Source organism: Myotis myotis, unplaced genomic scaffold (assembly GCF_014108235.1).
Source record: "Myotis myotis isolate mMyoMyo1 unplaced genomic scaffold, mMyoMyo1.p scaffold_m19_p_6, whole genome shotgun sequence".
Classification (NCBI taxonomy): Eukaryota; Metazoa; Chordata; class Mammalia; order Chiroptera; family Vespertilionidae; genus Myotis; species Myotis myotis.
Genome location: NW_023416368.1, coordinates 20107255 through 20211808, shown reverse-complemented (window position 1 = coordinate 20211808; position 104554 = coordinate 20107255). Strand labels below are relative to the sequence as shown.

Below are 104554 nucleotides of genomic sequence, written 5' to 3'. Positions count from 1 at the left end.
AACCCCCCCTGCATATCAGAGGATCACACAAACCGGGGTGATGGTTAGTTGTATGCATCAGTGTGGCGAGGCTGTAGCGTTCAATAATCCCAGTCGTTCATTCAAACACTAACCTAGGTGTTTCTGTGAAGATATTTTGTAGATGTGGCTAAAATCTACAATCAGTCACCTTTAAAGAAAAGATATTATCCTCAAAATGTGGGTGGGCCTCCTTTAATCAGTTGAAGGACCTTTACGGCAAAACAGATTTCACTAAGGTAAAAGAAATTTGCTTCAAGACTACAGCATCAGTTTTTGCTCAAGAGTTTTCAACTTGCTAACCTACCCTATGAACTTTTGACTTAGCAGCCTCAACAATCACATAAGTCAATTCCTTGAAAATCTCTCTCTCTCTCTCTCTCTCTCTCTCTCTCTCTCTCTGTGTGTGTGTGTGTGTGTGTATATATATATATATATAATCTTACTGGCTTTGTTTCTCTGAAGAACCCTGACTGATATGAGAGGTAACACCTAATTTTCTTAAAATTGGGGGACTGGCCCTGGCTGGTTTGGCTCAGTGGATCGAGCGTCGGCCTGCGGACTGGAGGGTCCCAGGTTCAGTTCCGGTCAAGGGCATGTGCCTTGGTTGTGGGCACATTCCCAGTGGGAGTGTGTGGGAGGCAGCTGATTGATGTTTCTCTCTCATCGATGTTTCTGACTCTCTGTCCCTCTCCCTTCCTCTCTGTAAAAAATCAATAAAATATATTTTAAAAAAATTGGGGGACTGATTTCAAGACAGTGGAAGAGATGACTTCCCTTGTCTTTTTGTCACATATAAGAAGAAAAACAAGACCATCTCATGGACCCTTAGAGGATCTGAAAACTGATCTTTGTTGGCTACTGAGTTAGATTTGTTCAAAAAGCAGAGCCCTGTTAAGTGTAACACTTTCCCAAGAGAGGAAGGTAGAGCATGTGTTATGACCATTTTCACTTATCAGTATCATTACTGGAACTGGAGGGTCAAAGAGATTCAGTGACTGTTCGAGGTCACTGCCTAGTAAGTGGCAGAACTGGTGCACATGCAAGTCCTGTGATTACAGAGCCCTAGCGCTTCCCAGGGTCCTGGCTTCCTCCCCCTCTTGCAGCCTTAGCAGGGAGGTCTCCTTAGGGATTGTTGTGAGGATTAGATGTTATAAAGTGCCTAGCTGAATTGAAGAAAACCAAGACTAGAGCAATTTTACTTAGGCGCGCGCGCGTGCGTGCGTGCGTGTGTGTGTGTGTGTGTGTGTGTGTTTGTCATGTTTTGCTCACTTCCTTTGGATAGAGCATTCAACCTTAGATTGTTTACCTCTTTACATTTTTATTTCTGCTCACATTCTGGTTGTGATCCCTCCCTCTGGGTAACCAGGGCCATCCTGGTAAGCCCACTGCACTGCTGGAGGCATAAACTAGAGTGACAGTGGACTGAATTTGGACCATAGCTACACAGGGGCTCTTTGCTAGGTGGGCTGGCTTCCTTAGAGTTAGCCTATTACACACGTGTACAAATAAACTGTTTTTACTTTTTTTTTTTAAACCCTTACCGGGGGGGCGGGGGGGGGGGGCGCGAGAGAGAGGAGAGAGAGAGAGAGAGAGAAGGGAGAGAAATTGTTTGCCTCCCGCCCAGGATTAGATTGAACCTGCAACTGAATCCATGAGCCTTTGGTCCATGGGCTGATGCTCTAATCCAGGGGTGGGCAAACTTTTTGACTCGAGGGCCACAATGGGTTCTTAAACTGGACTGGAGGGCCGGAACAAAAGCATGGATGGAGTGTTTGTGTGAACTAATATAAATTCAAAGTAAACATCATTACATAAAAGGGTACGGTATTTTTTTTCAATAGTTTTATTCATTTCAAACAGGCCGGATCTGGCCCGCGGGCCGTAGTTTGCCCACGGCTGCTAATCACTGAGGAACCGGCTAGGGCTATAACAGGCTAGTTTTTAAGTTGATAATTTTTTATAGCCCATGAATGGTGTTATAAATATCCAGAGGGCCATTGACAGAAAAAAGGTCCCCCACCCCTTCTGTAGTGCATTATCCAAACCAGGAAACGGACACTGGCGAAATCCATAGAGCTCATTCAGGTTCTTCCAGTTATATATGCACTCATTTGTGTGTGTGCATGTATGTGTGTGTAGCTCTAAGCAATTTATCACGTGTAGCTTCCTCCCCTACAATCAAGATGATTAACTCTCATCCCCACAAGACTCCTCATTCTACACTTTTATAGACACACTCACCTTCTGCACTCTCCCACATCCCTAACTTCCAGAACCACTAATCTATTCTTCATCTCTTATGTTATTTCACAAATGTTATATAAATTGAATTATGCTGTATGTTTCCTTTACATTGGCTTCTTTCAGTAGATACAGTTTCCTTGAGGATTATCCAAGTTATTGCCTGTATCAATTATTTGTTCCTTTTTATTGCTGAGTTGTATCCCATGACATGGAGGTACCACCATTTGCTTAACCAGTCACAATCGAAAGAGATTTACATAGTTTTTAGGTCTGGCAATTGCAAATAAAGCTGCTCTGAATACTTATGTGTCTGGAATTGGTTGGTTACCAAATTCAGCGTAGTTTCGGTAGGGAGTGTGGTCGCATGGCCTGCAAGGAGTTGACATCACTATATTCATTTTGAGTTTTGTGCCAGTCTAAGCACTTTCCTTCGGTGCAACCTATAGATTTGTTGAGGAATCTTGAGAAGATTCTAAAGCTCGTCTTTCTCCAGCCTGGTCCGTGAGAAAGTTCCTGTTCTTCCTTTGGTGAGATAGCCTGTGCCTCTCCTCAAGATGGAGCTGGGCAGAGGACGTCTGAGGACTTCCAAAGCCTGTCCGTGGGCACTGCAATGTGGGTTATTGCTGAGCACCTGGGCCCAGTGTCCTCAGAGGTGGCATTTCACCAGTTCCTCATGTGGTGAAGGAAGTCAGGAAGACGGGCCGGGCCCACTGTTCTATATTGAATTAGTTGTGGGCCCACAGCAAGTCATTCTGTATCTGAAAATTGTATAAACTATGTCTTTCTCCCTACCCGCCTCTACCTTTTATAATCTCCATAATCTTCACCCAAAAGAGAGTGGTTTTCTTCCCAAGGCCTTGTCTCTGCCCTTCTTATGCTCCAGATACTGATTTTTTTGAGGTTCTAGCCATGGCTTCAGTCTCCCCACCGCGACCTCACATGTCTCCCTCCAGCACTGCTCCGGTTTCTGGAAGATACATTTGCCTTCTGTACAAGGCTTTGAGAAACCCTGTGTGATGGCACAGTTGTGCTGTCCCACCCTCACTCCACCGTCACTTGGAGGAGCCGTCTTACGTCCCTTTGCTGTCTGTCCTGGTGAATTCCAGCTGCCCTTCCTCACAGGACTTGGTTGTAAGTCCTGCCCCGACCCCTACACCTTCCTGGCGACCCTCTTAAGGTCCAGCCTCAGAACTGAACCAAGATTATAGGAGTGGCCTGGGGTTGAGCCCCAGGTTTGAGCAGACTCCACCTTCCCAAATCCAGACACTGGGTAATACCACCTAGAATTATAGTGACATTCTTGGACCACTGCACTAAGCCCTCTCAGTCCTTGCTTCTATTCCTCAATCCTTCAATGCCCTGTACTTATCATTTGTTTTATGAACCCAAATGTAAGGCATGGGTCTGGAGTCAGGCAGCCCTGAATTGAATCCTGGCTTAGTCACTCATCAACTGGGTGGCCTCACTTTCAGTTACCAATGTAAGCTATAAGCTATTGAATTTCTGTGTGCGCTGCACCTCCGTCTGTAAAATGGAGATGACAGTACTTACCTCATGGGGGTTTTTGTGAGGATTAGATAAGACAAGACGTGCCAAGTGCTTGCACGGTGCCTGACATATAGCCAGTGTCAGTCAGAGGTGGTCGTGAGGATGAATATGGTGAACTACAAAATCACCCAGCCTGGAAGTCAGGAGACCCAGGTCGCTGTTTTTCTCTGCCACTGTTAAGCGCTGTCATTCTCAGGTTTAGAGCCCCAGTGGCCTGACTGGGAGGGTTTCCCTGAAAATCTCTGGGTCTTCCACCGCCTGTTGGGCTAGGTCTTGATCTCAGAGAGCCCCCTGGTGGCTGATTCATGAAGGTGCAGGCTCCGGCGTCTAGGGACCTGGTTTCTGGAGAGGTGAGCTGGGTGAACAGAGGCTGAGGGAGTGGTTTTGTAGGGAGGTCCCAAGGTTGGGTGTTGGACCTGAATGTGGGTCTCAACCCTGTGAAGTTCTAGCTGTGAGACCTCGGACAAGCCCCTCCTCCTCTGTGGCCTTGGGGAGAGGAATATTGGGAATGGAAATGGACGAGATCAGTGTTTCCCAACGATGATTTAGGGGCTCCTTGGACAATCATTTTTTAAAAATCTGAATCGTTGTGTATTTTCATGTGTGCTAGTAGAAATAGTAACTTTCAAATCCTTTAGCTTATGGGTATTATCGTTTTAAAGTGAGTAAAAAATTTAAAAATCTAAAATAAAAATATTAAGTAAATAATAGTACAGGTGGTATTCTGTCAGGGTAAAAATCATAAAAGTGGTAAGCACAACAACAGTTTAGGCAACACTGGACTAGGTTATTTGTGATTTCCTGCACAGTTCTGAGAAGTTACTTCTACCTGTATATTACTTGGTATTATATCTTAGCATAATAATCACCATTTATGGTTTATGCAGCTATAAACTTTTTACTTTTATTTCTCAGGATAGTATTATGATGTAACTATTATTTATTATCTTAGTTTTACTGAAAAACGAGAGGCAAGTCATACCTGCCCGTTAGGATGTGGCAGAACAGGTTTGGAACTGAGCCTGTCTGACCCCAGAGTCACCGTCTGCAGAGGGAGCCTGAGGACAGGGACTGGGCTTTCCAGTCTCAGTGTTACCTACAATGCTTGGGTGGACCACGGTCGCCTGGTGACATTCACATCCAGCGGGCCTCAGGGGCCACAGGCTGACTCAGGCTGGGGGAAAGGAGGGACAGGCCGTGCCTGGCTTCCCAAGACCCAGGACAGTAAGCCCCTCTCCCCAACCAGTGCGTGTGGTGCAGAGGGTGCTGGCTGGGTTGGCAGTCCTGAGCCTGGTCCCGGCCTTTCACTAACCAGCTGGTTAGTGAACTTGTCTACTGTGGACCACTGATTCAGCATTAGAGCCATTTCCCCCCAAGTATTGTCCTGGGTCCCATCCCCAGAGGTTCTAATTGTGCAAGTCTGAGTTAGGGCTCAGGGTTCTTTATTTTGGCCATTTTGCTAGATTTGGGGATCACGGTGTTTAATGACTTCTAGGGTCCCTTCCAGCTCCCAAATTCTGTGAAGCTCAACTTGGAAAGGCCTGTAGACCCTTATGACACAGGAAATAACAGTAAAAAAGACACTTTATTGTTAAAAAAAAAAAAAAAAAGGCCATTCATACCATCATTCACACTCACAGTCACACACACAGTCACGAACCACTCACACAAACACGCTCTCACCCACACAGCCTCCGTCTCGCTGTAAGCAGCAACTCTGGGGGTGAGAGTCTCTGTTGCTCTTCCTTTTGACTTTTGTCTCCAGAAACAACACATGAAAACGTAGTGGACCCGAGAAAGGGACGGGGGGTGGGCGGAATAGCAAGACCACCAGAATTCTCTGGTCGCTGCCACTCCTGGCTACATACACTCTACACATGTGTACAAACGTACTATACATGAGTGCCCACATGTGCAGACATGTGCCCACATTGACCCTCCATGCATAGGGTTGAGTCACTGCAGGTAACACTTAGATTGGCAGGCTTCTCAGATGGCGGGGCAAGGGCAGGGTGTCCTGCTTTCTGGCTCCCTGCCTCCACCCTCCCCTGAATGGACATTCTGAGTTCCTTGTGTCTATGGAAGAAAAATCCCTCATCCAGACAGCAAGGTTGAAAAGTGCCTAAAATTTTTAAAAAATGATGAATGATAGCCTTCCTGCCTTTGGCCCAAAGTGCTTGAGAAACTTGGGATGAAGAACCCAGAGTTCCATGAGGTCTGAATTCTTTAACAAAGAAAGTCCAGGGCTGCAGGAATCCTGACTGGCCCTGGCTGGTAGAAAGTCACGTGACTTAAAGAGGCGGGGCAAGTTGCCTAGTTGGAATCTGGATTAGAGGAGTGGGACCTCCAGGAGACTGAGGTCATAGTGATGCTCCTCAGGTACCCTTGTTGCCCTCATTCACCATCTTATCCCCAATGCCTCGCACAGCACCTGACACGGAGCAGATGCTGCAATGGACATATGCATGAGGCAGGGTGCATAGGTGACTTTTGGTAACTGCTCGCCTTCTGCTCACCTGTCAGCCCCTAGGAGGACACCCTGTGGCCCTCCAGAGTCAGAGACCCTGGGACCTCATCTCTCTAGTGGATGTAGTGGTAGCCTGTGGGGCATGAGCCTGCCTCTGCCTCCAGAATGGAGCTGTGGGCAGGTGTAAGGATGTGCCCCAACAGGGCTGACCCAGTAGTTCGGGCCCTGCTTCCCTGGGCACTGGGAGACTGCCTGCCTCTTGCCCATCTCAGGAGTTGGCTTCTCCTGGTTTTCCGGCGTAGCTGCCCTGTGCATCCCCTTTCTGCTGGGGCCCTGGTGCTGTTTATCGAGTCCTACCCTCAGCTTCCCTCCATCCTCAGGGACTAGCTGGGGGTCTGGAAGAGCACATTTCAATGTATGGCAGCCTGGAATGGGTATGGGGGCTTCCCTCCCACTTTCCCAGCCACGCTGTACTCACTCTCTATGACAGGAAGAAGGTGCCAAGTCCTTGGCCTCCCACCTTCCTTCCTCTGAGGACAGCTAGAACATGACCTCCTCACAGCTCCCATAATCACTCTCTACCATGTCAGAGCCCTCATAGTTGGGGGGTGCCTCGGGCTGGCCCCGGCCTGCGGGAAGCCCACCCACCACCTCACAGTCGGCATAAGAGGGCCCGGCGCGGCTGAGGCGCATCCTTACCCCCTTATAGCCCCCCTCTGCCAGGCAGGGCCCTCCCCCTCCCTGCCGGAGCTGCGAATGGTAGTAACTGATGGCTGTGTACTCATTGAGACAGGGGGCCAGCAGGCGCTCCCGGGGACTTGGGGGCCGCGGGGGCATCAGATCTTCCAGGTTCTGGTTGCTATAGCGGGGTGGGAGGGGTGCCCGCTTGTTTTCCACCTCCAGTGGGAAGGGGAAACCCCCATAGAGGCCATTGGGCTCCTGCATCACAGCTGGGTTCTGGTGGTGCTGAGGTGACGGTGGCAGAGGGCTCGGGGTCACTTCAGAGTTGGGGTATTCCCAGTGTTCCTTCCTGGAGTAAGTAGGGGGCCAGACCGTGGCTCCGGCTGGATACACTGCAAGAGAACAGTAAGATAGAGTGAATTTCCCCGGTGAAGGTGCCAGCTGGCCTGACACCTGCTACTGATAACTTAGCATGTGGGGGATGTGTGGCCCATCCACATGTTGTCTCTTGCAGCTTAGGTTGATATCTAGAATCCAATGGGGCCAAGGTTAAGGCCAGAGGTTTAGCCCAAAGCCAGCCCGTTTTGCAAATCTGTGCCACTGATCAAAGGGTCAATGGAAAAGGGAAGAACATGGATGGCTCCATGCAGCCCACCCCCAGTGGTAGAGGCAGGAGCTCCCTGCCAAGTCTTACTGGTAGGTTTCGTCTCCTCATTTGAAGGAAACAGACACATAGTTCGGAGTACATGTGAGGCATACATCACAGAGGGTGATTAAGTGAGATGTGCCTTGGAAGATTGGAGACCAGGCGTCTTTGGTCCCAGCTGTGTCCCTGCTACTGAATAGTTGTGTGAATTAGAACTGCACCTTTATGGGTCCTAGCTACTCAATTGGCAAAAAGTTAGTGAAAATACCTGTTTTAACTGTTGGTGAATAAGCCAGGAAAGATAAAGTGCTTACATATTCACCTCCTTTTGAGTAAAAGATAAGAAAGGGGTAAAGATGGCTCCCCACAGACAGCTAGGTCTGGCTTAAGATTGGGCAGTCAGAAGGTTGGGCGACTGCTTCTCTTTCGCTTCCCAGAAGAGCACAGATGTGCAGAAGCCTCCTTTCACCCAGGGATCCTACCCACTCCTTTCCGGAGTCTATAGGTTTCTGCCATGGACATCGAGCCTATGGAGTGTCTTGTAATTTAGAGGAGTGGATCATGGTGCAGCAGAATGAGCCATGGGCTCTGAGTCCAGAGACCTGGCTTCTGTTCCTGTTCATTCGTTCACTGTGACCTTGAACACACCCCTTCACACCCCATTCCTAGAGCATGAACTGAATGGTGGCCAAAACCCCTGTGCCTGAGGTAGTGAAGTGCTTAGGTCTGCTACTCCATTCCACCAGTCCCCAAGGCTAAGGGCTCTGGCTATACTGACCCATCTCCTCGCCTGACCAGGTCCTCTTAATGATGGACTCGTTGTCAGAGCGGGGAGGGACTGCAGCTGGTGGGAGCCTGGGAGGCACGCTGCAGACTATTGGCTGCTGCTTAGAGCTGGGTCCAAAAGTGACGAATTCATTTGGACCTGAGGTCTTGCTGGGCTCTAGTTGGTTCACGTTGTTGCAGGAGTTGGTGCTCAGGGGGTTGAGCTCGATGGCAGGCATGGCTTGGGTGTCAACACCAACACTCCTAGCCAAAAGGTCTGGGTCTTCCATGGCCACGGGCTTGTGAGACTTGCGACGGTAGCGGTAGAAGAAAAGCCCAATGACGGTAGCAATAATGATCAATAGGGCCCCTGTGATGATCAGAAGCTCCTGCTGACCCCAGCCCCCCGTTTTGATCATAGGGGTGATTAGGCATTCTCCTTCTGAGCAGGCCCTTTCCTCCTGTTCACACCTGTAGAGACAGAAAAGTAGGAAGGGGCTGAGACACTGCCCTTTCCCTCTCCCCTCTTACAAAGATCAGTGGATGGAAACCTTGCACTCAAGCCTATCCTCTCCAATTTTCCACCAAAAAAACACACCCCTTCACACCCCATTCCTAGAGCATGAACTGAATGGTGGCCAAAACCCCTGTGCCTGAGGTAGTGAAGTGCTTAGGTCTGCTACTCCATTCCACCAGTCCCCAAGGCTAAGGGCTCTGGCTATGTGGTTGAGTGTGGCTCAGTGGTTGAGTGTCGACCCATGCACCAAGAGGTCGCTGGTTCAATTCCCGGTCAGGGCACATACACGGTTGCAAGGCTCAATTCCTGTTGGGTCTATGCAGAAGGCCGCCAATCGATGTTTCTCTGTCAGCAATGTTCCTGTCTCTCTCTCTCTCTCTTCTCCCTTTCACTCTATCTAAAAATCAATTTTAAAATATTTTTTTTAAAAAGATAATTATCAAACATACCAACAAATCAACTTCAGAACTTTCCATCTGCTACCAGTAACACATAGGACTCAGCTACACCCTCATTTATGACCGGTTGGATCTGGACTCTGAGCACATCCATTATTTTCACCCACGAGATCTCGACACTGGATATACTCTTCACCAATATGGTCCAATTTCCAACCATATATGGCGATAGAGGCAGCCAACATACCTAGCTGTCCTCCAGCAATAATATCAGGGTCCCAAATCAAGTCAGCAGTTAACCAGCAATGCCAGCCAGGCATCACCAGCAGGTCACAGGGACCCAGCGTGGCTCTGCACAGACCTTACACTGGGCAGCTTCTCAGAGAGAGCACCTGGAACTATACGACCCCTCAGGTCACCTTCAGCTTAGTGTTCCATGGTGGAAGGCTCTTAGGAGACGTCTATGGCTGGCTTTGTCCACTTTTGAAGGGATATTGGGAGAGGCTCCCTCCATTCCACCTGATCCCGAACATCCCCCAGTACCTGAAACTACCCTTTGGGGTTTAATGTTGTCCTCCCCAAGTTCCTCTGTTAAAATGCAAACACCACTGTCAGCCAGGGAGTGCTCTCCCAACACAACTGCCTGCTGGAGAGCATTGTGTACTGCAAAGCAGCAAGTGAAGTGGGGCTGGAATTGTCAGTTGCCAAGAAAGAGGACTTGGGTTATAAACACACAGGAGGATCTTGGGTAAGCCCTTTCCTTCTCTGGGCCTCAGTTTCCCCATCTGTAAAATTAGTGGCTCCCTTATGCACAGGCTGACAGCAGGGGCTCCCGTGGGAGTTTGTATATTAAAAAAAAAAAAAGTAGAATCCCAGGTTTCATTCCTTGGTGATTCCGATTTAATTGGTCTAGGAATGTACATTTTTCATCAGTCGTGCTCAGGATTTTTCTTAAAGGCTCAAAAGTTGGGAAGCCATAAAACCACATTGCCAAAGCCTCTGACCTCTAGGATTCTTAGCTGATTCGCGGTCTCTTGCAACCCCTCTACCTTCTCCCCCAAGCCAGCATAATACGAGGTATAGGTGGGGTTTGGCAGTGGGGTTTGAGATCACAGCAGTACCTCTACCAAGTGGTCATTGTCTCCAGGTCGCTTCTGGGAAGTCACAGTCCAGAGCAAAAGACTAAGAGCTTGAGCTATTTTCAGACTTTATCAAAGATCAGAGCCGCCTGAGGAGCTGGTTAGGAGTGCAGGTTCCTGGGCCCCAGCCTGGGGAGTCTGATTCAGCAGGTTCAGATAGGGCCTGGGAAATATTAACAAGCACCTCCCTCTCCCAGAGGCTCTGCTGCAGGTGGTCGGAGGGAGAAGCCAGGTCCCGGAGCACTCAGCCTCTTGCCTCCCATCGGCCTCCCTAGAGTTCAGAGAGCAGAGCTCACTCCCTAATGGCGCCAAATCCAGGGTGAGGAGCCAATGGCAGGAGGCCTCTCCCGTGCTTACCTGTCTCCTTCAGGGGAGGAGCTGCAGTTTCCGTTCTCCGGGCAAGGTGTCAAAGTGCAGTTCTTTCTCTGTTCACAGTCTTTCCCAGAGAACTGTGGGGGACACTCGCAGAAATAGCCTGGGAGGAAGGGAAGGGAGGTGAGAGAGTGCACCTGGCCTGGCAGTCAGGCCTCCAGGTGGAGAGGCCCTCTGGGACGAGAGGAGGCCTCAGCATGTCTGCAGGCACCCGTGTGCACATTTATTTTATGAGGGCCAAACACCATCTTGACCACTGATGCCCTGCTAGTCAAGGAGACTTGATCCCGGCCCTCAAACAGCTTATAGTCCTGCAGAGAGTGGGCATCTCAGGAATACTGCCTATCCTTCTCATTTACCCAGACAACACTGATTCTAAGTAAGACTCTTCGTGGACGAGCTTATTTGACCCTCACGACATCTCCAAGATTGGTTTCTGTTATCCTCCTCATCAGGGGAAGGTACAAGCGGATGGCAGGTGAGGAAATGTGAGGCACAGGGAATGTATGGCATTTGCTTAAGGCCACACAGCCAGTAAGTGGCAAAATTGGGATCAATACTAATAGTAATTATCATAAAAATTAGTTTATTGAAGAGAAGTGTTGGGGGAGGTTTCCTGGAGCAGACACTATTTCATTTGAGACCTGGAGGATGAGTAAAGATTAGCCAGGCAGAAAGATAGAGGGGCAAAGCGGAAGGTGTTTCAGGCAGAGGAGAAAGTGTATAAAGGCTTAGAGCGGAGGGTGTGGCAAGTCCCAGGAATTAAAATGATGCTAGGGTGGGCAAGCCTGCTGAAAAAGGGGGAGTGGGAGGGGTCAGGGCATGGGAGGTATGAGCCATATGCAGGAATTAGGAATTGGGACTCTATCGAACAGCAGGGGGAAGACATTGCAAGGCTCCAAGCAAAAAAGTGAAGTGCTCAGATCTGCAGCTGTGTCCCTGCTACTGAATAGTTGGGTGAATTAGAACAGGATACTGTGTCTTCATGGGCCTTAGCTACTCAATCAGCAAAAAGTTATTGAAAATACCTCTTTTAACTATTGGTGAATAAGCCAGAAAATACAAAGTGCTTACCTGTCCCGAGGGCCTGTGAGCACTTCCCGCCGTTGAGACACGGGTTCTGGCTGCAGTCTTTGCTGTGGGCGCAGCACTGGGTGAGGTCCTGCCTCTCCAGCAAGCCTGCCGCCTTCTTGCCATTGGCCATCAGCTCCAGTGCCTGTCCATTGATCATGATCTCATCTAGGCAGCCTTCAAAGCCCTGGGAGACGTTTGGGGGAGAGTGAGAGAGGACAAAGCCGCCTAGAAAAAGGTCTCTTTTGGGCCTCAGGCCCTGGCAGTTCTCTGGGAGCACAAGGGAGCCGTTGCCAGAGCTGTCAACCAACAGCCGAGTGGAAGTGTCCGTCTCCTTCACCAGAACTGAGTGCCACTTGCCATCATTCACATGGGGCCAGGAGGAAAGTGTTCCATTGAAACCACGTGGGCAACTGTATTCCAGCTGGAGCACTCCATGGACCAGCTGCAAAGGAAACCCAGATGGCCATCAGCAAAGCCAAGGAGTCCTTATAGAAAGCCCTGCAACAGGCTGCCGGGCAAAGCATGCTGGTTGTATTTTCATGGGTGGGAGGGGTAGTGTTTGGTGATTTTTAAGGCAGTTTTAGTTTTGTGTTTGTAGAGAATAAAAACCTTCAAAATGCTCTTCTGACTCTGGTTTTATTTTTCCCTCACTGCACTCCATGGGATGGCCTGGGCAGGGACAACATCTCTACTTCACAGATAAGGAAACTGAGACCCAGAGATGCCTTGCTGTCTTTTGGATTCTTGTTCACAGGCCTCTCCAGTGTTCTGCATTCCTAAACATTGGCCTTCAAGGATACCAAACCCCCCTCTCACTCCCAGTGCCTTACACAACAGTTCAGCAGTTCTTGAAGTGTCTCCAAGATCTATTCAGGAGCTCTGCAAATGGAAACTACTTTAATAATAATCCTAAGACATTATTTGCCCTTTTTACTCTCACAAATATATAGTGGAGATTTCTGATATGTGCTATCACAGCAGACGAAAGCAGAAGTAAATATGAAAAGCCAGCTGTCTTCTATTAAGCCAGGCATCAGAGAGAATTATAAAACACTGCTCCTTTTTTATTTTTTTGGAAAATGTAATTATTTTTTAAATATATGGTTTTTATGTGAACATGTAATGACTTCCTTGGTTTTAAATGAATTAGCAAATAAAGATTTTAACATTTGTCAGTTTTAATTTCTAATATTGGAAACATCGATGGCTACATATAACCCATATAAACAAAACTTCCTTAGGATCTTCAGTCATTTTAAAGAGAGTGAAAAGTCCCAAAATCAAAAAATCTGAAATCCCACTGGATTAAAACATTTTAGTTCACCTCATCCTATGAAGTTGATTGATTTGTGGTCAAATCTTTTTCTGGTCACTGTAGGGTAGGGAGTGCTTTTTCTGGGTGAAATTTAAAGATACAACCCAGTGTTTTCAGGAGTTATGCATTTATACATCACCTTCCTGATTTTTTCCCTGATTCAACACTGCCTATACCATTATTTCCTTAAAAAGGAAACTTATATACAGTAAATAGAAAAATAGAATGACAAAATAAGTACAACTCAAAACCCTGTCCTTAAATCACTCCTTTGACTTTACTCAGGACCACAAATCCATTGATCCCACCATCTTTTCACTGTCTCTCTTCTCCTCAGCAAAGCCATCATTCCTCTCCTCATCCAGCTGTCCTGTCCCTCTCTCACGTGGTAGAACTCGATTGGCAAACCCACAAATTGGTAAAACTCAACTCTTCCCTTATTCTGTATGATCATCATGGAGCTGAATTTGGTTGGAGAGAAACACATAGGCTTACTTATTGGTCTCCCTTTAATTTCATGACCATGAGTCTCCAATGAGCCCTTCATGCTGCTCAACAGTTGTACTATCTTCCTTAGTCCATTTACTCTCCCATGTGCCTGTTTTTACAACTTCTCTCTCCTCAGATCCCTAATGCCTCCCTCCCCATTCTTATTCTACAAATCCGATGGGGACTTGAAGACACTCAGAGTCACATGGATCCACTTTGTTGAAAGCCAATCTCTCCATTCATGCACTAGATCTCCCCCCTCCCTTACTTCTTCAAGGACAAGATTTCACTGACTCTCCTTTCTCTTTCCTAGGTCTTTGTTCACTCTCTGCTGGATCATCCCACTTGTCATACAAACATTATTGCTCTAATATTATTTTTTTAAAGTTGGCTTGAACCCACTTCTCTTGCCAAATATGATTTTTTTTCTTTGCTTCTCCTTTGCAGCAAAATTCCACCCTCACCCACGTCAACACTGAAACTACTGCTGTCAGGGTATTCAGTGACCTCTGTGTTGCCAAATCCAGTGATTAATATCACTTCCCATCTTAGCTGACCTCTCAGCAGCATATCACCCAGCTGATCACTCCTTCCTTCTTGATACATGGTCTTCATTTGGTTTCCTGGATACAATTCTGTCTTGGTTTTCCTTCCCCGTCATTGGTTGCTCCTTTTCAGTCTCCTTTGTTGGATGCTCCTCTTTCCCCTACGTCTCAGTGTTAGAGTGTCTCTGGTCTACTCTCTTTTTAATCTACACTCCTTAGTGATCTTCATCTCCAGCCCAGACCTTTCTCACAAGCACTAGACTTGTTTATCCAGCTCCACTTGGAGGTCTAATAGGCATTTCAAACTTACATGTCCAAAACTGAACTCTGGATCTTCCCCCCAAACCTGTTTTACCAATATTCTTCCCCGGGTCTGTTGGCGGCAACTCTATCCCTTCTAGTTGCTCAGGCCAAAATCTTACTCCTTGCTTCCTCTCCCAGCCCTTATTCAATTCATCTGGAAATCCTGTTGGCTTTACCTTCAAAATCTATCCAGAGTCTGACCTCTTCTTCCCAGTTCCACTGTCATTGCCCTGATCTAAACCGCCGCCGTCTCTCACCTGAATTATTGCTTCTTTGGCTGGGTCTCTCTGCTTCTGGCCTTGTCCTTCCAAGGTCTATTCTTAGCACAGTAGCCATGAGGATCCTTTCTGCATATGTTAATTCTCTGCTCAAAACCTTCTGAGGCCCTCCATCTTACTCAGAATAAAAGCCAAAATCCTTCAATGGCCTGTGCGACCTTTATAGATCTGCCCCCATTTCATTACATCGCTGACCTTAACTTCTACTACTGTCCCATTTGCTCACTTCCTTCAAGCTGTACAGACTTCGGGCTTGTGCCTTAAGCATGTAAGGAATCTCCTGCCAATTACTATTCCTTCGATTTAGAATGCTGTTCCCCCAGCTGTCTAAGCTAACTCCCTCACCCCCTTCAAATTATTGTTCAATTACCACCTCAATGAAGCCTTTCCTAACCACTTTATTTAAAATTGTAACTTCCCATACTCCCGATTTCCCTTCACCTTTCCCCCCCTTTAACCCAAAGCACTTACCACATTTGGACAAACTCTATAATTTTCTGAGTTATTATGGTTATTGTCAGTCTGCCCTGTAGGATGAAAGTTCTAAGGGTTTTGTGTTTTGTTTTTTGGTTTTTTTGGTCTTATTCGCTGATGAGACCCAAACACCTAGAACAGAGCCTATCACAGAGCAGATGCTCAGTCAATATTTATTGGATGAATTAAATTCTAACTAGCCCAAATCTGTTTCTCTTTGTCAGAGTGGGAGACTGAAATGTGTGCTAGAGGTGTTAAAATCAGGAAGGTAAACTGAGACGTTCTAGATGACATAAGCAGAAGGACTGAAAGACCATTAGAAAGGAAACTCATTTTCTCCCATGTAATGTAATCTGTGTTTGCCATCTTGAGCACCCCAGTGGTAAACACTGTTCTATTACTCAGCAAAGGTGATAAAAGCACCAGGGCTAGGTGGCCACACCCATCTCTCTATCTTCAGACTCTCTGTTAACCCCTAGAACAGCCCGACCTCTGTTGTACTTGGACATATATCTAGGTGGGGTGGCTTTGGCCATCATGACTGGAAAGTCTCGTGTCCTGACACAATAGTCAGGGATTTCTTTGCAGAAATTGGCCTTCTTGGCCATGCTCATGCTGCCCCCACCTCCCAGCCTGGCACATTCCTATGACGTCGGTGCCTTACCTTCAGGGAGACATACACTGTGCCATTGCTGAACAGGAGAATGGCCTGTGACTGGTGTGTTTTCAGACGGAAACGGATGTGCCAGTTCGGAGCCTCTGGGAGACTGTACCGCCCGAAGCTCTGACCGCTGAACCTTGCAGCAGTACCTGTGAAAGCAACCAGAGGTGTCACCTCCATATAAAATGGTCCCCATGGATCCCTGGCACTGATTGCCTCATCCAACCCTTGGGTGGCCAGCAGAGTCATTGCTCATTTAATAGATGGAGAAACGAGGCTGGGGGTTACTTGTCCTGAGTCACACAGCAAGATAAGGGCCATCACCCTGCACACCCTCCTTTGGCCCCAGGAACATTTGCCTTGGGTGCCAGCCTGGGTCAGAAACTGTGAGCTCAAACCATTAACAAAGCAGGAATCAAGGCAGAAATATAATCACTCAAATGTGTGGAAATAAAAATTTCTATTCTATATAGTTTCTGTGTCATTTCTATACCACTTGGGGAAGAAGGAAGTAGAATTGGAGAGGACTTTGCATATCTGTGTGATTTCAGGAACACCATATGGTGTTTTTGGTTTTGTTTCTTTTTTGCCTGAAGAGATCTCCCCCATTAGGAGTGTAACCATTTGGGTAGGCAATTCCCAAATGAAATGCCACTGCGAGGCCAGGAGACACTGTGATAAAGGAAGTGATAGATCACGTGGCTAGAACTTCTGTGAAGTCTTGCATACTCCAAACCCTGCAGAATTGCTGATATACAGTTGCACAGGAGCCTGAACTTTCACCCACACTTGATTTCTCAAGTTCATCTGGCCATGGGACCCTCTTATGTGGACCACCTCTCCATAGCCCTTGGCAGCTACATTCTGTGGAACCCCCTTTGGAAAACGCTGTGCAATCTTAAGCACTGCCCTCCTGAGACTTTTTAAACTCCACCCTCCCCAGAACTGAGTTCAGATATCAAGTCCCTGTGAATAAGCTTATCGTTGTCAGGGGAAGGGGTTAGTGGTACAGACCCTGAGACTTAGGGAAGAGGAATTGTTGGAGAGGGAACAAGGCCAAAAGGAGAAGGAAGAACCCAAAAGCCTGAGGCATGTGGGATTATAAAATCCTAAGAGGCCATAATACTGTAGGTCTAATCCTCTCTGATGCTGGCAGTTCCATTGTGGTAGCTCATTATTGGATGGGATATTGAAGGTAATCTAGGTCAGGAATTCCCAAACCTAGCTGAATATCAGCCTCAACTGGAGTCTTTTAAAACACGGAATGCCAGGCTCCCCCCTCGGAGAGTATGCGCAGTGGTGCTGCTGGCATGTGGGAGTCTGTGTTTTCAACCTCTCCCCAGGATGGCTGTAGCGACTGGAAGAGAGGCCAGGGCAGGTTTCGGTGCTAGTCATGTTCTGACGCTTGATCTAGGTTCTGGTTACACCAGTGTATTTGGCTTGTGAAAACTTGCTGAGCTGTACATTTATGACACAAGGATCTTTCTGTATGCCCTATTTCCATAAGATTTTTTTTTAATCACCTAAAATCTGTCCAAGTGATTCTGGTGATGTGTGAGCCAGCCCATCTAGTATTTCTTTAAGCGCAGCCCTTGGACCACTGGCTTCGGCATCGACTGAGGTGCAGGTTAAAAATGACAATGCCATGAAAAACAGCAACAGTGACCAAAAAAAAACAACAGCAACAAACACACACACACAAAAAAAATGCCAATGCCAGGCCTCACCCAAGACTTTCTAAATAAGAGTCTGGAGGTGACACCAGGAGCAGGTCTCTTTAAAAACACACTTTCTGGGTGAACTTGCACAATCTTTACTTTTAGAACCTCTGCTGTCTGATGCCAGATGGTCCAGAGAGAAGCTTTAGCCTTCACTTTCCCTGCAACCCACTCTGGGGAAAGGGACACAGAAGGGAACCCCCCACCCCGAGAGTAGCTCACTTAGCCTAAATCCAGTGGGACCAGAGAAAGTGCACACATCTGAGAAAGAAATCCCTAGTGCAAACCAGGTGGACCCATGGAGGGTAGGCCATGCCAGGCAGGGGGCGATGTGAGCGGGGGCAAGGTCATTCTCTTGCTGCCAATGCTCACGTGCATTGGTCTTAATGCCAGGGCACTGGGTGAAGCCCATCAGAAAACTGAGTTCCCGAAGAGCTGGGCAAAGAGCTCAGGCTTTAGAGTGGGATGCACAGGTACTTGAATAACCAGTCTATTGGAGGCTACAGTTTCAGGCAAACCAATCTATAGTAATAAAAGCATAATATGCTAATTAGACCGGACATCTTCCCGGACGAAGCCAGAGCTGCGAGGGAAGCCTGGATCCGGGGTGTCAGAAGGAAGCCGGTGCCAGCAGCCAGGGGAAGGAAGGCCTACTCTTGCACGAGTTTCATGCATTGGGCCTCTAGTATAATATAATCCCCATCCTTCAGTTCCAACTATAGATGGAGCTATGACCCCGCTTCGTAGGGTTGTGGTGATACTGAGTTTGGGTAACCTACAAAGAGCCTGGCACATAGCAGAATACTTATAGCAATGGTTCTCAACCTTCTGGCCCTTTAAATACAGTTCCTCATGTTGTGACCCAACCATAAAATTATTTTCGTTGCTACTTCATAACTGTAATGTTGCTACTGTTATGAATCGTCATGTAAATATCTGATATGCAGGATGGTCTTAGGCGACCCCTGTGAAAGGGTCGTTCGACCGCCAAAGGGGTCGCGACCTACAGGTTGAGAACCGCTGACTTATAGCAACAACTGCTACACTGAATGACAGCTGCCATTCATGCGGTGCTCATAATGGGCAGCCAGGGTTTAAGTGCTTTTATATTCATAAGTAATTTATTCCCCAAACCAACTCAAGGAGGCAGATGATATTTTCATTATTTTATGGATGAGAAACTAAAGCCCAGAGGATATTAATAAACCCCCAAGTTTACACAGCTAGTAAGTGATAGAGCTGGGGCTTGAACCTGAGCCATCTAGTCTAAACCTTGAAGTTGTAACCATCAGGCTACAGTAATAACAGTAGTAGTATTAGGAACTGTTGTTTATTGACCACTTTCTGTATCAGGCGCTTTTCTAAGCAAACACTTGCTATTTAATTTCTATAACAGCTCTAAGGCACAGAGAGGTTAAGTAATTTTCCTACGGTCATGTGGCTAGCAAGTGGCAGAGTTGAGATTTGAACCCAAGGAGCTTGATACCCTAGTCTATGCTCTTTTTTTAAAAATATATTTTATTGATTTTTTACAGAGAGGAGAGGAGAGGGATAAAGAGTTAGAACCATCGATGAGAGAGAAACATCGATCAGCTGCCTCCTGCACACCCCCTACTGGGGATGTGCTTGCAACCAAGGTACATGCCCTTGACCAGAATCGAACCTGGGACCCTTCACTCCACAGGCCGACGCTCTATCCACTGAGCCAAACCAGTTAGGGCCCCTAGTCTATGCTCTTAACCATGATGCTAAACTGCCTCTTATATTACCATTATTTTCAAAATTCCAAAAAGTGGCCAGGAATAGGGTGCTATCCTGTGACTAGAGTTTGTGAGGCCATGCCTGCCTTCTGGTGGTCCCTGGTCTTTAGCCCTGTTAAAGCTCCCCTCTCGGTATCCCACAGACCCTCCCTGGGCTCTCCAGCCCTGGCATCAGGCTGGTGGAGCCCGCAGTGCTGGCTGCCCTGGGGAAGGCCCGTTCCTTACCATTGCAGGCGCAGTTCCCCTCCAGGCGGTGCCGTGGGGTTAGGATGCTGAGCCTGGCTGTGCTGTACGTGGGCCCCACCCTGGGGTCCAGGTGCACTGTCTCTTGGCAGATTTGACGCTGGCAGCTTGGCCCCTGGCAGGGCACCACAGGCATGGCTGACCTCATCTGAATTCCCACTGAGTGCTCCATCTCCTTGGCTGAGTGAGCAATGACGGTTGCCAGTTCCTGCAGCTTGTGGAAGGCTCCAGAATGCCCCTCAAAGACCAGAAGCACATCCACCCCGGCCGTGGCCTCTGCAGGCTGAAGGCTGGCCAGGTGGATGTTGGCTTTTTTGATGTCCAGCTTGTTGCTGAGGAACCTCTGCAGGTTCCTCCAGTGGTCGCTCACCAGCTCCTCTGGGGTGACCTGGTAGAAGCCCATCCACATGCTCTGCTGCAGAGCCACCTGCCCCACGTGCCACACGTGGACGTGGACCCCAGCAGTGGTGGTGAAGGTCCCATCACTGACTGTGACATTGAATGCGTAGCGACCCTGAGGCAGTCCCTGGGCAGCGATGATCTTGCCATCGGTCGCACCCACTGAGAAGTGCCTGCCCAGGGTCTCCTCTTCTGCCAGGCTGTACGTCAGCGTGTCCTGCGGGTCTCGGTCCGTGGCATGGATTTTGCCCACCATGCCGCCCTGGAACTCCTCCTCCCCGATGGTGATGAAGATCTCCAATGGGAGGGCGGAGGGTGGGTAGTAGCTCTGCTCCGTGACGTGGACTCTAACAGATGTGGAAGATGAAAGGGGCGGGATGCCACTGTCTGATACCTGTGGGCGAGGGAAGCACGGCATTACCATAGGACTGTGGCTCCAACAGGCTGCCTGCCTCCATAGGGAATCATGTCTCTCTGCTTGAGGCAGCCTCAGCATGCTGTCGCATCTGAGTAAGAAAATACTATCACTGAAGGTTTTGTGGAGGGAGTTACATCCTGCACCACACAGTAAAACTAAACTCGAATTCCTCATTGGACACTGCTCTGAGCCTCTCCCTCAACCCTTCCAGCCACATGATCCACCTCCTGCCTCTTGAACTTCTCTCATTGTCTAAGTGAGTCCTCAAAGGTCTCTTAGCGATTCCAGTGTGCATCCCTCATGGCCCCCATCAGCCTCAGGAGGTTTTCTCGGGGATTCCCTTTTACTCTGTGACTGGGCTCAGGGTTGGGGCGAGCAATTGTTGAGTGCCTTCTGTGGGCCAGGCCCTCTGCTGTGATGAGGAGAAAAGAGCAATAAGTAAGTCGCCAAATAAACAGAGGATGTCACTCTTGGATAAAGTACTATGGAGGAAGTAAACAGAGCGAAGTGACAGAGACATCTGAAGATTGAAAGACCAGGCGGAAGAGAAGGCGTCTCTTCTTGGAAGAGGTGAAACTTGAGCTGAATCCTGAGGGATGAGAAGAGGGGAGGACAAGAGGCGACAGACAGGGAACAACTCTCCGGTAGGAAAGAATGTGGTGTGCTTATCAAAACAGCAAGGGGCCACTGTTGCCAGAGGAGTGGGCAGAGCAAAAGATGAGGTGAGAGAGAGAAAAGCAGGGACCCGGTCACTGATGGGCAGAGGAGCACAAGGTGGCATTTTATGTCAGAGCCAGGAAAAACTATTGAAGGTTTTAAGCAAGGCGGTGACATGACCTCAAGGAAAAGAATGTAAATAAAAAATGCATTTTCCTTTCACATGTTACCAAGCTGTCCCTGCAACTTTTTACCCAGACTTAGCAAAGATGAAATTTTCCTTCCTCTCCTCAGCAACATTATCATTTTTCTCAATTGTCAACAAGGTTCTCCAATTTTCCCTACAGTAATATCTTGTCCACTGGCACTCCAATGCTAGCAACAACAATACTACTACCAAGTATAATATATAAAGCCATACAGCAGATAAGGCCAGAACAGAATCTGAATTCCTGCCTGTGTCCATAGCCTGCTTCTTTGCTGGCTATAGTGCCTCCCAGTGAATGGAGTGGAGATGCAGGACAAGTCAAAGAAATAGTGATGCTGCCAATCGTTACTGAGAGATTTATCTGGGCCAAGATACAGAGGTCAATCACGTCCATGCCCTTGGCTTTGAGCATCCTCTACATTAGCCCACACCTGTCCTCTGATCTACAGACTCCAACTCCCAACTACCTTTTGCACACCTCCATTTAGATGTCTCCTGGACACCTAAAAAGTAACATGCACAAAACAGAGCCCTCATTTTACCCCATTGACGCGTACTTCTCCCATCCCCCACAGTCTCTCCCATCTCAGAAGTGGCCCAACCACCCAGTCTTCATGGAGCCAAGAACCTGGAACTCATCCCTGATGCTTCTCTTTTCTTTCTCTCCCCACATCCAGCCCTTCACCAACTCATGTTTATTTCCATGCAAAACTTGTCCCAAATCTATCCACTTCATCATCATCTCAAGGTCTCAGCACCACTATCTCCACTATAACAGTGACTTCTCATTGTTATCCTTCAACCACTCTTGCCCCCTTCATTTGCTCTTTCTAGAGCAGGGGTGGGTAATCTTTTTTTCTGCCAAAGGGCCATTTGGATATTTATAACATCATCCTCAGGCCATACAAAATTATCAACTTAAAAATTAGCCTGCTCGATTTGGTCAAGTATTTAATAACTCACCCCTAATGTCTTGGCAGGGCCAGACCAAATGATTTCTTGGGCCTTATACGGCTCATGGGCAGATGTTCCCCGCCGCTGTTCTAGAGCTGCAAAAAGAACTCCTGAGACACAAGATGGGTCACTTCCCTGTTTGAGACCCTTCAACCACTTCTCACTGCACTTAGATTGGAATCTAAAAGTATTGTCAAGGGTTGTAATTAGTATGATTATACTTCCTTGTTTGCCCAGGACAGTTTGACTTTTCACCTGGTGTCAATCGGTTATCACCAGTTAATTATTTTTAGTACCTCTCTCACTCTCAAGAGCATCCTGGTTTGGATCTTAAATAATACAGTCACTCAAGCTATGAGGCCTCTATCACCTGCCCAGCGCATCTCCTCAGGATTATTCCCTCCATTGCTCACAATGCTCTGACCACATTGCCACATCTCAGGTCACTGCAAGCTCTTTTCCAACTCGGGACCTTCCTTCTGTGACACTTTCCTGCCCACTTTTTACATCGCTGGCTCCTCAGGTCTCAGCTCAAAATGTCCCTTCTTCATGAGGGCAGCCACCCTCTGAATATGTATCTTCCTGTGCCTTAGGAGCCTCTCATCACTTTCTTTCTTCATCTACTAATTGTTTATCTCCACAATTAGAATCAAAAGCCCACAAGGGCAGGAACCATTCACTTCTTTCCCCTGCTGTATTACTAGAAGCTAGCATAGGGTTCAGCATATGATAGGTGCTCAATAAATATTTGTTGAAAGACTGAATGCATGAATGACTAGTTGACTGGCTGAATGGATGAATACATCATCCTGAACCTAGAGAAGTTCACAGAATATCAGGGTCCACTAGACTTGAGATTTAGGAAAAGGATTTGGGGGGAATGAAATGAGAGAGTAGTGTTTGACCACCATCTTGGCCACTATCACTGGGTAATTCTCATACAACCCATAGCAATAACACCAAAATCTCCTACACATGTATATATGTTCTCTCATTTGACCCCACACCAATTCTCTGGGGGTAGGTCTTTAACAAGACTTGAGGTTCAGAGAGCTGTCCTGACCAACCTTAAGGAGTGAGAGCCAGGTTGAGGGTGTTCTGCCTGGGAGAAGAGCAGAAATTAAGAGCTTGGGTCTTTGGGTCAGAAGCAATCCACCTCTGCCACTTACTAGTTTGAAGCAATCCACCTCTGCCACTTACAGGTAGTATTACTCTGAGCCAGTCAGTTAACCTCTGTGCACCTCAGTTATCACATCTATAAAGTGGGGTTATTACAATACCTGCCCTAAAGCATGTTGTGAAGACTTATTGCAATGACGCATGTTTAGCACTTAGCCCAGTGCTTGGCACATAATAAGAGCTCTTCGTTTTTTTCTAATAATTGAAGCCTGGTAGTGATTTTGCCAGCACATTTATTGTCCCTATGATCACCACCACCGGCCCAACACACCCCTCACCTCGATCTGAAGCTGATACCATTCCTGGACTCTCCTGCTGAGGTATGTGGTGGTCATCAGCCATCCATCTGGGGTCACTCGGAAGGCAGAGCCGTCATTCCCCTTGGTGATTTGAAATGAGTAGGGGGGCCCATTCTCTGGGGAGTCTGGGTCACTCAGGATCAGCTGCAGGACTTTGCTGCCGATGGGGCAATTCTCCTAGACCGAGAGTAACAGGAAATCAAAGAGCAAGATGAGCCCCAGTTCTTCCTCTCACAGCTTTCTGCATCCCCTTTTCTGGGATGTGTCCTCAGCACTCTGGCTGCTCCCAGGCCATGCCTGCACCCTGAGCTGTCATTCATGCATTCTGCCTGCTTGTGAGTTAGTTGCTGACTGTGTCGATCTAGCCCAGTGCAGTCACAGCCATTGTTCGGGGAGACTGATACCAGTGGTGTGTGCTCTCCTCCAGGAGGGAAGTGAGGGGAGGGTGGGTTCCGTGTGCCTCTGGAAGGCCGCGCGTACCTGAACAGAGGTGCTGTAGTTTAGCTGGAAGAATCGTGGTGGGTTGTCATTGACATCAACCACTTGGATGGCGACGTCTGTGTCCTCATGCAGTGGAGGCCGCCCGCTGTCTGTGGCTCGGAGCCTCAGGGAATAGCTAGAAGTCTACATAGCAGGATGCCCAGTGAAGAGCTAGCAATGAGACCCCTCAATTCCACCCCCTGATTTACCATTCACGTTTTCAGAAAAATAAGATAGAGACACTTCCTATGTCCATCCTCCATTGCCCAACCATAACATTTTAGGGACTAGGTTCTGGAATTAGGCAGACATTAATTTCCAATTCAACCCTTTACTAGCTGTGAAACCTTGGGAAAGTGACCAGACTTCTGTGAGGATGATATCAGGATCCACCTCCTTGGATTATTTTAAGGATCAAATGGCACAATGAATGTAAAGCACTTAGCAAAGTTCCTGGCACAGCGCAGGTGCTTGATAAATGATAACTTGTTATAATGATCTGATGACCCCTGGCCAGTGGTGAGAAGCTGGCCCGAGCTTCTCCAGGGAAGGTTAAGGGTCATTCAGTCCCTCTCCTGCCTCTGGCCTCAAAGGCCATAGAGGCCCCACTGAGAAAACAAGTGAGGGCAGGTCTGGAGAAATATCAGGATGGGGTGTTGACCACAATTCATACTCTGGACCTGTAGCAGGGCTATAATCTGCTTTGATGAGCTCAGATTGGGCCCCTCCCACATGACTCACCTGTTCCCAATCCAAGGCCTTGGCCACCTGTAGCTCCCCCTTCTTGGGGTCAATGGCAAAGTGCCCCAGCTGGTTCCCTCCTACCAGGCTGTAGGTGATGGCACTATTTAGGGGTCCATCTTCATCAGTAGCTGACACCTGCAGTGGAAGGGGGTGATGGTTGTGAATTGAGGGACAAGAGGGACCAGAAAGGAATCTTGGCCTCTGGGAGTATAGGGGGAACAGATATGTCCCCTCCCCAATGACTGGACCACAGTCATCCTTGCCAAAGGAATTCATTATTTATATCTTGGTATGGACTTCAGCATGCCATGGTTCATTCATCTATCCATTCATTAATTCATTTATTCATTGACCCATACCAATAGGTTCCTAGGTCCTGTGCTAGGAGGTGAGGAATATGGCAAAAGAGATATGCTCACAAAAAGCTTAATACCTAATTTTATGGCTAATTCTAACTTGTGGGCAAGATATGATCAACTTTAGAAAGCTGATCAGCTTAGAAAACACAGTGATAAATTCCATCTGGAGAGATTAGAGGATTCATGAAGCCTTGAAGAAAGGATGGCTTCTGGGAGTGGAGCCCACATTCCAAGCAGAGGAAACAATGTGAGCCCAGAGGTGTGAAAGTGCAGAGGGTGTGTGGGAAAAGGTACATGCTCCAAGGTGGTTGGAGCATAGGGTTCATGTCAGGGAGTAGAAGGAAATAAGACTGGAAGGCAGAATGAAGAGGGGTCATAGAGAACCCTGACTATGGGCATAAAGAATTTTCACTTGTGCATTGGGAACAATTACACGCTTAGATGTGAAGAGGTGTTATTTGATGTCCACTCCTTCCCCTCCTATACTAACACTACATGTCATGCGCTGTGACCAGGCCGTTCTCAGGCTTTGGACCCTCTAGTAGTCTTCTGGGACCTCTCCCGAGCCCCCTTCCACCAGTACTTGATCTAGATCTTATTAAACATGTCCCTGAGACATTTTGTCATGAGAAACAGTTTGACTGAGTGGCTGCAAGTCAGAGTCAAGTCTGTAGTATATTAATTGATAAAGTAATTCATGCTCATGAATGACCAGGAGAGAGAGAGATAAGAGTTACCCCAGAGTCTAGGTACCCCAAACAACAAAATTGTAGATCCTTACTGTGAGCACAGTGTCACCCACGATGGCATTCTCTAAGACCCTCGTGCTGTACAGATCCTGGGGGAATCTCGGTCGGTGTTCATTGATATCAGTGATGTTGACCACAATTGTGGTCATGTCACCGAGGGAAGAAGAACCTTTCCGGCTGCACTCGATGGACAGGAAGTACTTGGGGTTTGTCTCAAAGTCCAGGCTTTTGTTGACGTACAGGATCCCTGGTGGGGGGGATGGGGCGGAGGGAGAAGGTGATGAGCGCCGAGGCAGTTGGGAACATAAAGGCAGAGGGCTGAGAGGCCTTGAGCCAAACCCTAGGAGAGGCAGCTCAGTAGGTTAGGAGAGACAGATCTCCTCCATCACCTCCTTCATCGTCTCCTTCTTCCGCTCCTCCTTCAGTCCCTCCATCATCTCTCATCCCCTCCTTCACCCCCCTCTTTATTTACCCTCCCTCATTACCTTCCTCTCTCCCTCCATCTTCTCTCATTTTTCCTATTATTGTTCTCAATGGCAGTGTGTCCCTCATTTCTTTCTGTAATATTTCATTGAGACCTCATTAAGTCTGAAGTATTAAATCTACTTATATTATATCTATAAGAACCCAATGGAACATAAAAGAGTGATTCCCATTTTGTAGGTGAGTTAACTGATTCTCCCAACAGCTAAGTGGCCTGTTCAAACTCACTCAGCTAGTGAACAACAGAAGTTAAATTATAAAGAGCCATATAATACCCAAAGTTGTTCAATAAATTGTTAGGGCATAGACGTATTATTCTGAAAAATCAGAAAATAAAAGAACAAGGTTTTCCTGCCATCCCTAGATAAGCAAATAGTTAATGGTGGAAAACTCTTCTTTATAAAAGAATTCCAATTAGTACATGAATGAGTAATGATTGGGTTAGAAAAATCACCATTTTGCAGCTCCAAATGGAATAATGTACCTAGGAAATAATCATCAAAGCATGCTAAACCCTTAGAGGAAGAACTGATGAAGAACTCTATATTGGATGAATCAGGCTGACAACCTCAAGCCCATGGTCAATCTTAACTTCAGAAAAAAGAACCAGTCAGCCTCCAGACATAGTGAAAAGAGAGCCCAACATTGTCTACAAAGAGTTGTTGCCAAAAAATTGAGCTTGAACCTGATGAAGATCATTGATCCAAATGTCATTTATAAGACCTATAAGGACTAGAGGGACGTGTTAGATTATTACATAATAAGGGTACAGCCCAAAATATAAAAACTTCTGACCAACACATGATCCAAGTTTTTCATTAAATAATGGCAGGGGGAAATAAAGATAGAAAGGAAAACATCAGATTTTAAAAGAGACTTAAGATTTTGCATATAAATGAAATGCATGTGAACATTTGGGGGCTGTTGACAGACACACTAACTTCAAAAGACATTTATAAGATAATCTAAAAAATTATCTGGCTAGGTATTAGACTATATTAAGGAATTACCTTTTAGGTGTGATAATGGTATTGTGGTGGTGTTTATAAAAGGAGCTCTTATCATTTAGATATACACACCGAAGTATCTAAATGATATAATGTCTGGGATTTGCTTTAAAATAACTCAGCTATGGGTAGACGTGGGAGGGTGACGGGTGAAGATGAAACCAGCTGGTGTGTGTTAAAAATTCCTGAAGCTGGGTGATGGGAACAGGTAGTTTATACCAGCAGTCGTCAACCAGAAGTCTGCGGACTACTCGTGGTCCGTGAGGTCCAAAAGGTTGGCGACTGCTGGTTTATACTGTTTTCTATTTTGTATTTGTTTAAAGTCTTCATAATACAATCTTTAAGAAAATATTGTTCAAGTTTGGCTGGCGTGGCTCAGTGGTTGAGTGTCGACCTATTAACCAGTTGGCCATGGTTTGATTCCTGGTCAGGGCACATGCCCGGGTTTGGACTCAATCCCCAGTGTGGGGCATGCAGGAGGTAGCTAATCAATGATTCTCATCATTGATGTTTCTCTCTCTCTCCCTTTCCCTTCCTCTCTCTGAAATCAATAAAAAAATATATTTATTTTTTTAAAAAAGAAAATATTGCTCAACAATAAGGGGCTGCTTTAGGAGGCAGATTGCATTACTACAGGGGTACTATTGGGAGGACTCGCATGGGTGTGGGTTGCCCTGGGAACCTCTCAGGCCCTTCCATGAGGTTCTGTGAGCCTGATTTAGACTCTTCAATAGCTAGGAGCAAAGAGGGGAGACCGTTTCCTAGTTTTCTCTCTCTCTCTCTCTCTCTCTCTCTCTCTCTCTCTCTCTCTCTCTCTCTCTCTCTCTCTCTTCATTAGAATAAGAAGAAATCAGGGGTGCCAGGATATTTGGGGAGGGCTCCAGGAGAGAATCTGGCAGCCTTGTCCTGGGCTGTTAAGCCCCACATTTCACTAAGTGCTTATACCTCTGCAGCCAAGAATGGAGGGTGGCCTCAGCCTCCTATGGCTGGGTGTGAGCTGAAATCTTGAAGCTGAAAACTAGGAGGCGAGTGGATTGCTTAGGGTGCTGGGTGGGGATGTGGGGAATAAGGGAGGTTGCCACATAAGCTGGCCCTGGGGTGCAGAAGGGACCTGGTACCTGGAGAGATGCAGAGTGAAGAAAGGGCCAAAGGAGTTTGGACTGGGAGGAGCTGCGTGGGGCAGATACACCCTGTATGTGAGGAATCCAAAGTTCCCCAAGACCAGGGCCAGGGCTGCCTCCAGCGCTCTCTCACCTGTGCGGGCATCCAGGCGGAACCTCCCCTGCTCATTCCCGCTGACCATGCGGTAGCCAGTCTTCTCAGACCCCGGGCGGGTGAGGGTGGCCAGCTGCAGCACCTCCATGCCAAGCAGGGCGTCCTCGGGCACCTGCACGCTGTGCTCCGTGTTCAGGAACACGGGCAGGTAGTCTTCGAGGCCCACCACGGACACCGTGACGGTGCCCAGTGTGGACAGCGGGATCGGGGCGCCCAGGTCAGAGGCACGGACGGTGAGCTGCAGTGCTGCCTGCGGCCCGACCCGCAGGGGCTTCTCCAGTCGGATCACACCCGTGGTGGCTTCGATGGAAAAGTGGCCTTCGGCAGAGTCCGGCAGGGAGTAAACCACCTGGGCGTTGGCACCTGTGGGGGAGACCAAGGGCATTTGGACAGTTCATGGTAAACGGGTGCAAGGTCAGAGGATGTGTCCTGTGAGGGTGGTGGGTTTGGAAACACGTGACTGGAGACACTACGGCTCCTCCACCCTGAAAGGGGAGGTTGGGGCTGAAGCAGGTAGAGGCTGAAGTCGCCACCTCCTAGTCTTGGAAGGGCTGTCGTAGGCTAGGATCTGGGAGATCTGTGTGGCCACAGAGGCAGGACCAGGACTAATGATTGTCAGCTCCAAATAGGTAGCACTTGATCATTATCTGAGGCACCATGGAAGGAAGGGCTGCCTAGGAAGTAGGGAGCTTCCTGCCCCTGGAGGTGAGCAAGCACTGGCTAATTGAGCATTTGCATTGCCTTGTAGCCATTCGCTGCATTTGCACTATTTGCCCTTCCTAGTACCCCTGTGTCCCCCCGAAATCTCTCACCTCCTTCATCGCCAAGCTAAAGCTCACTTCCTCTAGGAAGTCTTCAATTTACTTCTCTGGGGTCAAACAAAAGAGAATATTTTGATCCCACTTTTATCATCATCATCATCATTATCATATCCTATGTTGATCTGACTACTTTTGACCCCAGGGCGTTTTTTTACCCTACCTCAATTATAAAATTTGACTCAAGAAAAATTGGAGACACACACATACACACATACATACATACACACATACATGACACCCAATGTATATGTATGTATGTGTGTAGAATCACAATAAAACACTTGATGGCAGAAACTATAATTGGAACAATACGGAACAAATACTCCCTGATGATTCCAATATGCCCTTGTAAATTTTAAAAGGAAAAGAATTAAATCTAATGAAAATGATGTCATTAAAATGAAAATGTAAGATATTGAAAAGGATTCCACATTATTGTATAGAAAATTGATCAAGGAATTTAGTAGGCTTAATAAAGTCTGTTCCCCAAACTCCTTTCTTATAGCAAATTAATCAGAGTTAAATAATTCTGATTGGTATACTTCAGATTAAATTAGTATACTTAAGATTTCACTTTTAGGAATATATCCTCTAGAATAATCAACCCAATAAGGGACATTCAAAATGTCCTTGAGGTTAAATGGCAGGATTGAAAGGGCTCCAGGTCTAAGTGGCAATGAGAAACAATGAGGCTGAAATGCTCTGTACTAGCCTCAAAAAATTGCCAAAATCTTTTGTCATATAGCACTGAGGTATACAGTTTGTGAATATTTTCCACTTGTAAGTGTCCATAAACTCAGTGAGGAGGCACAGTCCTTACCAATCCCAGAGCAACACACAGAGCCAAACCCTCACTCAAGGTGACCCCATGAGCAAATGGCTTCCAAGCCTTCCTGTTCTCACCTTGGTCTGGATCCCGAGCCAGTACCACGGCCACGGGGGTCTTAATGGTGGTGTTGTCAAAGACAGCCACAGCACAGTGGCTGGGGAAGAAGCGGGGGGCGTTGTCATTCACGTCCTCCACCTGGAGGGTCACATCTGCCTGGCAAGATTGGCCGCCTCCATCCGTCGCCTTAGCAACAAGGCTGTACACATCCTTCCTCTCTCGATCTAGGGCTGTGAGTGTGGTCAGCACCCCTGTCCAGAGAAATGGCAGCAGGTAAGCTTTCTCTGGGGAGAAAAGAAGGCCAGCCTATAGCCACTCCCCTCCCCCAGTACCTGCTCACTTCCCTAATCCTCCCAAACACACTCCACCACCACATCACCAACTTGACATCCATACCAACATGCTGCAAAGAGGCATAACATTTCAAAAGAGCAATTAGACAATTTCTAACAACACATAAACTGTGTTTACCCTTTAGCCCACAATTTCATTTCTAGGAATATATCCTCTAGAATATTCAACCCAATAAAGATATTGTTTATAATAGCAACATACTGAAAATATCCTATATGTTTTTCAAAAAAGACTGGTTAAATATATTATGATTTAGCCATATAGTAAAATACTGTGCAACCAAAAAGGAATTATAATAGAGCTTTACATACTGTCTTGCTAATTTCTCCAAGATATTGTTATGTGAAAAAAAAGCAAGTCACAAAATAGAATTCTGTATAGAGATTTTGGAGATGCATGGAAAACCAATCTAATAGACTATACACCAAGAGTGCTTATCTTTGGGGGAGAGGCTAATTATTATGTAGGCTTTCCAATTTCTGCATAATATACGCCTACATTGTTTGAATTTTTGTACAATAAACATGTATTATTTCCATATTGAGAAAAACCAGCCCCTCCCCCCCCTTTTTTTTACCCCGCTAATCATCCTGCAGCTGAACAAACAACAGCAGAAAGAGATCAGGTAACCCACCTGGGGTGACTCAGCATTCCCATTCTGGAGTCAGGAAGGACAATGTCGTCTCCTGTCTATTCAGCCAGCTTCCTGGGACACCACTCTCATTGCCACCTCCCTGCTCAGGAATCTCCAAAGCTACTGGTTCCAAGCCAAGTGTTGGCAGCTGGCCCATCGTGACCGGCCCCTCTGTGCTGCCCATCCCCACACTCTCCCCTACATCAGGACAGGGATCCTACCTTTGTGGGCTGCTCTTCCAAAGGAAGCAGACCCCATCCTGTCTTTACCAAACTCTCACAGCCCAGCCTCTCCCAGGGATTCCCAGTCTGTCCTTCAGGACTTTCAGCTTCCTGCTCTCTGCTTTGTCCCCTAACTAATGATAATGACAATGGCAGCCACATCTGTTGAATTCTTATTATGCGCCAGACCTAGGCTAGGCTTCCACATACTTTATCTCTGATCCTTACAATAATACAGGTTTTATTCCCAGTCTGCAGATCTTTGACCTTGACGCTCACCTGCCTAAATCCTTCAGTGGCTCTAAAGGTGGATTTGGCGCCCCTCTCCTGAGGGTCTTATCCTTTGCCCTGTCTCCTCCCCTTCAGTACACCAGTTTCTGGCCCTCTATAAGGTCCTGATGTGCACGCTCTTTGCAAAAACTAGGTCTTTGTGTAAATTCTCCTTCTGTCTTGTTTGTCCCTACTACTTACTACTCTTTTATCCCCTGGCTAATTCCTCTATGTCAAGTCTCACATAAAATGGCCTTTCTTCAGAGAGCTTTTACTTAATTGCCTAAGTCAAGTTCTCCTATCAAAATTCTCCTTAAAACCCTGCATTTTTTTTTCTTAACTCAGCACATTTCAAACCACTGATTCAATGACTGCCTTTCCTATTAGATTACAAAGCCTAGATCTTTGTCTTACTAGTTTATTCATTATGTCCCCAGCATCTAGTTCAATGCTCAGCACATTGTGCCAGTATACATGTTTGCTGAATAAATGGATGGATGGATAAATTAATTCCTGTTTCTTTCCCCAAGGAGCCTACCATAATACTGGGCATTTGGTATTCAATAAATAAATGGTTCAATGCTGTAGCTCAGGAAACCCACCTGTATGAGGATCTAGTTTAAATTCATCTGCTCCAGGACCATGCAGAGTGTATGTGATCTGAGCATTGGTATCAGAGTCCAAGTCTGTTGCAGAAACTTGCAAAATGAAGTGTCCTGGAGATATATCTTCACTGACTTTGCCAGTGTAGAGAAGCTGGAGATGGAAGACAAAGAAGAGGGGAATTGTGGGAGATTCATTTAGATCTAGAGAGAGGCAGGGTGATACAGAGAGAGAGAGAAACACACACAGAGAGAGTTTAGGGTTTAATTATATGAGGGCCTTAGGGAAATATCCCTTACCAAAAATGTAACTGCCCTTGCCCTAGCCAGTTTTGCTCAGTGGATAGAGCATTGGCCTGCGGACTGAAGGATCCCGGGTTCGATCCCAGTTAAGGGCAAGTACTTAGGTTGCAGGCTCCTCCCTGGCCTGGGCCCAGGCCCTGGTCGCGGCATGTGCAGGAGGCAACCAATCGACGTGTTTCTCTCACATTGATATTTCTCTCTATCTTTCCCTCTCTCTTCCACTCTCTCTAAAAATCTATGGGAAAATATATCCTCTGGTGAGATTTTTTTTAAAAAGAAAAGTAACTGCCCGGTCTGCATGTTTGTGAATACCTTTAACCAGGAGGAAGTTATCTGTGTTGGCATGTATTACCCATGCAGAAGTGGGCATATATGCATATATGAGCATGTGGGGGCAGTGCAGTGTTTCTTGGGAGGCAGGTCTTTTCTTTATGGATGCATTTGATAATAAGAATCCATGCTAACAAACTGAGCCATGGAAGGGGTTTCCCATTTGGCATGGCAGGCTGTGCTTGGAGAGTGAAGAAGTTACTTTATTTCTGGGCATGTTTTGCAGAGAAATAGTCCTTTGTAGGGCATGTAGGGGCGGAGGCATAGACCATGGATCCTGAAGAGCTTGATGACATCCCTATGGGAAGACCAAGGAATTACTTAGAATGATCCCTGCTCAAGGCACTAGTTTGAGGCCAGCCGGAGAAAAGCAAGGACCGGTGTAGTCAGTGATGGCCAGTCTCAGAGACGGTCCCCTGAGTCCTTCTCCTTCCTCTTGCGCTTCACTCCAGCTTCCCACCCACCCAACCCTTTACCAGGCTCTCACCTGTGAGCACTGAGGGCTGTTATCATTGATGTCCAAGACAAAGATCTCCACAATGACTGAAGCCTGGAACTTGCCATCAGAAGCTGTGATTCTGAGCAAGTACTTGGCTATGTGCTCACGGTCCAGGGTTTTCCTTGAGAAAATACTCCATTCATCTCCCACTTGGCTGATGCCAAACTGGCCCAAGGGGTCTCCCTCTAAAAAGATGAGACAGAGATTCCAGAAGCTGAGCAATTCAAATGAACCAAGCTTTGTGCCACAGGTGGCTGCCCACCTGACACTTTTAGAATTGCTGGCCCTTAACTAGGGATTCACAATTCTACATTAAGTCAGTTATTTATTGTTATGAAGCATAACCATGTCTTCCAACTTCAAGGGCCACATGTGTAATGGAATTATTAGTGCCAGAAACACCACTCCAAAATATGTGCCTAAGGCAGGTTTCTTATTTTTTGTTTTGGAAGGAATTGGAGGAAGTTAAAGGGAAGGCATTTTAATTCTATACAAGAACCTTCTAGTATCTGTTCAACAGTAGAGGGGGGGTGGAGAGCGACCAACAATACTAAACTCTCTGAGGTCTTATTTTACAGCTGAGGACACAGACTAAGTTGAGGGTCAAGTGATTACTAGGTTTGCTTCTGAGTCATCTTCCCTTGACACCATCCACTGGTAGAAGAGATGGGTTTCTGAGGTTCTAAGATTCCAGAGTTCAAAGATTCAACTATTCTAAGAGTTGATAACATTCTATTATCAGAGCTTTAAAGACTTTTGTGTTTTTAAGAGTCTTACATAAGATGACAACATTTTATTCCCTAAGACTCCATATTTCAAACAGTTCTTATCTAGGATCTGTCTCCAGGAATCTATGATTCTTGATTGGGACTTCAGACTCTCCTCCAAAAGCTGTGATAGCCGAAGGAAACATATCTATGGGAATGGGATGACATGACACCTGGAAGAGGGTGGAAGGGACATTGAGAAGTAAAGAAACTCTTTTGGTCATTAGTTGACTGCTTTAGCCCTTGGACATGAATTGGGGTAATTTAAGTTTGCAATAGTTATCCACTGAGGAGAGCAGTTTGTAGAGGGTGGTTTTAATCCCAGACGGAAGCTTGGAGTATGACCTTGGTCCAGTTTCTCCCTCTATCCGGGCTTTGGTTCTCCTATATGTGAAATGAAGGAATTGGGCTGTTTTTATTGCAACACTTAGGTCTTGTGATTGACTAAGAAGCATTTTCTACTATCCACAACTTGCTCTAGGCAAAAGACTATTTTACAAGAACAGTCATGATGTGAGAGAGTTCTCGTGGATTACTTAACTGTTGATGCCTTCTCCATCTCCCAGAAGCTGAGAACAGTTACAGTATCTCATTTCTACGCTATCTATGCCACCTAAAGTAATAAAAGATCCTCTTTGCAAAGCCTTTTCCAACTTATAAGGGGCTCTCAGAATTTTTTCAAGTTACATTTTACTTGCATCCCTGTCATGTGAATGAAAACAGGCATGCCAAGTCTGTAGATGGAGCAACTGAGCTTCTGGGAGGGTCAGTGATTTACCAATCGCACTGTTAATAAGTGGCAGAGCAAAGACTTAAACCCATGTCTTAGGGCAACTCTTACTGGACTTCAGTGCACCCCAGTGCCTCCATTCCAAGTTAGGTATTCTTACCTGTGATATAGCAGGTAACCTGTCTGTTCTGCTCAGAGATATCGGCATCAAAGGTTTTAAGAGTGGCCACAGGTTCTCCAGGTTCACTGTTCTCAATCACAGATCCTCGGTAGTCTTCAGAAGCAAATTTTGGAGCATTGTCATTCTCATCTGTAATGGAGACTTCGACCAGGACCTGAGAAGATAGCTGGATGGTCCGGCCATGATCATAGGCTACCACATAAAAGTGGTAGGTCTGGCGGGTCTCACAGTCAAGTTCCTGGAGTGTGGTGATCCAGCCAGTCTCACTGTCAATGGCAAAGAGCTCATGGATATTACTATCAGGGTCCATGGGCAGTCTGTAACTCACTTGGCCATCCTTCCCAGTGTCCTGGTCATTGGCTGTCACTTGAATGACTGCAGTCCCCACTGGCATATTCTCAGTGAGGATCGCCTTATATGGATCAGCCTCAAATATAGGCCTATTGTCATTGACATCCTTCACTTGGATGTTGACAGACACCAGGGAAATCAAGTTAGTGTCATTGTGGGGGCAATGTGCCATCAAGTCAATCTGGTACCATTTAGTGGACTCATAGTCCATGGCCTTCCTCACCTTTAGAGCTCCTGTGTTTTGGTCCAAGGAGAAGACACCATCCCTGTTGCTCTCTGGTGTGGTGCCCTGCACTAGACTATAGATAACTGGGTCTTGAGCTGCTACTGCCTTGACAGAACCAATTTCAGACCCTTCTGGAAGGTCTTCAGATGCAGTGAAAGTATACAGAGGTTCAGAAAATTTGGGCAAGGATACTTCGTTATCAACCACCTGAAGTCGTAACAGCACCAGAGAGTTCCAGTGAGGAGGTCCCCCATCTTGGGCTTTGATTTTTAAGTCAAAGACCTGATTTTCCAAGCCCACCAGGCTCTCTTTCACCTTGACAACACCAGTGGTTGGGTTAATGTCAATGATCTGTTCATGCAAATCCTCTATTGAGTCCACTGAGTAGGTGACATCTGCATTTCGACCCTCATCTGCGTCATAGGCCAGCACCTGAATAACTGGGGAGTCTTTACTGACATTGGATTGAATGGACACTGTGTACTCAGAGGCTTTGAACTGTGGGGCATTGTCATTTTCATCTGTGAGGATAATCTTCACAGTACAGAAGCCCACTTTTCCTCCTCTATCCTGAGCCCTGACTTTAATAGCAATGACTCTTTCTGTTGAATTTTCTCGATCCAGTTTCTTCAGAGTGGTGATCTGGCCACGGGGGTTTATGGAGAACTTCTCATCTGCTAGTTTATTGATGATGGTATAATCTACAGTGCCATAGGGACCACTATCTTTATCTATGGCTAGCAACTCAATCACCTTAGTTCCTACCTTTGCATTCTCTGCTAACTCTGCTTCATAAACATGCTGCTGGAACTCTGGACTGAACTTATTGGCATTTGTGGTGTTGATATACACGGGCACAGTTGTTTGGAAGACCCCATCAGAAGCACCTACCCTCAAATTGTAAAAAGGGCCCGGGTGCTTTTTGCAAAGGTTTGGCATAGAAATTATTCCTGAGGAGCTGTTAATGGAGAACTGCCGGTCCTGATTGCCAGAGAGAATCAGGTACTCTAGACGAGAGGTGTCCCTGCTGTCAGGGTCAAGAGCTTGGACTTTGAGAGCCAGGTGTCCACAGGTTGCCAGCTCACTGACAGTGGCTTCATACTGAGGTTGCCTGAACTCCGGAGCATTGTCATTGATGTCAGACACACCGACAACCACAAGGGTTTCCCCAGTGAGTGGAGGGTTTCCTCTGTCCATGGCCCTAACCTTCACATGAAAGTGCTGTTGGGATTCATAATCCAGCTCTTGAACTGTGGACATCTCCCCTGTGCTCCCATTGATCTGGAAGAATTTGGAAACATCCGAGCCATCCTCTACAATCTGATAGGAGACATCACGGTTCTGCCCTGAGTCCTGGTCAGAAGCCAACAGTTGGATCACAGGTGTCTGCGCAGGCAAGCCTTCTGAGATCGAAGTGGTGTAGACCAATTGGGAGAAAGTGGGAGGATTATCATTGACATCCTCCACCAGGACTTCCACAGTGGCTTCAGAAAATGACCCCTGAGCTGTGTCTGTGGCTCTGACTGTGAACACGTGTTTGGTCTTAGACTCATAGTCCAAAGGGCCTGTTACTGTTAGCACACCAGTCTTAAAGTCAATGGTGAACAGCATCAAGGGCTCTTCCTCCACAATGTTGTAGATGAGTCGAAGTCCCTCTGGACTCCGGGCCTGGGTGTGGAGAATTGGGGTATATAGTGTGATATTTTCAGGCACTCTGACTTTATAGTAAGGACTCTGAAACAGTGGGTTGGATTTATTTCTTACAATGACAAGTACCTCTTCTGTAGTCTGGAGGGATGGGGTTCCTCCATCCTGAGCAATGACTTTGAGGTGATACTTATTTAAAGCTTGATAATCAAAAGGTTTCTTCAGTGATATGTCCCCAAGATAGGGGTCAATTCGAAAATATGTGTACTCTTCTGCAAATGCATATGTGACAGCACCATTTACCCCCAAGTCTTGGTCACTGGCAGATACCTGAAAGATGACATCCCCTGGCTCTGTGCCATCTTGGATGATTGTGTAATAAGGCAGATGCTTAAATAAAGGGTGATTATCATTGACATCTTCAACAGAAACTATGACCAGAGCCTGAGCCACCCGTTGAGGGGTCCGATTGTCCCTCAGTTCCACTGCCAAGTTATGTATGTCCTGTTGTTCTCGGTCAAAGGCCACACCTCTTGTCTGCAACACGCCTGCTGACTTGACCATACAAAACATATCGGTGCCATTTAAGAGGGAGTAGTAAAGGGTATCATTCAAATGATTGCCCTGGACGCCAAGAATCACCAGTGCCTTTCTGTCTTGCAAATTCTCCTTGACTGTTGCCCTGTAGACATTCCGATCAAACTGTAAGCTTGTGTTAAGAGCGTGTGTCAAAGAAATTTTTACCAGTGCAGTATCCTGATACAGGCCATCAGAAGCCCCAATGGTGAGCTCCCGGGAGTGTCCCAGGAGAACAGGATTCAACACAGATATTCGACCATCGATAGGATGGATAGCAATAGCTTCATCGGCATTGCCAGTTTTGATGCTATAACTGACTTCCGAGTCATCATCGCTGGCCCACACTGTGAGGAGCTCCATGCCTTGATGGACAGGCATCACTGTTGTTACCTCATATATCTGGTCTGAGAACCTGGGAGGAGAGTCATTTACATCTCTGATATAGATGATGACCTGAGCAGGCCTGGGTGCAAATAAGATAGGGCTTCCTTGGTCATGGACATAGATGCTGAATTGCAAAGAGGGCATGCTCTCATAATCCATCTCTGAAATGATGGTTAGCGTTCCCATGCTGGGATCAATTTTGACAAACTTCAAGGCCTCTTGCTCCAAAATTTCATAGACCAACAAGGAATTAGCTTCTTTGTCACTGTCGAAGGCACGAATTACAAAGGGGCTATTGTTTTCATCCATGATCATGCTGTACAATGGAGCTGCTTCACTAATTTGGCCCACAAAAGTCGGCCTTAAGAACATGGGAGCATTGTCATTTTCATCAATGATGTAAACAACAACCAGGATGTCAGTAAATGCTCCCGCCATATTGCAGCCTCGGATTTTCAGCTGGTAAGATGAAATTTTCTCATGATCCAAGTTCTTCTGGGTGGAAATGAGGCCGGAATATGAGTTCAGGGAGAATACACCATCCTTGTTTCCCTCTCTTAACTCATAGGTAACTTCTGAGGAGCTTGTAGCTGAGACAAGGAGGATTGGGGAACCAACAGGGATTGATTCAGGAATCTCTACAAAGTACTCGGCTTTTGAAAAGATGGGGGCGCTGCTTTCTGAAGGGTGGACATGAATGATCACCGTAGCCAGGTCATGCCACCGTGGGGAGCCTTGGTCTTCTGCCTTCACTGTCAGAGTACACCGGGCATGATTTGTCTGATTAAGTTTCTGGGCTAGAGTGATGATGCCTAGTAGGGCATCGATGTTGAAGAAACCCTCACTGTTCCCTAAAACAAAAGATAAGACAAATTGAAGTTAATTATACCTTCAAGAGGTACAAACTAAGCTTTCTACATTGGTAAAGAGACTATCACACAAAACTTGGACAGGGCAAAATTCACATCCCGTGTCACCTGGATTTAGTTATGATATAATGTATAGGGGATATATATATATATATATATATATATATATATATATATATATAATATATGTGTGAATTTTATTATATATGTGTAAACATATACATATATAATAATAAATGAACATTATGCTCTATGAGGGAAGACAGCAAGTCATGTCATCTCTGTTCCTCCACAGCATCCAGCTCGCTAAAGTATTAATTATTATGAAAGGTAATTATTATTAAATATCATTAATTATGAATTATTAAACATTACAAATTATCATTACAATTAGATACTAGATGTTATCATTTTTGTTACATTAATTACCTATAATTAACACTTATCAGTGATAGCAATAATCCCTGGCATTTGTAGAGTATTCTACAGTTTACAACATATATTAACATACATTTTCTCTTTCTATCTTTACAAAGGCCTTCTGGCATAGGTAATATTATCCAATTTTTGAGATGAAGAAAACTACCTAAGAGATACAGATACAAAATCATGATGTGGCCTTAGCAGGAAATGAAAATCACTCCTAAAACTATGCCATACACCCTATAAAGTATTATAGGTCCCTTCTATTATATAGGCACAAAGATATTCTATTTTTAAATGTTGCATACACTTATAAGCATCCTCTATAGTCATTGGTATGTTTATATAACATACTAGAGGCCCAGTGCATGACATTTGTGTGGGGGGTGGGGGAAGGGTCCCTCAGCCCGGCCTGTGCCCACTTGCAGTCCAGGACCCCTCAGGGGATGTCCGCCTGCCAGCTTAGGCCTGCTCCCCATCTCAGGGAGCAGGCCTAAGCCGGCAGGCGGACATCCCCTGAGGGGTCCTTAGGGCTGCTAAGGAGGCAGGAGAGGCTCTCACCACCACCGCTATGCTCGTCAGCCATGAGCCCGGCTTCTGGGTGAGTGGAGCTCCCCCTGTGGGAGCGCACTGACCACCAGGGGGCAGCTCCTGCATTGAGTGTCTGCCCCCTGGTGGTCAGTGCGCATCATAGCAACTGGTGGTTCTGCCATTTGGTCAATTTGCATATATAGGATGTGCAAATTCTCTTGTAACACCAGTAGTCCCTTAGTTGTTGTTCTTACCATCTTTGAAAGTACATTATCTTAGGTCACTATAGTTCTAGGGAATGCTCTAGAGCAGCGGTCGCCAACCTTTTCGACCTCATGGACCACCAGTGGTCCGCAGACCACCAGTTGGTGACTGCTGCTCTAGAGCAGGGGTGGGGAACTTATTTTCTGACAAGGGCCATTTGGATATTTATGACATCATTCACTTAATATAATTCACTTAACATAAATTTATGTTGCTATGAAAAAAGCTCCTAGATTTATTGAATTTCACATCTTGCCTGGGTTGCCTTCACAGGGCCAGAACAAATCATCTTGCAGGCTTTATATGGCCTGCAGGCCAGATGTTCCCACCCCTGCTCTAGAGTGATAGCTTGCCAAAATTTAGAGAGCTTGGCCCTTGAGTAAATTCCAAATTCATGCCTGTGGTGCTTCTCCTTATTACCAAAACCCTGCCCCCTTCTGGACTTATAGCCAGGCCTCTCACCTTTCAGAAGGGAGTAGTGGACCTCAGCGTTGGCTCCCCTGTCACCATCCATGGCTCGGACTTGGAGCAGCTCTGTGCCTGGGACTGTGGTGTCAGGAACACTTGCCTCATAGTGGAGCTGGGTGAAGCGGGGTGGGTGGCGGTTTCCATCTTCCACGTGAATAGACACCCACACAAAGTTCCTCCTGATTGGCATCTCCTGGTCTCGGACCTATGGGCCCGAGGAGGTAATGGGGTGAGTAGCAAATGGAATGGGAAGAGGCTTGGTTAGATTAAGGTCAATAAAGTAGAATGCCAATGAAAAATACATCCAATTGTAGCTCTGTTCCTTTCAATTTGTTCCCATTTATGCTCTTTTTTCTTTTAAAATAAGTTCATTAATTATTGATTATTGATTATTAGGCTTAGACATTTTAATGGATAATCTTACTTTAGGAGAAAGGCAGAAATTAACAGAAAAACAGTATTTGCCAAATTAGGTCTCAGAGAATATTAGTTTTTCAAGTTGTTAACATGTTGTGCAGGGGTGAAAAAATAAATCTATGGTTAAGTAAATTTAGGGAGCACTAAATTAAATGAAGTTGAAGTTTTCTTTACTGCAGGACTTCTCAGAGCCTTTAATATATATTAATATGCTCAGAGAATGATATACTAACATATAAGAACCCTGAACCTCAACTCAGGAAGGCTAGAATCTAGTTTTGGTTCCATCAGAAAGAACTATATGATGGTGAGCACATCTCTCTTCCTCTGTGGACCTCAGGTATAAGAGAAATGGTAGGATCAGGGCTTGGACCAGAGTGAGGCAAGTGAGACAAGTAGGGCATAAATATAAGGAGACACTGACTCTCAGGGTCATAAAAGGGTAGACAAAAGACCCTGAGAGTGAGTCTTCCTTAAGTTTTGTGCCCTATATAACTGGATCACCTCACCCTAGTGCTTGCTCTGGGTGAGAGGGTCTCTGGGTCCCTCCCAGCTCTGACACTATATAAATCCACACTGTGGTCATGCAGTTCATGGAACAGGGAGAGAACTGTCAGGGGATATTTGGAGCAAGTCTAAGATTGCAGGAGTTTTCTTGGCAGCTGTCCCATCTCTTTCTTCACTCCCAGGCATCCTTTATGGAATATACTTCTGGCAGGCTGTGAAATGTCACAACTCATCTCATGGATTATCATTATGAGCATCAGTACACCTGGCCCATCAGGGGGAAAGGGAACTTTCAGCATGCCCCCAAGCCTCCACCTCCACACATCTTTATGCAAGTAGATTTTTTACCTGATTTTTCAGTTAACTCACCATAACAGTCAGCATGTGCTGGGAGGGCCCTGAGCTCAGGTCCAATTTCCCCACAGTTACCAGGACACCACTGCTTGGGTCCAGCTGGAAGAGGCTGGCACTCTCTGGGTCTTGGCTGCCATGTATGGTGTAGATGAGGCCCTTGCCTTTGTCTTGATCTGTGGCCTGGACTCGGAGGAGCTCAACCCCAGGCAGTGTGTCTTGGGGAACTCTGACCTCATAATGAGCTTCCAGAAACTGGGGCCTATGGTGGTTAATGTTGGCAATCATGACAATGTAGACCTAGGGAGGAGGGTGAGACAGAAGATAGACTGTAAGATCCCTAAAGTCAGGGGCCTTATCTGCCTGGTTCCCCACCATATCATCTGTGCCCAGCACCATGCCTGGTACAAAGTACTTAAGAATGTGTTGAATGAATGATAACATTTCAAAGTCATAAATCTTTCAGTTAACATGCAATCTAGTGGTTTTCAAAAACAAATTTTTTTTACAGGGTCTTTTCTTTAAATGAAATTTCGTGTGCAATCTCAATATATGAAACAGATAAAATTCTGGCTGAAGCCAAAGTAGAAATCCAGAGCCCCAATTACTTGGCTATCATTCCTCATGCCCATGGTAGCCCCATGGCCCTCTATCTTTAATTAAAAACTACTAATTTAGCCCGGTGGTGTGGCTCTGTGGTTGAGCATCTACCTATGAACCAGGAGGTCACGATTCAATTCTGGGTCAGGGCACATGCCTGGGTTGTGGGCTTGATCCCTAGTGGGCAGTGTGCAGGAGGCAGCCAATCAATGATTCTCTCTCATCACTGATGTTTCTATCTCTCTCTCCCTCTCCTTTCCTCTCCGAAATAATTTTTTTTTTAAAAAAGTATATATTAAAGAAACAACAACAACAAAAACTACTAATTTAGACAAACCCTGTAATATACAGAGATCCATAGTGGGAAGAAGGATCCTTCCAAGATCCTTCACACACAGAAGTAGGATGTGTGTCAGATAAGACTGGGATGCAGAACCTTGACTCCAATTTAGCATTCTTTGAGGTAAAGCCATTTGTAGTTTCATCCCAACTAAGAAGGACTCCTATCTCCTCTCAACTTGAGAGTTCCCAACTGAAGCTTCTAACCTGGGTGGCAATGGTGTGGAACCCATCGGTCACCTCCACAGTCAAATTATAGCTCGATCGCTTCCTCGTGTCGAGAGGCTTGGCGATGATGATGCTGCCCGTGGTCTTCTCAATGTCAAAGTCCATGTCTTTGTCCCCACCTGGAGTGCGAGTGGGTGGGAAGCACACAACCTCAGTGACTTAGGCAGCAGAAGCACGACATGGGATTTGACTGGCAGATTTAGAGGAGTTGGGAGCAGGTGCCAACCTTGGCTGGAGGGACTGTAGGTATTCAAGGAAGAAACTGTACCAGGGGTGTAAGACTGTTCAGAAACAGTGCTATATCTGGGTGATAGGCTGGAGTTTATTTCCCAGGAGTCCAAAAAGCTGTCATTTATCTTGTTAAATTATTGTCAAATTTTTATTAAGATCCAAGTAATGATATGGAAAAAGGTAAACTTATGTGAACTGAAGAGTCCCAGAGGAAGACCAAAATTATTCACAGAACATATTCTGCAACTAGGATTGAAACATGCAAGAGTAATGGAGCTCTACTTCGTGGCTTCCAGGCAGTTTGCATGGCCTAAAGATGCCTATGCCCAGGAAAAAATGAAACTAACTCTAGTCATCAGGAGGAAATTGATTCAATTAATTCTAAGAATCTATAGAATTAACATGTGGCTATTTAAATGTCTACTAAATAGAGATCTGTTTAGTGACACGGAAATATGTTCATCCTACATTTTTTAAACTTAGAAAGCAATATTTTAATATAACCCTGTGTGTGTGTGTGCGTGCGTGCGTGTGTGTGTGTGTGTGTGTGTATGTGTAGAAAAATGACCAGAACAAAACATATCAAAATTGTAACAGTGGATTAGCTTCTGATTGGTAAGGGTTTAGGTGATTTTTATTCTCTGCTCTGCATTCATTTGTATTTTCTCAATGGTCTTTAGAGTACATGTATTCATTTTGTATAAAAGAAAGAAAACCAAACAATGAAAAAGAGCAGTGAATCAGAACTGGAAGTAATTGCAGGAGGCCAAAAGCTTAAGACAAGTGCACATCCAACCTCTGAACCAGGCTGGGAAACTGTAATAGGAATCCATGGTTTGTGCTGTGCTGAAACTCTTAGGTTAAAGGTTCTTAACCTGGAATCCCCAGCTGGGTTTCAGAGAATATATGAAACCACAAAATTTGTATGTAAATCTATGTTTGTGTGTGCAACTTTCTGGGAAGAGGGTCCCAAGCATTCATCAGGTGCCCAAAGGGGTCTGTGCCCCCCGCCCCCGCCCCACTGATGTTTGTGTGTGTGTGTGTGTGTGTGTGTGTGTGTGTGTCTTTTTAATTTTGTTTTATTGCTTAAAGTATTACAAAGAGTATTACATATGTCTCCTTTTTTTCCTCCCTTGACATTTTCCCAGCTTCCCCTACCCCCTAGTGTCTACCACTGATGTTTTTTTAAAATCTTGGATTAAGGATAGAAAGGAGTTTCAGAGCAGGCCATCAGAGCTTGGACACAAGCACCTCCTACAATAAGAATGGACACTTTGCCCTGATCTTGAGGATAGAACTTATAGCTGGGACCAGAACATATAGCTGGCCTCAGGCTCATGGTTAATTAAGTTAGCGCTGCTTTTCACATGGAGGCAGAAGAAGAAACATAAAACTTGTGCTTTCTCCACTGGGTCTCTCTGGACCACCCTTTTAGATCTCCCAGGCACTTGGGGTAGCTGAGGCACTGTCCAACTCTGGCTGTGTTTACCAGTGAGACCAGGAGGTTCTACCTGAGAACTACCTGGTGTGGAACTTTGGCACAAGTGGTGCCCCTACTACTCACTGCCTCAGAGAACCACCTGTGGCCCAAAAAGGGGCTTCCACGGAGCATGACCTTGAGAGGACTCAGAAGGATCATACTTTGAGAACTAGGGATAGTCTATAAGGAAGGGGGGGCCTCACCTGAGATGTTGAACCAGAAGAGACCCGGCCGGCCCTCGACACTGATGACCCCCACCATGTGATTCACGGGGTCTGTCTCCATGACTGTAAAGCTGTAGTGGGGCTCGTCAAAGGCCAGTGGGATGGAGGAGGGCCGGGGCTGGGGGATCCACTCGATGTGTAGCCGGACACTGGCCGAGAGTGGTGGCTGCCCACTGTCTGTTGCCTGGATCTGAAAAGAGGCCAAAAATGAGAGTGAGGCTTTGTCTGTAGGGCCAAAAGATCCAAGAAACAAGAAGATCCAGGTGACCATCCAAGACACAGGGTGCCCTGTGACTGACTGAGCTGGCCTCTCATCTACTCATTCAACACACAGTGGAGGGCTTACTGTAAGCAGGTACATGCTAGTGGTTGCAGGCACAGTGGTGAACAGAACATAGAACCTGTGTTCAAAAACCTCATGAGTAGTGACAAAATAACACTTACTATGTGCTAGTTCCAAACCAGACTTTACACACATGGACCCTTTACCCTCCCATCAACTGTAAACATAATAAACTAGAATTTATGAGCTTTCACGATTGTCAGGCCCTGCTCTAACAGCCATATGTGCCATATCTAATTTAATACACATGACAGCCCTGAGAGAGGCACCATTATCACCTCACTTTTGCAGGAGGAAACGGGTTCAGCATGGTGAATATATAGCCTGAGGTTTTCTGCCTGGCCGGCAATGAGGCTGGGGTGGATTTAGGCTGTCTGACATGAGATCCCATGCCCTAACCACTTGCTGTATTGGCTTCCTACAAGGCCCATTTTACAGATGATAAAACAAAAGCTCAAAGGGGTTAAATGACTTGTACAAGGCCACAGAGGTGTAAAATGGAAGAGCTAGGATTAGAACTCAGGCTTATCTTGATTCTAAAGCCCCTGCTACTCTCACCAAAATCTCTATCTCTAAGAATAGGACCTTATTGCCCTCGAAGAGAAAGGCCCAGAATTCTGACCCTTTGGCTGATGTTGGGGTTCCCAGTCTCTCTGGGAGTAGCACCTTCATCAGCCTGGTGGCTGCCTCCCTCCTCCTATATCCGAGAAAATCCCTAACCGACTATGTCCAGGGGTGGGCAAACTTTTTTACTCAAGGGCCACAATGGGTTCTTAAACTGGACTGGAGGGCCGGAACAAAAGCATGGATGGAGTGTTTGTGTGAACTAATATAAATTCAAAGTAAACATCATTACATAAAAGGGTACGGTCTTTTTTTTTTTTTTAGTTTTATTCATTTCAAACTGGCCGGATCCGGCCCGTGGGCCGTAGTTTGCCCACGGCTGGGCTATGTCACACCCCTCCAAGGCCTCCGTGCCCCCTCACCGTTAGGATGTTGTATTCTCCGGCAGCGAAGGTGTTGCTGGATGACACCATGCCCGTGACCGGGTGGATGCTGAAGCCCTCCTTGTCACTCTCCTCAATACTGTAGGTGACCCTGCCATTGAGACCCTCATCCAGGTCTGAAGCCACGAGCCTGTACACAGGCCCAGGGGTCACCGGGCTCAGCCTCTCTGGAAGGCGGACATTGAAGAGCTTATGGGAGAACACAGGGGCGTTGTCATTGACGTCCGAGATGCATACCACCACCCTGGAGGTGGACCTTAGGGAGGGCTCCCCGTTGTCCAGCACAGTCACCTGGGGACAGAATCCAGCATGAGTTGCCAAATACAAAGCAGGAAATATGTGTTGCCACCCACTGCAACCACTACCCCTGCTTTCAACAGCCTGGAAACATCAGTCTGTTCTTCGGAGTATGCATGTGACTTTTATTATCCCAACCTCACCTACTTGGAACCCAGCTCTCTGGCAACCTCACCCACAGGGAAGCCAGCAGGAACAGAGAAAGAACCAGAAAGAACTGGAAGAAGACAAAGTCACAGAGGCTCTAAAAAAATAGACAGTGCCCTTTCTCAGGAGGCCTGTGGGCCATTTCTCAGAGTCCACTGACTTTTTATTTGCTCATAATTCTCATAAGCTTTGTTCTCCAGTGTCTTCAAGCTACTAGAGGATAGAAGAAACAAATGAGAAGATGTTTATAAAGGAGGGGGTGGTACCTTTTGAGTCAGACAGGCAGCTCGATGCATGAAATGAAATCCAGAATTAGAGAAAAGACAGACAATTTTAGAACCAGGGAGTATTTCCTGAAGGGGCAGATGGTCCCTTGTATCAGTGACCCCGAGGGTATGAGACAGGACATTTCTACTCTAAATGGTTCCCATTTTTAAAAATACATTGCTGTTTAAAGATAAATGCCTTTTCTGGACTCTGGAGAGTGCTCCAGTCTCTAGAAGGCCAGTTAGCTGCTGCTAACATCTGTTTCTTACAAACGTATGTGCAGAGCCTGGGAGCACAGAGGCAAGTTTATTTCGGCTTTGTTGAGGAGTATGTGTCCCTCACAACTGATGTCTTTAAAACTAGCAGAGAGGTGCCTGTTCATTGGTATGGATAGCTCAGGAGGGGCATAGCTGGAGTCCTTTGATTGAATTCTGACTAGGTCAAGATCGACCTCTCTAGTTGAAATGGGCACCAGGCAGTGACATTCATGGGATTTTAGAAAGGTCTGGTTTTTATCCTGGCCCTGTTACTGACCTGGTGTTTAACCTTGGGTGACCCTCTCTCTGGATCATAGGGACCGCTGGAAACCAGACTAATGTGCATAGCACATGTGCAACTGGTCCCTCTTCCTGCACTCACGACAGGCATTACTAATCAATCAGTGCTTCCTGTCCAGCCTGGACATGGTTTCAGGTTCTTTCCCTTCACAGTGCTAACGAGCCAGCAGAGACTCTCAGAGTCTTCACCACCAACCACAGCAAGATCCAGCTTAAGTAGCAGCTCCTCCCTAGCCTAGCACCCTTCTCAGCCACAGTGCTTGGAGATCTGCACATGCCCCAAGGCCTGGCTGGGCTCCAGCCTGGCATCCTTCAGGAGGTTTCAAATCCAGCGAGTGGGTTCACCACCATTACTCACCTCCAGGATGTATTCATCCTTGGTCTCTCGGTCCAGCTGCCGGGCCGTGGACAGCAGACCTGGGGGAGAGATGATAGGAGGGAGACCTGAGCTCCCAGGGCTCCTAGGGCCACTCCACTGGGGGTAAGTTGGAGGGTTACATTCAAATCCTTGATCAGAATTCTGATATTTGGAGAATGAGAACTTTAAGAGGAAATAGAACTCTAGAGGAAGAGAAGGGCAAGGGAGGAAGCGGGAGAATACACCGACATCCCCCTTTCACCATGAGGAGGCTGCTGTGCACAATATTTTGTTGCGTAAAAATGGCAGCTTGTCAGGAGTTACAAGGATCTCCTGAACGTTTTCGGCTGATCCACTGACTCCAACAAGTAGGTCTGCTTTGATTTAAAAGAGACCTCCCTTACCAGCTATTCAAAGTGGTAGCTTTTTACTCCTCTGTTCCTATTGTATTATTCAGCTCTTCCCATGACCCTCTCCTCCGAGCAGTCACAGCATCATGCCTACACATACACTAGCATGTGCTCATTTGCACTGGCTCTATAGTTTTTTATATGTGATCTTCAGACTTCTGATGGACTGAATTTCTCAAGGCCTAAAATTGTGTTGTGTTTTTCTTCACATCTCGCCACAGCACATGGTTTAAATGCCTCGTGAGGGCAAACATCTTTAACCTTTGCCAAATAAATGAATGAATCTTGGGCTTAACAAAAGATTGTGGATACTGGCAGACGTTCATTCATTCACTTCTCAGTTATTTATTGAGGTTTTACTGTGTGCCAGGCACTGAAGATGGTATAGTGGGAAAAAACAATCAACATTCCTTTTCTAGAAAGCCTTTGAAGTCTAGTAAAAGACATGAATAAATTAATGGAATAATCACACAAATGAATATAATGTTCTATGTGATCAATGCTTTTAAAAAGGAGGCAAGTAGATGGTGCTGAGAGGTATATTATAGTGTCAGGAAAAACTTCTCTAAGGAAAGCACAGCTGGGCTGGGACCTGAAAGAAGAGCAGGAGTTAGCCAGACAAAAGGAGAGGAAGAGCCCTGCCAGCATGGCTCCGTGGTTGAGCATTGAACTATGAACCTGGAGGTCATGGGTTCAATTCCCGGTCAGGGCACATGCCTGGGTTGCAGGCTCAATCCCCAGTGTGGGGCGTGCAGGAGGCAGCTGATCAATGATTCTCTCTCATCATTGATGTTTCTATCTCTCTCTCCCTCTCCCTTCCTCTCTAAAATAAATAAACTCAATAAAAATATATTTAAAAAAACAAAACAAAAAGGAGAGGAAGAGACTCATGGCTTGGAACAGCATGGGCAAAGGCTGGGTGCCAGGAAAGGGTATGGACTGAAGCTGGCCATGTGGCTCAATTCAGAGAGTGGCAGGGTGAGAGAGGCCAGACAGAGCCAGAAAGGTGCTCAGGGGCCATGTCAGGCACCAGTTTGTGGGACACAGCAGGATCTGGCTTTAACTTAAGGGCATAGGGACACCATCCATGGGATCCAAGCAGGGAAGCAGAACAATACAGGGTGGTGTTAAGAAAGCTGGGTTGGGAGCTCATTGCTGATTATTTTATTTCTAGATGTTTATTCTGGTAATAATGTCTTCCTCAACTGCAGGAAGACTAAGAACATCTCTGCCCTCGGAGGCATTTTGCCAGACCCCATGCCAGGGAACTATTGACAGTAAACAGAATAGGGATTTGGAGACACTGAGAAGCTAATGCCTTAGGTGAGAGATCTCTTCCCTCTTCTGAAAAGGGAGGGAAGGGTAGAACCAGGTAGAGAGCCAGCTAGGCCTGTTTTCTAGGCTGAAAGCATCTTTCTAGGAAGACGAATCCATTCCCCGAGGTCAAAGGTTAACAGGAAAGGTTCCAGCAAATGCCACTGTGCAAGTAGACACGTGTATCCCCCACCCACTGTCTGCCCCAGGACCCCCAGGTTCATGCTTTTCCTGGTTTCCGTGTCTTAAGGATGGGGAGGCTGTCTGCTAACTTTCTCTCTTTCCCCCTCCTCCAGTCTTGCCAGGGTGAGTTGTTAGCGCTGGAGAATAGAATCTTCGGTTCAGAGGAGGGAATGTCAGCCTTCTCTGCAATCAGGTTGTTGTTCATCCTCCAAGAGGAAGATGTGGCCCTGGAGAAGTATCTGCAGTGGGGGCTGGCTCTCAGATTCCAACAGGAGCCAGGCAGGTAGCAGAAATGTGGGAAGCAGGCTGGCAATAACGCAATGGGGAATGAGGGGACTGTGGGGACCAGAGGACATGCACCTGCTCTACCTAGGGAGCTACTGACACCTCTAGGCAACTGTGGTCCTGAGCAATGGGGGGACAAGGGGGGACAGTGTTACCAGATCTTTTAGTGACAACCAGAAACCTGGAATGTTTTGTGGAATTTCCCAATTTTCAAAACAATTTGAAAAATCATTGTTTAAAGCTTGTGCAAGCCACACAAAACCCCTGCGTGGGCTCCATCTGGCTCCCTGCTGCAAGCTGGTGACCCCTGCATCCCCTAAACCTCACACCATCCTTGCCTCAGAGGGCCTTGGGCTTAGGATAGGTATTTGTGAGATGGTTGACTCTGCTGAAGTGGGTCTCTATTGCCACCACTCTGTGGGCAGGCTCGAGATCGGTTTGGAACTAGGGTTAGGAAATTCAACCTGTGGCTTGTGACTCAGGGTAGTGGTCAGTTGGGAGGACTTGGAAGTCTGGAGTCACCAGGCAACCTGCTAACATTCCTAGGCCCCAAAGAAAGAAAGCTTTCATATCTTATTTTCCCATAGAGACGGACTTTGTAGAGCAGTGGTTCTCAATTTTACCACCCATCGGAATCCCCTGGATATCTTGTTACAATACAGATTCCTGGGCCCCACCCTGAGTTCTGATTCAGTAAGTCTAAGATGGGACCTGAGAATGTGAATTTCTAACAAGTTCATAGTTGATGCTGACTATGCTGGTCCGGGACCACACTTTGGGAAGCACTGCGTTAAGGAATCCCATTCACCAGATTTCTAAGGTCCTTACCTGTAAGAGGGTGAATAGCAAAGAATCCCATGTGGTTCCCACTGGTGATGTTGAAGGTCAGCTTCCCTTTGGAGCTGGAGTCGGGGTCCCAGGCATCTAGCTGAAGCACAGAAGTGTGCAAGGGCGCATCCTCCTGGACGGAGGGGTAGAACACGGGTCTGGACATCCGGGGTGGGTTGTCGTTGACATCTGTAACCTCGATGTAGACTTCAGTTACAGCAGAGAGGGGCACGGAACCCCGATCCACTGCCAGCACTGCCAGCCAGTAGCAGGGCACGAATTCTCGGTCCAGGGTTGCCAGGGTCTGAATCATTCCTAGGGACAGTCGATTGCCAAACCCCAAAATATTTTAGAGCTCAAAGTAGCTTGAGAAATCATCTTACCTGACACTCCCCAAACAGTTCTCTGGAAAGGAAACTGAGAGATATTCCATGAGAAAAGGAAACTGTTGGCAATATGGTGTGGGAGCTGCTGAGTTAAACACAGGGAAATCCATATCCTTACTGTTGAACCTCTCAGGGCCTTTCTCTGCTAAAATAGCCCAAGACTCTGGCACATGGGCATCTGTAGGTTTCCAGAAAACGGTGGTAGTTGACCTACTTTCTCCTGGCCACTTCAGCCCAAGGCCTATTGTTTGCTTTATTTCACATTCTCGAAGGGATTTCCTTACAGTTGTCCTCAAACTGGTTCCTTCAAGCTTCAAGTATTATAGATACAATTTAAGGGTTAGGACTTTGATAAATAAATGCTATTCCCCTTTGCAGTATCTTCATGATTTTAAAGACTTAGCTCCACAAATTGCTTGCTCTGGGCCTGCACTGTTCTAGGAGTTGGGAGTCCACTAGTGAGCAAAAGAGGCTTGCACCCTAAGTTCTCATGGCTCACACTCAGCTGGAAGGGCCAATATGAGGGAGCTCCCCATCCCTGTTCACAGTCATAGCATGTCAGAGATGAAGGAACCTATTCCTTTGACGGATGGGGAAACTAAGGCCCAAAGAAGGAACATGACTTGACCAAGATTATGTAGCAATAGGTGGGAGAGCTGGGTTTGAACTGACTCTCAGTCTAATGCTCTTTCCACCACATCACCCTGCCCTTTACTCTGGAAATACATCACCCATCAGATTGTAAAGTCCTTGAGGGCAGTGACCTACCTTTATTCACCAGGGATCTCCCCCAAGGTGTCTATGCGGGGCCTCACAAGTACAGGGTGCTCAGTAAATGTTTGCTGAATAGCACTTATTTTCTATGAAGCTTGAAAGGGATAAGTAAGTTGGTTCCACATTTTGTGGAGGGCAATTTGGAAATATCTATTCACATTGAAAATATGCATTATCTTTTGCCCCAACAAAAGATAACTGCATTTTTAATGGATTTTCCTATAGACACTAATGCATATGAGTAAAAGTATATGAACAAGGATGTTACACCTATACGATAGGATAAAATGCAGCCATTCCGAAGGAATGACAAGATTTATATGTACTGACATATAAGATATCCTGGAGTTATGTTACGTGAAAAAAAAAATAAGTTCCAGAATTAGTGTCTATTATGTTTTCATAATAATGACATGAATAGTGATAATATCCCAGATACAAAGAACAAAACTTTAGAAGATTATAGACCAAATTGTTAATAAATATTGTATCTGGGGAGATGGGTCACAGAGAAACATTCATTTTTAAATTATATATAAGATGTGTAATCATGATATATTCCTTTTATAAGCAAATATATGTAATGTATGTTTGTATGTATGTGTGTGTATATATATATACTTACATATACAGATGGTAGTGATATGGTTAATTCGACTTAAATCGATGCACACACATATGCATGTATATATGTAGCCCCACTATGATAAAAATAGATTAAACATCAAATGAAAGGGATAGGAAGGAGAGTTCCTATTTATAGCTTTTCTTTTTCGCCTGCAGTCTGACTGGATGGCTCAGGACAGATCCTGGTTTACCTTAGCCCCATCCTCTCCCAGCACCTGGCACTCCCATCTTGCCCCACTCCCGGTACCTGTGTCTTGGTTGATGCTAAAGGCTGTAAGACTGGTGCCGTCCCGCAGGAAGTACTGGAGCTCCCCATCCAAGCCACTGTCATCATCGTGGGCAGTCACTACGATCACCTGGGTTCCCGGGGGGCTGTTCTCCTGTACCTGGCCCTGGTGCACAAAGGAGTCAAAGCGGGGAGGGTGGAGATTCTCATTTACATCCAGGACTATCACCTCCACGTGGCAGAGGGTCCTGCGAGCCAGGGGCCTCCCGTTGTCACTGGCCCACAGGCTCAGGTTATACCCAGCCCTCCTCTCAAAGTCCAGCTCTTTCTCCAGAGTAAGGGCACCCGTCATCAGGTCCACGTGGAAGGTCCCATGGGCATCATTTAACAGGACATGTCGCACTTCTCCCGCTGGGCCCAGGTCAGGGTCAAAGGCATCCAGAAATGTTAGGATAGTTCCTGGGGGCAGGTCCTCCGGGACCTTCAGGCTGCTGAGTTCTGTGACGCACTGGGGGGAGTTGTCATTGACATCTTCCAATGTGATGGTAAGGTCAGTGACAGAGAAGAGCTGGTGGCCCTTCCTGGGCTGATCCCTGGCCTCCACCTTGAGAATATACTGAGGTTCTGATTCCCTGTCCAGGTGCCCTGTGACAACCAGTTCCCCAGTGAGGGGATGGAGGGAGAACTTCTCTGTGGGGCTTAGCAGGGTGTAGCGAACCCTCCCATTGTCATCGGAGTCAGCGTCTTTTGCTTTCAGCTCTGCAATTGTGGTTCCAACTCCTGTGTCCTCTGAGATGGTTATCTGGTATCCACCAGGAGGAAATCGGGGTGCATTGTCATTGCAGTCTTTCACATGCACTGTCAGCAGCTTCCAGGAGGACTTCCGGGGCGTGCCCAGGTCATACACGGTGACATTGAGGATGTAGAAACTGGTGGCTTCATAGTCCAAGGGGGCAGCTACAGTAAGCAGCCCTGTCTCTAACTCAATGTCAAAGCAGCCCTCTTCATTGCCATCTGCAATCACATAGACCAGTTTGCCATTAAAACCAGTATCAGGGTCAGTGGCTGCCAGGCGGGCCAGGGTGGTGTTGAGAGGAACACGCTCAAGGATGTCAATGGACTGCGGGAAGTGGTCCTCAAACTGTGGGGCATGATGGTTGATCTGATATGCACTTAAGGAAGTAAAGTCCTCATCATCGGAGTCCTGGTTCGGGAGCCCAACAGAGCGGAGGATGGTCTTTGTGAATCGTGTCAGTACCCCTGTTTTCTCACATGTTATAGGAACCTCGAGACGGGGGTCCCTTACTATAGTAAGATTCAAAGTTGTGGGCAAGGCATAGTATTTCCCATCTGAGGCTGTAATTTTCAGGGAATAACTGATGGGTTGACTAGAAGTGTGATACATAAAAGAGCGTTTGAGGGATATCACTCCAGAAGAATGATTTAGATAAAAATACTCTAGCTCGTTGCCTGACACAAACTCATATTTGAGGTTCTGAAGCTCATCCACATCTATAGCTGACACAGCCGTCACTGGTCTCCCTACTGGCCAGTCTTCCCGGAGAGACCCACTGCAGTTGACTTCCTCAAACATAGGCTTGTTGTCATTCAAGTTATTGAGCATAAGAGAAACAGATACTTCCTTTTCTTGGCGAAATGGGGACCCCCAATCTGATGCCCGTATCTGGAAGGTATAAATTCTTTTCATGAGCTCATAGTCCATGGGTTTGGTAGTGGAGATGATCCCCAGATAAGGGTCGATAGAAAAGGGCACATCTTTTGGACGAGCAATGGAATAGGTGACATAGCCATTCTCTCCATGATCCCGGTCTGTGGCAGTCACAGTCAAAACACTGGTGCCCGGAGGGATGTTCTCATCAAAGGTGCCAGCATAAGACAACCTGTGGAAGACGGGGGCATGGTTGTTACAGTCCACAATGTCGATGACCACAGTGGTGGAGGCCAGACCCGGGGAGGTTTTGATGTGTAGCTGGTAGTGGGCTTGGTCATGGAAGTCCATGAGCTTCGTGGTGGTGATGAGCCCGGTGCGAGCATCGAGTTTAAACCCTGTGCCCTCTGAGGATGGCTTTAGAACATACTGCAGGTTGGGGAAGGCCCTGGTTACTTTCACCATCACTACGCGGCTGCCAGGCGGGGAGAACTCACTAAGCTGTACTCTATAAATGGGCTTCTCAAATTTGAGGGAAGCCAGTTTGGAAGGGGGTAGGTGAAAGCCCCTGATCTGGGAATAGAAAGAAGGACTGCCCCCACTCCTGGCCCGCAGGCTGAGGTTGAAGCCATGGAGGTGCTCCAACCAGTCGATGTCTCTGACGGACACCAGGCTGAACTCACTGCTCCGGGCGTAAGACTTGATGGCTTTGAAGTACTTCCCGGGGTCACCATCAACAATTTCCAGTGAGTCCACTTCCCCTGAGCTGTTCGCATCTACCGCTACAGTGGCATAGGTGGCACCCTCACTGCTGTCTGGTGGGGCCACCACCACAGAGGTGATGGCCGGGGGCTTCCTGAGGGCAGGTTCTACATGGATGACGAGTGCAGCTAAATTGCCAAACCCATTGCCCTCTGAGATTTTCCGCATGCGGTCCACGGCCAGCACCTGGAGGTCATACTTCCCTCGCCAGGTGACGTTGAGCTTCCCAGCCAACGTGACCACACCGCTGGTGGGATGGATGGCAAATATCTCCGACCTTGTGTTAAAGGCATAATAGAACTCGGCGTTCTGGCCCAGGTCAGCATCCGTGGCGGTCACCTTGCAGATGGGGCTCTTGAGGGCCATATCCTCGGAGATGGTGACTCGGTATGAAGGTGGGGAGAAGAGGGGCTTCAGGTCATTCTGGTCCAGTATGTGGACCACCACACGGGTCAAAGCTTCGAACTCCAAGGTCTTCTCCGTGGCTTGGACGATGAGGGTGTAGCTGTCTTGCACCTCCCTGTTCAGAAGGGCGGTATTGCTGCTCTTCGTCCTGATCCTCAGAAAGCAGAAGTTGCCCACCACATACTCTTCTGTTTTAAACACACTGGCCACGTCCCCGGAGATGATCCGGTACCTCACTGCCCACTGGGGCTCGGCGATGTAAATGCCCATTTTCACGAAGCTCTCCACGTAGGTCTTGGGAGCTGAGTTCTCATAGATGGTCGCATTATAAAGGGTGTGTGTGAAGCGCAAGGAGGAGGAGGAGATGATCCCTTCCAGGGGCTTGTCACAGGCTGTGCAATGGAGCAAGAAGATGACAAAACCCAGCGAGGCAATAATCATGGTGGAAACTCCCAAAGCCCTAAGCAAAAAAAAAAAAAAGTGCACATTAGGAAGAAAATGGTTTCCACTGCTGTAGTTCCTAACTAGGGGTGATTTTGGCCCTCAGGGGACATTGTCCAAAGATATTCTCAGTTATCCCAGCTTGGGGTTGGGGGTGCTGATGGCATTCAGTGGGTAGAGGCCAGGGATGCTGCTGCTCAATGTCCTACAGTGCATAGACACCCCCCCTCCTCCCCACACGCACACACACAACAAGGAATGATCCAGCCCCAAATGTCAGTAGTGCTGAGGTAGAGAAACCCTGTATTTGAGAAATAACAATAACGGACTAGTTTAAATCTCGAGGGCACCTGGCAGATACAACAGTCCTGACCCCTTCTCTGCTTTTCCCCCAAACCTTCAATGGCTCCCCAGTGATGGTAAAATAGTTCCAACCAGCTCAGCAATCTGTCTCTTCCAGAGGCTAAGCTCCAGTCAAATGGAACTCCGTCGGCATGTGTAGGGCTGCAGGAAAACCAAGCAGCCAGGGTCACAGGCCTGGCATCAGGCTGCCTGGCCACCAGCCCTGGCTCCGCTGCTTACCAGCTGGGAGCCTTCCTGGGCAGGTTGCTTAATCTCTGTGAGCCTCCATCTCCTCTTCTGTAGAATGGGCATAAGATTATTATCTACCTCACTGGGTGCCTGACACACAGTAGGTTTTCACTTACTAGTTGTGATTAGAAACAGGAAACTAAGTTTCCCAGGGAGAGGAACTGCTCAGAGCCTTGCAGCAAGATAGAAGCAAAGCAAGCGTCAGATCTGGAACTCCTTGCAGCACAGGCCAGGGCTGCTTGCCCTATCCCAAGCTCACGTCCCTGTCCCAGCATGGGTCCCTCTGGACAGGAGGACCTGACTCTGCCTCACCTTATAACCTTGAACATAGAAAACTCCTCAATGCCTGGGATGTCAGAGCTGACATGGACCCTAGGGATGATGGAGTTCTGATCCTGCTCCTCATGCACGGCTGGGGAAATAGAGTCCTGGACAGGGTAAGGTCTTGCCCCATGTCATATGGCGGGTGGCCAGGTGAGACGGAACTGGCCTAATGCTCTGCCCCTCAAACACTTGCTGCTGTCCCCATTCTCTCCCTTCCATTCCCCACAGGGCTTGTCCCTGAACTCAAGCCTGGGTCAAAATGTGAGGCTCATGGGGCAAGGACAGGACAAGGCAGGGAGGAGGGCAGAGTTGGTTGCCAAACGGGGCCTCCTAGAAGCTGGTGCCTGCCGCTCATGGGAGCTGAGCGCTGTGGCTGCCGACAGATGGGCCCTGCATTCCTGGATGAAACAGGCACGACTTGTTTTTCCAGCTGCCTGCTCTTCAAAGGCGAGGAAGAGTTAAACTTCCAGGGCAAGGGGGAAAGGGAAAGTCTTGCATCCTCCTCTTTCCAGATTTTTGAGGGAGGGAACTCGGTGCAGGTTCTTTCAGACCTTGCAGGTCCATCCCAGGATGGGAGGCAGGATGGAGGCAGGAATGGAAAAAGGGCCTAATGCGGGATCTGAAAACCGTGACAGAAAAGGATGTGAATATGCCCGTTCTCTGGCCTCCCCACTACCATTCCTCACTTCAGACCCTGTTGGTGGTGCCCTAAGCCCGGGCACCCCAGGAAAGGGAGGGCAGGATAGAGGCAGGTTCTACACTTGGAGTCCTAACGCCAGTTACAGAAAAAAGCATTGTCTGTTCTCCACCACTCCTGCCCCTACGCTCCTTACTTCCCACTGCACCCTCCTGGAGCCTGCTGAGGCCAAAGCCATGCTCACTTCACCCCGATACAGTCCCCTGCAAGTAGGAGGGTCCCCTGAGTTATTTGGACACCTGGCTTCCCCCCCTCCCCCCTCCCCCCCCCCTCCCCAGGGATGGCATTGCTTTGGAGGTTGAAGCCCAGGGGGAAATGAGTGCTTACCCCACTCCCAGGTCCACTCACTCCATGCGCGGCCCAGCGAGCCCAGGGTGCACGCAGCCTCCAGCTCCACCTGCCCTGCTTTGCGGAAAGCTTCCTGTTCACCAGGTCAGCGCCCGTGTCAGACAGGCCCCAACAAGACGCCCCGCTCGGCAGCTGCACAGGCGGCTTGCCGAGTGGGGGAGGCGTTAGGGTGAACTGTAGGGAAGGGAGCAGGGGCGGAGTCTCCCTGGAGGGGGATGAGATGCAAAGAGAATGCACCCTTGGGTGGGGGTGGGGTGCCCATGGCTGTATTCCAGCTGTTGGACCTGCAGACCTGGCGACTGGTTTGCTGAGGAAAGGACCTATGTCTGGATATCAGTTTCCTGGCACCAGGTCCAGGCGAGTGGACAGGTTTTCAGGGTGCAAGGCCCGTTGGGCTCCCTGAGGCACCCTTTTGGCCCACACCACCTAGCACCGCTGTTTTGAAACACCTTGTGAAAACATAAGTCAATTTGTATCACCTTCCTGCTTAAAATTTTCCAGTAGCTTCCCATAGTATTTCAATTAAAATCCAAACTCCTTACTATATCCAGGATGGCCTCATACTATCTGGGCCCTACCTTCTTTTCCAGTGATTGCTCACCACGCTGCAGCCACACGGGCCCTTTCTCCTCCACAGGCATACCAAACTGGGATCTGCCTCAGGGCCTTTGCACTTGCTGTGTCCCTCTCCTTGAGATTCTCACATGGCTGGCTCCTTCTTGTTATCCAGTTCTCAGCTCAGATGTCACCTCCTAACCCTCCGTTTGATGCAGTGTCCTTCCCTTCTTTATCACATAACTCCGTTTTCTCCAGGGCAGTTATCACCACACAGTATGTTCTTGCTTATTTGTTTAATGACTGTCTCTTGCACTAGACATTGGGCTCCACGAAGACAGGAGCTTTGTGTATCTTACTCATGAATGAATTCCCAGTGCCTAGCTCAGTGCCTGGTGTAAAAGAACTAGTTGAAAAATTGAACTATTTGGACTTAGGAAAAGCAATGACAGAATGAAAGCGGAAAGAACCTTTAACAAGCATCTCTTACTTTTTGAAGCTGGAAAATAGTCCTAAAGAAAGAAAGGGTCCGGCCCTGGCCTGTTTGGCTCAGTGGATAGAGCGTCAGCCTGCGGACTGAGGGGTCCCAGGTTCGATTCCGGCCAAGGGCACATACCTGGATTGCGGGCTCGATCCCCAGTAGGGGGCGTGCAGGAGGCAGCTGATCAGTGATTCTCTCTCATCATTGATGTTTCTATCTCTCTCTCCCTCTTCCTTCCTCTCTGAAATCAATAAAGAAATATATTTTTAAAAAGAAAGAAAGAAAGAAAGAAAGAAAGAAAGAAAGAAAGAAAGAAAGAAAGAAAGGAAGGAAGGAAGGAAGGAAGGAAGGAAGGAAGGAAGGAAGAAAGAAAGAAAGAAAGAAAGAAAGAAAGAAAGAAAGATCCGGCTGGTGTGGCTCAGAGGTTGGGCGTCAACCTATGAGCCAGGAGGTCACAATTTGATTCCTGGTCAGGGTACATGCCCAGGTTGTGGGCTCAGACCCCAGTGGAGGGCATGCAGGAGACAGCCGAGCAATGATTCTCTCTCATCATTGATATTTCTATCTCCCTCGCCTTCTCCCTTCCTCTCTGAAATCAATAAAAATATTAAAAAAAAAAAAAAAAAAAAAGAAAGGGACTTGCCCAAGGTCACATGGTGAGAACTAAAGCTAGGTTCTTTCCTCCCAACCATGCTGCCAGAAAGAGAAGCTGTAGTCACATGAATGTAACTGTTTGGGCTCTTGCTAACGGCATCACATCGGGTAAGTTGCTCAACATCTCTGAACCTTAGTTTTCTCAGCTGTAAGATGGGACTATTCATGGGGTGTTATGAAGACCCCATGCACTTGAATGTGCTTAGCACAGTGCCTGGCCCATAGGAAAGCACTCAGTAAATCTTCGTTATTATTAGTTTTCAAAGCCAAGGCAGAATCAAAGCCTAAGTTTGGGGTGATGGTGGGGGCCCCTGAACCCTCTGGGAAGGACCAGCCTGCACCCTGGCAGAGCAGGAAGCCGCTGGTCGCTGGTCGAGTCGGAGCTTGCTGGCCCTGCCACAGGCTGTTCTGGGAAGCTGCGAGCAGGCGCTTGTTTGGGGTGGGGCCTCACGCTTTTGGCTCCCCAGGCCCGGAGAGAGATCTGCATGTGGGTGAATGTACACGTTTGCAAGAGGCACACACACTTAGGAGGCAAATTTTGAATAATTTTTGTGGGTTCATTAGTTGTACATGCCTACTTGACAGAATGAGTATGATGTGAGTAAATAAATTGATAGGGTGGGGCTTGTGTGTGCACAGGTGTGAGCAAGTGCAGGTGGGGGTTCATGAATGGACCCTTTTAGGGTATGCGTGACTCAAACTCTGCCTCCTTGTCACTTCCAACCCCATTTCAAAGATGGGAAGACAGCAGAAGGTGGTTCACAACACACAGGTTCTGGCTGTGTGACCTTGGGCAAATGGCTTACCTTCTCAGATCCTAAATTTCCCTTCTTCATAATACCATTTTGATAAGGACATTAGTTAATGTACACAAAAGCTAAACATAGTATGCAACATGGTTTTCAACAAATACAAAGTACTGTTACTTTCTAGCCAGCTGGCTCATACTATTGGCTGTTGAGTTTATGGGTAATGAAAGCTGTCAGGCGTATTATCATGTCACCCCCTCTCTGTTCCTGTGCAGGCTGGTTTTTGCAGGTAACTGCTGTAGGGCTTTAGTGAGACCCTGATTAATTTCACTCTGTGTTTCAGCCCACTGCTCCCGCTCCTCAGAATATCGATTCTGATATTCAGAAACTTGGCGGTTGTAACATCCATGTCTTAACCCAAGTCATTGATGAGAGTCTGAGTAGAGCTCCGAGGAGCAGGGCTCTGAGACCTTCCCTGTTTTCCTGGTTAGTGATCTCAGGTGCAATCTTGGAACGAGTCCTCTCAGAATGTGGAGAGCTCCCCTTGCCTGGGGTCATCCAAGCAGAGTCTAGGTGGCCCTTGGGGAAGATGAGAAGAGCTCCAAAGCGCCTTCGATCTTATGCAGGTATAGGTCTTTGGCCTGTGCGAGCCTACGGTCTCTGTTAGACCCTGACTGGGTTCTCAAAGGCAGAGAAGGGATTTCCCGTGGCTGTGGATCAGGGTTGTTCAATCAGGCCAGCAAGCTGACCTGGCTGTGGGGAGACCTAGATCTAAGGTCACTCTTCCCTGTGTAGCCTTGGTCAGGTTCATCACCAAGGCCCTCTTTCCTCATCTGTGATGACATGTGTGTGTTAGGGAGTGGCTGGGATGGATCAGTGTCTTGAAACCCTCCTATTGCTTTCAGAGGCAGAGTCTTTTTTCCCCTCATGAAATTGTACACAATCTATAAAGAGATCAAAGCAGAGCTGCACTATTAGAAGCAGGGCTGGAGGCCTCTGCCCCCAGGCTAGACCTTCAGCCCCCTGGTGCGCACCCCCTGGGAAGCACAGGTTAAAAACCTGGAGTAAAGACCTGTGAGAGCCCCCTCCATCTGAGAAGCTGGGGCCCTGCTAGTCTAACATTCCGTGTCCTGTCATGGAGGGTTCTAAGATGTGCGGTTGGAAATGCTGCGATTCTAATGCTCTATGGCCGGTGTTCGTAAGGGTTGGTCCCCGTGCAGTCTCTCAGGCATTTTGGTTCTAGAAGTCTACGACTCCGGCTAATTCTATCCCTCCACGAGGAACCACATGTACTTGGAGGGATTCGAAACCCAACCAAACTGAATTAAAGAAGCTTCTTCCGGATTTGTTCAAAACAACAGGCTTAGTTTCTGAGGATGAAATTCCTCCCTGTCACTCCCAGAAGTACCCAGGCACAGCTCGGCGACGGCATTCTCTCTCGTGGCCAAACACCGTACCTTTTCTTAGCCATGACACAGATGATAATTAATAACCTACACATTACTCCTGGGAAACACCTCTGCCCTTGTACTCCCATATCTAAGATAAGGGAAACTGAGATTTGCATGGCACACCCAAGGCCACCCAGGAAGGCGGTGGCTGAACTGAAAAGACAGACACATTTCCTAAACCTGGGTGCTCTGGGGAGAAGCATGAGATAAGATTTTTTATTTTATTTTTATTTTTTGTTAATCCTTACCTGAGGATGTTTTTTCCATTGATTTTTAGAGAGAATGGAAGTGAAGGGTAGAGACAAAGAGAAACATCAGTGTGAGGGAGGCACATGGATTGGTGGCCTCAACCAGGGCCCAGGCCTGGGGAGGAGCCTCCAACCGAGGCGGGTGCCCTTGACCAGAATCAAACTCGGACCCTTCAGTATGCGGGCCGACGCTGTAACCACTGATCCAAACCGGCCAGGTTGATAAGGTATTTTTTAAAGTTTGGAGAGCTTTTCATGAAGTAAAGAGCCACTGGATTCATTCCTCTGGATTGGAGAATGTTCACACTCTACCCTCCCAAATCTAAAGGTAAAATGACCGTGGACTTGGGTACCTCGGTATATATTTTCTGACCCTACTCTCCTCCCGCCACTGCATCTGCCTCAGGCATCCAGTGTTAGGGCTGGCTTTGTGACTGTCAAGAAAGAATCCTAAACATATTCAGTTTGTTAGAAAAGCTTAAAAGTAGCAATGGTGGTAGTGATGGTGAGGGATTAGGAAGGATTGTGCCATTGAACCAGAATTTAAATCGTAAGTGATAGAATGGTGACATTACAGGTACCTGCTAGATAGAAGTCTTTAGCTACTGAAATGAAATTTCCCCATTAGAAGTAGGGAGCCATTGGTGGTTTTTGAGAAGAAGCAGGATCAGAACAGAACCACATGCTGGGAAGAGTAATCTGACATCAGATCAAAAGGGAGAGTCTCCCATTGAAGACTCCCAGTCTGCTGTGGACCGGGTTTGAACACCAGCTTTATTGGTTTAGGCCGACTGGACTTCACTGTGAATGGGAGGGCTTGATTTCCCTCCAAGAAACTTGGGTGAACACTGGGGTCATTTGTTGGTTTGTAGGCAGCAGCCACTGCTAGGTTCTCATGTAACAAAACAAGGCAAAGAGCTGGATATGAACTGGAAAAGAGCCATGCCTTGAGTCCGTGATGGGTCGTGTGACCTCGGGAAGGCCACAGAGCCTCTTCTGAGCCTCAGTTTCCCTGTCTGTAAAGTGGAGATAATAGCTACTCCTACCTACTTCCCGGGGCTGCAGGGAAGGCATATGATAGGTGAGAGCACAGGGAGGAAAGACACAGAATACACTTTATCAAGCCCAATAATGGCTTGATACATGGCAGCCACACCACCAGCAGCCGGAGAGGCTGCCTTAGGAGCGTGTCTGTAAGAGCCAGGCCTGCACAGCCTGGAATTAGAGGGAAAAGGAAAGGAAGTCCTCGCCTAGGCCTGGGCGAAAGGGAGCTGGGACTGGGGGTCCCCTTCTTTATCAGCATTCCAATTATCATTATTGGTGACAAAAAAAGTTATACTGTCCTATATCAGTATGGTAGTCTATACGTTTTCAAAAAAAGTCTTCATGGATTATCTCACTTGGTCTTTGAATAGAAGGCACAGTCCTGGATAGAATGAATAGGAAGAAAGTGGACTCTGGGGTCAGATAGACCTCATTTCAAATCCCAGCTCTACCACGCACCAGCTGTGTGACCGTGGGCAGTGGTGTAACATTTCTGGTCCCAGAAAAAGGGACAGGATAACAGCACCTAATCTCATGGAGTGGTTGAGAAGGCTGAATGAGTCAGCGCATGGCAAATTCCCAGGACTGGGGTACACTCAGCACAAGTTTTCCTGGACCAACGTCATCCTATTATGATGCTTACCGTTGCTCTTGTTTTGTAAATGAGAAACTGAGGCTCTGATCATTTGAAGGTTCTGCCCAGGTTCCCCCAGGGCTGGAATACACTCAGTACAAGTGTTACTGTACCAACATTCATTGTCACTGAACCCATGTTCCCAGAAGAGAGACTCAGAAGGCGGGCGGGGCTGGAGCAAACCCCTAGAACAGCGTCTCCAACAGCCCTTGGCAGTGATGGCCGTGTTCTAGTGCTCAGCTGTCCAGGTGGGAGGCACTGGCCACGGAGGGCTGTCCAGAATTTGAAGCATGGCTGGTACACCTGAGGAAGTGAGTTTGTAATCACATTGCATTTGGACTCACATAGCCAGATGCAACTAGTGGCTACCACATGGCCAGCACGGCTCTAGCGAGCCCGGCACAGGAGCCGAGCGTGCACAGGCCCCCTATCCTGCAGGCACCCCCAGGGCCCACAGTGCTTTGAGGGCCCATGAAAATGTCTCTTAAATTCAGAAGAAAGAAAACAAACAATTTGGTTGAAGAAATTGTTTTTATATATAATAATATATTCACCTTTATACTTATGTCATCAGGAAACATTTCTAATATTGTTTTTCATGGAGGAAGGGACCTGCAAAGGTTAAAATGCCTAGGACCCTCGAAAGCCACAATGTGACCCTGGGAGATGGGCATTTGAAGGAAACAGAGAGCTTCCAGGGGCCTGAGCTTTGGGGAAGAAAAGGGATAAAGTAGGAGGGAGATGATGAGAAGCATTTTGTTACTGGGCCTCCGATACCAAAGTCATTTGTTAATCTATTCAGTACTTTTTTAATGGAGGGCTTGCCCTGTGACAGGCATTCTAGAACAGAGAGCAAGACAGATGAGGTCCCTGCTCCTGTAGGGATTGTGTTCTAGAGGGTGGGGGGGGGGGGGGTGCGCGGGGGGAGAGAGAGAGAGAGAGAGAGAGAGAGAGAGAGAATAAAAAGTATACACTGTATCACTATATCAGGTGTGAAAAGTGAGATGAAGAAAAATTATGCAGGGCAAGGTTGAAGAGTGATGTGTGGGAAATACTGTTTTGGAAAGGGTGGTCGGGGAGTCCCACCTGACAAGGTGACATCTGAGCAGGGAAAGAGCCACAAAGCCCTCTTGAGAAAGAATTCCAAGGAGAAGAAACAGGCAGCGCAAAGGCCCTGAGGCAGGAAAAGGAGGTCATGCCGACAGACTAGAAAGGAGCAAGGAGGGAAATCAGGGAGGTGGCCCAGGTCCTTTCAGGTAAAGAAAAGACTTGCAGTGAGGTGGGGCCCATTGCAGGATTTACATGATGATTAGTGAGGAACAGAGGAGAGAGGGATGTGCTGGTAGAGATGGACTCCCAGGATCACTGGATTGGGAACCCAGGCTTCCCATCCTCATGGCTCTGCACAGGCCCGCTTCCCCCTACCCAGCTCCTCTCCCAACCTGGGGGCTCCTTGGGAGCCCACAATTCCATGGTCCTTCTACTCATTAGCCAGGGTGGATGGGAAGGAGCCAGGCTTCGGGTCAGACCTGCCCTCAATCTTGTCTCTGCTTTTATCTAAGGGCCTTGCTTCCACTGTCTTGGCCTCAGTTTCCCCATGTGTGAAGTGAGGCTAGCAATGCTTACCTCACTGGAGGAGTTAGTGAGTTTATGCATGGAAAGCATTTAGCATTGTGCCAGGAACACAAAACATCGTTAATGTTATTACTATTATTAGTTACTACTATTGCTATTGTAATAATTATAGTAATGTTATTAACTATTACAATAGGTTTTCAAAAAATGTGTGGAATGAGGGAACTATTCTCTGTATGTCTATATGTGTACTGATCCCCCCATCCCCACCCCATGCCCCTTGCAGGAGCACCCTTCTACACACACACACACACACACACACCCCTACCTGTGGGGTTTTGTGACATTCCTTCTCTCCTTGAAACAATTTGTAATAAAGCTCAAGCCACAGCTTATGTAGCATTAAAATAATTGCTATTCCTGTCACACTGTGGGTGCAGAGAGGTCACAGACGTGACCTCATCCCGAGTCTGAGGGGGCAGGTCATGGGCATGAAGTGGGCAGAGGAGGGTGGGCAGTGAAAAAACAGGAGGTAGAGAATGGTGTGCACACCCTGCAACAACATGGGTTTCCTGGTCTTTTTATTCTGCCCCCGGGGTGACTGCTCTGGGCCTCATCTTAACGTGATTTGTAAAAGGAAGCCATTCAGCATAGTCCCCTCTCTATCCAGGACAAAACACACTTCCTTCCCAGGGAGCTCGCTGGCCCTGTGGCCACCCGTGAGGTGAACCTGCTCCTCTTAGCTGAGAAGCTGCTGGGACCAAAGCCTCTGCTAGTTCCTTGTGCATGAGACCATCAGCCACCCACGGCCACCCCAGCCAGGCCAGCCTGTAACTCAGGCACCCCGGGGGTAGGTTACGATAAGAGCCAGATAAGAGCCGTGCAAGACGACAAGGGCCACATAACACGGTGGCCACCTGCTCACACTCTGGAGGAAGGCTGCCTGTATTTGAGTCCTGTCTTGGCCCATTGCTGGGCTTGACCTTGAGCAAATCGTTGACCCTGCCTGAGCCTCAGTCTTCTGACATATAAACTGAGGAAGGTAATCATCAGGCTGCTGTGAGGATCAGCTAAGATGACAGTTGGCACAAAGCCCAGCCTGTGAGCCCTCAGTGGTAACTGTTGTGCTGAGGAAGGGGCAGGGATTGGAGGCCCTACTCCTTTGGTGCCAGGAGGCCTCAGTAACATATCAGAGGGCCCAGCAGGGGACCAACTGGGAGACCCCTGGGCACTGGGACCAGTCCCTGCTCTCCTGTCTTACTGAGTAACCCGCCATGGAGCTATTGTCAATGGTGCCCTGAAGAAGGCGAGGTCTGGGGACTATGAAGGGCTCAGAGAGGCACAGGCACTGGTCACAGCTGGCCTTTATTGAACATTTACTATGTGCCAGGGCCTGCAGTAAGCGCTTGGCACACATTATCACTTGTAAGCTAGCTTACAGCAATCCTATAATTATGCTCATTTTGGGGATAAATGAGTCTCAGAGAGGTTACCTAACCTCCAAGTTCACACAGCTAACATGTGGCCCAGCAAGGATTAAAACTCAGATCACCTGTGTGTCTAACAGTTCCTCACCCGCCTCCTGTGTCCTCAGGTTAGAGAGAGGGCTTGGGAGGAGGGAGGGGTATATGATCCCTCCCCCACAACAGGATCCTGTAATGATGGGTCCTCGAACATCAGCAAACACAGCATTTCAGCAAAGACTTCATCTCTAGTCCTCCCTCTGGATCCCGTTCCCTCTGGTCTGGCCTAGCCCAGCTCCCTGGCTGTCAATCCAAGGCCAATCCCCTCTGAGCAGAACAGTTTAGGGGCACAAAGCCGGCAGGCGGGCAGGCCCGGGCAGGTGGGAGCGGCTAGTATCTGTGGGGCAAGGCAGGCAATTCGACTGTCTGAGGCACCCGGGCTTGCAGTTTTGCAGGCCCAACCTGACTGAGGGCCAGAGGCACTAGAGGGGTTAGGGCTGATTTGGGAGCATCAAGGTGCATATTAATGAGATGCAAACAAACCTTGAATGGTGAGCTCCAGGCCCAGACCCAAGTCCACGTTTAAGCCCCCTGGGCTCTGTCCTCACGATTCCTCTTACCCAGGGTAACTGCTCCACCAGCCACAGGCAGACACAGAATTCAGCCAAGCTATGTTCTCACCCACAGGGCTGGCCATTGACCTGAACCAGCGGTTCCCACCATTGGGAATCCCCTAGGGCGTGGGGGTGGGGCTTCAAAAGACATATTCCCAGCCCCACCCCAGATCTACTGAATTAAAATCCTCGGGGGCGGGGCTCCGGAATAGATGTTTAACAAGTTCCTGGTGCGTCTGGTGTTTGGGATCCGCTGAAAAAGGGAATCTCTTTCTCTGTGATCTTACCTTCTACCATGCCTACTTCAGACCCATATGTGGTACTCTCCTAGGCCCAAGTGGAGAGGGGGTCAGAAGTTAAGAAAAAAACACAATTTTCATGGCGTTTATAGGCTAGAGAAGTGTTTCTCAAAAGTCAGTGTGTTAAAAATCACAGCGTCATCTTGGAGAAGTCTGATGTATGATTTCGTAGGGCCACTGTGGGTTCGGGTGCACGCTTCCCTGTAGGTGGTCCACTAACCACTCCTAGGGAACATTGGCCCTCAGGCAAAGCAGACTCAAGGTTATCTCTAGGTCAAATAGAAGAATGCAGGAGAGGGAAAGAAGTAGATCTGATTCTTGCACTTGACTTTCACCTGGAAATCTCTGAGTCTGAAAATCTCCCTGTTCATCAGCATCTCAAACCCCAGAGGCAACTGTTTCTCTTCCCAGATAGACACCAGCCCCAGGAACCATGTTCTACTTGCAGTGAATAGAACTGAACCAGAAAATAAAAGGGATCCGTCCACATCCACATACCTTGTGACCCAGCAATTCCACTCCTAGTTAAACACACAACGGAAGTGTGTACCTACTACATTCACCAAAAGATTTGCACGAGAACGTTCAGAGCAGCACTCCTTATAATGGCCCACATTGGAAACAACCCAAATGTCCATCCAGGGCAGCATGGATAAGCGAACTGTGGTCGTCATACAGTGGAATGTTATACAGCAAAGAAAACCAGGCATTGCTCTGGGCAGCAATATAGATGCATCACACTCACATAATGTGGGTGAAAGCAGCCACATATACAAAGAATACATACTGTGCTATCCCAACTATATACAGTTTAAATACAGGCAAAAGCTATGGATTACGTTAGAATAAAGTTACCCTTGGTGGGGCAGGTGGTGACTGGAAGGGGGTTGCACAAAGGAGGTTTAGGGAATGGTGGTAATGTTCTGATTCTTTATCTGGAAGCTGGTTAGTTTCTGGAAAGCTCATTGAGCAAGTAAGGACACTTAGGATTTGCGCACTTTCCTGTATGCATATTATACTTGATTAGAAAGTTTCCTAAAAGTGCTAGTAGAGGACTTCAAAGAAGACTTGTAAAAAGAGGGAAGACATTGAAATAATAAAAGCATCTGACAGGCAGATTGCACAGGATTTCATAGCTATGGGATCTTGGACTCTTTCTGCCCCAGGAACCAGGAAGGAGACAGTTCTCAAAAACCAAGAAGCATGGAGGCGTGCCAGGGCACACCAGGGCTGTGGAAAACCGAAGCCTCAGCAGTTCCCTGTCCCCACCCCCACCGGGCCCGCCCTCTGCAGAACCGCAAGCACCGTGGCAGGCCCACTTCCACTAGGTTCCCAGGTTCTGCTGAGTTCCTGGTCATTGGGGTTCACTGCATGCAGCATTTTTCTGTCCTAAGAGCAGTTTTCTGGTCCATTTTCTTGTTTGATCCCCTCAGAGACCCTATAAGGGGAGCAAGGAGTATTCTCATCTTATAGATGGGGAAGCTGAGACCCAGAGGCAGGGGTCAGAAGACTTGTCCAAGGTCATACTGCTAAGCAAGTCGCCCTGTCAGGACTCAAACACCAGGCTCAACTTCCAGATCCCACCCTTCCGTATGTGCTGTTCCCAGCAATAGCCATGCTGGTTGTAGCACCTGCCGCTTAGAGAGCACCTTCTCTGTGGATGGACCCAAGGAAGTAGGTACTATTATCTCATCCCCGTTTCACAAATGAAAATAACAACAAAACTGAGAGTCAGAAAGTCCCAATGCCTTGTCCCAGGTCAATGGCCGGTGGGAGTTGGGCATGGATTGGAACAGTCTGTCTGAATTGAGTCTGAGCCCTGAACCACTAGCCCAGTGGCTCCCAAACCCAGTTGGACCTCATCTGGAGTTCCCGTGGAACTTGCAGAAATACAGGTTCCCTGACCCCACCCCAGACCCCACATTTCAATTTTGTAGACTTAGGATAGGTCTGAGAAACCAGTATTTTTTATAACAGTCCTAGGCATTGGGAGGCTCAGCTCTTAACGAGGCTACCCCTGAAATATGACAGTGAAAACAAAACAATGTAAAGGTGAAGTTTAATGTAGCAACTTCCAAATTAACTAACTCACTGAGCCTCTGTAGTCATCAGAGTTCCCCTAGCGAGGGGACACGCCCCACAGGAAGGTTTTTGGGAACAGCCCGGCTGGCTGGGCAATAGCTACACTTGGGGTGGGGTGGTGACTGACAAGGGATCCCAGGAGGGCTCTTGGGGGCTGGCGAGGCCATTGTTTGTGTTCACTTGGTAAACATCCATCAAGCTGTAACTTAAACGGATGCACTCTGGTTTGGAATATTTACAAAAAGAAAAAAATCAAGGTTGACCACTTGTCTGAGACACTGTACAAAGAGTCCTTGCACAGAGTAGAGAGCTGTACTAGGAATCCAGTAGGGGCCTTCTCATTGTCCCCTTCCAAGAGTTTGAGATTCTGGGATTTAAATTTCCCAAGAGCCTATGATTTCTGAGTCAATCCCAAGATTTCAGGAGCGCCCAAATCTGTAAAGTAGCTAACATTTAGTGAGCTCTTAATGCGTGGTGACTATCGGCTTTACGTGCCCTGTGAGGTGAAGAGCATGCTGCACCCCCTACCCCTCAGGGAGGTGGAAGGATGTGCCCAAGGTCACAGTCAGGACAGGACCGCTGACCCCTGGCTCCAGAGCTCATGCACCCAACCATGGAGCCATACTAATATTAGCTCTGCCCCTTCCCAGGGTTGAACTTCTAAATGTCTAAAGGACGCATTCTGTGCCATCTAGCCTTGCATTTGCTGGGAGGACCCCAGAGGGAAGGGGATGCTGCAGGGGTAGACAGCGAGCAGCTCTGACCTGGGACATGTGAGCACACACAGGCCAACACGCACACACACGCTGGCGTTACCCCACAGCTGGCATGTATAGTCCTGCTCAGCTTACTCTGAGGCCAACTACTGTGGGCACTGGAGCTGAACGGGAACTGGGAACTGGAGAACTCTCCAGTGTGGGCTCCCAGCCATGGGATAGACAGCTGCCCTGCCACCTCACTGTCCCCACCTCCTCCTTGCAGGGGCCACACCAGTCTCAGGAATGGAAGAAGACTCAGCAGGGAGGGGGCAGGGAGGGGGCAAGGAGGGGGCAGGGAGGGGTTTCTCTCTCCTGCAGGCTCCAAACTGGAAGGCATCACCTCTTTCAAAACGAGATGGATTTTAGGAAATAATTTGATAATCAATGGGTAATGGTAGAATATCAGGCTCTGTAACTGGCCAAGGGGAGACAGGACATCTTAAACTTCTATTCCAACCCCTCTCTTTAAATGCATGCTCCACTCATAGCCATGTACACCCAGCCAAGGTACTCTTTGCCGTAACTCCTTCAACACGGTCCTCCAATATTTACAAAATAAAAGCCATGCTCCTATGATGATTTTATGAAATCCTTATGTTTTAGAGCTATACATGGAAATATTTCCAGATGCAATGAGATATCTGGGACATGCTTCAAAATAATCTGGTGAGGCAAGGATCAGTGGGGAGAGAGAGAAAGCGTAATTGTTGACACTGGTTGATGGGTTTGTTTTTTTAAATACTATCCTGCTTACATTTGTATATTTCTAAAATTTCCCATTAATAAAAAATTACATATAAATTACTTTTTTTTTTTAAACCACACTTCTTGGCCCGGCACACAAGGCCTATGATGACCCGGCCCTGCTTGGCTGATAGTTCCTGCACACACCTGCCGCTACCTTTGAACCACTGTGCCTTTGCACATGCTACTTTCTATTTCTGAATTGCCTTTTCCTTATTTAAGCTTTATTCAGCTTTCAAAACGGGTGGTCAGTGACAGCTCCTCCCAGAAGCCTCCCTTGATTCTATAACTGGGCTAACTCACTCCTCTGGGCGCCCATGCCAGCCTGAGTTTGCCTCTATTTTACCCTCTACCTCAAGGTATTTTAACCACCTACTATGGGCCTGCCTCCACCAAATGCGCATCTTTGGGAGCCTGACACTTCAGAAGTGCTTACTCAGTGTCTATTGAACGAATTGCTTGTTGAGGAAACAGAAGCTGTGTGACTGAAAGGAAGTGGGTTAGCTTTTCTGAGTCTATTCGTCTCTACACTGAAAGCAATAGCAACAACAAAAAGAAAAGGTAGTGGACAGTGACAGATGGCTGCAGCTATCTGTGAGTCTAACCTGGTGACAGGTGCATAGAGGGGCTGAGTAAATCAGGTTTTCTTTCCAACATTTAAATCGTATGCTTAGAAATGGCTCCCAGAAATGACACACCCACCCAGGACACCAGCACTAACTGCCTAGTGACTTTAGGCAAAAATTCAAAATCCATGTTTCATCTGTAAAATGGGGCCAGTTATTCTTGAAGGCAGATTTCAGGGAACTCCTAAGGACCTTGCAGTTGTACAGTTACAGATTCCTGCAGACTTGCTGGCAATAGGTATGGAGTGGTGTGTGCACACACGTGTGTGTGTGTGTGTGTGTGTGTGTGTGAGGGGGTGTTGGTGGGTGTTGGGGGAATGGTCTGATTGATGTCCCCTATCCTCTGAAGGGCAGCTTAAGCTTGTTGCTAATCCCTAATTGTCTCCAGAGTATATGGGGACAATTGACTGGCCTCCAAGACTGACCACCCCTATAGAAAACAGCATCATCTCATTACCTGGATTAGGCAGAGGAAAGTGAAAAGATCTGGCTAATGGGCCTGCCTTTCCCACTCACTTGCTGTGTGACTTCAGTCAAATTACTCGCCTTCTCTGGTGAGACTTCAGTATCTCCATTTGTCTGATTTCATTGTCTCTAGGGCCCCTTCCACTCCCAGCTCTTATCTGTGATTGGGTTGGACTAATGCTTAGTCCCTGTAAGTGACAGTTCTCATCTATGACTTAGAAATGAAGATTCACTCATTCTCTCAACAGATATGCAATGAGCTTCTTGTATGTGCCAGGCATGCTAGACACACGTGCATGCCTGAGCAACACCTAGTAGAAGAGAATATATCAAACAAAGAATATACAAATAACTAAAATTCCAACTGTGATGTGTCTGAGGGAGAACTTTAGGGTGCTGTGGGTGATCTCCACCCCCGGGGGAGCAGGGGAAGCCCCGTGATGACTTCACCGATGACTGCGAACATAGTGAATAAGGCCCTGAGAACTACATTTAATTCTCACACCAGTTCTCTGAGAAAAGGACTATTATTATCCTCATTTTTCAGGTGAGGAGGCTGAGCATTAGAGAAGCTGTAGCCCAGGTCACACACGAATACTTTCCAGGATTTGGACCCACACTTTTCTTTGTATGCCTGTCTAGAACCCCATTATGCATGGAAGCATTCATACCAAGAGTCATAGAAATAGTAGCACTGGGGTTCTGGGCTAGCTGAGCTTGTGCTGGGACCCACGAAGCAGGGGAGCTCCCAGAGGCTCTGCCCGTCCGATCCTGAAGAAATCCAAAAGGCAGGGCCCGTCCGGAGCTCAGGAAGACCCCTGAGTGTACCTACCTTGTTGCCCCAGCACACACTGCTTTTCTCTCAAGCTGCCCCACATTCTCTCTCGCCTGACCCCACGTGGCCAGCAGCAATGCCGGTGCCATGGCCTGTCGTGCGGCAGCCGGAAGGAGACTTTCCAGGCGGAGGTGAGTTCAGAGCAGAGTGTGCAGAGAGTGGAGCAGGGGATGGGTGTAGAGGCAGCTCAGGAACAGAGGCAGCCCGGCAGCCCCTCCCATAGAAAGCACAGGCCCGGCTGACGTGTCACACTGGGAACATCAGTGTCCTTCTGGGTCTGGTTCCCTGAGTCCCTAAGGAGGCCGCTAAGAGTCATGGAATCAGTGGGGAGCCCAAGAGAGACCTTCACTCCCTCTAGTTATTCCCCCATTTTTCAGATGAGGGAACTGAGGCCCCGGATGCTCACGGAATAGGGGCCCCTCTCTTTGGGCTAGCCAACATCGTACACTCAGCTCCTTCCTGCCAGAGAGTAACCTGGGCTCCTGGGGGATCCAAGCTGCCGCTACTGACTAGGGACGTTAAGCCCCTTGGGTTCCTCGCCCGCAAAATGCAATCATTCCTGCTCTGCCTACCTAACAGGCTTGTCAGGGTGAATCGATTAATTCCGGCTCTTAATAATCCAACCACCTTTATTTTACAAGTAAGGAAAAAGGCCCAAAGAAATAGTCCGAGGCCACAGAGCCTGTGAGTCACAGAGACGCAAATAATGAAATTCTCTTTTCACCTTGCCTGCTTTGAAAACTCAAAAATTTTCAAATGACTGTGCATACTCAGCCCAGGCCCCCAGCACAGAAAGTATCCAGCGCATGTCAGCTGTAATAATAGCTGTTGGAACTGTCCTGCGTGGAGGGCACTGCCAACCTGCCCGGGCTCAGCTTCCCACCTGTGCAACCAGCTGAGGCACAGAAACACTGGAGTCCTGAGCCCAGGCACCAACTCCAGAGTGTGGCTGGGGGCAGAGGCAGCCTTCCGAGCCTTCAACACACCTTTGCACAGCCCACTGTTCCCCACGGTGGGGCCGGTAGCACGCCCCCTGCTCCCCAGTAGAGGGCTGAACTCTGGCCTGGTGGCTCTGCTCAGCGTTCCACTCCAGCTCTCCTGCCTCCAAAGATATGCATCGGATTCCTGCTTCCCCCAAGATGGGAGAACAGAGCTGCCCCCACTCCCCCCACCCAACCCCAGTGTCGCCTCTGGTGCCTTGAAGACTCACAGCCTTTCACAGCCCTGTGAGCACCCCATTTCACAGCCAGGAAAGCTGAGGTTCTAATCCGGGTGAGCTAAAGAGTCACAGGAGAGCCAGGGCTGGCAGGTTATTCAACTGTCCCTCCGCGCCCCCTCCCCCCCTCTGCCTTACCAGGTGGCATTATCTGTCATAGGGCCCCTGTGCGCCCTGGATACACACAGCAGCCAGCACCTCTCCTTTCCCTGGCCCCAGCATTTCTCCTAAAACCACGGAGAACATGGCCCTCAAATCTCCCTGAAGGCTCATCCCCAGAAAGCCCAAGCAGGGGATTCCATTCTTCCCGGGACAGGAGTCCAACTTTCCATTCATGCAAATATGACCTTGCTCCTCCATGAGATCAAAGTCCTAGCCTTGTCCATTCCTGAGCCCCAATCCCCCGGCCCCAGACTCAGGCTGCTACATCTCTGGCTTCATTCAGTGTACCTGGGCGATCTAAGGCCCAGGTGTCCCTGTCCTACCCCTCCATGTGGCCTCGGTCACGTCCTGGTTCTGTCCCCACTTGCTAAGAGTCCCTAATACCCGCCTTCTCTGGGACAAGGCACAAGAACGGATTTGCTTTGCACCCCCTCCCCCAACTTGCCATCCGCCAGCAGTTCTTACCTGTGCCCTTCAGGTAGGGGAGGGTACCCGGCTGGGCTGCTGGGCTGGAGCCCCTTTTGCTAGCAATTCACTAGCAGCAGGGGCTGACAGGCTCCGGAGAGAGGTGCGGAGAGGGAGCAGGAAGGCGCACACTGCACTCTGAAGAGGCTGCTGAGAAAGTTGGAGTAGGTGTGTCCCAGCCCAGGAGGAGGAGGGAAAAGGAGGTGGGAGAATTGAGGCGGATCATCCCCTCCTGCCAGCTCTCCGTCTCACTGAGAGGGAGGGAGGGAGCCAACTGGGTTGTGGCCCAGAACTCACGGTGGGGAATCGAGTCTTGGAAAATGACGGCTGGAAAGCTGCTGAGAAATCAGGCCCATCTCCACCTCCCTTCTCAGTTTTACAGGGATCAAGGGAGACCCCAGACAGGTAGTGCTTGCCCCAGGACACACAGAGACCATGGCAGGACTGGGAGAGGACCCAGGCTGCTAGCTCTCCGGCCCTGCCCTCCCCCACGCTACAGATCTGAGAGACAACCAGTCACCCCTCCGCCCAGCACCTGGTTCCAAACCCTGGCACTGCCATGTCCTGTCTCAGTAACCTTGGGTGAGTGACTTCATCAGAGCCTCAGTTTCCTTTTTTGGAAAAGATGGAGGCAGTAACTCCTACCTCACAAGGTTGTTGTGGGGGTTGGAACAGATAAAGTTGGTGGAAAGCATGTAGCAGAGAAAGTCCCTCATAAAAGGTAATTCTTCTTATCCTGTTATTGGCTGTGACTCCCTCCATAAACAACAGCCTCTCTGAGCGCTGGCTTCTCTGAAATGGGGGAACAAGAATCTCTACTTCCTACGGTCGTGCAGATTCATGAGACAGATGATGTGCGTAAAGGGCAAAGCACAAAGCCTGGCATCTCGCTGGGAACGAAGACATCTTAGTTTTGACATATTTTACAGGCTGCCTCTCTGCTCTGGCTTCCCAAATATTCCAATGTGCTCCCCATGTTGAGAACCAATGTTTTAAGGGAAGGGAAGAAGAATTAGAAAATAGCGCTCGCTCCCTCTCTCTCTCTCTCTCTCTCTCTCTCTCTCTCTCTCTCTCTCTCTCTCTCTCTCTCTCATTGCCACTCTTTTTGTTATAGATGTATTCATTTGCTTGTTTCTTGTGCACACACAGGTAAGGCCCTACACCTCCCCTTTTCCAGGCACTGGGCCAGGAACTGGGGACTTAGAGGGAAATGAAATAGTTCCTGCCCCACAGAGCTGAAATCGGCTCTGCAACCATCCTGTCTAATTCCCTTTTTTCCCCCAGAACTTGCAGCCCCTCTGCAGCTTTCCTGGCAAATAAGTGAGTCTTTGCTTGCACACCTCTAATTACAGGGAGCTCATTACCTCTCCCAGAGGTCAGTTCTGATTGTTAGTAATTCTGCTTTATGTCCGTGAGCAGCCATCCTTGAACCCGGTTAATACTCAAGAATTCTACATGTTATTACTGTTAGTATAAACTATGTGTTCCAAGGCAAATGACTTAGATTTGCAAAGTCTCTGTTTCCTTATTTGTTAAATGGACTCACAACCCCCGGGGCCACTCAGAACAGATCTACTTCTTCTACCATGTGACAGAAACTGAAGCTGGATCGGTGGTCTCAGACTGGTTTCCTAGAAGTTCAAGCCGGACCCTATGGATAAGGGGAACCGTTAAGGTTCATGAGGCTCTTGGCTGCGTCCCAGCTCTCGGAATATGTTCGTTCACGAGCTGCTGCGGCTCTGTGGGCTGTGCCCCGCCGACCTGTCACTAGCAGCAGGGATGACCACGGGTGTCAAGCAGGCTGCTGCGGTGTGCTGCCCGAGGTGCCCAGAGGAACTCCCTTCGAGGAAGACTCTCCCAGGTCCCCTCCCCCAAGCTGCCTCAGCCCTGCATGAGAATCCTAGGGGTTTGCAGTGTGAGGGGAGCTACTGCGATCCACTCTCCACTCCGGTGGGAAGGCCACCCTGGGTAATTATCCACTTGGCTGATTGCCGCCCAAGTCCCCGAGTCTGGGCCGGTTAGGCATTAACCTGAGGGAGGGTGGCTGAGCAGCCCCTCGAGCCCTCTGACTAGTCATGTGTGGAGTGGCAGGCGACTGTCTTCCTTCGGGGCCCCCATCTGGGCCAAGGGTGGCCTCCAGCCTGCCCAGGGCAGGGACTGTCCCCCTGGGGGGCAGGAGAAAGGGGGAGGTGAGTGTTGGGATGGGTTGCAGAATCCCATAATGCTACCGGCATTCATCCTCTCCTCTCCTCTCCTGACCCAGGCCCTAATCCCTCTCCTCCCTGCTGGCCCCAGGACCCAGCTGGGGGAGCTGCTGGCCTCTAGTCCCTCATGCACCAGGAGATGGACTCCTTAGTGTCTCCCCCATCATGCGTGGAAGCCTCTCATTCCCAGGCCCCTGCTCACAGCCTCCTGGGTATCCGAAATTGTACCTATCGGTCTCGGTACAATCATACGCCACCTCCCCTCTGTGAGCTCCCCCTGACCATGCCCCAGATCTGATTGATTAGTAATAATCCTATATAATAAACACATAATATGCAAATCGACCAAACAGCGGAATGACCGGTCTCTATGATGCGCACTGACCACCAGGGGGCAGACGCTCAATGCAGGAGGTGCCCCCTGGTGGTCAGTGTGCTCCGACAGGGGAGTGCTGTTCAGCCAGAAGCCAGGCTCACAGCTGGTGAGCGCAGTGGCAGTGGCAGAAGCCTCTCCCACCTCTGCTGCAGGCAGGCGGTAAGGAGTGAGGGTTCCTGGACTGTGAGAGCCCCAGACTGCAAGAGGGGATGTCTTACTGCCAGCTTAGGCCTGATCTCAGGGCGGAGGGGAGGGGGGAATCGGGCCTAAACTGGCAGGAGGACATCCTCGAGGGGTCCCAGACTGCGAGAGGGTGCAGGCCGGGCTGAGGGACAACCCCCCTCCCCCAGTGCACAAATGTTGTGCACTGGGCCTCTAGTAATATTAATAATTGCCCATCTTTATGTCAGGCACTCAACTCAGCACTCTGCGGGGATTATCTACTTTCTCTGAACACCACCACAATGGATTAGGTGCTGTTATCAGTCTCTATTTTTCACATGAAGAATCTGAAGCTCACAAAAGTTTTAACCACTGACCCGACATTGCTGGTCTAAACTAAGCTGAGTTTCATACCCTAGTCTGTCTGAATCTAACCACTGAGCTGCACTTCCTGGATCTCTCCTTCCAACCTGCAACCCTCTGGCCGCACTTCCTATTTGACCCTCTGCTTTGTGTCTCATGTCTGTGTGCTCCTCTCTTCCCTTCAAGCCCAGCCCCACTTTATTTTCACCTCCTCAGGAATGTATCTCTGTCCAACCCCGTGGTTCTCAGCCAAGGCTGTACCCCTGGGAGTCAGGGTGTGGGGGTGGGGGCTTCAACAAATCCTGATGCCCAGGCCCCACCCCAGACCAATTGCACGGAACTCTCTGGGGTGAGCCCCACATCAGGGTTGCTACACAGGGGCAGGCATGTTGCAGGCACTAAAGAATTACATCTGATTCTGAATGCCCCATCCGGACCTGTTTCCTGAGCTCAGTGAAGCAGGTATTGAACTCTGGTCTTTAACATCTATCTCTGAGGTTCCACAGTTCCGCTGTTCCCTGCAAGGATGCTGTAGGCTTCTAACGAAAGACCTAGCAAATAGTCGCCGTCCACTCCCCTGCTTGCCTAGGAAAGCCGCGCTCTCCCGTGGACTGGCCGAGCTGTCCCTCCCTGCCTCCTAGGTTTTCCTACTCTCATTGTGGGGTGGAGAGTATACACAGGGGCCTGAGCAGGGATGAAAACTCTAAGCAGGTGGCAAATTTAAGGTGCCCATAGAGTCTGCAAGCACCGATAGTATTATTTTCATTTTTAACAGATTGAACCCCTTTGAGTCCTTCTGGGCCAGGCAAAAGGCTCAGGTTTATTTGGTGAAATTCAGACACACATCATCAGAAACAGCACATCACAGATGCATGTGCAGGGTTGGTTGGCCAATGGCCTGGTTGGCCCAGGACTGAGGGGGCTCCCAGGATGTGGGACTTTCAGTGCTATAACTGGGAGGGTCCCAGGGGAAGGGGACTAGTCGGTGACCCTAGAGGCAGGACCTGCTGCCTTACTGCATTACCCACACCTGTTGCACACCCAGCGGAGGTGCCAAGTGTGTGTGGTCTATCTTGGAAGACCAGCTTGGAGAGAAGATGCAGCTCACTTGGAACAGTGGGCTGATGGACTGGTGACACTGAGACGGTGCGTTCAATGAACATGAAATGCAAACTGTCATTTCCAGGGCCGGGGTTCCTCCGACAGACTGCGTTCTCCCCGGGGAGGGTCACACCGCAGGATGGGAGTGAGGCTGGGAGACAGGTCCAGAACAGAGACCCTGGAGTCTGCTCTGCGGACAGAAAAGGCTCAGAGGCCTGGGTGTCAAAGGGACATGATGCCTTTAAGGAGGATGAAGTCATCGAGGCTGAGGCCACCTGGCTGCTTGAGGGCTGCAGGCTGCAGCCGAGAGGGAGAGGCAGAAGGTGGAAGGCAGGTGGGACGTGGGGGCCGAGCCTGGGATGTCAGCTCTGCGCTGACAGACGGGACCCAGCAGGAGTGGGAACGGCCAGCCCTGGCATTGCCTGGGGTGCCCGGGAATGTAATCAAACACCCAGCAGACCCGCTGGCCATGGGCATCTGGATACCACCGGGCCCTCCAGCTCATCCCGACCCCCAGCTGGCAGTTCTGACAGGCTCCTGCCAGGAGAAGCGTCCGGCCTTGTTGGCCAGGCTGGTGAGCATGAGCTCATCTGCCACCAATCCCGCCCTCCTCAGCCTGCCCCAAACTGGTGCTGGTGGGCGGGGCTCTGTGGTGGGAGCTAATGGAGCCAGGCAGGCCTTCTCAATGGCCTTGGTTAGGTCATCCCAACAGGAAGCCTGGAAGGTGGACTTGAAACAGAATCTCTGATGTTATCCCCACCCTGACCTGCCCCAGACTTGGGGCTTTGATGTGGCCCTGGCCCAGGGAATCGGTACCCTCCCTGGTCCTCTTCTCCACAACCATGAACTACATTCCAGCATCATCTCCCATTTCTCCCTATTGTATGGTAACAACAACAACAACAACTGTGGTGCTAATAACTAAGATTTGTTATAATTTAGGTACATCATTTCATTTAATCCTCAAGTAGATTGTCCTAATGAAGTACTGTTGTTATCATCATTCTCATTTTTGCAGAGGAAGAAACTGAGAGTCAGAGACTTAACTGACCTGTCCACAGTCATCCTCCCCTTAAACGGCACCAGGATGTGGACTAGGTTTTCTGGCTCCCAAACCTGAGCTCTGAGCCTCCACCCTAGTGTTATGCCCCAGCCAGATCACAGGAGTGGGATCCATGAGCAGGCCCACGGGCATCTGCAAGGCCCTGCACTTGATTCAATGCTCTGTTGTCTCTACCTTGCAAATCTCAATTTTAAATACGGTTCTCACATTGTCAAACTGCAGATCAGCCAGTGTACTGCTCCCCAGCCTCAGCCCAGGACCCTCCATCTGCTCATGCGAGGTGTCTACCCAGATCGCCGTCCCCCCACACTTACCTGGCACTGCTCAGTTAGCGTCTCCTCATCTCCCCACCATGCGTGTAGGGACTGTGGGGAGTCTGTGCCCTTGTAGAGCACAGGTTGCTCTGTTCTGGTCTCACAGTGAGGTCAGGACAGGCTGTCACCGTGTGCTCTTCACCCCATGGGCTGCACTCATCGGGGGTGTGGAGCACAGGGTGAGGGCTGTTCTTAAAGTTAGGCAGCTGGATTCAAACCCAGCTCTGCCATCTTGCAGCTATGTGGCCTTGGCTCAGTTACTTAACCCCTCCGGGAAGCAGTTTTCTCACCTGCCAAGTGGAGAGGGGAACGGTTCTTATCTTGCAGGGGTGGGGGTGTCCTCAGGATTAAATAGGTGATGAAGCAGTAAAACACTAAACATAGTGCCGGGGCAAAGTGGCAGTTTCCTGGATCAGTTTAGTACCTGATTTATCCATGAATTTCCTACAGCTCTTTGTGTGCTGCTAATGAAATGAGATAGGTGCAGAGGATGGATAGATGTGAAAGTCCTTTGGAAGTGCCACAGTGTCACGCGTGTGGAGAAACAGGACCTAGTTTTACAGATGAGGAAACTGAGGCCCAGGGAGATTTGCTGGCCTGTTGAGGCCCCGCAGCCCTCCCTCTCGCCCCTCACTGGGTGCTTGGGTCCTGCTGGGTCCGTTCAAGGCCAGCAGGGCAGAGGCCCTGGGGAGCAGGGTCTGCACTCTGCTGCCTGAATTCCAATTCCGGAGGCAGCTCTGGCAGCCCCACCAGCCCTGTCTCCTCGGCAGCACATTGCAGACATTCTGCCCAGGCTAGAGAGAGGCTGGCCCTGAGGGAGGAAACCCCGGAACCTTGGCCTAGCCCGGGAGAGAGGCCTTTGTCGCCCAGGAGCTGAGCGGGGATTGCTGGTCACTCCGATGCCATGGCATTTCAAGCCCTCCTCACTGGGCCGGCCTCAGGCCCACCCAAGGCCCAAGATTCTGGGAGGGTTGTGCAGGGAAAATAGACTAGTAGCCCAGTAGCTGCCTAACTGCGGACTTTGTAGAAATCATCTGGTGGGAGTGGAGGCCAGGGGCTAAATGCTCATCCTAGGCCCCCCGACCATGGAGGGGCCCAGGACTCTGCATTTCTAAATGAGCCTCCAAGAGGCTGATTCAGTCCACCGTGTAAATGATAGATGAGGAAGCTAAGGTCAAGAGAGGGAAGGGATTGCCCGCAGTTACCCAGCAACGAGGAGCCACTGCCCTGCTGGAAACAGGAGGGGCTCAGAGGCAAACTGCACAAGGGCAGAGGAATCCAGGAAGGGAGGAGGGCTGAGAGCAGAGCAGCTCAAAGTTAGAAAGATGGGAGTATTTGCCCCTTCTCCTCCCATCCCCGCCCCCTGCCTCCTCCCCCACGGAGGCTGCTAACTGGCCTAACTCAGGGGGCATGGAGCCCCAGCCTCTCGCACTCTGGCTCTGAATATCACTGTGTGGTCCTCCCGACCCCCGACCCCCCACCCCCGACTGCACTCATCAGGGGTGTGGAGCATGGGGTGAGGGTTGTTCTTGAAGTTAGGCAGCTGGATTCAAATACAGCTCTACCATGTTGCAACTGTGTACAACCTCTGGACATCCATCCCTCCTCCATCTCTCCTCTTCTAGCGGCTTTCCTTTTCCTATCACTGTGTACAAGAGAGAGCACTACTTGGAGTAAAACATCCTGGGCTCAAGTGACAACAGAGTCACTGCCATGCTGGGTGGTCTTAGACCAGTTCCTTACCCTCTCTGAGCTCAAGTTACTCATCTGCACAATAGTGGACTAGAGCAGCTTTTCTCAAAGTGCAGTTCATGGATCAGCTCCACAGAAGCCCCCAGAAACTTTGCTAAAATGCAGATTCTCAGACTTCCAATCAGATAAAATGGGTGGAAAATTTTGGAGAAATCTTATTTAAAATTTGCATTTAGACAAGTAATACATGATATAGTTTCCTTATAAAATAACAAAACATTACATTAAAAGCTAAAGCTCTCTTTGCCGGTGCCACCAATTGCCTTCTCCAAAGGCAACCAATGTAATCGTTTTCATACACAAATATACCACCAGTATGAAATACAGGGTGGGGCAAAAATAAGTCTACAGTTGTTCATATAAAAAATAATGCAATAATCAATAGACAATATACAAGAATAAACTCTATGTTTTGCATCCTCACAACTGTAAACCCACTTTTGCCCCACCCTGTATATAGCATTTGGGGGTTTGTTTGTTTTGGGGAGGTGGTTGTTAAGACAGTATCTTGTGTGTCATTCTGCAACTTTTCTCTCAACAGTATCTCAACAGGGTTGGACAGGAGCGTTTTCATGGAGTACACGTACATCCACTTTACGCTTCTAGCCCCAGGGTTATTCTGGGGCTCACCTGGGTTTGGTTTGAGAACCTCTGAGCTAGATAAATTCTCACATCACATCTTATGAGTCTGATTTTGACACAGGATAGTGGAGGGGCAGTGGGACATCTCTCAGGGATGAGAGGATGTCCTACCTAAATGGAGTGGCCTTGGCGCTTGAAGCTGGACTCCACTGCTCAGATAGTCCCTGTCAAGGGTGTGGTCCCCTGGGATCCAGCCTAGCTGCTAGGGCCTCCTACTTCCCTTCCTTAGAACCCTCAGGCCACTCCCTTCCTCCCTTGCCAGCCCTTGATCACCCTGATGTCATCTCTGCAGGTGAGGCTGACTCAGGCTCTCTCTGCCACCCCGAGGGCAGCTGCCCTGGTTTTGGACGGGGCCTGACTGGTTTGGCTTGGGGGGGGGGGGGGCGGGCGACCCCTGGTTTCCTAATACCTCCTCTCTGGGGACCTTCAAGCACAAACCCTCTGGCTCTGTGAGGAACCCAGGAGCTGTCTGGGTCCTGAGTAGTGACATGCTCTTCACTGTCCTCAAGGTTCTGCCACAGCTGTGGGACCTCGACAAGCCCCCATCCTTCTCGGGGTGTTCCTCTCCCTGTCTGTAAAATAAGATGGCACTCCTTCATTTCTATGCCTGGAAAGAGCATCTAGTGAACAAATCTATGCAAGATTTGTAGAATGAATAAAAGTTGAAAAGTCTTCCAACTCTAAGGACTGTGCATTCAGGCCAACCAGTGGAACAAAATGCATACCATGTGCATAGCCCTAGACTGGGAACTGAGGGGGTTAGAACCCTGGGAAAGACATGCTCCTTGCAAACAGTCTAGTCATCCAGTTGATGAATATTTCCCTGCAGTTCAGCATGGGGCAGGAGCGGAGCCAGGTCAAGGCAGTAAAGAAAGACAAGGGGTCTACTCACAAGTGATCAGGGAAGAGTGTGAATCAGGAGAGAGGCAAGTGGAGGTCATGGTCACAACAGACTAAGGGTCCTGCAAAGAGGTCAGAGGAGAAAGTGACAGTGGGAAGATGGGGTATATGGAGAGTAGAAGCAGGGAAGGGCATGTGCCACAGGGCAGGCTCTACATAAATGTTTGCTAAAGTGAATAGACAGATTATTATAGGGACCAAATCATGATAAGTGGATACAAGAAATAGAGCCCTAGCCAGTTTTGCTCAGTGGATAGAGCATCCGCCCACAGACTAAAGGGATTCAATTCCAGTCAAGGGCACGTACCTTGGTTGCAGGCTCAATCCCTGGCCCTGTTTGGGGTGTGTGTGGGAGGCCACTGATCGATGTGTCTCTCTGTCTCTCCCTCTCTTTTCCACTCTCTCTAAAAATCAGTGGAAAAATATCCTTGGGTGAGAATTAACAACAACAACAAAAAGAAATAGATGAGTGTGTTAAACAGATGACAGATAGAAATTAGCTGATGAAAGTAAGCTAGCAATACATTGATGGATGGACACACGGATGGATAGATGGATGAATAGATAATGGACAAATGGATTGGCAAGCAGAGAGACAGACAGATAATCTTGGTCCAGAATCATTGGATTTAGGGCCAGATGTCCAAGTTTGGTTTGGGGCCCTTCTGCTTACTGACTTGTACTGGCCACGTGACCATAAGGATTTTGTGCTGAAAACAAGAGATGACCAGAAAATTATGAGAGTAATTAGCAGATGAGAGGGAGCAAATCTAAAGGACTTCTCAGCCCTAGATATACATCAGTAGCACAATGTATACCATTCACAACTGGTATGTAAAGTGACTGACAGAGGAATAGACGTAGGAGCTGGAATTTATATTACACAACAGTAGCTCCTACTCCATGAAGTAACGGGTGAGCAAACTGAGGGCCTGATGTTGGGGGTTGTTTGAGCTCAGTGTCTGGCTTACTTTTATCTCATCATCCAAACCACGCCCCTCCTCCCTGAACAGAGCACCTTCTGCTGGGATTCTGAGCTCTGCTTCCCTCCTCAAAATCATGGTGATATCCCAGCCTCAAGGTCAGTATCCAGAGCCTGACAAATGCGGTTCAGGGGTCCCACCTCTGTCCCCTAAATCAGAGTACTTTGACATGCCCAGGTTGATGAGACCACAGTCCCCGGTGATTGTTCATGAACTACCTGCTCATTTTGCTGCTGCTTGCCCAGGTTCACTGGTTGGAGTCTGGCAGGGTCGAGACTTGAACCTGGCTCTCCTGCTGCCTGCCTATTCCAGGGCCTCCTGCCCACAGGCAAAGAAGTGGCCCAAATGACCTCTCCATGGCCTTAGGCTCAGGGATTTCAGACTCCTCAGCAGCTCCCAGACACAAGACGCTCCAGTTGCCTGAGGATTTCGAGCTAAGCCCTCCAGCTTTCACCGGGCTGCTGCTGGGATCGTTGAAAACCAGGGGATGAGGGAGGCCTAATGGAGCTAAGTGGTTCTTGTTCCTCCTCCCATCTGGCTGCTGCCCAGATGGAGGCCACACTGATGCCTACACTGAAGTGCCAGGCGTGGAGCCCTGGGGGCCAGGCAGGAGGAGTCGAGCTGCTCAGTGCCCACAGAAACCCGGTTGAGGGCAGCTTGCTCGGGCCTAGCGGCTCATTGGAATCACCTGTGGAGCTTTGCAGCTTTGGGGTGAGACTCTAGTTTCAGTGGTTCTCAACCTTGGCTGCACATTAGAATCACCGGGGAATATTTTTAAAATCCTGATTTGTGGGCCTCACCCTCCGGAAATTCTGTTTCTTTGTTACTAATGTTGTGGCTCCACCCCATCACAAAGAAATAGAATTTCTGGAGGATGAGGCCCAGAAATCAGGATTTTAAAAAGATTCCCAGGTGATTCTAATGTGCAGCCAAGGTTGAGAACCACTGCTCTAGTTTTTTAATTTTGCAAATGAAGAATATGTGGTTAACCAGAGAGGGTAAGAAACTCGCCCCTCAATTCACGTCAACACACCCTGTTGGGCAATGGGGGTGGAGTGGTAAACAAGACCCCCACACTGCAAGCTAGTGACAAAAATGGAAGTAGAATCCTTTCCCAGCTTACACTTCTTTGCACTTTACTCTTCCATCCCTTCCTTCACTCACTCACTCAGCAAATATTATGAAGCCCCTTGCAGAGGCCACACTCTGCCCTGGGTGCAGGCAGGAGTGAGTAAGACAGACAGACGTCCCGCCTTCCTGACCTTCCACTGGGAGGAAACAGAAAACAAACACACCAGCTAATCAATCTGCATGATGTGAGCAAGCTGTGTTCTCTAGAGAAAAGAGCAGAGAAAGGGCCGCAGCAGCTCGGAACTAACTGCTCCAGCAGGGCGGTCAGGGAAGGCCACTCGGAGAGGTGACCCGGGAGGGCACCCAGAGTGGCAGGGAGCCGGCCACACCGGTCAGAGAGGAAGCAGTCCAGGCAGAAGGAAGAGCAGCAGCCAGGCCATGTTTCATGCTACGTCCAAGACCCAACCCCTTTCTCCACTCTGAACCTGGGGAACCACAGCCTGGAAGAGAGCTTGAGGTATTTACCTTTTTGGTTTTTGTTCTGGTTTTTGCTCGGTTGGTGTCCGTGGGCTGTACTAGATGGAAGCTCTGAGAGAGGAGGCGCTGTGGGGTCTTGCTCACCACGCCACCCCATTGCCCAACTGGGCATGCGCTGATGTGAATTGAGGGGGAAAGTGGTAGGGGAGGGAATTCTGGTGAAGATGTGGAAAGTAAGAGTGTTTACCTCTAAGTACTCAACTGACAGTAAATGAGACTCTGCAAGATGCCAGTTGGTTACCAAAAAGTAACAAAGCCTCCCTCTTACCTGCCATAATTGCTCCACTTAATTCATTAAAGGATTATCCCAAGATGGGAGGGGGGGTGGAGGCCGACCTGGGAGTTCTGGCAGCAGCACAACCTCCTCCAAGACAACAGGGAGACCCCAACTGTGGAAAACAGTCAGGTCGGGGAGGCAGGGAGGCCTGGAGGCCAGGTTCTAGTCCTGTCCCTGCTCCTGAGAGACCGTGTGACCTCGGACAGGTTTCCTCCCCTCTCTGGGCCTCACTTCTCTTCTCTCATCTGTGCAATGAACGAGGTGGGCTAAAGAGTGGTTTCAAACTATGCTTGATGAAGCCTTAGAGTCCCAAAGAGGGGTTCTTAGGGGCTGCTTTGGGGGAAGGGGCAGTAGAAGGTAGACGGGACAGATAGAAGTGACACCCCACTCTTTTCAGCCAGAATGGCCCTACTGGAACCTGTTTCACACTCTGGGTTTCTTCATAAGCAGGTGATATGCACAATGATAATGAAAATAAATACTGAGCCCTCACACGTTGCTGGGCAGATTATATGTGATAATTCATATGAAATGCTTAGCGCAATAACCCGGTCAAGTACTTGTATCTCAATTTTACAGATGAGGAAACTGAGGCGCTGAGCCATTAAGTAACTTATTTAGAGTCTGATCTGTGATACAAATGCTTGTAGTGAGGCCCCTGCATCTTCACTTTTAACCCTCCTTTGATTAATCGTACAGATGCTTTGTATTAAACTGACAGGCTCGTGGGGGCTCTACTTTGTACTAACACTGTGCCCTCGAGTGCCTCAGGGGTTATTGAAGGAGATAATGCACATGAGATGCTTAACATAGTGCATGGCTGATGGTAAAGGCTCAATAGTCATTAGCCATTATTATGATTATTAGCATTTTCACTTCATGTGAAGACTGATTCCACTTCTAAAATGTGTTTGGGAAGAACTGGAGTAGCTGATTCCTAAAGACCTTCCAGCCCTAGTGTCACCTTCTCAAAGGGAGGGATGGTGCTGTGGGCGGGCAGCACCCCGCTTCCCGGGAGGTGCTGGCCAGTAAAGACATTTCTGCCAGTTTTTACAAAATGAGAAAAAGGACAAGCCAGTGAGATTTCATCAAGCTCACTTTATTTCATTTAAAGGATTGTCCTTGAATCAGAGATGACAACCCATCTAACAGTAAAAATGCTTGGTGATCTTTGAACACTCGCTATGTCCCGTACACCTCACACAATGTTCTCGTTTAATCTCCACATCTCCATATCATTGAGGAAACTGAGGCCCAGCACTGTCACCTAATTGTCTCGGGTCCACAGCTAGAACTCACACTGCAGACGTTGGGACACCAGAGCTCTGTGCTCTTGACCAATATGCTGTCTGTCCTAACAGCTTTATTGAGATACTAGAGGCCTGGTGCACAAAATTCGTGCACTCGGGGAGTGCGGGGGAGGTTGCAGGCCAGGCTGAGGGACCCCACTGGTTCAGGATTGGGGTCAGGGAGGGATGTGGGAGGTTGGCCAGCGGGGAGGGATTGCAGGAGGGCTCCAGGGTGTATGCAGCCCATCTCGCTCAGTCCCAATCCACCGGACCCCAGCAGCAGGCTAATTTACCAGTCGACTGTCTGCCCCCTGGTGGTCAGTGCACATGATAGCGAGCGGTTAAGCGGTCTTAGCATATCATTAGCATATTACTCTTTGATTGGTTGAATGGCCGGCCGGACTACCAGACACTTAGCATATTAGTCTTTTATTATATAGGATAATTTACATAACATAAAGTCAACCCATTTGAAGTGTGCGAGTCAATGACTTTCAGTTTATTTTCAGAGTTATCCAATGACCACCATAATCTAACTGTACAACATTTTCATCATGCCAAAAAGAATCCTCATACCCATTACCAGTCATTGCCCAGTCCCCATCCCTCTACCTCCAGCTCCTGCCAACCACTAATCTACTTTCTGTCTCTATAGATTAGCCTATTCCGGACATTTCTAATGAATGGAATTACATATACTGTATGTGTTCTTTTGTTACTGGCTTCTTTCACTGGGCATAATGTTTTCTGAAGTTCATTCATGCAGTAGCATGTATTAGAATTTCATTCCTTTCTATGGCTAAATAAATTCCACTGTATGGGTATACCCTGCTTTGTTTATCCAATCATCAGTTGATGGTCATTTGGGCTTTTTCCATTTTTTAGCCATTAGGAATAATGTTGCCATGAAATTTGTGTATGCGGGTTTTGTTTGTTTCTTTGTTTGTTTGGAGGGGGGTTTGAAAACGTGTGTTTTCATTTTTCTTGGGTAGATATGGAGGAGTAGAGTGGCTGGGTCATCTGGTAACTCTATCCTTAATGTTTTGAAGGATTGCCAAACTGTTTTCCAAAGCAGCCATTTTGCAATCCCTCTAGCAGTGTATGAGAGATCCAATTTCTCTACATCATTGCCACACTTGTCATTATCTGTCTTCTTGATTATAGCCATCCTAGTAGGTGTGAAATGGTACCTCACTGTGGTTTTGATTTGCATTTCCCTAATGACTGAGGCTATTGAACATCTTTTCATTTGTTTATTGACCATTCTTGAATCTTCTTTGGAGAAATGTCTATTCAAATCTTTTGCCCATTTTAAAATTAGGTTATAAAAGTTTTTATCCTGATACAACTTTACTATCATATATATAATTCTGGTACAACTTTACTATCATATAAATAATTTGCAGATATATTTTTTCCATTTTGTGGGTTGTCATTTCATTTGCTCGATGATGTCATTACAAATACAAAAGTTTTTAATTTTGACGATGTCCAATATATCAATTTTTAAAATTGCTTATTCTTTAGGTGTTGTATCTAGGATATCACTGTCTAATCCACATTTGTAAAGATTCATCCCTACATTTTCTAAGTATTTAATAGTTCTTTAATTTAGGTCTATGGTCCATATTGAGCTAAGTTTTGTATATAATGAGATACAGGGGTCCAAATTCACCTTTTGCATTGCATAGTCAATTGTCCCAGCACCATTTGTTGAAAAGACTCTTCTTTCCACATTGAATTTTCTTGGTACCCTTGTCAAAATCAATTGACCATAAATGTAAGGATCTATTTTTGGACTCTCCATTATCTCCCAGTGACTTATATGCCCATCCTGATTACTACAGCTTTGTAGAAAGTTTTGAATTGAGGAGGTATGAGCCCTTTAATTTTGTTCCTTTTTATTTTTTTCAAGATTGTTTTTGGCTTTTCTGGGTCCTTTGCATTTCCATATGAATTTTAGAATTAGCTTATTAAATTCTGCAAAAAAAAATATTTAGGTCCCACTTTTTTTTAAAATATATTTTATTGATTTTTTACAGAGAGGAAGGGAGAAAGATAGAGAGTTAGAAACATCGATGAGCGAGAAACATTGATCAGCTGCCTCCTGCACATCTCCCACTGGGGATGTGCCTGCAACCCAGGTACATGCCCTTGACCGGAATCGAACCTGGGACCCTTCAGTCCGCAGGCCGACGCTCTATCCACTGAGCCAAACCGGTTTCGGCATTTAGGTCCCACTTTTAAGAGAGTTCTTTCACTTATGAAAGAGGCAATAGAACACAATAACTAAATTACCTTATTTGACAAAGAAAATAATCTTATATTGGGCCCCAAAAATGGTGGGGAATTTTGCCAGTCTATGAAATCCAAAAGTGACTTAGAAAGTCCTGGAGAATGGGCCTGATTTTGAGGTAGGATAGAGTGTGCACTGCTGAGGAGGAGGGGAAGATGGAAGAAGACGATGGCATCAAGGAGGGATGGAGGAGCCCACCCGGGCCCATGTCCGATGTTCAGATGTAGCGAATACTGACTGAGCACTTACCTTGAACTAAGCACTTTACATGCAGCATCTCGTTTATGGTAACTCAGTCTTGAGTTCACCACAGTCTTGAGTTCACGTTGTAGTCGCTTGTTTAATTGCCTAACACAGCACTGTTGAATAGAAATATCATGTGAGTCACACATGTGATTTTAAATTTCCAGGAGCCAAATAAAAAACGTAAGAAGAAACAGGTGAGATTCATGCTGGTAATATATTTTTATTTAACTCAATATATTCAAAATATTATCATTTTCAACATGTAATCAATATTTAAACATTTATTAGTGGGATATTTTTCATTCTTTTTTCTTACTAACATTTTAAAATCCAATGTGTTTTTATACATGTTCAGCATATCTTGACTTAAATGCTAAATTTTCATCATTAATATTTGACCTGTATATAGATTTCACAAGTTGAAAAAGTAGCTTCCCATTCCAGGGTTTGATTTAAAAAAAAAAAAAAAAAAATACCTAAAAGTGAACCAAGTATCTGCTTTTAAATTTAAATTAGTAAAAATTAAATAAAATTTAAAATTCAGATCCTCAGTCATAGTAACCAGATTTCAAATGCTTGGTAGCCGTGGGTGGTTAGTGACTATCTCATTGGACACGCAGGCCAACACTCCTGTTACCTCCTGTATCATGAAGGCAGTGACGAAGTCAGCTCGTTTACCACAAAACCCCTTGAACTGTGTGGGCAGATAGTAGGTATTCAATAAACACATATTGAATAATGCATGAATGGATGAATCGATGAGCAAATTGAGCTAATGAACAAATGAAATAACTAGTAAACAACTAAGTGAAACTAACTAGGTCAGATGCCTACAGCTAGTGTCAAGGAGGGAATTCAAAGCCAGGTCTGACTCATTCCCAAATTATTGGCTGCACGAAACATATGTGGGTATAGGAAAGGAAGACAGAAGCCTGGGCCACCGAGCCAGGGATCACCAGGATGCCCACAGTACCCTGCCAGGCTCCAAAGGCTCCCTTTTGCCCACCTGTCCTCCCTGACCTGCTGTCCCACCTTCCCCCTGGCCAAGCTGCGGGGGTGTTCCAGGAGCCTAGTGGACCAAAGGCTGGTAGGGGCCGGTGACGCCATGGACATGGTGACAGCCAGCCACACCAAGCACGAGGGCAGAACCCTGGGCACAGGAAATGGGCACCAGCTGCACAGACAGAGCCCTCATTTGTCTTGAAATCTGCAAGACTGACCTCATATCTGGTCACAAGTCCTGGGGCCGGCCCAAGCCTGGGCCGAGAAGCCAAGGGGAGATTTCAGTTTCAGTCACAGGACTTCAGCTGGAAGGAGTTGGCGGGATCACCTCGTCCAAAACCTTCACTTTGTAGATCAGGAAACTGAGGCCCAGGAAAGGCAAGGCCCGGGCATGGTCGGACGATGGGCTCTTTACAAGGAAAGGCCACATCTTGGTTTTCCTGTTGCTGGTGATACCACTGCTTCCTTTCACTGAAACGATACCAGGTCCGGGCTCTTTTCCAGCCCTGGCAGTCTTTCTGTCCCCCCTGAAATGCCAGGCCCCAGTGTTTTTAGGAAGTTGTCACTATGCCAGGAATTTCCGCTGGTTCTGCTTTGAGCTTTTGCTGACCGTTCTCTCTGCCTGAATTGCCTTCCCTCCCTTGCTCTGCCCTACTTCTCAGCCTGGCTGGATAACACCCACCTTCAAGGCCAGGCTCAACGTCACTGTTTCAGTAAAGTTTCCTGCTCTCACACTGAACCTGCGCACCTCCTCCTGCCCTTATTCCTATTGCATGAGGCCCTCCGTGCTGGCTATGGGACAATGGAGAGAACCAGGTGGCTTCAGGGAACCATGCGGGCACCTCTGTGGCTGATACCCAAGGTTGAAAGGAAGTTATGGAAAATGATTCGCAAGAAAGATGGAGGCTGGCCCTAGCTGGTTTGTCTCAGTGGATAGGGTGTCAGCCTGTGGACCAAAGGGTCCCGGGTTCGATTCGGGTCAAGGGCACAGGCCTTGGTTGCAGGCTCCTCCCAGGCCGGGTTGGGGCGAATGAAGGAGGCAACCAATTGATGTGTTTCTCTCACATCGATGTTTCTCTCTGTCTTTCCCTCTCTCTTCCACTCTTCCTAAAAATCAATGGAAAAATATCCTCGTGTGAGGATTAACAAAACAAAAAAAAAGAGAAGAAAAAAAAAAAAGATGGAGGCTGGATGGCAGAACAGGATGGCTTGTAATCAGCTGATACGTGAGGATGTGGAGGCCCTGCTGTATCTGCCTGGAGGGGAAGTCAGAAGGCCTGGTCCTGGGATGGGGACATTTCTCTGGGGACTCACTGATCCCATTTTCACAAGGAGGGAGAACACAACATGGTGGAAGACATGACCCCTGGCCTCCCAGAGCTTCAGCTCTAGTAGAGGAGACTCACTTACTCACTCACACAGCTAACAAGTGCTGGGAATGTTACCTTGTGCCAGGCACTGTCTTAGGCGCCGAGGATAAAAGCAGGTTTGTGAGAGAGAGTGAGTGTGAGCGTGAGTGTGCGTGTTTGCAGAGGGGAAAGAGTAGGCACTTAGCTATGAATTCTTTCTGTGTGCTAAGTACTGTTCTAAATGCTGGGGCTACAACCGACTGTGGATACGGCAAGTGTGTTCCTGCCTCAGGAAGTTCCTGTTCTGGTGAGAAAGACAGATATTGAATAAGTCATGACAAGTTTGACAAGTGCAGGGCCTTTTATGAAAGGAGAGGAAGGAGCACTGAGGGAACATGCAGCAGGGAACCTATATCTGGTGTCTCCAGGATGAGATGACATTTCATCCATCCCTCAAAGATGCAATGCAAACATTTCAGAGATGAAATGTGAACTGTAAAGTGCAGGGCACTTTGGGAGTGCACCAGTTGGGCACTAAACTTCGATGGGGTTAAAGGGAAGCCCTCTTGCCCTCGCTGGTTGGGCTCAGATTGAAAGGTCCTGGATTCGATTCCAGTAAGGGCATGCACCTCGGTTGCAGGCTCAGTCCCAGGCCCTGGTTGAGGGCACTGTTGGAATCAATGTGACACAACGATGTTTCTCTCTCTGTCTCTCCCTGTCCCTCTCCCTTCCACTCTCTCTAAAAGTCAATGTTGGGGGTTGGGGGTGGAAGCTTAAGGGAAGCCCTCTTGAAGGAAGCAGCATCCAATGCTCACCTACACAGATGTATATTATAAATGGGAACAGATACAAGGAACGATGAGAACCTGTAACTGAGGATCTGAGCTTTCCTGAGGAAGTGATATTTGATCTAAGATCTGAAACGTAAGTGACAGTTAACTGGTGAGAAGTGAAAGACAAGTGTTCCCAGCGATGGGGCCAGCTTGTGCAAAGGCCCTGGGGTGGGAGGGAGTATGGTTCTCTGAGAGCCATTTTCCTCTCCAAGCCCTTTGGCGGGGATCTGCAGGTCAGGTCTGAACCATCAGCAGAAGCAGAGGGCTGGTGCTAGGAGGCCCAGTGTGCTTGCTGTGCTCTCTCCATGGGGCTTTCGGGGCACTGAGCTGTGTCTCCCTCGGCCCTCATCCTAGACTAAGAGCGTCCAAAGAAACTTTACATTTTCATTGAATTTAGCATCATCCCTTTTTTTCTGAAAGGGAGTTGAGATTCAGAGAAAGCAAGGGACTTACCAAGGTCACAGATAACCATGCTAATTGATCACTTACTATGTGCCAGCCACTGTGCTAAGCACTTTACTATTCAACATGTGGTAGAGGCAATTATTGGTCTCATGTGACAAATGAGAAAACTGAGGCTCATGGAAGGGATCTTGCCCAGGGTCACACAGCTAAAAATTCCCCGAGATTTAAAACCCAGGTGGCTGACTTCAGAGCCTACACTCCTATCCAGTGGGACTCGTTGGCAGAACTTGGCAAGAACCCAGGTTCTCTGACATTCAGCCCCTGCTTCTGCCCTTAGACCTGGAGTTCAGCTTGGCATCCCCCTGTGAAGGCCTCCAGGACTGACTGGATGTGGGCAGGTCCACCCCTGATATTGCAGGGCACCAAGCAAGAGTCCAAGGAGAACCCATGGCTCTGGCCCGCCTGCCTTCCCTTCCTCCCCCCTTCCTTCCCACAGGAAGGGGCTTATACCTTTCACCCTAGCTCTGCCCAGTGAACAGCACCAACTTGACACCCCTCAAGCACTCCTGGGGTGCACAGCCTGCCCCTGGAGGAAGGTACCTGCTGCACAGGCCTAGGAAGCTAGCTGGGGGCCTCTGGGCATGAAATTGGATTTGGGTGACCAGAATGTGATCAGGAAGTGGGGTCACAGGCTTGGGTGAACTGTCCCCTTGGTTGCAGAGTGCAGCAGGAGGAGGGGCAGGACAGGGCCCAGTATCTCCACTGTGAGCGGGATCCTAACAACAGACAATTCCGGGGACCCTCTCTCTGCCCCATATGCCCATTTTCCAGATGGATTGATTGGTACATATTTCTTGGGTGCCTAAAAGACATAGAGCCACACCTCCTCCTTGGCCCTTACTTAATAGTGACCCCCCCCCCCCATCAAAATCACCCCATCCCCACCTAGGGTCCTGCCCCGACTTGTGCAAACCACAGGCCTCTGCATTGTGCTAAGGTAGGATGAGTCAGGCTCTGAGCCCTGGGAAGAGGAACTCTGCAGCCCAGATAGGAGTGAATCAGGCAGGAGTGGCTCCCACCCTGATATCCGGCCCCTACTCAGCAAATACCTGCAGTAGCAAGGGCTGTGGGGGAGGGACCCAGGCACCCCTGGCCTTGGGTCAGGCAGCTTGAGAAAGTCTTGTGTAGATGTCGCCTCCAGTGTTGCTGAGACTGCAATTTGCTTATGGAAGAGAATGTAAGAAGGCGGTGTGTGTGTGTGTGTGTGTGTGCACATGTGCATGTTCACGTGTGCACATATCTGTGTGTGATGTGTGTCTGATGTGGGCACATGTCTATACATACATCTACATGTTTCTGTCTGAATGAAGTGTGCAGTATCTACATCTTGTGTGCATGAGTAGGTCGCTCTGCTTATGCGAATGTGGGGGAGGTCTGTGTCTTTGCCTCTGTAACTTAGGGTGTGTCTAAATGCAGCAAGCAGGGGCCTCCCCAAGCTTGGCCGTTGGCAAATGATTCCAGACCTATCGTCTCAACCACTACATTTGACTGTCAGCCCCTTGAGGACAGGCACCACGCCCGATTTTTCTCACTATTGTGAGAACATAGTAAATACTCAATGCATACAGGGTGTCCCCCCAAAATGTATACACACTTTCATAGCTGATAGCTCAATTTTGAAAATGAAATATATTTTAATAAACACTGCATTTATAATTACTCAAAGTGTGTATATACATTGGTGGGGGGGCATCCTATCGATGTTGAATTATTGTCTCAGAGGCCCTCATCTGGCCCGGCTCCCTGGGAAGCTCCAAAAGTCCCAAAAAGGAGGCCTCGTGTGGGAGAGGAACCAAATCCATCCCATTCCTAGCTCAGGACTCAGGTCTCAGCTGACCTCTCCAACCCTCAGACCTTTGCTTAGTGTCCCCTCTGTCCTGGTCAAAAGTCAGGAAACAAAACCCTGAGCTCTGCCATAACCTTGCTGTGTGACCTTGAGAAGTCACTTCCTCTTTCTAGGCCTCGGTTTCCCTATCTGTTCAAAGAGCAGTTGAATGTACAGACCTCAAGGCCACACCCGGTCAGCGTGATGTGATTTTTGCCTTCAAGCCTTTTGCCCTGTGGCCCCTGTCCATTTAGACATTGGGCCAGTTTCCTCTCTCAGATCCCTCTCCTGCTCCTGTGCACCTTCCCCTGATCCCAGCCCAGGAGGTAAGCAGAGGTCCCAGCGCTGTCGCTAGGTTCTCCGCCATGAGTGCCCACTGGTAACCCCCAGGCAGTATAGTTAAGATCACTTTTGCTAAAAACATGCTGGTTGACAGTTATAGACTTGGGAAGGGAACATCTTGGGAAAATGATAATAAAAAAAAAAATGCAGTCCTTTAACATATTGGCCTCTGGGCCTTTGGGGGAGGAAGCATTCTGAGCTCATTTTTCCAGAGAGCTGGGTTGGGGAGCAGCGAGGGAGAAGTATTGCTGATGAATATGCTAAATTTTTACAAAGTATCTGAGGTGGGAATCTTCCCTAGATGTACTGCACGCTTCCCTGCCTCCCCAAACAAAGCTAAACATGATTTCATGTTTATTCGATGACTCAGGGCCATTCGAAAGCATGAATGAGTGAGTTGAGTTTTAATACCATGGTGTTCTCAAGGCCTGGGAAGGTGTGTTAGGCTATTTGCCCCTATACTGAAGGACCAGGCTTTCCTTCCTCATGTTTTATCTTTGCTCATTGACAGCACGTCACTTATTTCAGAAGCCCTTCTCCCTCTATTCTCTATAATAGTGAATCTGCCCGTTAACTACATGTCCACATTGTGTAGAACATTCGGGTATCATCTGTGGGCAAGGGGCTCTCCTATGAGTGAAATACAGGATCGAATCCACTGTGGCTATTCATAAACCTTGTTGTCTTATTAGCTCTGCAATCCTAAAACAGATCTTTCTGTGGCTCAGTTTTCTGACCTATGAAATGGGACTAATAATAATATCTTCCTCACAAAGTTATTGCAACTAGATATAAGGTTATATGCAACTAAAGCACTTGACACAGTGACTGGCATTGGTAACTACTCAGGAGATTTTGTTTGTTTTATTCTTAACTAGCATTCTTGCCTGAGTTTTGGATCAGGGTCATTGCTGGAGAGCTATTTCAGTTCTGCCCGAGTGAAATGACTCATTTGTAAAGAATGTTTTGTGCTGCAAATAACAGAAAATCCAACTAACAGTGGCCTAAACAAGTAGGTGTTTGTTTTTATTATGTTATAAGAAACACACGGGCAGATGGCTTTTGGCATTAACTTAGTGGCTCAGTGATACCTGGACTGGTGGCACTGCAATTCTTTCGGCCTCTGCCTCATGGTCACTGTCTGGCTGCTGCAATTCCAGCCATCACATCCTCTTTCAAGGCATAAAGGGGGAGATGGGGTGATGCTGGCTATGTCTGCTTTCCCAGATGCCCCTTATGTTTCCTTTTGCAAACATATCTCCTTGTTTCCTGGTCTAGAAGTGGGTCAATGGCCACTGTCAGTGAAAGGGATCCTGAAAAACAAGAATCAGGGTGTTATGATTAGCTTAGACCAGTGATGGCGAACCTATGACACACGTGTCAGAGGTGACACGCCAACTCCTTGTTTTGGTTGATTTTTCTTTGTTAAATGGCATTTAAATATATAAAATAAATATCAAAAATATAAGCCTTTGTTTTACTATGGTTGTAAATATCAAAAAATTTCTATATGTGACACGGCACCAGAGTTAAGTTAGGGTTTTTCAAAATGCTGACACACCGAGCTCAAAAGGTTCACCATCACTGGCTTAGACCAAGTGCAACGTCTCTGCTGGGACTTGCCTGTCTCTCCCTGCTCCCTTTCCTCACCAAGGGTTCTTTTAGTGAGGAAGAAAGCAAAATGGGTATTGGGTCAGCAGCTCATATTGCTTATCCCAGTAACTATCATCATTTTATAGGGGGGTCTTAATTAGGAAATTTTGGTTGCAAGAGACAGAAACCCAAATTAGACTGGCTTAAGCAAAAATAAAGGATTGGATAGGTAGAGGATCTGGTAGAAAGGAAAGGAAATATAAAAAGAATAATTTGGCTTTAGGCAAGTCTAGAGCCAAATATGCAAACAACATTGGCAGAAGACAGCCCTTCTCCACCCTTTCTCTGTTTTTCTTTGCATCTGCTTAATTAATAATCAGGTAGATTCTCCTCACCTGATGGTCCCTAGGCTCTCCAAGCTCTCATTCTCCCAGGCTCCTGTCCAGCAGAAAAAGGAATGAGTCCTTTCTCCCTGTCACTAAAAGCAAAAGTCCCAGGATGAAGGTTGGTTGGCTGTGACTGGGTAACAGGCCCATCCTTGAACCAACCACAGTGGACAATAGGGAATTCAGGGCTCTGATCGGCAGGCCAGGTCTCAGGCCACTGGAGCATAGGTTGGGTCAGCTGCCCCCAAACCACTAGTCACAACTGCAGGTTAGAGTGCATTGGATCCCTCATGAAAATCAAATGTGGAACCAGAGAAAGCAGAACGGGTAGAGCCTCGTGGTTTTCAACGTAGACTTATGAATTGGGAAAAGCGGCGATTCTGCCCCATTTGGCAGTGGGCAAAACTGTCAGAGAGGTGAAGTGACCTGCCTAGAGCCATCGAGCTCACAGGCGGCTAGGATGAATCCCAGACGTCTAGGCTCCATGTGTTTCTTCAATGGCACAGCCTGAGCTGACTGACAACTGGTCAACCCAGGGATCGTCCAGGAGCCATGGAGCCACGGGACACTAGCCACAGGGACCAGCACCATAGACCCCTGTTCCACCCAGGCCTTTATAACGCTCCTGTCCCTCCACTGTCCTCTTAGAGTTTCACTGTGAGGAAGGCAGGCCCAGAAATAGGTCCATTCTGCTGGAAGAGGAGAGGAGGAAGCCAGGAGGGGAAGAGCCGACTAGGTAAGGAAGGGGAGGAAGCACACAGCTGAGGGGCGAGTCGCCGCTGTCATTTCTCCCGCTCTTGTTTTGGGCCCACTCTGTGTCATCTCGTTCATCTCTCAACAACGCCGGGAAGAAGGTGCTATTGGCACCACCACTTCACAGACAGGGAGCTCAGGTTCAGAAAAGTTAAACAACTTGCCCAGGGTCACACAGCTAATAAGAGAAGCTAAGGAGCTGAGAGAGGTCTGTTTATAAAACAAGGCCCTAAACGAAGTTGCCTCCATCCAAGTCAAGTTCGTAACAAAAACAGAACTGCCAGCTGCCATCTGAGGATCCGAGGGGGTCGACATTTGGGACACCTGGAGCAACCTGGCAAAGGCAGGGATGGGCATCAGCTCAGGAGGCATCATGAAAGAGTCGGGCCCTTTTTCCTGCTTCCACGACACCTGGAACCATGCGTCCTCCACTTTCCTTCTGGACCCCCAACATTATCTGTTCCTGACAGCTCCGACCCGAAAGACTGTCCCCAAACTCCAGTGATCAACCCAAACGAAGGGATCTGGTCTGAGAATCTGGGGACCTGCATTTGAGTCTCTCCCGAACTCGTTGGGTGAACCAAAGGAAAGCCCCCTCCTCTCGGGCCTCAGTTTCCCCTTCTGCATAGGGAATTAGTTGGACTCTGTAATCTCTAAAGCCACTTCTGGCTCCAGCTAGACTCATTGTCCCAGGTTCCAAGATTTCTCCACCCCTTGCGGTAGCTTCAGATTTCTGGCCTGCGGGAAGAGCAAGGGCAAGTTGCTACAATTCAGCTCTCACCGAGCAGAGGGAGCAGCGGCCGAGAGGCCTAGCTCCCAGCCCAGTGAGGAGGCTTACCTAACCTCAGCGGGCTGAGCAAATCCCTGAGAACAAAAGCTCAGAGGACCTGCGGAGGGAGGGGATTGAGTTAGTCTATTCTGGCCTCGCTGAGCCTACTTTAACCCCTTCCAGGCCTCCCCCAGTAGCAAGAGGGCAAGCAGGGTTCCAGGGTAGGGCCTGCTAGGGCTTCAGGGAACTGCTCTGCCTCCAAGCCAACTTTCCATACGGGAGGCCTCCCAGGGAGCAGCTGCAGATGGAGATGCCATTTGTCCTCCACAGTCCCAGACGCAGGGCGTGGGAGCCGGGAAGAGCTGGGAGGAGCCCCACTCTGTCATTTATAAGTCAGGAGGAGGCTGAGTTATGAGTGCCCAAGATCACACAGCTTTCGACGGACAGGAGGGAGCCTGGACTAGTACGGACACCTCAATTAATGCCACTGGAATGGCAGAAACCGAGGCCTCCTTGTCGATACCATATTGCCTTTTAGGATTCTGAAATCAAAGTTTCCATCCTCAAATTAGAAGCAGATTGTTGAGGCCTGTTCAGAAATTCCTCACTTGAACCTGCAGTGACTAATTCTCCCAGGGATGTGGGATCAAACCCACCAGGGCTATTAAAAATTTAATGCAGAGCCCGAGTGCCTTGGGGCCGTGCTTTCTTATTAGCCCCGGAACAGGGTGCAGCCTGCATAATCACGCAGGGCGCAGGGCGAGCCAAGAATGCCGGGCTGGAGTCCCTTCCCTGAGACGCTCCGCTCCACGGCAACACACTTCCTCTCTAGGGCGTCCTGGGGAAGGGTGGCACATTCTAGAGAAGGAATATCTTTTTGTGCACCAGCTCTAGTCGTAGACCACATGGGAGCCCCTCACCGACAGAAGTCTGGATGAACGCAGATCACCCTCATCCTCCCCGAAGTACCCCCTCCCACCCCTAACACTTCTCCGTGGAACTGACATTCCACCCTTGGTATGAAACAGACCGACCCCCAGGTCTCCCAACGGCCTCTGTGACCTACAGGGGAAGAAGGGGGTGGGGTCCAGAATATTGGTGAATTTTCATCAGTGGGCATATTTTTGAACTGGGAAAGGAGCTAGACTGCATCAAATTGGGAGCCTGGCCCTAGCTGATTTGGCTCAGTGGATAGAGCATCAGCCTGCAGACTGAAGGGTCCCAGGTTCAATTTCAGTCAAGGGCACATGCTGGGGTTGTGGGCTTGATCCCTAGTAGGGGGTGTGCAGGAGGCAGCCAATAATGATTCTCTGTCATCATTGATGTTTCTATCTCTCTCCCTCCCTCTCCCTTCCTCTCTGAAATCAATATATATATATAGTTTCTTAAAAAAATAAATTGGGAGCGTAGGCTCTTGCTGCCATCGAGGGGCAGAGCCTGGAGAGGGAGCTGCCTCCCCTGCAGGATTGGTTCACTGTGGTGATGGGACTATGAGATAGCGCAAGGCTTTCAAGCCCAGGAATGTCTTCTTGGCCCAGCCTCCCTGTGAGGTCCCTGGGGAAATGCGAGCTCCAGGGACTGTTTGTGACCATTAGGAGTGCCTCTCGGCACCTGGCAAGTGCTAGGCAGCAGGGAAGTGACAAAACCCACATGGCTCCTGCCCTCAAGAACAATGACAAGCGGGAAGTACCAAGATGACTCTATTATCATTTCACATGTGCCCAAACCCCAATGCTGAGCCCTGTGGCAAACTCGCACCCCGCCGGGATCACTGAGCCAGTTTGTTATTCATCAGACATGTATTAACTGTGCCCCACATGCCTCTCCCTTTCTCCTGAGCACATCCAATCGATTCATCAGCAAGTGCTCTGGGCTCTGCCTGCAAACCATCCACCCTGAATTCCACAGCCCCTCTGCCCTTGACCCAGAGCACCCTTTCTCCCCTGGGGGGCTGTTCTCCCTGCCTCCTCTCTCACCTCCCCGTAGTCAGTTCCCCAGGGAGCAGCCAGAATGATGTGCTCTAAGATGTAAGTCTCTCTCCTCCTAAAACCCTCTGTGCGCATCCATGGCCCTGGGCATGAAACACACACACACTGTTCACGGCCCCTGAACAAGACCTTCATCCTCTGTCCCCTGCGGCTGACATCCTCCCCTCTGCACAGGCCTTCTTTCTACTCCTGGGAGATGACATGCTGGTTCCTTTCCCTGGGACCCTGCAATTGCTGCTCCTTCCTGGAACGCTTGTCCCAGCTCACTCTCGCTCAGGTCTCAATTCAGAAGTCACCTCCTCAAAGATGTCTTCCTTGACTACTCTAACCAAAGCCCGCCCCCTCCCCATCACTCACTCTCCATCACATGCCTTTATTTTTATTGTAACTGAAATTATTTTGTTTATCTGTTTCTATGTTTATTGTTTGTCCGTGTCCTCCCTCTAGAATGCATGTGCACCCCTTGAGGGAAGGGTTTCTATCTTATTTTTTGTGTGTGTGTGACTTTTTAAAAATGTTATAGGAGTTTATTTGAGCCAAGTTAGCAACACATGCAGAGGAGCAAGACCTCAAATGCTCCGTCTAGCTTATTATTTTTACCACTATTTACCGTGTCCCTAGAACCCAGGGCTCAGTAGTGTCTCCAAAATTGCTGTGGCCTCATTGACTGGTGGGCACAGTGCTAAGACATGCATTTTGGAGAGAACCGCGGAGCTTGAATCCATGTTATTTATCTGATGGAAAATGGATATCAAGAGAGAGATTTGCATCAAGTCCTACAGTACTATTAGTCATTCATGTAAACCGGTGCAGAGATAAGAAGAGGTAGCCATGTGAGTATAGGAGAGGAAAAGCTAGTGCAAAAGGCCTGGGGCAGAACCTGTACCAGAAAGCAGGGAGGAGATGAGTGGAACTAAAGCAAACCCAGAAGGAGAGGTATGTGAGGTGAGGTAGCCAGGTAGGCAGAGGCCAGACCTTGCCTCCGCAGCTAGGGTTTTATTCTCCCTGGAGCCACGATGTGAAGCTCTGCCCACTTGGGTGGAATGCATAGAAAGCATGGAGACCAATTAGGCACCGTGAGAAGCCCAGAGCGAAGATGCCGGGGTTGAGCAAGTCCCACGGGTGTGTTTGCCAGAACATCAAAGGTGCTGTGGGCAGCGGCAGCCGGCTGAGCTCCTCACTCGTGAGGATTGCCCAGAGCACGGTTCCTGCAAGCGCAGCACTCTGCAATCACGCCGCTGCCGCTGGCTCACACACGCCAAATCGCCGCACAGTTAGCTGCTCATGCCACAGGCTTTGGACCAATTAAGTGAGCAAAGAGGACGGTTAACAAGGAGCAAACCATCCAAATGCCCATAATTATACTGAGGCTTCACTCTCATACATCTAAGCCTGGAGCTGGGAGTGGGGGCAGGAGGAGCATGGGGTCTCCTCCTCTTCATTCTCGACGCCCTTGCCGCCCTGACCCATACTCTGCTGATTGTCTTTTATTTTGGGTGGAGCGGGGCATGCATGCTAGGTTCTGAGCGTTAGGATTGCCGCAGAACAAAGCGAAGTCCCTGCTCTCGTGGAACTGACATTTTAGTCAGATAATCAACAGGTAAATGAATAACTATAAAATGCATACTTGCTTTGAAAAACATTGATGTGGGGTAAAGGGAATGGAGAGCTCCTGGGGGTTGGATGTCAATTCTTATAGTGTGTCCAGAGAAGGCCTCTGA

The 104554-nt window shown here is 48.2% G+C and overlaps 1 protein-coding gene across 4 annotated transcripts; it reads right to left on the bottom strand.

Annotated features, from left to right (window-relative positions):
- Nucleotides 1-4824: 4824 nt before the first annotated feature.
- On the bottom strand, nt 4825-76097 carry FAT2 (FAT atypical cadherin 2). 4 transcript variants are annotated; one of them, XM_036313198.1, is made up of 24 exons: nt 75953-76097; nt 53617-56891; nt 51583-51897; nt 48563-48621; nt 46916-47227; nt 45566-45776; nt 43631-43770; nt 42503-42784; nt 41204-41414; nt 35447-39505; nt 33778-33974; nt 32658-32811; nt 30594-30827; nt 28849-29232; nt 26137-26351; nt 24994-25131; nt 24253-24396; nt 23752-23949; nt 19641-20451; nt 15941-16086; nt 11873-12056; nt 10784-10901; nt 8386-8843; nt 4825-7353 (listed from the first exon to the last, which is right to left on the bottom strand). In XM_036313198.1, exons 2-24 carry the CDS (start codon nt 56870-56872, stop codon nt 6821-6823), a joined length of 12759 nt encoding a protein of 4252 aa, XP_036169091.1. In that variant the 5' UTR covers nt 56873-56891; nt 75953-76097; the 3' UTR covers nt 4825-6820. The 4 variants fall into 4 exon arrangements, with proteins under 4 accessions (XP_036169091.1, XP_036169089.1, XP_036169090.1 ...); XM_036313196.1 differs by having other exon boundaries at nt 4826-7353; nt 8533-8843; nt 11873-12314; XM_036313195.1 differs by having other exon boundaries at nt 4827-7353; nt 11873-12314.
- Between the last annotated feature and the right edge of the window lie 28457 nt (nt 76098-104554).

What these genes read in the sequence shown, in the direction of transcription:
- FAT2 (XM_036313195.1), bottom strand. Translation starts at nt 56,872, where the DNA reads ATGATTATTGCCTCGCTGGGTTTTGTCATCTTCTTGCTCCATTGCACA. An exon ending in TAGCATCAACCAAGACACAG is followed by an intron (nt 51,898 to 53,616) that starts GTACCGGGAGTG and finishes GACTGTCCCTAG; the next exon opens with GAATGATTCAGACCCTGGCA. An exon ending in GGCTCGGGATCCAGACCAAG is followed by an intron (nt 29,233 to 30,593) that starts GTGAGAACAGGA and finishes TCTCCCCCACAG; the next exon opens with GTGCCAACGCCCAGGTGGTT.